Source organism: Stegodyphus dumicola, chromosome 9 (assembly GCF_044657685.1).
Source record: "Stegodyphus dumicola isolate Sdum_Otavi_A_Nest chromosome 9, ASM4465768v1".
Classification (NCBI taxonomy): Eukaryota; Metazoa; Arthropoda; class Arachnida; order Araneae; family Eresidae; genus Stegodyphus; species Stegodyphus dumicola.
Window position 1 is genome coordinate 11,554,232 of NC_140776.1, and position 123,174 is coordinate 11,677,405.

At 33.3% G+C, this 123,174-nt stretch overlaps 1 protein-coding gene across 5 annotated transcripts; it reads left to right on the forward strand.

Annotated features, from left to right (window-relative positions):
* Positions 1 to 2,109: 2,109 nt before the first annotated feature.
* LOC118197266 (uncharacterized) lies at positions 2,110 to 88,476 on the forward strand. 5 transcript variants are annotated; one of them, XM_085823209.1, is made up of 9 exons: positions 2,110 to 2,234; positions 4,125 to 4,225; positions 12,464 to 12,600; positions 21,218 to 21,330; positions 31,468 to 31,793; positions 57,721 to 61,533; positions 67,627 to 67,711; positions 69,789 to 69,825; positions 88,153 to 88,476. In XM_085823209.1, exons 2-8 carry the CDS (start codon positions 4,129 to 4,131, stop codon positions 69,808 to 69,810), a joined length of 4,593 nt encoding a protein of 1,530 aa, XP_085679335.1. In that variant the 5' UTR covers positions 2,110 to 2,234; positions 4,125 to 4,128; the 3' UTR covers positions 69,811 to 69,825; positions 88,153 to 88,476. The 5 variants fall into 5 exon arrangements, with proteins under 5 accessions (XP_085679335.1, XP_085679338.1, XP_085679339.1 ...); XM_085823212.1 differs by lacking the exon at positions 88,153 to 88,476 and adding an exon at positions 87,903 to 88,146; XM_085823213.1 differs by lacking the exon at positions 88,153 to 88,476 and adding an exon at positions 82,375 to 87,894.
* Positions 88,477 to 123,174: the final 34,698 nt, after the last annotated feature.

Consider the following 123,174-nt stretch of genomic DNA (forward strand, 5'->3'; position numbering starts at 1 on the left):
CCCAAAGGGCTACCCATGTCCAAAGAGAGAAAGTGTAGAGCGTTCATTTCAGTTTTTTTTTCCAAGTTTAGGGGAGGGAGGTCTCAAAATGACACCCCGCCATTTTCAAAGAGAGATAGTGTAGAGCGTTCATTTCTGTTTTTTTCCAAAGTTAGGGAGTTTTCAAATGGCTACCCATTTCAGAGAAAGAGAGAGAGAGAAGGTGTAGAGCGTTCATTTCAATTTTCCAACATTAGAAGGTCCCAAAATACCTTCTGAATTCAAAGAGAGATCGTGTAGAGCGTTCATTTCCAGTTCTCCAAGATCAGAAGAAGAGGGTCCGCTTTTCCCAAAAGGGCTTTCCGCATTCAGAGACAGCGAAATGCAGACTTCAGTTTTCTCCCTCCCCAAGAATAGAGGGTCCCAAAATGGCTTCCCATTTCAAAGAGAGAGGGAGAGGCGTTCATTTCCACTCTCCAAGATAGGGTCGTCTGCATTTTTCCCAAATTGGCTTCCCAATTCAAAGAGAGAGAGTGAAAGGGTGTGTAGAGCGGTCATGTTCATTCTCCAAGATAGGGTCGTCAGCTTTTTCTCAAAATGGCATCTCCCCATTCAAAAAGAGATCGTGACCAATTTTTTCCAGTTTTTTCCAAGATGGGGGGGGGAGAAGAAAACCTAGGATGGAATAACACGACACACAGAGAGAAAGAGAAAAAAAACGCCATCTTGTCATTTTCTGATAGGGTACCGGTGTTCGAATACTTTTGTGACCGACTGTACGTGTTTGTAAGCTGTTCTATGCATGAATTTTTCAGTAAAAATATGTTAAATTTATAATGAAATGTTTCGCTATTGTTAGTTTTTTGTTTTAAAGTTATAAAGATGATATCTGTAATTTACTAAGTACAGAAAATCATTAAGAAATATTTGGAAATCTAAATGCATGTGCATAACATTAAAGCCTCTACAAATTATGTTTCTGCATAATTTCAAGAATTTGTTTAGGTTTTATTAGCAACTTCTCTGGTATACTTTCCAATTGTTTCTTTAAGAAGTGATATTTCTGATTTATTCGCAATATTATTATAATTTATTAAAGAATCATTTTTACCTGAAATTAATAGCAAATAATTATCTAAAAAAATGGTAACATGTTGCTTTTTTTTTTAAATGAAAGTTTTAAATAGATTCTTTTCACAATCAACAACCTTATATCAACAAGAAAATAAATATTAATAAAATAAAACTGATTTATGTGAATTCAATGATTTCAGTTTATGCGCGTTTCATATTTATGAATCTCAGAGAAATTACGCTGAATTACAGAAATATACCTATATAAATTTTTGGATATATCTTTTCACATGTTCAATTGTGTAAATATTTTACTTACGTTTATCGCTATACTGCCCAGAAATTTGTAAGCTTATGCAAAAACATTTTAACAACAGAACAGTTTATCTTGATCAAATGCACAAATTATATTCGTAACAGTTCACAAAACTTAAGAATGAATAATAATTAATACATAAAGAAAAGCGTTGCTTTATTTAACACCTTTACAATTCATAAAAATAGTAACAATTGATTTCTTACTTTTCGTGAAAATTATAAAACGAATTATCTAAGCGTTCAAATTATACAGCAAGCATAAAATCCTAGCATATATCATTGTATGTTAAAGAACGAAGATACCAGCTGTAAGCAAAAGCATTAAAATGTATTGTATTTAACATGTTTCGATTATTATTAAGTCTTTTTTGTCACATCTGGAAAGAAAACAACATGACATTGTGACATTTTTTTAACATATTTATGAAATTACATAAAAAAAAAAAAGAAAATACTTACGAGTGAATAGTAATCCCGGGAATATTTTTCGAAAATCTATTTGTGCATCCATATGCAATATAATCAGACATGCTTCAAAAAGAAAAGGGAAAAAAGAAAAGAAATGTTACAATTACAGACTTCCTTGCACAAGTCACAGTGATAACAGTAACATGGCCACCAAGCTTCACCGTTTGAGTTGAACCTTCCCTCCTTCTATTCTTCTATCCTCCTTGTTGAATATTGTAATTGTCGTACTCCTTACCTTAGCTCATTGGGTTGGTACAGTCAAAGAACTTCCAAGGCCAGAGTTGAGAAGTTTTAAAATTTATATTTCTGAGATGGCAACAATCGTATTTTTGGAGCAAAATTTGAAGTTATGAGTAGCGTTTACATGTTTTGTTTGTCAACGTTCTGTTAGGATTGTAAGCTTACGAGTCCTTTCTTTTATTAATATATATGATTAATTTGATTTAAATTAGCAATTTAAGGTAATGTCAATGTTTCATTTGTGTATTTCATTATCTTATGCTATATTCAATTAGGCGTACGTTGAAATATTTTTGTCGTTTCAAAGTATTTTGTGATGTATTGATTTTAACATTTTATTTCTAAATAGGAATGTATTCTGCTTAAATCTTTATTATCTATTTCAAGGTAATAATTTAATGACGAGTTTTAATTTATCAGTAATGACTCGTAGATGAAAGAATGTTATCATTTCACTGTATAAAGCGATTAGTTCGTCACACATACGGATACGTAAATTTGCCAGTATTGTATAGTTGGATTTCCAGGTTTATACAAATAAATGTGGTCCGTTATAGGACAAGGTTTTTGAAATACGTCATTCTGTTTCATGCTTTATTTATGATCTAATCTAAGAATGTATTTCTTACGTTTAGCAAAATTTTACCACTTCCAAAATGAGCTGATAATGAAAATATGTTATCTTGTTGATACTATCAAGCTGAAACATGTGTCTTTCTAGAGAAAGCAGGATACTTTCTGAGTATCTAAAGTCTTGGTTTCAACACAGGATAGAAATTTTATGTTTTTCGCATATTTTTAAGCCAACATAGAACAGCTAAATCACGCATGTGAGTGCCTCACTCTTTGATAATTTTGCTCATCATGCAGATTTTTTTTTTTATATAAAGTTTTGGCTTATCTTTAGAATATGGTAACAGGTAGTTTGGCGACATTTTGGTAAGGCAATAAAGGTTAATAGCTAGGGCTTTAACAATAATCTGAGAAGTACACAGTTTGAATCACAGATTATTTTGTCTCGGAGAAATGAGACATGTAATGTGACATTTTCCGGAAAATTCCGATCATGATTTTAGCTAATAAGCACTTAGAAACAATTTCGCTACTAGAGTGCAAAATCGCTCACTTATTTGTTTGGCGCTTTTTACAAGAGTAAGAATTTGATTTTTGTCAATTTTCTTTGACTTTTTAAGTGAAAATAGGTCGATGTGTACATAGATAAAGTCAAGAGTGTGCGCAATGCCATTTTTGTGCAATTCTGGGATGTTTTTTTAAGTGAAAATAGGTTGACGTGTAAATGGATACCGTGTATGTGCAATTCTTAAAAATGCGCCAAGCAGTTTGTGATTCTGCACTTTCTCCCAATTTCGCACCTAATCTTCGTCATGATTAAGCATTTTTGTTCCATAAAAGTTCTAGTATAAGCGTAATTTGCTAGCAGATTGTTGGAAAAAATGTTGAGTTTAAAAAAAAAAAAAACCGCTTTTACTTTGTGAAAACAAAATGGCGTCCAAAACAAAACTAGCAGGTTGCTGTAGCAGGGTTGGTCGCCAAAAAATCGCCAAGTTACCATAATGTAAAGATTCAGCAAAGTTTCTTCTTTTTTTTTCTTTTATAATTTCTTGTTTCTATTGAAATGCTTCTTTTTAGTATTAATTATGCAAAGAAGTTAGTGCCTAGCTGCTGCAAACTTGACCAAAGAAATTTTTTTTTGCCTATTCTCAGAGTTGCTAATGAATTGTCAATTTTCAATGGAGCTATGGATCTCAAAGTACCAAACATTTTTTGGTACGTTCTGTCTTACAGTGGAAAAATCCTTTATTTACTGACAAGGCAATAATCAATGAAAAATTGTAGGTTGCTTCAATAGAGTTGATATTTTTTTATATGTCTCTTTATCAACAAGTACAGTATGAAATTTCATATATATATATTTATAAAAAGTATTCTCTTAAAAGTATAACTCATGTTCTCAGCATTGCATTTGTTATAAAATGCCAATTATTTGCCAATATTTACAATAATCATATTTTCTCTTTAAATAGAGTAATGATGGGCAAAAGAGGAAAAAAGTCTCAAAGAAAGGTCATACATCTCCTTTATCGGAAAAAAAATGTACCACCACTTTCCCAACTGCTAACTATTAGTAAGCTAACTCTCCTTATACAATTTAATTTCACAGATTTGAATTAATAAATTTCTAAAATACATTTTGTGTGAATATTTAATTATTTCAGAAGCTGTTTATTATTGAGAATAGTTTAATATTTAAATTTGCATTGTTTGTGTAATGCAAATTTAAATATTAACTTATTAATAACTTATTAACTGTTGAATAATTATATGTTATGCTTCTGTAACTGCTGAAGAAACTATATATTTATAAATTATTAGTTTGTATTTTGGTTTTTAATCATTCGTCTCCTAATTTTTGCCTCTCTTAAAAGTTAATAATCCTTTAGATCTACTTTCATATATTTGTTTATTTTGTGAATTAATCCACAAGTAATTTGCTAGGAAATGTTTTAAAAAATTGTAAATTTGCTGTGATTTCTAAATTAAGAATTTAATTTTTATGTTTAAACTTGTGTCGCGAATCTTAATCATATTTAGCAGTATTATAAGAAATGTATTTTATACTTGAATTTATGACAATTTGGTTTGCCTTTCAAATGTAGAAAATTTTATGGGTATTTGTCTTCTGCAGTGGCTTTGGCAAAAATGTTTTGGCATATTTCTGAACTGGCAAGAAACAAATGTTTACAGATTTGTGCTTGTGCAAGAAACAAATGTAATACCACCCTGTCAATATACAGGGATAATGTAATACCACCCTGATTTTCATGCAAAATACTCATTATGCCTTTTTATATTTGAACAGAATCATAAATTTTAAGGTGTTTAATTTATTATAGTATATAATTTTGTTAGCAATTTATTAAAAAAATTCTAAAATTCATGCATATTCTAAAATTTATTGTTTACAAACTCTTTCTGGTGGCCACAGTTCAGCTATTCAATTGCTGCTCATTATGCCTCAAACATAATAATATCACAGCCAGTTTGGTGCCTGAACATGAACTCCAGGTAATGGTGAGCTGTAACCTCTGGGCTTTTTGTATCGCCATTTTGTTGATTCCTGTGATCCCATACGAAAGAATATTTGTAATCCACTAAACCAACTCTCAGTACAGACTTTTGTCTTTTTTATAGCTGCTTCAAATGGTTCTTTTTAACATATAATTAATTGCATATTATGCCCATTTTCACAAATTTTTTCTTCTTGTAAATTTTTTTTTTTTGGGGGGGGGGAATACCTTCTTTTTCAATTGACAATATACTCAAAAGAGTAAGCATGATAAATATTTGCAATGAAGAACCACTATAACAGTAACAGTTTTCATTAGCCGATGATACATGAACTACAAGCGTGCATATTATATTTTATATTACCATTATATTTTAAACATCATTATATTATACCATTATATTTTAGGTTCTGCTCGTATATGCGCCCTAAGATTATCAAATGTGGCGATATGTGTTCTGCACTGGTTTTTGGCATGATTCTGTGCTGAGGGATAGTTTGGTGGACGATGCTGTTTGTATGGCAACCCTTTTGACGTTGAAACTTAACTCTTTGCTGCATTGTCATGCGTGTTTTGAAATGGCCTATTTTGCAATGACGTGGTGAGAAGGTTTCAGTCGCATATTTTAGATTGTGTGGAAAGTAAATTTAGTATTAAAAGGTACGATGTTGGAGTTGTTAACGAGTCTTTTCTTCATGGGTGTGTTTATAAGGTTCGAGGTGTATTTTTGGAATTTCTGTGGTACTTTTAAAATGGAGTGCAAAATGCGAAGCTGCTACGAGAATTCGGATGATGAAGGGCATTTCTGATAGTTGTGTGGATTTGCAGTCAAATGTTTGCTGGTAAAGTATGTGGCTTAAAGTCAGTGGAGTTTAAGATTTGGATCGTGATTTTCGTGTAGTAAGTTAACTTTGGAGGAAGTTTTTATCGTTAATTTCGAAATTTTGAATCGCAGAAAGACATGTGATATAGCAAAATCGTGGCATTTTTGTTGACATGTTGTGTGACTGGCGAAATTTTATTCCGTATGTATTATGGTAAGTGCATTTTATTTTATTGTTTTTATTTTGTAGAATGTTATGTTCATTGTTTTCTTACTATGAATTTCTGTTATTTGAATTGTTTGTAATTTATTTCGGTTTATTTTGTTGATTTGTGCACAATGCCTAGATTGTGCAATTCGTAGATTTTTTTTTTTTTTTTTTAACTTTAAACAAGATTCTGTGTACATGGTATTCTTTGAAATTTATTGTTGTTATGTTAATTTATTAAAGCGAGGTGTGCATAGTTCATAGTTCAATTTTAAAATAAACGTATTTCACTCAAAATTAAATGCCATCGAGCCCAGGGGCTTTCTTCATCTGTTAGGAGCTGATGGTGTTGGCTACAATTATTGGGGCTGTCAGGAAAGTGAAGCTGTACAGAACAGGAGTATTAAGGAAGTTATTGACCACCAGGCTGACCCACTGAATATGGTAATTGTCGTACTCCTTACCTTAGCTCATTGGGACACCGTGTATGTGCAATTCTTAAAAACGCGGCAAGCAGTTTGCGATTCTGCGCTTTCTTCCAATTTCGCACCTAATCTTTGTCATAATTAAGCACTTTTATTCCATAAAATAAAAGTTCGTTTGATCTTTACAATATGGTAACTGGTAGTTTGGCGACATTTTGGAGGCGATAAAGGTTACTACCTGGCACTTTGGTAATAATATGAGCAGTACTCAGTTCCGATTACGCATTATTTTGTGTGAGGGAAATGAGAGATCATGGCATATGTCATGTGATATTAATGGACGACGGTTCTTTAATCGGAAAAGGGGGGAAATCGGGAAAAAATCTGGAAATTTTGTATTTGGCTTTATTCTGTGTTGTGTGAAACAGTGTTCGTGAATTTTTGGATCCCATAGCCGTAACTAAAGTGAATTCGAAATGGGTATTTATGTATGTATTAATTTAATGTATGTGCTCATTTATATTTTAAGTAGTGTTTTTGAATTTAATTATATTTTAATTAAATGATAGTTATTTTGTGAATTTTATGTTTGTAGGAATTTGGTATACGTTTTAGTTGAAGTAAATGTGCATGGAAATAATATAAATATCTGACATATATGTTCTTTTTACCGGGTTTAAAGATTGAGAAAATTGTCATGTATTTTCGTGAAATTTTTTTTAATTTATGAGAAAAAAGCAGTGTACGTGGATATAGTGAAGAGTGTGCGCAATGCCATTTTTGTGCAATTCTGGGATGTTTTTTAAGTAAAAATAAGTCGGCGTGTACATGGTTTAGTGATATTTTAATTAAATGATAGTTATTTTGTGAATTTTATGTTTGTAGGAATTTGGTATACGTTTAAGTTGAAGTAAACGTGCATGGAAATAATTTAAATATTTGATACTAAGTATTTGTAATGCTTGCGGTATGAATTTGTTGGTGACGTGTATAATGTAATAGATGATTTAGAGGTAAACGTTTTTGGATATTTTATTTATTTTATATGTGGAAATGTTCATTACTTTTTCGCGATCAGGTAATTTCATATATGTTCTTTTTACCGGGTTTAAAGATTGAGAAAATTGTCATGTATTTTCGTGAAATTTTTCTAATTTATGAGAAAAAAGCAGTGTACGTGGATATAGTGAAAAGTGTGCGCAATGCCATTTTTGTGCAATTCTGGGATGTTTTTTTAAGTAAAAATAAGTCGGCGTGTACGTGGTTTATGTGTATGTGTTATTTTGAAAAACGCGTAAGGAGTATGGTATTGTGCACTTTTTCCCAATTTTGCAGTGAATATTTGTCATGATTAAGCAGTTTTGTTAGATAAAATTTCTAGCATAAGTGTAATTCGGCTAGTAGATTGTTGGAAGAAGTGTTCAGTAGATAAAAAGAAAAGAAACATGTCTTTACATCGTGAAGAAAAAATGGCGGCGGGAAAGAGAGTTGGTCGCCAAATTTTCGCGAAAAAAACGCCAAGTTACCATAATGTAAAGATCAACGAAAAGTTCTAGCGTAAGCGTAATGCGGCTAGCAGATTGTTGCAAAAAATGTTGAGTAAAAAAAAAAAAAAAAAACCCATGCCTTTACTTTGTGAAAACAATATGGCGTCCAAACAAAAGCTAGCAGGGTTGGTCGCCAAAAAATCGCCAAGTTACCATAATCCAAAGATTAACTCATTTCTCTAATTCTAACTTGTACTGTTTTAGAAATGCCAGCCATATTAGACCCTTTGTCATAAGACTGACACCGACATTGTCCAATATCTAAACCATCAAGTGTCAATTAAGACACTAATTTTCTACAATGCATTTAGAAATACATTCTTCTATCTTTCCACCAACTTCTATGAAATCAATTTAATTTTCCTTTATCTCACACTATCACCACACATTTTTACGTATTGAGTCACCTGGTTCATTTTTTCTTTATGAGACACATATGGGGTAAATATAATTCCTTTCCCTTTGTTAGGTGCTTTGACTAATGAAGATTAGAAGAGTTGAATTATGTTAAGAGTTGAATTATGTTTGGCAAGCGAAGAGATTAAGTCCAGGAAATTTCTTTCCCTATATCAAGGACATTTTGTAAACAGGCTACTTGGGATTTCATCAGATCCAAGAAAATAACAACAGCTTGTTGAAAGATATAGTACCGCATCCATGACTATATAGAATTTTTCTCCATTTTTCTTTCTCTGTATGAATGAGTTGCTCAGTGTCGTGATCGATGCCTTGGCAGGATTTCATTTGTTGTACTCGAATTTTCCACTAAATCATGCACCTCTGTGGATTCCAGACGCTTCACACTCAGTTAATCTTGCTAAAACGTTTTTCCAATTAAAGAATCCTGTTGTATGGTGTGACGGCAGCACCATGTCTCTGATAAATCTTGCAGGGTGTACAAAAAATTGCATTCTTGTTTTTAGAATATGTAAACCAAGATCTAAGCTTTTTATTATTTTCTAATGTTCTGCATTACATGTCAAATGTGCTGCCATCACGTTCAATGGGATTGAGGTTTATGTTTTACCGGATGTCTACCGGCTAGGAATACTGATTGATTGTGTCATTCTGCTGCCCATCCCGAGGTAAATGAAGAGATCTTTATATCGTGGTTTCATGTCCTCCAGCTATTTGCTTGATGTCGATGAAGAAGGTTGTACTTTCAAATGCTGACTTGTAGCTTGTTTGAGGATGATATATGTGATCATGTTTGGTCATGCAAATTGCAAGAAGTGTTAATGCCCTCTAGAATCTCAGCATAATCGGAATTGTGGCAGGGTCTGATGGTTAACTTCTTCCGTGAAGTTATTTTTTCCATCTTAGCTGAAATTTGTTTTCTCTTTGGCTCGTTTTCTGTATTCCGCTTTTCTCTCCCTCGATGTGCAGATGGTTTCTTTTAATCTAACTATACTCGATGAATATTAATTTGAATTATTTCATTTGTCCAGGACGGCCCAAGGTTAATTTTTTGGGTTAGCTCTCGAAAAATAGTTACAGTCCTTCTCCATTTCCCAGCAGACGTTGCTATGGGAACCAGGTGATTTCTTTAACAATCTATCGTTCTATTTCTTATTTGAATACACCTGGCCCAGACAGCAAATGATGCAGCGACTCCAGATGTTACTGATAGGGTTTGTCTGATTCTATCAGTGACTCCTGGAGTCCCTCTATTGGCCTCTTTCTGATCTTGTATTTATAGTTGTAATCAGCTGTACTTAACTTCATTTTAACTCTTGTTCCTTTAAAAGGGTTCTTAGTATTTAATTACTGTAATTTCCGGAAGAAAGGCTGCATCAGCGTAAACGCCGCACTCGAGAAAAATGGCGGAAAAAAAATTAAAATTACACAGAAACGCCGCATCAGCGTAAACGCCGCAATAGATTAAATTGTGCGTGACAACGTCGTGGGCCGTATAGATGCAAAAACTCAACCTAAGTCCCGATATATGACATACCAGTTAAGAAAAATGCATGAAATGAAACCATAACTCAAAAATAAATTAAAGGTAAGAAATGTATAGCTTCTGTGCCGTTTAGAGACATTTTCAAAAATTTTCCGCTCCCTTCTTACTTAAAAACTATCCAACAAGTACTTGTACCCAAACTGATGGGATCTGTATTTGGCAGAATGCCAAGAAAAATCCATTCATGCTGAAGGGGAAATACGTCAGAGTTCGTTATTGCGAGGCAGGTGGAGTCGTGTCCGCTTTTGAAGAAAATTGCAGAAAAGGCAGGGGTGGGAAGAGGATGGGTCCTGGAAGATTCATCGAATGGCAGAGGAGAGAGACTATTCAAACTGATGAGAAAGTTGATTTGAAAGGGGGAAGAATGTTATTGTTCTGAGATCTCGTTTAGGGTGAATAAGGCATGTAGGTCCGTTCAAGGGAAAGAATGTAAACAAAATAACGTTCGCAAAAAGCAACTGAGTGGTCTTTTGTGTGGGAACAGCACCAGTCTATGCACAAGGCCATCCAAACTATGTACAATGACCATCATAGGAAATATTTTATTTTTAGTGCACCTAAACGCCGCACCCGCTGAAAATTTAAGTTTTAAACACGTAAATGCCGCGGCGTTTCTTCCGGAAATTACGGTACAAATCTTCTTAAAAGAGGTTTTTAAAACTTGGCCTTAAAGCTATTAACATTGTACTAAAATTAGACAGCTGTTTTAGAGAACAACATACCAAAATGATCCAGCGTTATATTTGAATTTGCCGCGCGGGGCAAGAACCCCTGCTTGACCCCCGCTAGATCCGGGACTGTCACTGTTTACATGGATTTTTGTCAAATATTTTTGGTTAGAAACCTTACGTGTTTGCTATCTAAATTTTTTGTTTTGGATTTTTAGCTTAATTTGTGTGTTCGAAATGTGGGTTTTTGCATGTGCGAAAACCGTGTTTTTGGAGACATTTTAGGCTTAAAGTTCGAAATGTAGAAATTTAGATAGTAATATGGCACTGTGGAGTTTCTCGCCGCATTTGGCAACTTGAGGGCGCATATAAGAGTAGTTCCATATTTTAAAATCAAAAGTAGAAGAATGTCATTAAAATGAAATGAATTGTAAAATGCAAAATCTAAATATTAAAAAAGTGGCCAGAAGTAGCATTTATAAAATAGCAGATTTTTATGTAAGCTTAATTTCTTTTAGCAAAGGGATTGAGATTAATTTTAGAGAAATCTATATGAAAGCACGAAAAACAATGTGTTGTAATGAGAAGCTGATGTTTCCAAGTGAAACCCAAGAACTGATACTTTCCCTGCAGTTTCATTGCATATTTTAAAAAAATGTTAAAAAAACCCACACAGTTAATTTCTTTTTGTCATTTTTTAAAAAATAAAGCAAAGTGTTTGTTTTATAATCTATGAAAATTTCAAAACTTTGTTACTGATATATTTTTAGATGTGCAATTTGAAGTTAATAAACATCAAAAAGACTAAAATTTGAGTAATTTTCAAATTCTTCCCTTCCCCAAAATTACATTAAAAGTTTTTTTTTTCCTCCATTGTATCCAACCATGCAAATAATAAAATCCTGAGATTTTCAGTTTGTGCATTAGATGTAAATATGACGAAAAACTGCTTCAACATTAAATTCACAATTCTTATTCGGATTTTGAAAAATTCATGTCACCACATTGTACTGTCATCCACAAGCAGTCTAATGTCTGGGATTTGAACTCGATACCTCTTACTTGGAAGCAGTTTAAAAATCGATGACAAACATTATGAGTGAACAATGATAATGACTCATAACTTTTTCAAGAACTATTGTGAAAGTTGTGGTATCCTGTGTAGCAATAGTAAAAAACGTTAAAAATGCATAAATAGCATTAAAAATCAGCTAATTCGATTCACATTTGTGGCATTATTGCTCGCATGGCTTATGGATAAATTAAAGGAGAGAACGGTCTTCTGAAATGTCCCAAAAGACGAAGTTCCTTTTTGTCTCCTATTATCCCTCTTGCTAATGGCAGTTGGGCAAAGCAGCACTGCATGTGAACAAGGCTTAAGGCTGTCATTATCTTACTTATTTTGTTAGTAAAACTTGAGCATAAATGCCACAACTCTTCTTTACAAGTATGAAAAATCTCATTTGATTGTTTAATCTAAGATGTGCCATCAATACTGAACTGAATATCGAAACATGAATGCAAATGATATTGCTCAAGTGAGAATCGTAAGTAATATATATATGAGTTTAATATATGTTATAAAATCTTTAGTATTTAAGCTTTTTTTAAATCAGATGGAAATAACTGGATGACAGTTTGTATTTAAATTTTTATTTCAGCTTCACAAGCAAAAAAGATTAAAAATCTTGTACAAAATAATCGAGCTCTCGCTTTTGCTGCCCATGAAGCTCGGTCCGAAGTAGCCACATATAAAAATATGCTTCAGGATTATTTCAGAGATAGAAATCAAATTCTGGTAAGTTGTTTTTATGTCAAAATCTGCTCATCTGAGAACATATATGTTATTGGATTTAATTTTGAAGTTATATTTAGGATGGCTGAAATATATATATTTCCCAGTCTGATATTTAACTTTCATAAATACATTTATTACTGTTAATATAATAAATGTTTTTTTATTTACGTGTTAAAGAAGCAATGTGGGTCTTGTCTTCATTTAAATTATTAAATTCAAAATTGATTTTTGAATTTTGCTCGTTGGTTTGTATTTACAATTGTTTGGCAAACAAATAATGTACGAAATTGTTTAGAAGAGCCTGTCAGTTGGCTGCCTCTCCAAGCAAATCTGAATGAATAACATAATTTTTGCTGCAAACTGAACAAAAATAAATGAAGTTATTTAAACTTTTTGAATAATAGTAAAAGTTGGAATTGTGATTACTTTTTGTTTTTATTTATTGTATTTTGATTTTTTCTCAATAGAAAGCTAATTTTAAACATGCATATCCAATGTGCTTTGGCTATAGGCTTTATTTTCTTAATTATTGATCTGTGGCATGACCTTACAATTATAAAGTTTCTCTAAAAAAAGTAGTGAATCATAAAAAGTAAAATGTTCTGTTTTATGTGTAAAATTTGTGAAAATGTTAAAAAACACATTTGATAATATTGACCATTTTCCAAAGCATATAAAATAATATCTTTTCTAAATTTTTATCTAACAAGCCAATTACTTGTTTATGTCTTCCAATTACACCTGCTCAAATCCAGTGCTTATTTATATATATTGTTGAACTTTGTGCAAACTGAACTTTGCTTGTCCTTGTGATGCCACAAACAAGTCTTATGAATTCTGTGATCGAGTGATTTGATAAATAGAAGCGTTCCTTACTCAAATTTCTCTCAAAAAAAGTAAGAAAGCTGAAAATAAAATTAGGTACAGAACAAAAGATTTAGAATATCCAATTAAATGTTAATATATTTTGCATTAGTATAACAATATCAGTAGTTCAAAAACCCAAAACATGCATTATAAAGTGATTTTAAGTCAATTTGCCATTCTCTGGACATTGCATTCTTTGCCATTCTTTGCAGCATCTAAACCTCTTCGTTTTCCCCTTTTTTGCATAAAAATATCCGTTTTGCACACTTCAAGGTTGAACTATAGGGCAGTTTTACAGATGATAGGGTTATTTAGATAAGTTGCGGTAATTTTCGAAGAAACACAAATATATACACACAAGCATATTTAAGGATTTATAGTGATCAAATAAGTTCAGAATTTCATTGAAAAGATGTAACAGAGATTCATAATTGTGATGACTCAGTATAATTTCTAGCATTGAATATAATCCTTTTTTATTGATATAGCATTTTCATAATGCAGTCAGCAGTGGTTCTGATTTTTTGATGTCATGGACAAGCAGCAAATTGCATTCGTAATGTCAGAAAGGATGTCAAAATGAATAATAACACCACCATATGGTTGCATACCAACCATAAGCACTATGATGGGGGATGTTAGCGGAATGATCTGAAATTGGTGTTATTATTTCTACGGGACTTCATTCAAGTTATGCTGCAAAGAATAATGATATACAACATCTGTGTATTTGAGTATTTCATGAGTAGGGATCATACAATGATAACCATATGTAATAATAAGCATGACTATAAAATTGTTGGGGTTCATATACAGGGGCTGTTCGCACATTTTTTTTAGATGGTTTTGCTTTGCTGTAAAAAAAAAAATCATCTGCTTGGAAGTTTGTTTTTTAATTGCAACTACATTTTTTAAGTATAAATTATCGTCTGCTACATGACAGTTTTGTTTTCATGCAAAATGGCACTTTTAAAGAAGCAGTGTATGGAATGCTATGTTTGTACACTTTTCAAACAAAATTTTTCATATCTAGTTATTAAAAAAACTCTGTGAAAGTCATGCTTTTTTTATATTATAAGCTACGATAGGTAATATTATGAACAAGAAAGAAAAAAACATCAGAGTCTGGCTTCAAGCAAGAAAATTGTTCCAAATACATATGCAAGGAAAAGTCGCAATGTTTCGAATGTTGTAAGGTAAGATTTTTAATGTTTTAAAAAAAAATCCACCAGTTTAAAAGGACAGTTGCGAAATTATTAAAATCCTGAGTTTCAACTGTAAACAAAGTGATTAATGCTGATTTTTATCTTATAAAGGTGAAAAAAACCTAATGTGTGTCATAGTTCTCTATGGCATATCACGAAATGCCAGGAGTGGTTTGAGCGGCTACCAGGTGCACCTGCAGGTGAATGTCCTGTATTTTCTGGCAGGATTGCTTCAGATATTAAATAAGAAGTCGTGAACCCCCCTCCCATAACACTGGTGTTATGCACCCCGTGCCTAGGATGAATGACACTGTGGTTATAGTGTCTTAATGGAGCCTCTAGAATGTCTGGCAACTTCTAGAGTATTTTGTCTTGCCCAGCAACAGGCAATACTGGGTGGACCTTTTTTATCCTGTACTTTTTTAGTTTATATATGGCAGAAAATGACAATATAACTAGAAATTCCGCTTTTGCAGGCAAAACCTTTAAGGTAGACCTTTTTTTCTCAAAACAAAACCCAGTGGAAGTCCATCAAAGAAGAAGAAATGAATCCTTCATCGAGTGAGGTAGAAATGATCTCTACTTAAGTTAGTGGAGAAGGGCAGGAAGCTAATAAAAACATGACTGCCTCTCTACATAAAATCAAAAAGAGGGAACGAGGAAACATGCCATATTATGTATGTGATGCCCTTGCCTTCACTCGCTTTAGGTACTTTAGATACATTGAGAATACTCTAGGTATTCTCAATACTAAAGAGTTACACCTGAGCTCTATTAAGGGGCAGCCAGACCTTATAAACAAAGTGGGCGACCCAAACAGATGGAATTAGGAAGCATTTGGTTTCTGCATTTAGCACAAAAGGCTGTTTAGCAGATGTGTCTGATACCTGACAAACTCAATTTGAAGAAGATATTGTGAAATGCAGAATTCTTAATGAGAAACATTTATCTGAACAAAAATGGGAAAATGTTGTCACATTAGATGCATCTTGGATCTATTTATTATCATCAAAGAGGAGGGAAAAAAAATCTTAAAAACATGGTTCAAAGGATCTAAAAGTTTTTCGAAGTGATTTATGGTTGAAGCTGGTTTTTCATATAACAGCAAATTGAAAATAAAGAGAGTGGGAAAAATGTTAAGATCAGTTCCACATATTACCAGGAACGTATTTTATACCCAGTTTTCAAATATGAAATACCTTCTCTTTACCCACACTGCCATCAATCAGTAGAACTGCATCAAAACAAAGCAAGCAGCCACACATCAAAATCCATCATTAATTTTGTGGAATTAAAAATGGCTATCAAGTCCATACCTTTCATTCATATCTCTACTAAATCTCCTAATGGATTTTTAGACTTTTAAAATGCAGATTGTCCAAACATCAACCTACAACCCCCATTGGACTTTGGAGAGCTGTTTAAGAGGAATGTAATTTAAGAGGCTGTTTAAGGAAAATACCTCTTCCTATACTACAAAAGGCATTTGAAATTATGATGGAGAAACATAATGAAAAATAAGGGTTATCAAGTAGTACATTTAAAACACAAAAAATGTAGGTGAAATATCTATGTAAATACAATGAAAATCATATAAAAAATGTGCAAACAGCCTCTGTATATTTTCTTTTGATGTGAAAGCCACAATGGCACAACTTGTTTAACTGATGTTTAAGTTCAACTTCATATAAATGCATGCTTGTGTCTTATTAAAGGCAACTGGTGTTTTTTTTTTTTTTTTTTTTTTTTTTTTTTTTTTTTTTTTTTTTAAGTGGAAATAAAATGTCATAAAGTGAAATTGCTGTGAAATGAAAACAAGATAAAACAGTTTATAATAGCTATTATTAAAAAAGTTAATTAAATATCACCTTATATAATGACAAAGAATAACTTGTTTCTCTATATCTTGGGGGGGGGAAATGGTACGCTAGGTTTGTGATATGTAAAATGTGTAAACACTTTAGACTGAAGTTGTTCAAAGCATCTTAAAAATACTGTATTAGTTGTAGTTCTTGATATTCTTGTTACATCATTAGGATTGCTATTAATTTTTGCTTTTAGTTCATTTTTAAATAAATCGAATGATGGTTGGTCTTTTTATATAGCAAATTAATATTGAAGTCTCGACTGAGAATCATAAAAATTAATCCTTTATAGCACCATCAACTGTGTATGCTAGCATTATTATGCGGAGAAAACACATGGTCCTGCTGTAAGTGATATTAGGAGACATGTAAATTATATCTATATTATTCATGATTTACATTTCAACAGCATAATTTACCATGTCTCTTAAAATTGAATGATAAATTAAAATTTGGAACCTTTAGGCTGTTTTCATTACTAAATCAAGTTTCACAAAGGAATAAAATGCTAAATTTTTGAAGAACAGAATCTATGAGATCTCTAGCATGCACTCTTAAACATTGGCAGTTCAAAAATGTCATTGATAATCCTTTCTACTTAGTAATAGAATCAACGAGTTGTAGGTCTCTTGTTTTGAGATGATTAAATCTCTTTGTTGCAGGCAAAAAGTGAAAGTTACAGACATTCACATAGTTAGTGTTCAACAGAGGTAAAATCTTTGGGTCATTATTAGCAGTCAGGATATAAAGACCTTCAATGGTAGTTACTCCTGATAGAATAATGTATAATAGTTACTGTGAATGATTCTTATGATATTTATTCCCTTGGTTACTAATCCTCTTGGGGCATGAAAGCCTACACCACGTCCAGAAGACCTTACTGCACAAGTGAATCACAGACAGCATCCTGCTCAGCCAACAGCTGTCTCAGGGAGACGCCTAAACAATCCAGTGTGTGAGCGAGAGAGGCAGGGAGGGAACAGGCTCATGAGGGAAAGGTCCTTCCCCCTGCCCCATTTATTAGAGGCATTCTTTGACCCGCCATTTGGAGATGCGCCTTCTAGGGTTTACACCTCCCTTAAGGGATGATATTTGTAAATAACTTTATTGAACATTCTTCCATTATGAACTATTGTGGCACAGGATAAGCAGAAGATATTGATTAGCAACAATAGTTTTGTTATTGTTTAGTGAAAATGTTGATATCCTTCATTCTATTGGAATTGCTGATTGATTAATATTATTTTGCCATAAATTATGTTTTCCTGTTGTCTTTCTACCCCACACTAAATATTAATGTGTGTGCACAACATGCGGAACTATGTGATAATGATCAGTTACATCATGGACAAAAAGTTTAGCCATGTAGGTGTTGACACTGTCACCTACTATTAGTTTCCCTTTGGCAATTCTTTGGTTGTATTAAATTTGCAACCTAATTACAGATCATTTTTTTTGGGGGGGGGAGAACTGATTTATAATAAATATTATTACTATTGGATTCATTTAATTAATTAATTTTAATAGTTTTATTTTATTGATTTTAAATTCATTCTCTTAAATTAAATTTTCTTGAATTAGTTTTGTTTCTCATGCAGATATAATTCAGAAACATGGCTTTAGTGAAAATTCATTATGCTGCTCCTTGATAAAAAGCTGAAAACAATAGGAAAGTTTCAGTCAAACCCATTTTATGGAAGTGTTACATACCTGAACGATAAAGTCACTGGCCACAAAATTGTTACAAATATTGTACACTGCAGGAAAAAAAGGGAGACATTTCTATATCTCTCATTCTACTGGGCCAATTTACAAAATTCAAGTTATGTTTTTCGTGTCTCGAAAACGTGATTTAGGATATATATTAGATTTATATATAGCATTGTTCTAACATAGGTATTTCGACACAAAATCAGACTTGTTCTGAAATAACACACCAATTTTTTCCCCATATTTCGACAGTACGACTCAAATTATGCCAAAATATTAAATTTTGTAAAATTTGGTGCGAAATTTATGGAGAAATTCAAAAATTTATCTTGGCGCAATGTTTTCAATTTGCACCAAGAATAGTTCACTTTGCACACTTCTTAATATTTGGCAACCAATTTTCCTTTTCCTTCCATTATGCCGTAGTTGGGAAAAAAAAAAAAAAAAGCACCTCTTTCCTATCATTTTACATTGTGCATGAGTGGGGGAAAAAGTCGCATCGTTTTTACTTTCAAATAATTTTAGCAATGTGTCTAAACCGCATTTGATGTCTTATTGCTTTCAACAAATATGCTAAATTTCAAAACTCGCCAATATATAAATTCACGTATATCTTCGGAAATTTTGAATAATAAAGTGTATTTTTTTTTTTTTTTCAGGTATGCTTAGAAACATTACTTTAAGATGATGGTAAAAATTTTATAGATTATAATTCAAATTTGTTTTTGAAAAATTTATAAAAATTATTTAAAAATACAAATTTTAAAAATATATCGTAAAAAATGGGACGACAGACCTCTTGAATACGCACTGAGCGTGCAGACCAGCACACCACAAATGCAAGTTAAGAAGGCGAGGGCAGGAGTCATAATACTTTATAACATCACTGGATAAATTCCTGAATCTTCAAATAATTTGACTGAGAAATCATGGGATGTTTCGTTTATGATACGATATGCTGTTCTATGATGTAATTTAAATTTATACAACCATATAGTCACAAACCAGTCGCTCTTCAGTTTAATCTGCAATAATATGGCTTTTGTCTTTTCTGTTAGTACTAACTCAGTTGCTACTATTTGCTGGTATGCATGTCCAAGTGTTTTCTCTTTGAACACCCAACTTGCTTGAAGACCAACTTCTCTTTTCTCTTTGAACACCAACTTCCCTTTTAAATTTTTTGCTTTCTTCCAATTTCCTTCATTACTTCTACATTTGTTTTCAGTGCTGACACAAGAAAATTAAGATTTTTTGATTGTTACACTTCCATAAATTTTGTATTCCTATCAATTTTTTTAAAATATCAGTTGCATCAAAAGCAAGTTTAAAGCAAAGTCCAAAGGATAATTATTTGAATCAAAAGATTTTTGTTAAATTGAGAAAGAAGTAAACCACTCCAGCAGCACTTATCCTGTACCACGGAGTGGCCTGATTTTTATACTGGGTGAAAAACTAGCCCACTTGTTTTTGAAGTAACCATTGTTTTTGAAATTTTGTGTTTGAAACCATTGTTTTTGAAGGAGCAGATTCACTCAACACATTCACCATTTCGGTATGAATTTCCATTGCCTTTAAACCTTTCTTTACAAAGAATTTGATAACTGCACATTGCTCAATTTTATCCATACCTGAAAAAAGGCACAACACGTTAGATATAAAGGGCGGTTAAACAATGAATAAATTAACAGATCGAAATGAAACTTTTGACATGTTCCTAAGAAAGAACAAATATGAAAATGGCGTCGAAGTTTTAGGTCTAATATTGACGAATAGATGGCGCTCCGCGAACTTATTGAACAACCTTGTACATATCCTAAGTCGCGCTATCAAGACATGAAAAACACAAGTTGACTTTCGTAAATCGGCCGAGTAGAACGGGAGATATAGAACTGCGCCCTCTTTTTTTTGCAGTGTACATAGATAGATGATTTTAGAACAATTATATGTGAAATTGTATTTTTCTGTATAATGTAATGCGAAAAATCTAAAGAGAAGCTATGCCAGAAAAGTAAGAATAAAGGAATAAGTCCATTTATCATTGATTAAATGGCTATCTTGGTAATTTGGTGAGATATCTCCAAGTTGACAATGTTTTTGGCGAAAAATGTCAGAAGTCGCGGAATTTGCCAACATTTTGGTCCGTTCCCTGTATCACAGTAATAGGTATTGTAATTGAATAAGTGTAATTGATCACTGTATTAGCTGCAGCAGTAATTCAACTATCATATTTCTTTCCAATAATTTTGAGAAGCAGAAAGTACTGGAAAAATCTCAGTGACCGATTGAAAACTATATTTTGCGAGTTGTTAGTTCAGCATGAACTGAGATCTCTGCAGATTAGCTTTCTGTTTAGATGCTCTTTGCATTGTGTTGTGTCTAATGTTCTTAATAGTTTGAAGCATAAATACTGATTGTACTGTATAATACTGTGAATTCCTGTATGAGTATTTCTGTGAAAATTTTCAGAGCTTTGAAGTGTTTCATTTGTTAAAAAGACATTTTATTAACCTATCAGACTTGTGTGCATTCAATCTATTATGCACCCGTATGCATGCAACAATATGTTAATCACTTAAACTACAAAAAACTTTCACAGCTACTTGCCAGTCTGAATTAATAAATGGTGATTTCTCAGTTAATTAGGGTTTTTTCTTTGTGTGTGTGTGTGATGGTGGGGAGGTTTTTGAAAATCTTAGTGTATTAAGTGGCTGAGTTTATAACCAGGATATGGAGAAATGAAATTTATGTGTAATACTATCACTACAATTTTCATTCTTGAATTTAAGATTTATGGAATATTTTGCATTATTTAGAGTCTACTATTTTTATAGGTATATTTTAGATTAATATGTTACATTTCAAAATAGTATCTTATGTTTTTTAATTTATATTAAATTTCTTATGAAAAGATATTAATTTGTATTTAGAAACTATAATATTTTATATAATTTTATTTTTTGCATATTGCAGTTTGCTCAACTGAAGATTAAGGATATGGCTGAAACAATTAAAAAGCTGGTTTCAGATTTAGAAGACGTCTCTGCTTGTTTGAACTTATCAAGCAAGGACATTTTACCTACACAGTAAGCTTAAGTATTCTTTATGCGTTATCTTCAAAAGCTGAGAAAGAATTTTAGCATTTTCTGATTATCAGCATCCTCAGTTTCAACATACAGTAGAATATTAATATTTTAGTGTATTATTGAGAATACAATGGGACAATATAATCCATATATATGTGTGCGTACCATACATATGTTTGAGTATATGCGAATTTACACGCTTTATATTTTAAAATCAATTTCCTTGTTTACTGGCTGTAAAAATGTAGATATGCCATACAGATTTTTTTTTTTTTTTTTTTTTTTTTTTTTTTTTTTTTTTAAGAGGAAAAATTTCTGGCTACACTTAAAATGCTTTTACTATTATTTATGAACTGAATATTTATAGGTTGTAAACATAGCCAATTAAATGTTCTTCACAATTCACAATATTACCAATAAGTTGTCGACGTCTCGTGGGGGTGCTGATAATCAGAAATTACTGAGCTATTTTTCTTTAAATTTTCAAAAGGAAATGCAGAGATGTTAAATAAAGTTTAGCGAAAGAGTAAGGTAGTGTTTAAATAAAAGCTACTACTATCAGTCTCTTTTTTTCTTTATTATTAGTTTTTTAATGTTATTTAAAATGTTCCATCTTTATGAATGCTTTATTTTCTGTAGAAGCATTAACAGACTTTTTCAAATTTGATTCATCATGATGATAATTTTAAAAAATAATAAAAAGATAGTTTTATTGGAAAACTATTGGAAAGTTAGAAACAACTTCATCAATCACTTAGGTAGTAAGAAATGGCTTTATTGTTGGTTGAGATAAAGTAGCTAACTTCTATCCAAAGTCAGTTTCAAAGTGAATATTCAGGATCAATGAGATAAATACTATATTGTCTGTAGTTAACGTTTTTAATATCTGCTTTTTGATTCCTTTGGCTAAAGAAGGAACACTTTTCCTCTTCTCTAACAACTGCAAGATATTTGCTTCTGGCATAAGAAGGCAATTTCATATGGTAAGCCTTGATGCAAAAAGGTCTGATGTGTGTGCCAATCACGTACAGTAGATGCTGATTTTGTGCTGTACATTTCCTGAAGTAAACAGTATAGCAGTTGCAATCATCTAGCAGTGAAGTTAAATTCATTTTGCAATCTGATTAATATAATGCAGAAAGATTTTTGCAACAGAATGTAGGTCCAGTATTTTTCAGATATGGTTAGGCTGGGTTTTCAGAGATTTCTTTGAAATACTAACCTTCGCAGGCTTGGTTATTTATGTGATTCATAAATTTTCAGAACTATCAGAATGAAATTTTTGCTCATAACTTTCAGATTGCATGCCATTATAAATGGCAAGCTTTTTCTTTGATTAAATAATCTCCAGTTTTGTCAAACAACTTTAGCTGCCCAATTTCTTGAGCACAGTATTAAGCAAATGGCTTGGTCCTCTTGATCCTAATAAACATGCGTGGGACAATTTAAGAAAAAAAGGCCTCCTTTTTAACTAATTTAGCTGAATTATAAGTTGAAATATTTAATAATCTGTTTGAGACTAATAATTCATGTTTAATATAAATTATAAATCAGAATAACTTTAAATTTAAATTAAACTAAAATGAAAACTTTTTCCCAAATTTTCTAACAAAATTAATTTTTTACTCTTAATTTCGTTTTTCTGTTACAAATTTTAACACTCGCTGCTCAACTTCATTAAACCTTCCTTTTTTTGTAAACACAAAGATTTTATTGAGGAATCTGCATTATTACATTTTATTAAATATTTTCTCCAGAGATGGATGTCTTTCTTCTGCATTGCTTTCTGATCACAATCAGTGACTAATTTCACTTTTATCCATAAGAGGTAACTTCAAAATTTCTTTAGAGCTTCAATGATCACAAGTACTTTGAGTTCATAACTTGACAGTCTTTCTTGTAGTAGTGATGTATTTGTTTTACTCATATAATAGATCATATGCAGCTGTCCAGCATCTACGCATTGAAACCATAACTACTAGCGTCTTTATGTAATTCCAAAGCTATGGAGTACAGGTCTTTGGCTCAAAAGTTCTTTAAGATGGCTTAATGCTTGTTTCTGCATTGGCCCAAATTCACATTCTATGAAGCATAGCGCTCAATAATTTTGCCGTTTTTGAATCCACAGGCACAGTTTTTGTACCTTATTTTGAAAAACCAGGTAATTTTCTGAAATACCCTGTGAAATAAAATAAGCTTTGCATTTGTTTGACATACTTAGGTTGAGAAAAATTTTTAACTGCAGGCATCTTATTTGAAGACTGATAAATTGTACCCTTTCAAATAAAAAACGAAGAAATTCAATTTTTCTTTTTAGGAATTGAGATATTTTAAAACTAATTTCTAATCTATATTCTGAAGCTACTTTTAAAACTTGTTTTCTAACTGTTTCATCACGGGAAACTATAATAAAATCATCCATGTAAATTACAACTGTATTATCCTTTATTAATACCCTGAATATATTATAAATACATCTTTAAAAAAATACGCTAGGATTTGTGGTCAAACCAAATGGAGCCCATAAAAATTCAAATAAACCTGCATGACACGTGAATGCTATGAATGACAATGAATATATTTTTTCTCAATTGGAACATGGAAAAATTCACTTTTCAATTCAAGTTGAAACAATTTTCATTTCCCTAAATGATCGAATAGTTCCTTTACCTGAGCAATAGGAAAAGAATCTTTCTCCACTTTTTTATTTAATTGTCTAAAATTGACACATAGCCTATGTGTACCATTGCATTTTTGCATAACAGAATTGAGGATGTTTATTCAGAACAAGAAGATGTAATTATTCCGATCACTAGCCTCTGATCTATCTGTTTTTCAACAATTTTTTGTTTCACGAAAGGCAGTGTCTGAATCTTGCAATATCGGAATGTCTTTATAACACATTATTAATTTTTTTAATTTATTCTTTGGTTTTTATCTTATTTAAAAATTGTTAATCAATAACGATAAAACCTTTTGAATATTCACATCACTAACAAGCAATAAATCTAGATCACATTAATTAATTTCATATGCAGCATCTAATAAAAAAAAAGTCTTATAAAGGTCATTTTAAAAATGACTTTTGACTGTTCTAAAGGTCACTTTGAAAATTATTTCCGGTTCTAGGAAACGGTGTATTACTTTTTTTCTTCCTGACTTCCTTTTAGAAGCTGAGAATAAATATTGAGTACTGAAAGGAAACGAGTAGATATTTTGTTTACTGTTGCAATAATTATTTCTAGCGTGGATGAATTTTGGTTCAGATGTAATTCTACTGCAGCATTATTTGTCCCCTTTTTTTCATAAAAATATGAGCTGAGTAATGAGTTTTCATCAAATATGATTCTACCCTTGAAAGGTGTTTTGGATACTATTCCATTCTGAGGACCGTAAAAAAATCGCCAAACTATTGTTGATGTCAGTGCTGCCAAAAATAATTACGACAACCTTAACGCAAGAAAGGAAGTATAATAGTAAATAACTATCTAAGATTATTGTTTTAATTTAGATGAAAGGTTAATTTCATATAATACTTTTTTATTATTATAATTTATATAAAATAGGCTAAACATAACTGAATGGATTCTTGCAAACGCTATTTCGCTACCGAGTTATCGCTAAAAGCATAATTTCATCTTGTTGGTTGTTCTAACATGTTTTTCTATGATGAATGATACCTTTTCTTTGAAAAAATTCTATTGGAGACTTTTCGTCATGGGCAATTCCCAAATTGTTAAATCGATAGAATATCAAAAAAGGATTTAAAAAAGAATTAAATTAGTATTTCAAAGGTGTCTTAAGAAATATAGAACTATTTAAACTTTTTTTACCAAGAAGCTAATTTGAAAGTGCGTACGCTAGATTCGGTACACTGTTAAATGGGGGCTTTTGCGCATACATTTTTGCTGCAATTTTTTTACGGTCCACAAAATGGAGAATAGCACCATGTTTTGATTTCAGTTAACAATGAATTTAAAACTATAACTTGAGCATATGAATCGCTAAGTGCTTTTATTTTTTTGTTTTCTATTAAATATAAGCATATTGTAACTCATGAATTTAAAACTGACATTATTAATGCCGGTTTTGTTTGTTCTTTCCATTTCCTTATTTAATGCAAATTGTATCTTGAACCTTTTTATGCAGTCCCTAGTGAAATGAAAATTTTCCCCACAAACATAGCATCATCTCTCAGCCAAAGGCAGAATCACATCTGATTCGCCGCCATTTTTATTTCGATGGATTGATTTATAATTCATAGTTTGTTTTTTAATACTTGGTACTTTCACTTCATTAGAATGATACCCAAGATTATTTATTTAAGACAATGAGTTTCCGTGCGATGAGAAATATAATTGCATTCTCTCTTTAGTCAAGTTGGATTAAACCATGTTTTAATACTTTAATGTAAGCACTTTAATACTTTTTTTTATTATATTTTCAACACTAATCTGTATGTTTCTTCAATTATTGTGTTTTTAAATTTTCTAATTCAATCTGCTGCTTCTAAGCTGACTTAAGAAATTCTGGTACTTACGTATTATCGCAACCAGGTTGGCGCCATTTGTAAGTTTGAGTAAAAAAGTATGAATAGAAAGAAAATGTACATTTATTAATTACAGATAATTTTTAATACAGTTTTTTATATTATTTTGTTTTAAAATCTAAAATAGCAGTTAAACCCTTCCGGTTTCGAATTTGAATAAGTTGCAGAATTATTTTTTCGGCAGAAATCTTTTGGCTATTGCTTTTAGCACTGATTGAAAACCGTTTTCGCCATAACCATGTACACGTCGACTTATTATTACTTAAAAAAACATCCCAGAATTGCACAAAAATGGCATTGCGCACACTCTTGACTTTATCCATGTACACTGCTATTTTCTCATAAATTACAAAAATTTGCACGAAAATGTAGGAAAATTTTGTGAATCTCCACATGCTCTTTTTACAAAACTACGTATAACACGTAGGGTTGTCGTAAGTAGGGTCGCCAAATTTGGCAATTTATGCGAATTTTGGCCTGGTTGCGTTAATACGTAAGTACCGAAATTCTATATCTAACAGATTTTGTTCAGTACTTGTTTTAGTTGTTCAATCCTCTGTGATCGATTTTACAATGCCACAAACAATTCAGCATTTATTTTGAAAACATCCAAATTTTCAGTAGTTTTTCTAATATCATCTTTCTTAGCATTTTTTGGTGCATTCTCTCCAGTTTTTTTCAGCAATATATATAAAATGACTTTTCTTTGAATTAATTAAGAAACTCATTTTGAAAACAAAATGGAAGTAGCACTAAAAGTGTTCTTGAAAAAAAGTGTTCATAAAATAATAGTTTTTAAGTTCACTGGCTCCGAGTCTTTAGATTTGTGGGGGTGATGTAACAGCATATACGGACATTACAGTCATTGGTTCCATGTATTAGGTTTTTCAGGATTAGCATAAAGGAAAAAGTAAATTGGTTGAGTTTGTACAGATGGAAAGAGTATGTTTTAGAAGAGTGATCAGAATATTAGTTTCGATGTAGCCACTTTCTCATGTATTGGTAAATGATAACAGCTGGCCAGCTGTGTGCAGCAGGTCTGTTTGCCTGCATATAATCTGTAAGTAATTTGCTCTTTGCAAGCATTCAGTTAGACTGCTTTTCTCACTCTCCTAAAAGCAACTGACTCTGTTTACCTGGAGCCTTTCTACCGCAGGTGTTAGTTGTGTCCTCTGGTGGAGGGTTACAGTTTGATTTCCATACATGTATATATGTACTTTAAATGGTAGCTGAAGTAATACTGGTTTATTATTATTACTATTATTATTTGGAACAGTAGTATGTTATTAAATTTCAATGGGTACATCCCAGGTAGCTTGAAGAATGTCAAGTCAGCATTCCAGTTCTTGCTGCATGTTCAACACTGGATACAGAATATATTCTAGCTTTCAAAGTAGCAGTATTATAAACTGGTGTGACATAGACTCAGTCTTTGATGTCTACTATTGGAATTGAGGGCAAAGACAGCAATCTCGCCACTGCCAGTAAGCCTGTTACTTCTTGATATGGCTCCAATGATACCAGTTTCTTTAAAACTTATAGTTTGATGATGCTACAAAATACAGTTCACATTTTTCTTTCATTAACACTATTTTGTTACCAGGTATTCCTTGATACTATCAACAAAGTGAAAAAATAATATAATTGCATAATGATAAAAATCTCACATTTCTATCTTCCATTGTTATTTTATGTAATTTTTTTTAAATCCGAAAAGAGTTTTGTTCATTCAGTATTGTCTCAAAGAGCTAGTCTGTTTCCTAAGGCAACAAGTATATATTTATAGCCAGGGCTGTGGAGTCGATGGGGAAAATGACCTACTATGACTCCTGAAATTTTAAAGACTCTGACTCCGACTCCCTCATATATATATATATGTAAACATATACACATAGCCCCTCGTAGCCCTCGTATATATGATGTGATTTATGGTGAAACAGAAAATCAGAAGGAAGATGAAGATTTGGTAATAGGAGCTGCAACTACAAAAGTAGTGGAAGAACTTTCAGACAAAAATAAGTTTTATCTTCATGTTAGAAGTTACTTCTGTCGAGTATGTGATTACACACTACATAAATTTCGAGTCAACGATGAAGTGATTTTGCATGCTAAAGTTGCTGATGTTTCTGCTCTAGCAAATGCATCTTTTTTTGATATAAGGTACTTTTTGAACAGATTTCCTGTGTTACTTCGTTTAGTCATGAAAGATGATGATATTGATGTTGCTACTGATATACTGCAGTCGCAATTTTGCAGTTTACAATTAGAAAACTTGGATGAAGTTATAAAATCAGCTAGGATTGACACCCAGTGGAGGTTAATTGGAATATTGAAAGGTGCTGATGGAATTTTAAAATATAGTGAACTCTCTAGAATTATGTTGGCCATCTTGACAGTTCCCCATAGTAATGCGGCGTGTGAGAGGATTTTTAGTGTTGTTGCGAAAACGAGGACTAAATTTAGATCTAATATTAGTGATGACACATTAGAAAAACTTTTATTAGCGAAAGCAGGCCTATGTGGCAATTGCTATGAACAAAATTATGAAGTTTCTTTCTTAACGAAAGCAAAATCTGCCACTGTCCATAACATTTGTATGAAAACTGATTAAAGTGCCTTTTTTTTTTTTTTTTTTTTTTTTAATTATTATTATTATTAAACGATGAAAGTAATAAAAATGTTTTTTATGTCTAAGGTATTTTTGTTTTGCTTGCATTTAAGACTTAGTAACTATTTAAAGTTAATTCATTATTAAAAACTATACTTTTATCATTTAAAAAGTCTTTTTAACATTGTGAAAAATCTCCTGATTTCTTAAAAAATCTCCTGATTTTTGAGTGTCATAGGTTGGCAAGTATGTCACTGGAAGAGGATGATAGAGACTCAATTAAAATGTCTTGAGTTTGACTGTCCCGATTCAAATTCTCCAATTGTTCTGAGAATAATTTCATTCTTAATGTCTAGCTTTATAAGTTCATAAATGGCTTTCTTTACCTTTATAATTTGTTCACCATCCAACAAAATTCAGTGTTTCGCATCTACGTATATGTATATTGAACCCAGCAAAATCTCATTTTCTAGCAAACTAGTTTCTGTTTTCTTCATTGAAGAAATGATTTCTTCTGCAATAAACCCTCCATTTCAGAAAGAACAAACATCCCATTCTTCCATTCTTGCCTCCTGTCAATTCTTCAGATTGCAGCTTTTTTGTGGCTATATAGGGTGTAGAAAGAAGAGTTTCTGATTCTGCAAGATCATTCCACAGTCTTTCTGTTAGTGAAACATTAGGGTTATCTACATCTTCTAAAAAGTTCTTAATTCTAACAACCTCTTTATCATCAAATATGTACTTCCTTATCTCGTTGCTTGATCAATAATTGCACCTTTTCCTGCTCGCTTCCTAAGAAAGCCATCAATTTTGGGAGTTCTTACTGCTTACCTAAATTTACCAGTGAAATTTGTAACTAAATGAATCAGTTTAATCACTAATGGCAAATATCACATCCATCCTCCTCCCTTATAATTATTTATTAATATGTCAATAAAATAGAAAATAACTATTTATTAATGTATATAGTCCATAAATAAAAATAATAATTCAGCTTGTCATTAATTTTTTTCAATTAATTTTAATTTCATTTCAAATTCAAACTGGAGTCGGAATTGGCCTGTTTTTAGCGACTCCATCTCCGACTCCTTTTACCCCAAAATCTGCTTGATTCCGACTCCACAGCCCTGCTTATAGCTGCCAGTTCTTCTAGTTTTGCATCATATCTCCTGGTCTTCCAATAGATTGCTAAATCTCCCAGTTTTTCATTTTTAACCTTTCCTAAGGCAAATGTTTCCTAACAATAAATAAAATTCTTTAAATTAAAGGCTCTTAAATTGTGCAAATTCCACTCTTTCAACACTGCTGATTTTCAGCATAATTTTTCTTATTAAATTTTATTTTAATTGATGTACTATAGAAGACTGTTAATGAAAGTACAACTGATATGCAGCTAATTAATATTTGTATTTAATTTTGTTTCACATCAATAAATTGTTCTAAGTTTATCCACGTAACAATATACATATTAATTACAAATTTTATTTTTATTGTTCTTAAAAGTAATTTGATGTATAAAATTCTTCCATGCTGAGGATTTTCTCTGTACAGTGGAACCTCGAGATACGAGCACCTCTATATACAAGATACGAGGAAAGTATGAGCGAAACATTTGTCTCTAAATACAAGCATTAACTCGAGCAATGAGCCAGGCTGTTGGTATGCGTAGTGCCATTTTCCGATACAGCTCAACTCGGGAAATCCCCTCATCAGATCACCCAGTGTTCTTTGATCTATGTGTTTGTGCACTTATGAGTCAATTGTTTATTATATTTAATATGAAAATAATTATTTCATGATGCCTCACAAGAATATTATTGCCTCAGATAGTGCTGCAAGAGAAAATAAGAAAGCCATGGCCATTGAAATTAAGAATGAAATAATTCATAAACAATCATAGTGTATGAGTGATGGAATTGGCGAAGACTTATGGCCTTTCGACATCGACGATTTGCACTATTTTGAAGAAGAAATTAGGAAACTTGATGTAGCCAAAGAAGTTACCGTTACTTCCAAGCACCGTCCAAAATTCCTAGATGTTGAGTAGCTGTTGGTATGGGCTAATAAGAAGCAGTTAAAAGGTCGGTGTTGGAAGCTATCATAAAAGTAAACTACTGTTATATTATTTACCAGTGTTATTCATTTGAAAATTGATGTTTTTGGGGATGCACAACGGATTAACTGGATTTACATTATTTTCAATGGGGAAGTTGTTTCTAGATACAAGAAATTCACTATACGAGCTCAATGTTGGAACGAATTAAACTCGTATCTTGAGGTTCCACTGTATTAAAATGTAGAAAAAATATACTAAATGAAATTAGCCAAGGAACATAAAACTTAGAATATCTAATTAAATATTAATATATTTCATATGAGAATTACATTATAAATAGTTCAATAATCTGAATCATGTGTTGAAAATCATGCATCAAATTAATTTAGTCAGTATGCAGTTCTTTTGAAAGGGCCTTGTTGCACAGCTGGTAAACCTCCCATAAACTCCATTTTTTTCAAATTTGACAACTATGTGTACTGCACTTTGCTTGTTACCTTATTGAGCTGTTTTTTATTTATTTACAAATAGGTTAAATTGTAAAATATAAATTTAACATGCATTTTCATAATTTTTATGGGTAATTAATTATTAATATGTTGATTTCAATTAAAAAAACAGAAAAATGCTTGGTATACACAGGTTCAAAGCCGCATTTTGTCTAGCAATAGGTTTTAACTAAATTTTTTATAATTCATTTGAAAGGACTATCATTGCTGTTTTTTTTAATCATTTTAAATATGCTATTTTAAAAATGATTAGATTGTTTCATGTTATTGCCATCCGTAATGTATTCTATTTTAACTATTAATATTAATTGTTTAACAAAGTTCATAAATTTAAGATGTACCTGATTTTGCAAAGTTATCTCAATGCTTTATATTGTAATTGCAGCTGATTGTCTTTCCACTTTTAACATTTTAGAACTGATTATATTAAAAACAGAAGTAAAGTAACTTCACTGAGCACTATTAAAGAAGCAGATTCTTCGTTATCAGAAGAAGAAAGCTTTTCTCCATTAGAAGAAGGAAAAGACTGTACTCCATTCGAGGGCATTCAGGAAAATTCTTATAATGTGGAAGACAGAATTTTAAATACTGATTCAGCATCTTGTCCTGTGTATTCTGAAAGTGTTAAGCAGAATGCATCTGAAGAACTAATAGTCAATAAGGAAGAAGGAATTTCTCCATCACTAGAGAAACAATCAAATACTGTAGATGTTTCAATGTCACAGCCTTCTTTAGTGGCCAGTAAGTATCATATTTCTATATTTTTCTCATCATTTTATGCTTAACTACAAATTTATGCACCGCTTATCAAATCGTGCTTACTGCTTTGGTTTAAATATTGCTATCGCATTGCTTAAACATTGCTTTTACGAGCTAAATACTTTGTATATGAACTGAATAAAATAACTAAGTAAGGGGTCAGCAAACATCTTGATTTTGATTGTTTTGCAAAGACCGACCAGTTTCTAGGAATTTTAGATAACTTGGCATCTACATGCCAAAACATCTCTTCTCTGAGTTTGACAGGGTTGATTTAGATGAATGTTTTGTTCTAGGATACTATAGGATCTTAATTGTATGGAAATTAAGTCCTTCAGCCCTGTTAGACTGATAAGCGAGTTTTCACTCCTCAGAAATGTTACAACTTTTATTTAACTGTTAAAATTGAACGGAAGGCACCACTTGTGATTACAATCAAAACACTGCCACTTGCTGATATTTGAAATATGATATGTTGAAATTTAAGTTTAAGGTAAGATAAGGACATCATTAATCCATTCCAGATCTTTGAATGTATACTAAATTTCCTTTTTCAATAAGAAATAAATAGAAAATGAATATCTTCTTATTAAAACAGATCCCATTTTTGTTGTTATAACACTATTTAATACTAAAATGCAGATTGATGGGTGAAATTTATGCTGTACATCAGGGATGTCAAACTCATAGGTAGACTTGGGGCAAACAAACAAGGTTTAACTTTAGGCGGGCTGCCAAAAAAAAAAAAATCAATATTCATAGAAACATAGATTTATTTCGAATAATACAATAATAAACATATATATATATTTATATAGAAAAGAACAAGAAAAATTTAATGTTTACGTCCTGATACTTGACATCGCTATTTCGGGATATTCTGCTATAATCTTTCCTATTTCGGGAGAAATTTTGTTTGCAATGATAACTTTAAACGCTGACCCAAGGTGAGCATCATTAATACGGTTTCTAACAGGAGACTTATTACCTTTCATGACTGAAAATAACTGCTAGCACCGATAAGTGCTACCAAACATGGAAATAATTTCATATGCGAATTTTCGAGTATTTTCAAACCTGGCTGGTAAATATTTGTAAAATTCAGGCACGCCCACTTCAATTTTGCTTTCCACATTTTGCTTTCAAATCTGAGTTGTATTGAATCTCGATCACCTCCATTTGCATATGGCTGGGTACTGAGTCAATACTTATAGAGAAAATCGAAGAAAAAAAAAAAAAAAAATTATCTTCGAGGGAACTAAAATCATTAAACCTCGTTTCAAATTCAGTTGTTAAATTTGCAATTTTTTCTGCGTATTTTTGATACGAACAAGTATCATTTAAACTTGATTTGTTCATGCTGCACGTCGGGAAGTGCGTCAAGTCTTTATTTTTAAGTTGTTTTTCCCAAAGAACTAGTTGACATTTGAATGCTTTAATTATGTCAAACATGTTCGTAATGATATGATCTTTTCCTTGTAACGATAAATTTAAATCGGTTAAGTGTTTGGTTATATCAACCAAGAAAGATAAATCTTGTATCCATATTGGATCGTAAAACAAACTTACGTCTTGATTTTTCGTTTTTAAAAACTGACATATTTCTTCTTTCAAATCCCAGAATTGTTTGAGAATCTTGGAGCAAGATAACAAACGTACCTCGGTATAGTAGGACAAACTCGAATATTCACTATCTAACTCACTTAAGAAAGCAGTGAATTGACACTGATTTAAACCTCGAGATCTTATAAAATTTATGACTTTTTTTATATATGACAAAACATTCTCCATATTTATTACTTTCGTGCATAGAACTTCTTGATGTATAATACAATGCATATGATGAATGTTTGAACCGTGAATTTCACTAAGTTTTTTTCTTAGTAATGCTACGAAGCCCTTGTTTTTCCCGTTCATTGATGGAGCGCCATCTGTAGCTACAGAATTTAATTTTGCCAAAGGTAGATTGTATTTCTGCAGAAGTCCAAAAACACAAGTAAATATATCTTCTCCTGTGGTAGTACCAGGCATCGGTATTAGTTCCAGTAATTCCTCAAAAATGTTAAAATTCTTGTCACAAGAACGAAGAAACACTGCTAATTGAGCTTTGCCACTAATGTCAGTGCTCTCGTCACAGGCAATGGAGAAACTTTCGAAACTAGATGATTTTGCTTTGATCTGATCACTTAAATTCGCGGCTAAATCAGTAACTCTTTCCGCAACTGTATTTCGAGACAATGAAATTTATTGAAAAGCCTTCACATTTCCAGGACAAACAATTTCTCCAGCTTTCATTAGGCATTCCTTGATGAAATCACCGTCAGTAAAAGGATTCGAATGTTTAGCTATCAACTCGGACAAGACGTAACTTGCAAGTACCGCCGCTTCACTTTCTTGCAATACTTTACTAAACATGGACTGTTGCTTTTTCACTCCTAACTTGAGCTCTTTCAACTTTTCTTCTCTCATTAATCTTTCGTAATTGTTATAATTCGATTTGTGTTGTTCGTAATGACGTTTAATATTATATAACTTTGGTACATTAATAGCATTATTACATATCAAGCAGATTATTTTATATTTTATTTCACAGAAAAAATATTCTAATTCCCATTTCACTTGGAATATTCTATGTTCATCAGCAATTTTTCGTTTAATTTTACTACCACTTAGTTTTGATATAGACATACTGAATACAAAGGGCTGGAATAAACACGGTTAACGTTAAAAAGTTAACAAAAATTTATTCTTTCCACAAGAGATAAATCAAAATGCTGAAATATTTCTTCAAAAATATTCTAACAATATCACAAAATGTCAAAACGTTTAGCAAAATCAATTCAAAACAGAGAAACTAATTCTATCTCACAGCGAAATCGCTACAAATCAATCACAGCATTAAGTAAACAAACAGTTCGCTAGAACTACAGCTACTACTGAGATGAGTTGTTTGTTCTCGACTTTTATAAGCTTTATAATTAATTTCTCGAATATACTGGAGACATCTATAAATATCTGGATTTTTGTGGATGGCAACAGCAATTACGAGATATTTATTTATTAGGTATTAAATGCACGCGCTGTTCTATTTTTAACCTTCCAACGCAGCTGTCTTTTCAAAAATCGTCTGCGTTGCTAAGGCAACATGAAGCAAATCTAATTACAATTCTAAATAAAAAAAAACTAAATAAATAAATAACTATGAAATCCGTAACAATATGAATTAAGTAATAATTAATAATAAAGCAAAGTGAATGCACATGCATGCACCGATATATCGTACAAAACTATGATTGGAATACTGAGACCATGAGTTCGGCCACATTCGGCTATCGGAGGATGCGTACAAGTTCTGAGTGCACGTGTCCCCCAAAAGCCGAAGGTAGCTGAACGCAAGCTAGTCACACGCATTTGTAATTTAAGTAGTGTGTGTGTCAGCTTGCTGTGAGTAATCTAACAACACTGAATAAATTATCGTTAATTACTTAGCAGTAAACATTTCATTTTTTTCTTCGTTGATATGTTATTTTATTATTATATATTATTATTTGCCGATATATTGCCCGGGCCGCAAAAATATTTGTTGTGGGCCGCGAGTTTAACATCCTTGCTGTACGTAAATGAAGCAGGATACTGAATTGAAATTTTTTTCTGCCAGATCAAAAGCAATTTTTCAACCTGCTCTAACTATGCTTACCATATTTTTTAGGATTCAACCCAGACATTTAACCCAGAATATACACTGACTACCAATAAGTATTTGGACACCTGTGATAGAAAAGAAAAACTAACTTTATTCAAAATCAATAGTTGGTAGAACTGTTGTGTAGAGAAATTGTCTGATCGCGTTATAAACACTAAATGAATGATTTTCTGATTTAAGGAAATCTTATTTTTATTTGATTCTGAATTATTTATTTTAATGCTTTAATTTTGGGGAAAAACAGATGCTTCTGGGAATATTATTTAGTTTAAAAGAATATTAATTATTTTTCTTTTATTTGCAATTTTTGTACAAGCGTTGATTCATTGTGAAAAGAAGCAGGGAAAGGGAGGCAATTTTGCCAAGTCATGATTTCGCGCGCTTTGTCCTTTAGAATGTTCTAGAAGAAATTTCATTGTGCAGTTGACCTTAGGACAGGAAGTACATGACAGAAGGGTCAGAGGTTGCCACTTAACCTTCGATGTAAGTCATTCAGGTTTTGGCGATTGAGGGTCCGGTTGTTGGCTAAATGAAGAAGGGCGTGCATGCGCGATCACCCTTATTTCCGCATTCAGGGGTTGAAAACGCAAATTTTGCCAAAATTAAGGGGGCAGTAATTGAAGCCATAGTGGGAGCCCGCGTTTGTGAAGGAGAGGAAGAAAATTCAAGTTTGAATCACTTTTTTCGTGCGAGACTTACTGTATGGATGTTACTCTTGAAACTTGCTCTGGGGTTGAGCGTTAGAAACGATGTAATTTACGAAGAGAGATGCTCCCCGGCCGCGTTTTGACTAAGAGGCGAGATTGAAGAGGTATGAGTATTTGCTGAAAGATTTAAAAGACTTTACTCACTTACTCTTGGAATGAATTTTGTGCGGAACTTACTTTTGGATGTTACTCTTGAAACTTGCTCTGGGGTTGAGCGTTAGAAACGATGTAATTTACGAAGAGAGATGCTCCCCGGCCGCGTTTTGACTAAGAGGCGAGAGACTTTACTCGCTTACTCTTGGAATCACTGGGTGGACTTACTTACTTTGGGGCTAAGATTGTAACTTCGAGCTTGCTCTTGGGATGAGTGAGAGAAGTAATTGCCTAGAGAGACGTTTCCGGCAGAAGTGCTCCTGTTTCTGATTTCCAGAGTGAAAATTGCTTTGTTGTTATGAAAACCAGTTACCTGCCGTGTGTATTTCGCCAATAGTGCCAGGACAGGACGTCCTCTGAAACTTCCATTTGCAACCATGGATAAGCTCCGCCGACGTCAACTCTTATTAGGATACGAGTCCTCCACTTCAAGATGTACACCACAAGATAAGGTTATATTTTTTTATGTTTGAACTTTAAGTAAGGTTTCAACGACTTCCTTGGATTGTAAAATAACAACGAATCTTAAATGAATTCTCAGGCTTTCAATTGTTTCCCTTTCCCCTTCTAAACTACCGAAACAAACCTTAAGGTTTTTATATGAATTAGGATGTAATAATTTAAGTTGTTTGTGTAATCTTCCTTAGAACAGATGTGAATTGCAAATAATATGTTTTCTTTAACCTCTTAGAAATTATAGAACGGATACCCGTTAAATTAAAAGAGTCATGTAATAGATTTGCAAATCATGAATTTAAATGTAACAAAAAGTAAATGACAAATTGAAGAATTACCCTGTGTCTAAAATAAGTAAATTAAAAATGTAACACAAATAAGAAATTTGACTCTCTGATGAGGATAAGGTTTAATTTTTATTGTGAGGAATTTGAATAAACTGATATTTAATCTGGAAACCCGGATGCATTTTCACAACGCGATGCATTAAAAATTCACTTATACGATCACTAAAAGTTTGGTAATTAGCAAACTCTGAAAAGTTTGGTTTCTCAGTTGATATTTAGTTAGTTACGGTTTCACCTGTCTGTAAAACTGCCACAATGTAGGAAGCATATTGTCATCCAAAATAGTGCAGTAGGCATCGGAGTTGAGCTTATCATGAATGGGTACCAAGGGTCCCAGCCCATACCAGGGTAAACACCCCCAGACCGTAATTCCACCTCCGCTGAACTTGACTGTTGGCACAATGCATTCTGGCAGGAGACGTTCTCCAGGTAGATGCCAGACCCAGACCCTGCCATCCAAACGGTAAAGGGTGAACCTTGATTTATCACTCCAAAGAACCCGTTTCCACTAATCTACGGTCCAATTTCGATGTGTTTTGCACCACATTAACCGAGCAGCGCGGTTGGACTTTGTGATCAAAGGCTTATGGGCATCAGCACGACCATGAAAACCAAGCAGATGTGCTTCCTTACAAATGGTATTCATTGAAACAATAATCCCGGATGTCTGTTGAAACTCCTCGCGGATGAGGGCCATCGGTTGGGATGCGGTTCTTCCGAATTTCTCTGGACAGCACTTGTCGGTCTTTATCTCCCAGTTTCGTTGGTCTGCCGACTCTGGGCACTTTCCGACATTCACCGCTCACCTTCCACTTCTTAATCCCATAGGCCACTGTCGATTTTGGGTACTTCAGATCACTAGATATGTCCCTTGAGGATCGGCCACATTTGTGATACCCGATAATTACACCTTTCTCGAAATCAGAGAGCTCCGAACTGCGAGGCATCTTGCATGTGACTAAAGCTGATGCTGTTTCCTACGCGATATATACAGGCGGAGTCCGTGATGTACCTTAGGACTGCAGATATCGTCATTTGCATAGCTGTCCAAATACTTATTGGTAGTCAGTGTATTTTTGAAATTATTTAAAAGTCTTAACAGTTTACTGAAGTATTAAAATTTTATTCAGTACAGTATAAAGTTCATAATCCGGACGTCCATTATCCGCAATGATCTATAATCCGAACCTCAAAGCCACAATTTTTTTTTTTTTATATGCGCATACATTACGCATGCGCACGTTAAAAGAAATGTTTAATAAAGTAAACAAATAAATATTAAGCTTTTTTTTGTGTGTGTAAAATTTGATACCCTTTAGATCATAATTGCTTTTTATTTCATAAATTACAGTTTCTCATTTTTAATTGTATAATTTCTTTTCATCTTACCAGATTTAAATGAATGATCTATAATCCGGAAAAAATCCTAATCCGGAGTCGCCAAAGTCCCGACAAGTCCGGATTATGGACTTTGTACTGTAGTATTTTTCACTAGACATTTTCTAGAAATGGTTTGTCTTAATTGCATCATAAAATTCACAAGAAGAAAGTTCGGAGTTTATTTTAACATTTAGCAGATGTTTAACAGTAGATGCTGAAAGCCTACTCCTTTCTGCAGGCCAAAATGTTCCCCATAATTGAAAAAACTCTCTCAGCTTAAGCAGATGTCCCAGGCAAAGACATTTCAAACTCAACCATTTTAAAAATATTGCAACATGAAATGTCAGTCTTTGGAAACATTTTAAAAATTGCTTTTCACTTCTGTTACGCCATCCTTTGCCCACCGTAAGAGGGCACTGCATAATCTTGCCAGTTCTTCTGTATCGTAGTATATGTATAGTGAGTAGGAATAAATGTCTTGTCCTGAAAGGCAGTGTTGATCTTTTAATGAGTGTGGAGTTCAATTTCTGACCCCTCTTCACAAAAGAAGTGAACATTTTTTTGGTGTCAGATGTGGGATTAGGTGAGAATGTGGTGGTAATAATGTGTGTCATCAAAATTTGTGTGAAAAAATAGTGTGGTGATATGGGAATATGTGTTGTGCGGAAATCAAAAGTGAAGATGGTTCCATTGTGTAGATTATGGTGAGTAGTTATTTCTAGTTGTTGTAATAATGTTTAGTGTTAAATTCTGTTTATTAGTGTTGTGTATTGAGGTGTTTCTACTTGGTAATTTAAGTTGATTGTGTCTGTGTTGAGTTTGATTGTGTTCTTTTTTGTGCTCATTGTGTTCTAGTTGTCAATTCAGGGTTGTTGTATTTTTCTTTGAATTAAGATGAGTCTGAAGTCACTTAAGTCATTAAAAAAGACGAGTTGACTCTCGTGGCGGAGGAATTGGGATTAGTAATTCCGAGCGAGGCGAAAATTGTTACTTTGAAAATTTTAATAGAAAGTTCAGAAGTTTATGCAAAATGTTATTCATAATATTCTAGAGGAAAAGAAAATGCAAATTGAGAAACAAAAATCAGAAAACGAAATTAGATTAGAGTTAGAGAAAATACAAATTGAAAAACAAAAATCGGAAAACGAAATTAGAATAGAGTTAGAGAAAATAATACTTTCTCAGTTAGAGGTGGAATTAGCTTTAGCTAACACAAGGAAAGACTTGCTACAAAATCCAAATATGAAAAATTTAATTAATAGCATAAAAACATTAACAATTTCTGTACTTACTAAAGCAGAATCCTTTAATCTCTTTTTCGAATCGATTGAAAGGGCTTTTAGGACAAAACAAGTACCTGAAGATCTAAAAGCAGAAATCCTATTAAATATTTTAGGAGAGAAGGTCACTAATTTAATGGTATATGTGAAGGAAGAAAATATTAATAATTACGATAAACTAAAGTCTATGATTTTAAAGGAATTTCAGTCAACCCTCAAGAGTGCTTAAATAATTTTCGTTCTACGCAAAAATTGCCATTTGAGAACTTTGTACAGTTTGCATCAAGGTTAAGTGCTAATTTTGAATATTATTGTCAGTTGAGGAATGTAAAAGATTTTAAATCGTTATGTGATCTTATGGTTTTGGATAAAATATTCAGTGAACTTTATCGTGAATTAAAGACCCATACAGCAGTTAAACAGGGAGAGACATGGTTCGAACCCCAAACTTTAGGTCATGAAAGCGATATTTATTTGTCATCAAAAGGTAAACAAAAACCAGAATCCCTTTTTGCAAAATCATTTACAGGTAACGATAATAAAAGAAGCGACGGAAAAAATGTTAATAAACTTCATAATTATAATTACAAAAATATTTCTAATGTATATGTATCTGGAGCAAAAGATCAAACGTGTATTTTGTGTGAAACTAATCCAAACCACCCGTTACAAAATTGTTCTAATTTTAAAAGGCTTTCTGTAAATGAGCGTGTTGAAATTGTTAAGCAAAATAACCTTTGTTTCAAATGTTTTTCTTCAGTGTGTAATACAAAAAAGTATAGAGCCAGAAATTGTTTCTGTGGGAAAGCTCATTATTCTATGATTCATTTCTATAAACAAAATAAACCTCTTTCCAAAGTAGAGAATGGTGACGCTGAACAAACTCAATGTAATGCTTCAGTATCAATGTCAAGCCGAATACATAAATCATCTGTGCTGTTACTCACTTGCAGTGTATACGTTAGCTCGGTTGATAAAACAAAATTCATTAAAATGACGCGCATATTATGCGATAATGGCTCTGAAAAAAGCTGGTGTGTGAAGTCATCAGCTTCTTTCAGAGCCAGAGAAAATGGACTTAGTTTCAGAGCCAGTTTGAAGTTTGCTTAAAATTAAAATCAATTAGAAAGGAAAGGTTGTCAGTTTTTTCCTTTGGCTCAGCAAAGCCTACTGAGAAATTATACGAAGTAGTAGAATCAAAATTATCTAGTAGATACAACCCTAATCAGTGTATTCAAATTGAAGTGCTACTGGCCGATACTATTGCAGCGGCATCTGTTTCTGTTCCAAATGAAGAAGTACAAAATATTATTCAGTGCCGCGGATTAGTCTTAGACGACTGCTGTGACAGTGATATAAACATTGAGATATTAATTGGGGCAGATGTGTTTTGGCAGATTATTGAAGCCTCAGCTTTTGAAAAAATAAACTAGGAAATTACTTGCGTGCCAACAATTTTCGTGTTTGCTTTACAGGGAAGTCAAGATGTTTACAAGCCAAATGTTAAGACTGCAGTTTCAGCGAATTTTTGTGTAGCCGCTTCAGATGTTCAGATATTGTGGGAGCTTGATGCTTTAGGAATTAAAGAAAAAGAAGAGTTAAATGTAGTTGATAAAGTGCTGATAGATGAATTTGAGAACAATTTAAAATTCGTGAATGAGAGATATGAAACTGATTTATTATGGAAGTTTAGTTACGATGAATTGGGAAATAACTATTTTTTAGCTAAATGCTAATGAGTATAGGGATATAATAAATGACCAAAAACAAAATGGAGTTATTGAGGAATGTGAGGAAGATGAGCATGAGTATTTTATGCCTCATAGAGCAGTTGTTAGGAAAGATAAAGAAACAACCAAAGTTCGTATAGTCTTTAACTGTAGTTCAAAATCTAAAGGTAATCTTTCTTTAAACGATTGTTTGAAAATTGGCACAAATTTAAATCCAAACATTCTTGATGTAATTCTAAAATTTCGTAATTACAAAATAGCGTTTAATGGTGATATAGAGAAGGCTTTCTTAATGATAAAAATTTCTGAAAGAGATAGAAAATTTTTAAAATTTCTTTGGTATTCAGATAACCCTAGTGAAGAATATAAAATTATGAGAATGAAAAGACTACTCTTTGAATGTAAAAGTTCCTCTTTCATTTTGAGTGCTACGATAAAGCATCATATAAAAAAGTATGAGAAAAGTAAACCGAAGTCATTTGAAATGTTAAATTCATCACTTTACGTAGACGATTTATATTATGGTGGAGACAGTGTGAGAGAATCATTTGTGTTGTCGTCGGATGCTGTGTCAATATTAAAGAGTGGTGGATTTAATTTGAGGAAACTGAGGTCGGAAAGTAAAGAATTAGAAAAATTGTGGATAGAAAATGGACTTAGTGACAGTGAGATAGTGGGAGTTCAACAGCTGAAAGCCCTAGGGTTGAACTGGAATCCTGATATAGATGAGTTGTCGTTGGAGGTGAAGGGTTTGGTGGATTCGTGGAAAACATTGCGACGCACTTAAAGATGTGTTTTACAGACAGCTGCAAGAATCTTTGATCCTATTGGTGTGATTGCAACGTTTGTGATACGTATAAAGTTATTGTTACAGGAAATTTGGGAGAGAGCATGTGATTGGGACGAAGAATTGCCGGAGGACTTGCAGCAAAAGTGGATAACGTGGTGTAACAAAATTGAAAAATTAATAGTTGCTACTACATTGACTACCAATAAGTATTTGGACCTATGCAAATGACGATATTTGCGGTCCTAAGGTACGTCACAGAATCCGCCGGTATATATCGTGTAGGAAACAGCATCGGCTTTAGTCGCATGCAAGATGCCTCGCATTTCGGAGCTCTCTGATTTCGAGAAAGGTATAATTATCGGGTATCACAAATGCGGCCAATCCTTAAGGGACATATCTATCGATCTGAAGTACCCAAAATCAACAGTGGCCTATGGGATTAAGAAGTGGAAGGTGAGCGGTGAACGTCGGAAAGTGCCCCGAGTCGGCAGACCAACGAAACTGGGAGATAAAGACCGACAAGTGCTGTCCAGAGAAATTCGGAAGAACCGCATCCCAACCGATGGCCCTCATCCGCGAGGAGTTTCAACAGACATCCGAGATTATTGTTTCAATGAATACCATTCGTAAGGAAGCACATCTGCTTGGTTTTCATGGTCGTGCTGATGCCCATAAGCCTTTGATCACAAAGTCCAACCGCGCTGCTCGGTTAATGTGGTGCAAAACACATCGAAATTGGACCGTAGATTAGTGGAAACGGGTTCTTTGGAGTGATAAATCAAGGTTCACCCTTTACCGTTTGGATGGCAGGGTCTGGGTCTGGCATCTACCTGGAGAACGTCTCCTGCCAGAATGCATTGTGCCAACAGTCAAGTTCAGCGGAGGTGGAATTACGGTCTGGGGGTGTTTCCCCTGGTATGGGCTGGGACCCTTGGTCCCCATTCATGGTAAGCTCAACCCCGATGCCTATTGCACTATTTTGGATGACAATGTGCTTCCTACGTTGTGGCAGTTTTACGGGTTGGACCCCTGTTACTTTCAGGACGACAATGCCAGTTGTCATGTTTCGACGTTAACCAAGGCTTGGTATGGTTCCAATGGAGTTCATTGAATGGACTGGCCTGCCCAGAGACCAGACCTGAACACTATCGAGAACCTCTGGGACGAGTTGCATCGCCGAATTCAGGGGTGCACTACCCGTGCAAAATCGGTGAAGGAACATCTATGTGTTCTCCAAGCCGAGTGGAAGAAAATACCACTAGCTGTCATACAAAGACATGTGGAAAGTATGCCCCGGAGGGTCCACGCTGTAATTACCTCTCGTGGAGGCTCTACCAACTATTGATTTTGAATAAAGTTAGTTTCTCTTTTCTATCACAGGTGTCCAAATACTTATTGGTAGTCAGTGTATTCCAACATATTGTTTTCTGGATTGTGAGGATGAGCAATCGGAAGTGCATGTGTTTTGCGATGCTTCACCAAGTGCTTACAGAGCTGTTGTTTATTTTAGATATTATGGGAATAATGGGAATTACAGAGTGTTTTATAATGTCGAAGAGCAGATTGTCACCATTAAAGATACTTGGAGCTAATGGCCATGGTAATAGGTGCTAGAGTGGGAAATTACCTTAAGACTGTTTTCAAGGATAAAATTTGAAGAATAGTGTTTTCGAGTGATTCTTGTATTGCATTACATTGGGTGAAGGGAAGCGCAAAGAGATGGAAACACTTCGTTGCCAACCGGGTTGTGGAAATTCAGGAAAGATCGAGTCCAAGCGATTGGTATTATTGTCTGTCTGATGATAATCCCACAGATTTGCTTACTAGAGGAATCTCGGCTGAGAAGTTGGTACTTAATGGAAAATGGTGGTCAGGTCCAATTTGGCTTCGAAAAAGTTTTGAGAGTTGTCCTAAACAGTGGGTTAGAGGGTTACCAATTGTAGAGAGTGCGGAAATACTAAGAGAGCAAAGAAAAAATTCTGTCAAATGTTTTGTAGTTCAGCTAGAATTAGTTGAGCAGCTTTGGAACAAATTTTCAGTTTGGAATAAGTTGCAGAGAGTTGTTGCTTGATTTTTAAGGTTTATAAGAAATGTGAGGGGGAATAGGATTTTGACTTAGAAACAAGTGAACTAAAAGAAGCGTATAATATTATAATCAAACTAGTCCAAAGAACTGAGTATAAAAAGAAAATAGCTACTTTAGAGAAAGCGAGAGTGTTAAAAAAAAGTTCTTTAATTTCTCTAAATCCGTTCTTAGACAACAGTGGCCTACTACGTGTAGGAGGACGTTTAAGAAATGCCAGCTTACCAGACTCTGTGAAACATCAAATAATATTGCCTAAGAATCATCCTGTTACAAAATTGTTAGTGACATTTTATCATCTTAATTATATGCATGCTGGAGTACAATTAATGAACTCTGCAATGAAACAAAAGTGTTGGATTATAGGAGCAAAAGCTGCAATACGCAGAGAAATAAGAAAGTGCATTATCTCTGCCAGATTTTGCTCTGAGATTTCGAAACAAATGATGGCTGATTTACCTTCTGCGAGACTGAATCCCGGAAGACCATTTCTTAGATCAGGAACTGACTTTTCAGAACCATTCTTGATCAGCCCTAGACGTGGTAGAGGAGTTAAACCACTGAAAATGTACGTGTATGTGTGTTTGTATGCTTTGCAACGAAAGCTGTCCATTTAGAACTTGTTAGTGATCTTAGTGCTCAAGCATGTATTGCAGCTCTGAAATGATTCATCGGACGACGAGGAAAGCCAGCTGAAATATTCAGTGATTGTGGAACGAACTTTATCGGTGCAAAGAATTACTTAAAAGCGTGTATGATGGAGGCACTTGGTACTTACTTGACCAACAAAGGCATTAAATAGACAATGAATATTCCATCAGCCTCTCATTTTGGAGGCCTATGGGAGGCTGCCGCTAAATCCATGAAGTTTCACATGAGATGTGTTATAGGATTGCAGATCCTCTCACAAGAAGAATTTTCATTGTGTCTAGTGGAGATTGAAGCCGTACTTAACACTCGTCCTTTAGGGGCTGCTTCTGAGGACCCAAATGATTTTTCTGTCGTTACACCGGGTCACTTTATTATCGGTTCTGAGTTAAAAAGTGTTAAGCCTGATGTAACAAATGAGAAAATTCCCATCCGTGAACGGTGGAAATTAGTCACACAAATTTCCCAATCGTTTCGGAAATCGTGGTCAAAAGACTACTTGACTCAGTTGCAAGTGTGCAACAAGTGGAAACTTCCCAGTGCCGATTTACATGCGAATGACTTGGTGCTAATCAAGGATGAGAACTTGCCACCACTTAAATGGAAGAGGGCAAAAGTAATTTGCACTTACAAGGGAACTGACCAAATAGTAAGGTCAGTCAACTTAAAAATTTCATCGGGTGAAATGAAAAGACCAATACGTAAACTGGTCAGACTTCCTATAAATGATTGATTGAATTATTTCTTCCATGTTTATAATTATATTTACCGTTTGTTTAATTTTTATGTGTTGCATTTATATTTGTAGTTGAGCTGATGACAGGGTCATGGGGGCCCAGTGTGTTATGCCATCCTTTGCCCGCCGTAAGAGGGCGCTGTATAATCTTGCCAGTTTTTCTGTATCATAGTATATGTATAGTGAGTAGGAATAAATGTCTTGTCCTGAAAGGCAACGTCGATCTTTTAATGAGTGTGGAGTTCAATTTCTGCCCCTCTTCACAAAAGAGGTGAACAACTTCTCTTCAATAGTATCTGATACTTTTTCAGAATCTGATCCATAACCTATCCTCTGGTTTTGAATTATAATAGTCCAACAATGTATGTTTATCACATAAGTCATCAACATTTATAGAATCTTTTATAATTTCATTAACAACCTGTGCACTCTCTTCTAAATTAGACCAGGTAATTTCAGTTCATAAATTTATCCATTGAAATTTTCTAACTTTATCAAAACTGGTTTTCCACAACCCTAAGTATTAAATACTAGAATTATAAAAATTGTCTACACTTGAGAAGAATTTTTGTTCCTGAATATCATTATTATTATTATTATTTTTTTTTTTTTTTTTTTTTTTTTTTTTAGAGTGCGTAGCAATTCTTTGGCAGAAGATAATATAAATATGTGGATTTTTCTGAAGTTGACAAATTAATTCAGAATATGTCTGAAATGCTTCTGTTGCTGTGATAGAATTAGTTCCAGTTTCAGAACTACATTATTAAGTAACTGTAAAGCACCATATAAAAATTTCAAATACAGTTCATTTTCTAGATTTTAAAAAAAAATCAAATAATAATTTTGGGCATTTGTCACAAGATAGGAAGTATGATTTTAGGCTATCAAAAATGGAAGGTATTCTGTCTATTGCAGGTAACAAACTAAGAAACCTTGTGCTATGAGATAATACTTTTTTGTAATCTGTTTCCACAAATTCACAGAACTCTTTAAGTTTCGTTACTCGTACTATATATATGTGAAAATATTTGTAAATTTTTATAACAATAACTTCTATATTCAGGGGTAGAGTTTAGATGTGCAGTCTGATGTTTTGAAACTGAGTTCGTGTCTAGCAGTGTGGTATGAAAATGAAGCTTCTTTAGTAGCACACTCAAGATCATTGTTATTACTATTACTAGCTTTGGCTTTAAAAAATCTCTTATGTTTGCTGACGTAGTAGTATTAATAGCACTCCTCCTGTGTTTAGCTGTTTTTGCATGATCTTCAATATCACACTTTTCTTTTGTGATAGCTTTGTTGTTGAATAAGGCACCATGTAACAAGACAAAATACACATTTATTAAAATAACATTCAAAGCATGATATTAAACTCAGAGCTCTACAGCAAAGCAAATCCAGTAACTTCCTCTTCTGAGGCTAACATACAACTCTCCTAACTGTCCTTGGAGAAGAGGCTGCACGAGACAAGTGTGCTTTGTATATCGCCAAACAGTCTCCAGATACTACACCCCCGTCATAAGATTGTTATTGATACTGTTTAAAAATCAATCAGCAATCTGGAAACTAAAATCTAGCAACTGTTTGCGATCAATGAGAACAAGAGAAAACAAAATCTTTCTTTACATTTAAACATTCTACACTAATATTCAAATCTAAACTACTATATAATACCTACAATTACACATCAATTTACTATATAAACATAGATAACACATTTTTCTTCATCCACTGGTTCCAAATATTGTTGTAACAATTTCTTATTTTTTAACCACAGAAAACAAGTTGATATTCTTTATTAACATGTTAAAATATGCCCATGCTGGTATTATTCTAATGATGAAAATAAAATATAGCTTCTTACTTTTACATATGAAGTTCATCAATAAAACATTATCAAAATTTCTCTATTCAGATTGCTTACATAAGTACATAATTCTATTTCTTTCATTTACATGGAAAAAAAAAATACTATACAGAAAAACTTTTCCCTCTAAAACAGATTGTATTAAAGTTCTCTTTGATTAATGATGTTGCACTCTGATTCATCTCCTTGGAAGAAAAATATCTAAATTTACCACATACCCCGAATATTTGTTATCCAATAAATTTTTCTTTCTATTTCAAATTACATAAATATCTTATTTGCATAAATTAGTAAAATTATTAAGAAAAGCAAAGAAAAACTATCTAATCATTAATTACGAGGGCCATCCAGGAAGTAGATTACGTTTCCGTCTGTGTCCGCTAGGGGCGGGGCTAGCGCGGCCATCTTGGGGTCAGAGCGTTGTGCAGCTCAGTCTGCATCTAGCCGTGCTAGTGAGAGGTTCGTGCTGTGCTCCGTTCAGATACTGTGATGGTTTGAAATGTCTGCGTTAATTGAAAATCCTGCGAGGTGCGCTCAGTAATAAGGTTTCTGACTGCAAAAAACTGTAAACCGATAGAAATCTATCGGCAGCTTCGTGAAGTGTATGGGGACAACATTATCACTGAAGGTGGAGTGCGTCAGTGGGTCATAAGATTTCAAAATGGCCGAACCAATGTTCACGACGAAGATCGAAGTGGGAGACCCAGCATAGTGACCGCCGAACTTCTCGAAAAAGTCGATGCTAAAGTCTGTGAAAATCGAAATTTCACAATAACGGAACTTTCTTTGAGTTTTCCACAAATTTCGCGAAGTTTGTTGCACGAAATCATCAGCGAAAAGCTTGGTTACCACAAGTTTTGTGCAAGATGGAAGGCAAGAAGAGGTAACGAAGTGGTTGAAGGCGCAGGCGGCCGAATTTTTCGACGAAGGAATTTCCAAGCTCGTACATCGCTACGATAAATGCCTTAATTTGTATGGTGACTATGTAGAAAAGTAGTATTTGAGTGTGGCTTTCATCTGTATATAATAAAATTTGTTTCCTATACTTTGTTTATTTTTTTATTCCAAAACGTAATCTACTTTCTGGATAGCCCTCGTATATAAAATGTTGCTGAACATGAACAGTAAATAATGTTCAAAGTTCACAGGTGGGAAGTCTGGATAAGGCATCGATGTTCGACAGCTTTTTTCCTGGTCAACGTTCTATTTCTAAATAGTATTTCTGCAACACTATGGCCCATCGTTGCAATTTGCACGATTGCGGAGCATTTCTCACTGTAAATGCTAGTGGATTGTGATCAGTCACAATTTTCACAGGTGAACTGAACATCCATGGTTCAAATTTTGTCAATGCCCATACTATAGCATAAGTTTCATGCTCTATAGTCGGCCAGCTTTGTTGAGGTTTCAATAGTTTCTTGCTTGCATGGCAGAAGGGAAATTGTTTCTCTCCCCTTTGCTGTGATAAACATGCGTCTATTCCGATTTGGGATGCGTTAGAATGAAGGACAAACAGATCCTGCAGTGTGGGGGTGATCGGTTCCGTTGACATCGCTAATTGTTCCTTCTGTTCTTGAAATGCTGACTTATGAATTTCTTTCCATTCAAGTATTTCCATTTATTTATTTTCTTTGAGTTCCGTGAGTGGATAGGAGATATCTGCATACCCTGGGATATAATTACATAATCCTAACAGGCTTTTAAGATCTCTTTTCTTTTTCAGTGTTTCCAGTTTCTTAATTGCTTCTACTTTCTCGGGATCTGGTTGATGTTACCCTGATCCAATTATGTGTCCTAAATATTTAATTTGAGGTTTTGCAAATGAACATTTCTTTAAATTGACAGTAAATCCAAGCAAGTAGTTTGATGAAAACTTTATCCAGATCTTGCAGATGAGCATCAAAATTGGGGGTAAATATAGCTATGTCATCAATATAAGCTCTTGAAAATTATTGAAATTCTTTCAGCGCGTTATTCTTTACCCTCTGAAAAGTTGCTGTTGCGTTCCTTAGGCCAAAAGGTAACACTTTAAACTGATATTGACCACGATGAGTTTTGAAGGATGTGTACTCTTTACTTCCTCCATTTGAATTGCTCAAAAATCCTTGCAGTAAATCCAATGTTGTTATGACGTTGGCTCTTCCTATGCTGTACATTAAATCAATGGTGTTTTGCATAGGAAAGTCATCTGGCTTCATCACTGCATTCAATGCTCGATAATCTAAACATAATCTAATATTTCCGTCTTTTTTGCTTACACAAACTACTGAATGAGCTATTTCTGCATTACTTTCTTCTGTTAGTTCCGATTTCAATAATTCTTTTACTTCTTCATCAACTTTGGTTTTCAATGCTTCAGGAATCATGTAAATGTAAAGTTTCTTCCTCTCCATATTGGGTATTAATCTAATTTTATGAGCTTCAACTTTAGCTATTTTCAGCTTTCCAGTGAATAGTGCTCAGTGTTTATTGATAAGAGCGATTAATTTTCTTCTTTGCTGCAGATTTAAATTTTCTAAATTCAGATTCGCATCTATTTTTAAATCTTCCAGGAGAGTCGAAAGAACTTTTACTGGCAAAGTTAAAATTTCTCCAAATTCTTAATTTTCAAATATCACTCCAAATGCATTGACGCTAACTTGGAATTTTCGAATTTTATTTGCATGAACATGTTTGATCTTTCCATCATGTAGTTTTACTTTATAGGAATGAGGTAGACAATGATTCACGATTTCTTCTGGTCCAGTCCAACGTGCATAGAGTTTGTTATTTGAATCTGGGATGAGTAAATAGACTTGTTCCCTGATTTTGAAATTTTTTGGTACTGATCTTCGATTAAAATATTGAGCATATTTTCATTGTTTCTCACTTGCAATTAAATTGGCTGGTTCAGCTACTTGTTCCAACCTTATTTTTAAATACTGTAAGTAATTCACTGCCTATTCACTTATATTAGGTAGTATAGGTATCTCTCCTGACCATGAAGACTTCAGTTCTGCTAGAGGACCTCTTTGTTGTCTTCCATACATCAACTGAAATGGTGAGACTCCAGTCGTGCAGTTTGGTACTTCCTGGTAAGCAAAGAGCAAGTATGGAATGTGCTTATTGCAATTCGAAGGATCAGTCCTGATGACATGTTGTAATATTTGCTAGAGGGACTTGTTCCATCTTTCTACTAATCCATTTGAAGCACTGTAAGCAGCTGTAGAGAACCTAGTCTTTTCTGGAATTCCTTAGTTAATTTTGAAACAAAGTTACTTCCATTGTCACTAGCTATTGTATTCTACTGTTCTCGTAAAAATCTCCAAAAATGTATCAGAAGTAGCTTTTGCTGTCAAGCTTCTCAGAGGAATGGCTTCTGGCCATCGGAAATGTTGATCTACCAGACATAACACGTATTTATGTTTCCTCGCAGAAGGAGGTTCAATAGGTCCAATAACGTCGATGTTTACTACTTCGAAAGTAATTCTGATCTTCTGATGGGTGTATGGGAATCTTGTCCGATCACTTTTCTGGACTCTTCAACTGACAATTTTTTCATGCTTTACAAAAGGTTTCGACATCTTGTGCTAATCCAAGCCAAAAAAAGATGAATATCGGATTCTGTCCTTTGTATTTCTTATTCCAAGATGTGCACCGAAAATGGAACTATGTGCTAATTCCAGCACTTGTGTTCTTCTACTAAGCAGAAAGACTAACTGAAAAACAGTCTGTCCTAATATTTTTTCTTGGTGATGTAAAAGATGATCAATAAATAAATAATTCCTTTTTTTTTTTTTTCCCATCTAGCTTCCATGTTTCACTCAGAGAGAAGGACAGCTTACTTGCTCTCAGCACAGGTGATCGGCAGACAAAATGTCTGTGTTTACATAAGTGCTCGCCTTCTCCTCTTCAGTTTTCTCCTCCAAAAGCGTTAGCGGAGGGGGCTGGATTCTACGTTCTCCTTTAACTGTGCCTCGGGAAATGAACTGTAAGTTTCCGCCTTCCCCGTTATTTCTTTCAGTGTCTGATTCTTCTCCCGCAGGATTAATCAACAGTTCATGTGTTTCTGGAATTATGAGACAAGGCACATTTAGCTTATCAGTCACTGCAATTAATATATCCGCCAAATTAAATAAATTGCTATCATGGTTCTTATAATAAATAGGTACACGGCAAACTTTTGCTTCAGTCGGTTTTCCAAAAGCAGGTATTAGCAATATTTTACTTCCTTCTCTGTCTTCTAAATCTGGAATGAGCAATGAATGTATGATCATTATCTGCGTTCCAGAGTCTATGATTGCTTCGATTTTCTCAGAGTTAATAAAAACATCTACTTTTTGCAATGGATGAACGATGCATTCTGCGAATTTGGATTGTAGATGGGATGAGTCTACCTTAGCTACAATGGCGTCTTCTTTTGATGTTCTGTTTGAATTTTTTGGAGTTTTGGAATCATTTTTTCCCTTCTTATTTTCTTCAGTTTCGTTCTTTCTTCTTTTGTCTGGGCAATCTCTTGCGATGTGTTGATAGCTTCCACAAATATAACATTCTTTTCTCCTTGCAGAATATCCTTCTTGGTTTGAGTATTCTTTCCTCATGTGTAGAGGAATATATTCGAGGTTTTTGTTACATGAATCACAAAAATTAGCGTGTTTTTCACCTCTTATGTCCTCAAAAAATTTACCTTTTGCGATGAAATGAGTGTCGCATTCTTTCACTAGTTCTTCCGAATGTAGCCAACTTTCACCTTGTCGAACGGCAACTTGGCATGCTAAATCATTATCCAATCTTTGAAAAAGTTTGTCAGAAATGATGAAGTTAATTAAAGACTCAAAATCATTGACATTTCTAATTTTATAATAATGCATCCAACATAATCTTAAATGAGAAGTGAACTGCAAGCGAGTTTCCCCAATCAAGCTCTTAGCTTTGCGAAAATTTTCTAAACATATAATTGGGGATGGTTCATATTCCTTTAGGATTAAAGATTTAAGTTTCTCATAATCTTTCAAATCATCATCTTTAATATATACTAGAATATTAGGAGATTTGTCACCTATCAGTTTAATGTGCAACAGAAAATTCTCCAGTACATAGTGTGCAATAAACATATTCATTGTTACTGTCATTATATAATTTCAAAAATTTGTATTGCAGTTAGAGGTTTACAATAAATACATATTTTCTTTTGCCCATTGTTATGATGAGACAAAAATATATATATGTAAACATATATACATGGGTATCAGCTTATTTTTTTAATATAAAAAAATTAATAGATGCTACAGAAAAAATATTATGGCATAGCAAATTATTTATATTAATTAACATTTATTATGAAATGGAAAAACTGGCATTAGTTATTTCTAAAAAACAGTATAGCTTCGGCAAGACAAAGACCTTTATAGATTACCTGGCATTTCTTCTTCAAAAATTAGTGTTAAAATATTCTACTGATAGTAAATTTGAAAGGAAAAAAAGCATCTGACTGAAATTAAAAATGAAAAAATGAAGGGAAAAAAAAAAAAAAAAGGATGCCAAACCACACAGTAAGACTCTTCAAATATGGGTAAATGTCAAGAATTGATTTTAGACTTACTTGACATTTTTTTTTATTATTATTATTTTAATTTACCACTGTAACAAAATTCTGCAAGTATCATAAATAAAATTAAAGTTGATCTTTTTTTATTATAGTCACTTAAATGTACCCATGCTTCATCGAGTGTTACTAGAAATTTCCATTCAACAGCAGCTAGGTGTTTTTCATATAATTTTTAATTTCTCCCCATTCTTCTTCTTCCCCACAGCGCGCTTTGGCAAAAGCAGGTAAATTTTAGGTTTAAACATCTTTTTGAACTTCAGATCTTTATGGAAGATTTTACTTAGAGACAGAACACATTCCCAGTTCCAATGCAATGGATGTTTGTGCCAATGGATTTTCTTTTAGGATCAGAGACTTCACTTTCTTGACATTTACCCATATTCAAAGAGTCTTACTGTGTGGTTTGGCATCCATTTTTCCATTTTTAATTTCAGTTAGATGCTTTTTTTCTTTCAAATTTAATATATTAAAAATAACTTTTTTTTAAAGAATGCAATGACTGATTTTTACACCACTTTACAGTTTATTGATACGAATATTTTCCTTTTGTAAAGTGCATTTGTGTGAGCATTTATTAGCCATCTATAAATTTTAGAGCCATTTCTGAAATAAATCTTCATTCTAATCAAAATAAAGCAGTAACAGATAATATTGAAAGATTATTGAGGTATTGAAAATGCCAAATCTTTAACTCAAAATGCTTATGAGAAAATTTAAATAGAAATTTACATAATAAATAGAATAAATTTAAATAGAAAATTACATAAAAGCAAACGATCTTCTGTATTTATGTACTATTCCATAAAAACAGAATAACATTTGGAATATATCTCAGTGGGGTATTTATCATTTCATGAAGTTTTCTGATGTTATTCTTAGTATTCATACTGTTAAAGAAATTAGATTAATATATTCTAAAAGAATAATAAAAATCTTCGAGTCTGAAAACTCAAAGACGAAAAGAAAATTATTGAAGAAGAAATTAATTACATAAAAACTAAAGAAAAATTTTCTTCAAAGAGATATACAGTTAAAAGTTGTTAATCCGGACTCGTCGGGACTTCGGCGATTCCGGATTATAGATCATCAGTTTAAATCTGATAAGATGGCATGCAGAAATTATAAAATTAAAAATATGAAATCGTAATTTATGAAATAAAGAACAATTATGATCTAAAGGGTATCAAAATTTACAAAAAAAAAAAAAAAGCTTAATATTTATTTGTTTACTTTATTAAACATTTCTTTCAATATAAGTTGCTTAAGTTGCTTCGTTTTTGATGTGATAATACATTCTCTTTAATTCTATAAACAGACATAATTTCTTGTTCAGTTACAAAGTTCCGCTGTTCAAGTCCTATAATTGCTGTGTCGAGAATACCGACTAATTTGTGAATCGAAATTTTTTCGTTTTCAATAACCTCTCTTACTTTCTTCGCTATCAGAAGCGAATTATAATGACAAGGAATTTGATTTAAATCATATCAAAGATGGAGTACATCGAGATGAAATGCTACATTTAGTAAGGAATTATAAGCCAAATAAAATAAAAACATCTGCCCTGAAGATAAAGATAGTGCTGACAGATCAACTTTCAATTCATTGTGTGCCGCGGCGTTAAAGATAAACAAAGGATATGCCTTTATCCATTTTTTGCAGCAATTCCACTTTTTGTTTAATGGACTTTGAAACATACTTTCGCTTTGTAGATCCTTTACATATTAGTAAATGTATATCAGAAATTCTATTTGACATAATCGAAAGTTCAAGCTTACTTTTATAAAATTGCTCTAACAATCTGCAAAAAATAATAAGCCGAATCCAATTCAACAACGCAATCTGCAACATTAACTGAATTAGATAATTTTAGCTTAGCTTATACTGTCCGTTATACATTAAACACGCATTCGTAAACGTATTTTGCGCACATGCATATTCACAGCCATGCGTCAACGCGATGCATGCGCAGAAAGTTTGTAGCTTTGAGGTCCGGATTATAGATCATTCCAGATTATGGGTGTCCGAATTAACGACTTTTGACTGTAGTTGAAGATATTAATAAATTAGTAGATAAAGCAGGCACTAGTAAGAACATTGATTTGTTTATTGAGGCAGATAAACAAAAAGGTGTTAAAGAAAAAGAAATGAGTATAAATTAGCTGATATATCAGGAAAATTTTCAAAATAAAGAGACTTAAATGTAGGATAATTTAAAAAATACTAGTAAAAATGTAAATGCAGAGAAAGAGGAGTAAGTGGATTTTGTGGTGGAATGCATACACTGAAATGATTATTGGAGGTGCTCAAAACATTCTGCTAGCATTAAACATTCTGCTAAGTTGTCATTTTCTGTGTGAATTTCAAGTGGTATGCATTGCTGTGTGGAAGTGAAGCTTGTCAACATGAATAATATCAATGGTATTGTGGCTAAAATGGACCAGCTGCTTTCATCTTGCAAATTCATAGTTAGCCATCTTTAAAAATTTAAACTAATGCATATTTCCTATCTTGAGATAACTAAGTATGTTAATTATATGATCATATAGGTTTCAAGCAAAGTGGAAATGAAATGCTCACAACTGCCACATCATGGTTAAAAAATATATTATTTATATCACTTGATCCAGCTTCATAATCTTCTATGTCACACTCAGAGTTATATTATATCTGTAATATTGCTATTTTTGCTTCTTAACTGACTATTAGTTGATGCTGAATGTGGAAAAAACATAAAGCTAACATTAAAAAGTTAATTCTCTATTAAAATCTCAATAAATTAAAACTGTAATAAACACTAGGTGACTCACAATGGTACATTTAATTTTACCTCCTTGTACGAAATAAAGGAAGTATTGTAATCAGAAAAAATTCCGGGTACCATACTTCAATGAAAATATTCATTTTAATCGCTATTGAATGCAACTTAACAATGTTTTTGCATGACATCTGTATGTAAGGACTCTTTTTCCCCAAACGAATCATTTGGGTTAGTTTATTATTATTATTTTCCCATGGAGTCTGTACGTACGTACGTATCTCGCATAACTCAAAAACGAGTAGCCTCAGAATGTCGAAATTTTGTATGTGGGACTGCTATAACATGTAGATGTAAACCTCCCTTTTTGGTTGCAATCAAGTGCATCAAAAGTATATAAATATATATATGTATATATACTCTGTTACTCAACTCAGTGAGCTCAGTTTCTTTATTCTTATATGTTTGTAAATTGTGCATTTTTTGCATTAAAAATGATTGAATTATGTTGTTCTTATCTTCAGGTTAAGGTTTTTATGCTTTTAGTTAACCTGCATATTATAGTTGTAGAATTATCAACAATTTAAAAGTTGTTTAAGTACGGCTAAGCTTAATTTTTATACCATAGCAGCTGTATTTGCTTACATTTAAAACTTAGCAGAATAGTGGATTTGTAGTCAATCTAGGAAAACTAAGCTTTGCAACAACAAAGATAACATCAACAAAAATAACAAAGATCTTTTTATCACTGCGAATTAAATTATGCTTAATCCATTCTGGAATTGTCATTTAAGTTATTAAATTATCCTATATGTTGACTCAGCATAGCATCCACAACAAATTAAATCAGTTGCTAAAGCCTTCAGTGTCTTTCTGCCGAGTAAGACCAAAAGTAAACTTTCAGTTTTGTGCACTGAAAAATCCATCTTCTTGCCCGCTGTTCGAATTGCTTGTTTTTGCATAGAAATTGGAGTTTTATTTTTTCTGTATCTTTAAATTTTACAGTCTGTTTCGGACAGAGGAGAATATTTACAAGTAGTGCATGCGCGTTAGGTAAGCAGCGCTGAATCATCTGTGAAAAACTTTTTATTTTTTATTTGCTTAATTTCTTTTATACAGCATTTTAGATTTATTATAGTATTTGAATAGAATATGTGCTAACGATTAGATAATTCTTCAGATGATATAATTTTTTTGCATTCTGAGTCATAAAACGATTGAGCTGTAACACTGTTAAGTGAACCTAGCACCAGAGTATCACTATTGTAAATAAATATAGGGAATTTTAAAAAGCACATTTATTCTATTGTGGTTTATGCGCTATCGACAAAGTAGATTCAGTTCAATTCAATAAGTTTAATTGAAATGCAGGAAAATTGCATATAATTTAATATTCCATACAAGGAAGTCCTGTGATGTACACATCAGATTTTTGGTAAATTATTTTTGTCTTTTCACAGATGTGCTTTAATCTTGATTCTCTTTCCATATGATAGTATTAAAGATTAAATTATTATGATTTGGGTTAGTTTTTTTTTTATTATTATTAACTCTTGGTAAGTGATTTTAGTTGCTTAAAAAGGGTTTCCCCCCACTAATTCTTTTGTAACTTTGTATGTGCATGTATAAATTGTATGTGTATATATAAAATTTATGCCCATGTATAATATTAATAATTTTTTAATAGGTAGGAAAAGTAAAAGGTGTTCTGAAGGATGTGCACCTGAAGGTGAAAAGTCTGCTTTTGCTAATATTGAAAATTCAAATGGATTTAATAAAGCAGAATTACTAAAGGATTATCCAAGGAAATTGAAAAGCGACGACTCTTACTTATTTAAGAAACCCATTTTCTTTGAAACAAATCTGAAAACTTCAAAAATACCGATTTTTATGCAGTCTAAAGAAGATAAGAACAAATTAACTGAAAATTTTAAAATACCAAGGGAAAAAGAAGATCGAAGAGAAACTTTCGTTATCAGTTCCTGTAAAGCGAATGCTCCAGAGAGTAGTATTTCTTCAAACCAGAGAAGAGGTACTTTTGTAATAGCTCATCCAGAAACATCAAATTCCAGTATATTGGACAGAAGAGGTACTTATGTTTTATCTTCACCTGAACACAATATAGTAGACAGAAGAGGTACTTATGTTTTGTCTACTTTTGATGAACAGAGTGCCAAGGCTGTTGATAAACCAGCAGAATCTAATCTTTCTCATAAGAAAACCTGTGAATCTACCGTTTTAAATAATACAATTTTGCTGCCTGAAGATATGGAACTGACTGAAGTTATCACTTTTACTAATACATTTCCATCTAAAAATAATGTAGATGGTTTGGAAACTTCTATTTCTCCTCCATCTGTAACTCTAGATACAAATAAAGATATACTGCTTCGTGACGAAATACAACCTATAGGTGCATCAGAAAGATCTGCAGATAAATTTGTGTCCCAAGAAAATAATTCTTTTGAAACTAGCCTTATATGTAAAAATGGAAGTGCGCCAACTGAAAATGAAGACTTGGAGAAAGGCATTTTTTCAGATCACAGTACAAAAGCAAAACAGTCTCGAAAATCTGCAAAACAGTCTCGAAAATCGAAAAAGTCTGCAACAAAGAAATCTATACCAGTGAAATACCTAGAAGACTGTAATTCTAGTGAAGTACTTGAGAAGCCTGCTTCTGAAATTCTAGAAAAGGAAACTACATTTTTGAGTGGTATTTGCGCATTAGATCCTATTGCTGTTATACAAGCAGAGTCTGCAACAAAACCTCGCTTGTCTCAACAAAGAAAAGTACGAAAATCTGTTGCTTTGTACAAAAAAGAAAGTATTTCAAAACTCCTAGAAGGAAAAGATGATCTTAATTCTGAGGTGCAAATTGTAGGAAAAGATGCTGCATTACAAAATTCTCAGTGTTCAGAAACTAAAAAACCGAATGTTAGTAAATCTGGTAGTTTGCGTGATAAAAAATCACTTGTTGAAAGTTCAAAAGAAGAAAGAGATTACTCTCATCATGGTTTACAACATAAAAGAGAAAACGTTCTAGAAAAATTCATATCCGAGGAAGAAAGAACCTGCATGCCTGAAACCTTAGATGAGGGAATATCCCCAGTTATTCCCTTAGGTCCTAGAGTTTCAAAACGATGCAAATCTGCTCAAAAATATTCTTTATACTTTACATCTGATTCAGAATCTAATTCAACTTCAGATGAAGAGTTTATTTTGAAACCCAGAAAAGTGAAGGATAAAAGAATAGAATGCATCTTACCAAAAGAAGCGATAGAAAGTGAAAATAAAACCTCCAAAACATCACGCATTGAAAAATCTCTAAGCAAATCTGCTAAAAAATCTGAAGTAGCTAATAATCAGGAAACTGTTTCTGTACCTCAAATTAATGATACAAAGGAAACTAAGGAAAAGGAAGTGATAGAAAGTGAAAATAAAACCTCCGAAACATCACACATTGAAAAATCTCTGAGCAAATCTGCTCAAAAATGCTCTGAATTTTCATCCGATTTAGAAACTAGCATAACTTCAAATGAAGAATTAAATAAAGAGCCAGAAAACCCAGTAAAAGGAAAAGCATGGTGTATTCAACCGAGAAGGGTGCTAACAGGTAAAAATAAACGTCAATTTATTTTTAGGAAAAGGACAAGTCCCATGCCTTCTAATGACGAAACAAAAAATAAAAAATTAGTGCTTGATGAGAAAGATGTTTTTCGTTTTTCAGGTTCATTTGAAACCAGAAGTTCTAGTGATGGTACACACAACATGGTAGAAACTCATAGAAACTGCCACTCCGAAGTAGCTAATAATCAGAAAACTGTTCCTGTACCTCAAATTAATGATACAAAGGAAACTAAGGAAAAGGAAGTGATAGAAAGTGAAAATAAAACCTCCGAAACATCACACATTGAAAAATCTCTCAGTAAATCTGCTCAAAAATACTCTGAATTTTCATCCAATTTAGAAACTAGCATAACTTCAAATGAAGAATTAAATAAAGAGCCAGAAAACCCAGTAAAAGGAAAAGCATGGTATATTCAACCGAGCAGGGTGCTAACAGGTGAAAATAAACATCAATATATTAATAGGAAAAGGAAAAGTCTCATGCCTTCTAATGACGAAACAAAAAATAAAAAATTAGTGCTTGATGAGAAAGATGTTTTTTGTTTTTCAGGTTCATCTGAAACCAGAAGTTCTTCTAGTGATGGTACACACAACATGGTAGAAACACATAGAAACTGCCACTCCGAAGTAGCTAATAATCAGGAAACTGTTTCTGTACCTCAAATTAATGATACAAAGGAAACTAAGGAAAAATTGCTCTCAAATGAGCAAAGAAAAAGTAGGATGACCATATCATGGAAAAACCCTGCAAAAATATCAATACGCAGTTCTTCTGAAGTCTTTGTATTTACAGCATCAGCAGAGAATGAAGAGGAAGATTTTGTTTTAAATGATGAAGAAAAGAATAGAAAGGATAATAAAACAGAAAATGACAGTGATAAAATAAATCATGACGTACAAGAAGAAGAAGTGATAGAAAACCCAGCTGGTAAATTTTCAGCATTTGATAATGATGATGTACAATCTCAAAAAAATAAGACAAAAACATCTTCAGGTAGAAAGAGTATACTGACAACCAAGACTAAAAATACAAATCACAGAAAGGTAAGCATTTCTACCAAACGTGTTAGTATATGTGAAAATATAACGTATTTTGACCAGAAAGTAGACACTTCCAAGCCTCTCTCAGAAGCAAAACCTGTTAAAGTAGCGTCCAAATTAATCTCAGAATTACAGTCTCGTGAAAGTACAGACGTTGCAGATATTGAGACTGGAGCAACTAAATCAAATTCCTCAAATAAATTAGATTTATTTCAAGACAGCCTTGATTCAAATGAAAGATTAATCAAAGCTGCAACAAGGAAAACGCCCAAAAGGTCTGGTAAGGTAAAACTTGGTAAATCTGCCGCAAAAGATTTTGTCGACCTAGGTGTTTTAACTACCACAATAAACTGTATTTCAGATAAACAAGTAAAGGTTGATGAAACCAAGGAAGAAAATAATTCAGCTTTTCAAAAAAAAAAGCCACTTTTTAAAGATAACATTGCAAATTTACTTAAAGATTTATCAGAGAAGCCAGTATCAGCTGAACCTGTTTTAATTGGAACTAGCTTTGCCAAAATATCTAAATCTACTGCCAAATCTAAGACCAAAAAGTCCAATAATAAACAAAAAAATGCTTTATTCCATGATGAAAATGTATGCACATTGAATGTGGTAAATCCTGAACTAAAACCAACTTTAAGTAAAGATGCAAAAAGTGATGCAGAAACCTACGAGAAAGAGAATAAATTTTTGCCCCTAAACAAGAAAAGCTCATCAAAACAAGCTGTTGATTTATGCAAAGATCTAGAAAAAAATTCCATAACAGCTGTCAAAGACAAAGAAAGTCGCTCCCTACCTGCATATATTGCAAATGATTTGGATCTAGTAGGTATGTCATTACATTCCCATGGAATTTTTTTTCCCTTCTTCTCTCTCTTTTTTTATTTATTTATTTAGTTTATATATGTATATATTAAAGCTAAATTCTCTGAATCAAATGTAAACATTTTAAGAATCAAAGTACATTATTCAGGTACAGATAATTTCATTCTTTTTGCTCTGTGAGAATGGTTGCGAAGGAATGATGTCTTGTTCAAAAACAATTACTTTAATTTTAATTTCCTTAATCTTAATGGAAAAAAATTAGTATACCTTTCCTTTAGTAACGATCTCAAAAACCCACGACTAATTACCATATGAAATAAAAAAGAAAGCAATTGAGGGATTTCATATTTTCAAGTAGGTGCGGTTAGCCCTTATTTAGCTGTTTAAGTATTTAGTTTTAGTTTAGGAATATAAAAAGCTACTTTTATTTAAATTTTGATATATACAGTCAAAAGTCGTTAATTCGGACACCCATAATCCGGAATGATCTATAATCCAGACCTCAAAGCTGCAAACTTTCTGCGCATGACTCGCGTTGACGCATGCGCATAGGTGTTTACGTGTGCTCGTAAGACCTTCATGGCTGCGAATATGCGTGTGCGCATAAAACGTTTACGCATGTGCGTTTAATGTATAATGGACAATATAAGCTAAGCTAAAATTATCTAATTCAGTTAATGTTGCAAATTGCGTTGTTCTTAATCTTCGAATTGGATCCGGCTTATTATTTGTTGCAAACTGTTAGAGCAATTTTATAAAAGTAAGCTTGAACTTTCGATTATATCAAATAGAATTTCCGATACATATTTGCTAATATGTAAAGGATCTAAAGCGAAAGTATGTTTCGAAATTCGAAGTGTTTATCAATTTCACGCTACTTGGCGGGCGGAACGCCGTGGTGCGCAATGAATTAGAAGTTGATCTGTCAGCACTATCCTTATCTTCAGGGCAGATGTTTTTATTTTATTTGGCTTATAATTCCTTACTAAATGTAGTATTTCATCTCGATGTACTCCGTCTTTGGTATGATTTAAAACAAGTTTCTCGTCATTATAATTCGCTTCTGATAGTGAAGAAAGTAACAGAGGTTATTGAAAACGAAAAAAAATTTCAATTGACAAATTAGTCGGTGTTCTCGACACAGCAATTATAGGCTGTTAATAGCGAAACTTTGTTACTAAACAAGAAATTATGTCTGTTTAATAGAATTAAAGAGAAAGTATTATCACATGAAACGAAGCAACTTAAACAACTTACATTGAAAGAAATGTTTAATAAAGTAAATAAATAAATATTAAGCTTTTTCTTTTTGTAAATTTTGATACCCTTCAGATCATAATTGTTCTTTATTTCATAAATTACGGTTTCATATTTTTAATTTTGTAATTTCTGCATGCCATCTTACCAGATTTAAACTGATGATCTATTATCCGGAATCGCCGAAATCCCGACGAGTTCGGATTAACGACTTTTGACTGTATCAAGATTTTCTTTACTCTCTTGTTTAATTTATGAATCACGTTAATCTAAAGTTATATAAATGTATATTTTTTTGGGTTTGAATGCTGAAAGGGTGCATGGAACAAAACAGGTTGAGAACCACTGCTCTAGTGGAAGTAACTAGATAGACTACCTTCACCCTTTAATTGGCAAATAGCGAAAACACATTTTGCTTCTGAGCAAGCATGCCAAATAAAGGGTTAAAATCAGCCACTTTCCAGTTACACATAGATGCTTTCTAAAAGCAAACATTTAGCCCTTGTGCTCAAATTCCAATGCCCATCTATTGGTGTGTCATATTTTTAATAGCATGCTCATATTTTAAAGAACTTCAACTAAAGTATTTTAATAGCTGTTACTTAACGTCTTGATAGTGTGGTCTGAAAAGAAGTCAATGTTAATTAGTTTATTTAAGATAAGGTGAATTTCATTACCTAATCTGAATTGTCTTAAAGATTTTTAAATGATATGCGAAATACTTTAAAGTATTTTAATGTACTTTGAATTTACTTGATTTTGTACTTGAATTCATCTTTCATGTTTTATTCATTTGTTTGTTACACAATTTTTACATTAGTTTTTTTTTTTTTTTTTTTTTTTTTTTTTTAAATAATTTCTGTCTGTATACTAAATGAGAGTATTCTCTTTACCTGTAAGGTTATTGCACCATTAAAGTCTGCAACCACCACCATCCTCTACTTATATTCCATATGTAATTGCTGAACTTTTTCATGTGAGAATTTTTATTCAAAGATGCTTTAGGATATTGTGTTTCTGTTGCTTTGGACATTCCACATTTTTTTAGTTTTCAGTTACTTTAACTTTTTCATCTAATGGGCTCAAGTGTGTATTTTTGTTGCCATTTTCATTAAGCATTAAAGTTTATTTGCTGTTTCATTTCCAAAAGATTAACTGTTGTTGCTTTAAGATTTGGAGCTATTCTTTGAGAAAAGAGTGAAAAATGAACTTGCTCAGTGTTGGAGCCCACACTACTTGCATGTCCGTTTCTGCAATAGTGGATAGGCACAACTCAATTGCAATTGTTTCCTTTTTCAAACTGCAACTTGCTAACCCTTCTTTGTGAATTTGTTTGAGAGTCTGGAAAAATTAGGAAATAATTTTTTTCCCACTTCGAGTCAAGCATAATGGGATTTGCATACATACTTCCTTAGGAAGCAGAATAGCTCACATTTCTCTTTTTGATTGATATAGGTTGACTGATCCAAAGGGTTTCTCACTGGGGTAAAAATGTACTGTAATCTAGAAGAATTTTTAGGGAAAAAGAAACCTGTTGTGTTTCTAGCAAATGATTTTTGTTTCCACTGCTAATTTGAATGTAGTCTTATAATCAAAATCAGCATATCAGAAGTTACATAATAATTGACATGCACTATGGAAATGATTTAGAAATTGTTTGAGCTGAAAAAAATTTGATCTAGTAAATAGCATGACCATACAACCTTCTAACAAGGTTTGGTTATAGTTTGAAAATTGCTTAGTTGAATATTCTGTCCACAGTATGTACTTTAGCAAGTTTGTGTGGTTCTAAAAATCCTTACTTTTTCCCCTCTTAAATTCCTCAGTTTCACCCAAAATTTGTTGGAGGTTCTTAATTTTTGTTCATTTGCTACTGTCCATTTTCTATACCTCTTATTCTTAGTGAGAAATCACATTTTAGAGAACTATGAAATTCAGATCATAGGACTTATAATTGACCGATTGCCATAGCTGCCAGCTCCTGGTTTTACTGATAAACTTCCTGATTTGTATCACATCTCCCATTCTCCGGCTAGGTCACGAAACTTCTGGTTTTAATTTTTAGCCTTTACTAATCTAAATAAAATTAGTAAATAAAATTTAGTAAATTAATTAAACTTCAATTAATGTGACAACATTAATTGAACATTCAGTCCAGAACATTCAGTGGTGACAACATTCAGTCTTTTGTTATGAATCATGCTGATTTTGTTCTTATTTCTCATTTTAAACTATGCAGTTTGACATAAAATCTACCTGCTTATTTACTAAAACTTTAGATTGACCAAGTATGTAACAAAAATGAGACATAAAAAAATCATAAAGATAACTGTTAGTAAAACATAAATGTCACTTATCTTCTTTCAAATATGACCAACTATTATAAGTGTAAAATATTTAATGTTACTTGATAAATTGCATAAAGTTTATTTTATTCTCAAATTATAATAATTATGTTAATTAATTCATGTTTAGTTACAATGCTTAGTAATAATACTTAGTGATCTATTTTATTTTTAGGATGCTATTACAAAAGTGAAATTCAGGCATAGATAATATCTTCAATTGAATTTATTCAGGTCCCATTTGCTCGTAGGTCCTTAATTTTTTTCATTAATGGTCCTTAAAAAAGTACTTAATTTCCGTGTGCAAAAATGTGTACAAACCCTGTCGAATAAAATTTTCAGGTGCCTGACTGCTTGTTCACACAACTTGTGTGATAAATAAGAACTGTGTTTGGGGAAAAAAAAAAAGGAGGGTGTCTTAAACGTTATACGTACAGCCACACATCGACTAGAGTGATCTTCATAAAGGTTACTCTTTAACACACTTAGCAATGTATTTCCAAATCAAAGCTTTCAATCATCTCTCCTGGTTTTTATTTATTAAAGAAAAATGCATTTCAGAAATAAATATTTTGAGTTCATGAAGTTACAGTATTTTTCACTATTGAATATCTGAATTCATAAAAAATGAAGGAATGACTTAACTGTGCTGTTGTTAATATAAGTCTACCAAGATCACAAACCAGACAATTTCTGTCATAAATAGTTGAGTCATTAAAAAACAGATCTAGGGAATTCAGATGAGCAATTAGCCGAGACATATCGAACCCAGAATCAAAATTTGAATCTGAACAGAAATCATAAGGTTCACTTTTTTTGCCTTTGGATTGGTCACATAGTTTATTCCACAGCATGTGCTTGCGTAGAAAGAATGGAGTGTTCTGTACTGCTGTGTTTTACTCTCTCCAGCATTTTTTAATACATTTTAATAGCTTATTTTAACAATTTTAGATTATAATATTTTAAAAATTCAGTAACTTTAAATAATTTGAGGTCCAGCCCACACTAAGCTTCTAAAAAGACAAAAATTTTGTATCTTTTAGGAAACAACACATGGTAAAATATACAATGTGATATGTGATATTTCCTAAAATGGGGTATATTTTACCATTTTAAGTACTGTATTTGACGGCATATAAGACGCACTTTTTTTTTTCTAAATTTGGTCTCAAAAAAGTTACCTGCGTCTTATACGTGAAGATAATTGCATTCAATAATTGTTTATTTGGCTTTTACGAAACGTTAGAACTAAAAGAAACCACACTATTGAAACTTTTTTTTCCTTGTGTGTGGCCGTCTAAATAAGGGTGCATCTTATATGCCGTCAAATACGGTATATAGTAAATGTTTTCTCATAATGATTATATTCATTAAATTTCATATCTTTATTGAAATAATTTTAATTGTATATTTGTTTTTAATTATATATGTAGATGTATAGAGTAGGCGAAAATTAACTCCTTATCGAAAATTGTTTATATTTTCGTGGGGAAAGGGGGACATTTTGTTCCTTACAGCCATAGAATTTATTATGGAAAATCTTATTTATACCACTGCAAGTATCGGTGTAGCTTCTAACCTTACGTGAGTGGGCTCAGCTAGCATTCCAGTAGGAAGTATGGCAATTTGCAGTATACAGAGATAGTGGTGAAGCATGAATGACCCCATTCCTTGGTAGGTACAAAGTACATAAGGAATTGCCATTCAAAGCTAATGAACATAGGTTCTGTCTCAGATGTTAGGAGACACGGTTGTCCCTCAGTTTCTAGAAATGAAGGAAAATGTGCATGTGATTCAGGAAATGTTCACTCGAAGTCCTCAAAACTCACAAAGACGAGAGTCTCATAAAAATGATTTAACCTGACACATAGTCCGAACTGGGATGCTAGTTGAACCCATTCCTACAAGGTTAGACATTGTGCCTTTGTGCGGCACTGATACCTGCAGTAACATGAATGAGATATCATAATAATTATACCACTAAAAGGAATAAAATGTTTTTTGTTTTATGAAAATTCGTTAATTTTTTAAAAATTAATAAACAATCGTGGATAGAATTAATTCTTTCCAACCGTGTATATAAGTATTACAAACTGATTTAAAAATACTGGAAGTAATCTTGTAAATCTAAAAATTGATGCTAAATCCTTGGATTTTTAGATTTAGAATCATGTATTTTGATATCATTTATTTGTGTTGTATGAATGCAACTTGAGAAGTCTAAGTATTATATCTTTTTAATTTCTTGTCTATATCTATGCTGTGATTTCATTTTGAATGACAGGTATTCTGTGTTCTGGTTATTTGTTTCTGATATTTTAAAATTTCATTTTGCATGTGAAACATAATTAACAGAAATCAGTTTTTGCACCATAAAATCAATCTTTATTATATATGAATATTGAACTACAGAGTACATTAGCATCAAAGTTAATACTAATTAGGACTAATATATCAGTATATTTAATAAATTACTTTATTTTTCAATACTGCAGATAAGCCATCTAATAGTACAGATGATATGTCTCAAAGATCACGACGAGCTAAGCCTATTTCATACAAAGAACCACGTCTAAATGTGTAAGTAACTATTTTAAGCTATAAAATTTTATTTTTAAGTCTTTCAAAAGTAATTTCATTCTTGTAATAATAATTATACTTTTGATTTGATTAGTTTTGTTTCATTTATTAATCCGTAGCTTATTTAAAAATAAGTCTTTTTCTTTACTTTAAATAATCATTATTGGTTAAATCAAAAATATGTTCCACATGCATTCATTCAAATCATATAATTTTTACTTCCTTGTACAAAAATATCCATTTTGGCCACTTTCGAATCCATTTAAATAATGTTTTGCTTGACATCTGTACATACGGACAGAATAGAAGACTCCCTTTTTTTTTTCCTTCTAAAAGGGATTGTAAAATGGATTCAGAAGAGATCCCCCCCTTGATGTCTACATATGCACGTACGTATATCATGTAACTCAAAAATGCTGATATTTTGGATATGGGACTGTTATAACATGTACTTGTGCACCTCCCTCTTTCATTACAATTGGCCGTACCATGTCCTATGTTACCTGGCTTTGTGAGCTCAATTTTTTATTGTTATATGTTAATTATGCATATTATTATTAGCCTCATGTTGAACTGGTGATGATCATGAGTAATAATTAAATAAAACACACATTTGTTATCCAATGTATGTATCTTAAATTTTATTAAGTTTCTTAAGTGATTTAAGTAAGCAAAATTATCAAAGTATACCAAGAATAATTAGGAATAAATGTCCTCTGGGATTTATTGAATAATTAATTTGCTACACAATACAAGTAATACCATAATTAATTTACCTCTTAGCACAGCCAGCGTACATTACGCGGATAGACTGGAATTTTCTTGAAACACACCTGGAAAACCTGGAAAAGTCAGGGAATTTCTTTCTCCTGTTTGAATGGCAACGCTGCTCGAGTTCCAAATGCAGTTTGATGCAAAAGTTTAACAGATCTTGCAGGATTAGTACTTGTAGATTCAAAACTCTTTAGAGTACTCATTTTGATTAATAATGCAGGCAAAGGAATTTTACAGATTTTACAAATAACAGTATAAAAACAAATGAGTCAAAAGTAGAAGAGTATAAAAACCATTTCAATGTCATAATCTTAAATTCAGTATTCCATATTAGTTATTGTAGACTGTCCTTTTGCTCAAGGCCCATTCCAAACTAGGCCACTCTGTTATGGAATCCCCACTTTTTAAAACACATGTAAAAGAATGAATGCTTCACTCTTGTTGACATCTAGGGGTCAACAAATTCAGGCTTTAAAAGTAAATGAAGGCTTTAAAAGTTGATACACACATAGACGAAAACAGGGATATGAATGTATATACAGGATTCATGAATGTTGCATTAATGAAAGTTCTTATTTTTAAATCCATTGTTTTATTATTCCAGCTTTATGTTGTTATGCAACTTCTTACTTCTACGCCATTCTCTGTTCTGTTTCAGTTTTATCAGTTGGTGGGAAGTTCCCTCTATATCTCATGGAAGATGCCATTTGATAAATTTTACTGAATGTTATTTCCTATAGTTCGAAATTAATGTTAAATTTTTTCTTTGCATCGTTTTTGATTGCTTAAACTCTTCCCCCCCCCCAATTTAATTGTACTTCCTAAAAAATGAAATGATTATATCTCCAGTTTTAAAAAGAATAGGAAGAACAAAAATTTATTTAGTATGTAAAATAATCATAATATGGTGTAATTAAACAACAGATTTTAAAAAATCAATCATTCAAATTTTACATTTGACATAACTTTTTCATTAGGGCAGAAAATATTTTTCTAGTAAAAATACTTTTCCAGAAAATATTTTTTAAAATTTTCATTCTGTTAATAGTAACAATTTACTCTCAAAATAATTTTCCGCAATTAACACTAAACGCTCCTTTCTTACTTGCTCAATATTTTGAATTGGAAGCAGCATTATCAATTTCTTTAGCTTTCCGGCAGGGAAAAAAATGCAAACCTCGTAATTTTCATTGATAAACAAATGGTATGCCTTGAACTAGTAAGTATTCTAATGTGAAACTTTTTGTCTTCTGAGGTGTTTTTTAATTTTCATTTTAAGTGACTTTTTTTTTTTCCCTTCTAGTAAATTACGAAGAAATTTTTAAGAAGCTTCTGTTATGGTACGTATTTTATTCCTTAAAACTGAATTTTAATACTGTAAGTCTAACAGTTCATATTGTTGAAATATTCTACTGTTCATCTCATAAACATAAATCTAAAATTAGTTTTAAATGGGTTGTGGTAATCCGTGTATTATTAATATAATATTAAAGGTAAATATTTGGAGTGAATAAAGGAAATAGAAATAATTAGAATAATTTATTTATTTATTTGTTGAACTGTTTATTTGTTAAATATGAGGTGAAAAATGTTTGTTGTAATAAATATCAAAGATTAACATTTCAAACTCTTTTAAATAGCAAAATTTTTCTGCTAATAAGTGAAAAATCATTTCATAATGTAGAGGGACCTTTGTCAGATTGCCTTTGAAACTGGTGGTTCTGTTATAAAAAATAATAATAATATGTCAGTCTAAGGTTGCTTTTTCCTATTAATTAATTTTGAGTTAATAGACTAGAAATGAAGAGTCTCTTTTATACTTGTTATGATTTTTCATTTTGTAAGATATATACCTCGCAACACTCCTGATTTTCTTGAAAGATTCTTAGTTTTTCTCCTGTCTCACAGTAAATCTCCAGATTTTTTAGGTGTTCTGAATTTAGATCATTTTCTTCGAATGTAATTGTTGAAGAATTGTTAATTAAAGGGAAAAAATATCATAAAAAGTGTTTTGGTGGCAAATCGTAGAAAAGGGCTAAGACAGTGGCATTATAATTTCTAAATGAAACTTGGGATGTGCAATTTAAAATTTTCCAGGTAATTTTCAGAAAAATTTTTTGATTAATTTTTGTTCAGTTTTAGCCATTTGAATTCATTAGAGCTTTGTAAAGACTTGGTTAATGTTTATTAGATAAATATTTGTTTTTATCTTTCTGCTAGCATTTAATGTCTAATTATTGTATTTTAAATATCTAAGTGGTGTATTACGAAGTTTGTTTATTTGATTTTATGGCAGGCAGGGCCAAACTGTAGTTTGTAAACTACATGAGGAACTTTCATCCGTTAAATATGACTTGTCTGCAACAAGCAGTAGTTTTATTTTTGAAATGTATTTTCAAATAGAAAAATGCAATAATATGCTTCTTTATTAATTACTAATTTAATTGTATAATTTGTATTATGTGCATAACAATTTAATTGATTTCAAACTGTCCACTGTTCACTAATTGTCAGTATAACAAACAAAATGGAAAATAACTCTGCTTCTCTGAATTACTCTAATAGCATTCTTATTTGTAGACAAGGCAATAGCCAGTGGAACAGCACCAAATATATACACTAAGGTGAATTTAAAAAATAATGCATTCTAAATTGGTTTTCTTCTCCTGTTTACTTTTATTTCAGACATTTTCGCCTTAAAATCATATGTGGTCTCCTATCTCGGCAGGAAACCATCAAAGATAGGAATTTTTTTTAAATACAGTATAGTGATACTGGTGACACTGAAATCATTACAAATTGAGAGATATTTCTTCACATGTTGCTCAATGATCAATGGCCAAGTGATTAAGACTGCTGAATATTGAGACTTCAATCTCAAATGAATGGGCTGGCTACATAGTTGGCGTTTATAATTTTTCACATGTGTAACTTGAATAGTAGCTAATTTACACTAGAAGAGAAACACGCTAATGTGACAATCAAAACCGTGAAAAACAACCTTATATTTAGCGTAGGTATAATGAAACACTCAATCGATTTCGAGGGCAGCTAAAGGTCCCTCCTCATCAGGACAAAGAAATACATAGAAACTATTTTCTTCTTTCTATGTATTTCTTTGTCCTGATGAGGAGGGACCTTTAGCTGCCCTCGAAATCGATTGAGTGTTTCATTATACCTACGCTAAATATAAGGTTGTTTTTCACGGTTTTGATAGTAGCTAATTTCCTTTAGAAAGTCTTTCAGCAGATAGCTGTCAAGAGCTTTGCTATATTCAAGCTATATTCTTTGCTATATTCTTGCTTAATTAGCTTCTTCCTTTCTAGCCTATTACAAGTATCATTATTCCTGCATCTCTTAATATTTCTGGTTTTCCTGACTTTCGGTCAACTTGTACGTTTGACGGATTCTTCATAAAAATTGGAAGACTACTACGATCCACTGCTTGATTACTGTAATCTTCATTCAAAGCTCTGTAAAATTCCATAGGAGTCACGAAAATTTTCACTCACAGTATCTCAGATACCTGCAGACTCAATTCAAACATTTATCATTCAAATGGACATTTGCTTTCGTCTGCAAATACCGTATTTGACGGCATATAAGACGCACTTTTTTTCCTAAATTTGGTCTCAAAAAAGTTACCTGTGTCTTATATGTGAAGGTAATTGCATTCAATAATTGTTTATTTGGCTTTTACGAAATATGAGAACTAAAAGAAACCACGCTATTGAAACTTTTTTGTCCGTGTGTGTGGCCATCTAAATAAGGGTGCGTATTATATGCCGTCAAATATGGTAATGTAAATGCATATATCTATTAAGGTTACCAAGAATTAATTTAAGACTTCATATATGGTTTGCAAAGTGCATCTATCAAAAAACTAAACTCAGTGCCACGGCCTTCAGTGCTCTTTTTTGCTTTGTTGACCTTTGGGCCCCAGAATGCAATGGCATATGGCCTGGGCAAGTGGTCAGCTTGTCGCAGGACCTCCGGTGTTTAGTCCCCAAGCGAACTTGGTACTAATTTTATCGACCCACTTAAGGGATGCAAGGCTGAGTCAACTTTGCCCAGCCCAGGGATCAAACCCCTGACCTGTGGTGCATTGTGTGACGCACAATTGCATTTATCAAGACTTGATTGAAAAATTTATGGAAACACCTTCTAATCTGGAACTCAGCTGTTCCAATATCAAACAGGCTTATAATGAAAGATGTGGCATGACCTATGAAAACTGCATAAGAGAAAAAAAATTGAAAATGAAGAAAAAATTAAATACAAATAGCAGAATTATTCACTCTTTTATTAATATGCAGCATTCATGATATTTATTTGTGCTATTTAGCTACATTTTCCTGTTTAGCCTGAATTTAAAATTTTCTTAGCATCATCAAATGATAATCTTTTTGTACGCTTTGAAGCAGAGTGGATTCCAGAAGAATGTTAGTCACATTCACCTATAAACCTGTAATAATGACATGTACAATATTAAATATTCTGTAATATATTTGAAAATGTTAGTAAAATCTTGATATCTCTCTGAAAATATTTCCTGTAAAAAATTTTAGCATGAATATTGATGTGAATATTCCTTTGCATGGCTTATCATCCCATCTGTTTTACCATTCAGTTACATTCTTGAAACTTTGTTTTTAATGTCCGATTCAGAATTTTCATGATAAAGTCAATATTAGGAAGGGGATAAGGGTAAAATTTCATTCTGACTATAACCCATTTTGCAATGTTGTTAATTTGTATATTAATTTTTACAGGAACATAGCGTACATACCATTACAATGTACTGATGATGTATCTCAAAGTTTGCTAACAGTGCTGCAAATATATACAGTTCTTTACCTGTATTGGGAAAAAATAAGAATTGGAAGAGCTCCTGGATTTCCTTGAATTTAAATTCTAATCTTGAAAGACTTCTGAATTTTTTAAATCCTTTAAATATGAATAAGAAGACAGGGGTTCTATTTATAGAAGGGAGAAAGTGTAACTGATTATCCAGTTTGCATCTAAAAAATTATATGGATTATTTGGGTATGTTCTTCAGTATATTGACCCTCATTAATTGTATGAGAAAAATTAAATTACAATTTTTATGCAAAATTTTGAAAAAGTTGACAGTAAAAGTTTTCTAGAATAGCATATGTACAAACTGGTATCTCTTAGAAAGTCCTAAACAAAAGCATTGCTCCCTTAGGCAATTTGCTGTTGTGTGCTTTGAAAGATTCAAACAAATTTTTTTCTCAAATAGCATCTGCTTGTTTTTTCCTGTTTCAGTTGTTTCTTTCTATGTACAAATCAGTGAAAAATAAAGGAAAATCACTGGATCAATTTAACGATGCTTTATTTTTTGCACAAATACAAAGCTTTTAATTGTATTATGCTTGAAAAGACCATTATACTGTCTTTGTTCAGTTTAGGTTATTTTTGCTGAATCCAGTCAATATTTATAAATGGAAAGGTTGGAAATTGGAAGAAAATGCTCAAAAAAGAATATTATTCAGTTGCATTATATGATAGTTTGTATTACAGTACAAAGTCCAAAATCCGGACTCGTTGGGACTTGGCAATTCCGGATTTGGGATTTTTCCGTATATTAGATCATCAATTTAAATTTGGTAAGATGGTATGCAGGAATTATACAATTAAACATATGAAATCGTAATTTATGAAATAAAGAACAATTATGATGTAAAGTGTATCAAAATTTTAAAAAAAAGCTTAATATTTATTTGTTTACTTTATTAAACATTTCTTTCAATGTAAGTTGTTTAAGTTGCTTCCACAAAAAATTAAAAAAGTTTGTTTTTCTTTTTTCTTATGTCATATACAGTAGACTCTCGACTAAAAATGTTTACAAAACTGAGAGAAACGTTAAATTTGCTAACATTGTGTTTATTTATGGCAAAAATATCCTAGGCTTTCTCGGAACCTTCTCTGATGAGTAAGTGATTTCTTACTGACCCTTGCAGTTCCCGCTTCACCGCCTTCTCTCGTCTTAATCTTACTGACACGTCCATTTCTTCCAACTCGCCATTGTTAGCTTAAGCCTGATAGTGTTTGCGAACCGGTCGGAGTTAATTTCTTATCTTTTATTGTGTTTTTCGTTACCGATTTAAAATGTCAGGGAAACGAAAGAAGGTTGTGTTGACGATTGCGCAAAAACTAGAATTAATTTCCAAAGTAGCAAACGGCGCTACAAGGCAGCAGATGGAATTGGATTACGGAATATCGGAAACAACAGTGCTTCCGCAATGAAAACGCAAAAAACTACCTTTGATGAGCTAGACATGGCATTGACAGAGTGGTTAGCTCAAGTTCGAAAAGAAGGTACTCCTGTAAATGGTCCTATCATTGCAGTAAAGACAAAAACCTTTTTTGCGTTGTTAGGCCTGAAAGGAAATTTTGATGTGTCTTCTGGCTGGTTGACACGTTTTAAGCAGCGACATGGAATTAAAAAAAATTGGACTTCGTGGGGAGAATACATTAAGCGTAATAAGCTAAATTATAAGCGTTAGTTAAACATTTCCTGTTGTTTATTTTACGTTTTATTGTACATAAAATTATTTTTCAAAGTTTGAATGACTGTTTTCTTATTTGCTATACCCGTTTTTAGTTTTTTTTCGGATTATCTGTGTTTTTTGTTATCCGCGGCAGCCGCGCCACCCAATTCCGCAGATAATCGGGAGTGTACTGTAAAGTTGACTTTCCAATGACATACTCCTCGCATAATTTTGAGACAGATATGCCTTTATCAATTTTTTGCAGCAATTTCACTTTTTGTTTAATGGACATCAAAACATGGTTTCGCTTTGTAGATCCTTAGGCAGCTCCAGAGCTGGGAACTCTTTTCGACATAATCAAAAGCTTAGTTTTTATAAAATTGCCGTAATAATAAAAGTCTTCAAAAAATAATAAGCTGAATCAAACTTAAAGATTGTAGAGCAGCGCAGTCCGCTACATAACTGAAATGCCTTAGAATCAGTAAAGATTATTTTAGCCTAGCTTAATAGTGTTCATTATACATAATTCGTGGTTCGTACGGTCCTTAAGAGTCCTTAAATTTTTTGGAATCGATTTTTGGTCCTTAATTTTGGCCAAAATCAGCAGAAGATCCTTAATTTTAATCATCTGAAATTTCTGTCTGTTTTTACGACTGCCATTTTGAGTGTGAATTAGCATTTTGGAGGAATATTTTTGGCTATTCACTGACGTATATGGTTATCTTTTGAATGGTTTCATGGGTTATAATTTGTTTCTATTTCTAATATAAATGACGGGATACTTGAGTTTCTAAGCAAGAAGTGAAACATAAGCATTTCAAAATTAATTTTTTCTAGTAAAGAGCTCTTAAAAACTTTTCGCTTTTGGGGATGTGAATTCTTTTATTAAATGGTTGTAAATTTGGCGATTTTAAGATCAGTTTCTGTGGAAACTTTTTAATTCCAAGATCTGAGAATTTTTCGACGATTTTTTTTAAACATAATAACATTGATAAACTTCATTAAAATAATGGTAATATATTGAAATTATATTTAAAAAATAACATTAAAATAAAACATTTTTATTTTTCCTCTGTCATATTATAATGTTTAATTTTGGCAACTAATTATACAATATTTTAAATCTGAAAAATAAACAAGGTATAATGCTATAAAGCATAATTTACGAAACAGCTCTTAGCAAAAGCAAAATTCAGGGTTTGTACGGTCCTTAGATTTTTTGGAATCGATTTTTGGTCCTTAAAAGTCCTTAATTTTGAACAAAATCAGCAGAAGGTCCTTAATTTTAATCATCTGAAATTTCTGGCTGTTTTTATGACTGCCATTTTGAGTGTAAATTAGCATTTTGAAGAATATTTTTGGCGATTCACTGCCGTATATATGGTTATCTTTTGAATGGGTTCATGAGTTATAATTTGTTTCTATTCCTAATATAAATGATGGGGTACTAGAACTTCTAAGCGAAACATAAGCATTTCGAAATTAATTTTTTCTAGTAAACAGCTCTTAAACAACTTTTCGCTTTTGGGGATGTGAATTCTTTTATTAAACGGTTCTAAATTTGGCGACTTTAACCAATTAACTGCCAAATTTTTATTTTATTTCTGTTAGTTTACATCTAAATAATAAGAAAAATATGTTTTTCTCATAAATGCGTCAATTTTTTTTTCAGAAATTTTAAATTTATGTCCGATCCCCAAATGGGGATCATGGCTGATACTATCTACTTTTAATGTCAGCGTTCAAAACAGTCTACGTGTAATCCAACAGTACATTTTCCACATTGTTTTCTTGCATTTGTTTTGCACACTGCACATTTTCTTTTGTTTACCATTTTCGGTCCGTTCAATATAATGATTACCAGATGTTCTGATAACAGTAGGAACACGATTAATTGATGCTTTAGTGAAAGAATTCCTTCCATTCTTTTTTGCATCTGAGAGTTCTGAAGATAAAGCAAGATATCCTCTAGCAACCATCCTCCTAAAATCTAGCAATGGAATTTTATCATTTGAAATACAATACAGTGCGTGGGCGTTAACCAGTGTTACGCCGATGGCATTAGTAGGCAAAGGAAAACACCATTTTTTCCCCCCTTATTCTGATTCTGTATTTTTGAACATTCCAATCCATCTTGTCTACTCCACCCATGTATTCGTTATATTCTAATATCAGTTTGGGTTGTGGTACTTGAATATCTTTCTTCTCTGTTCTACGCCATCGCTTCACCTCTGATATTGGTTCGATAGTTTGGTGATTAGACAGAAGCCTTACACAACTGTTGTCATTCCACGTGATAGCTAAAATTTCATTTCGGGAATCAAATCTGTAGTCATATGCCCACGTTCTTTTTTCCTTATCTCTTTGTCTGTTGCAATAGGGCATTTGTTTATTCTCTTGAATCGAACAGTTCCTGTTGCTCTAATGTCAATGTCCTGCAAATTTTTCATCAGAGAAAATCCTGTGAAAAAATTGTTGAAGTAAACTTTATGAGCATTTGGTGTCTGAAGAATAGATACCATCTGAAGGACAACATATGTCCCAAGCCAACTGATGCTTTCATCATCTTCTAATTTCTTTGATTTGCCTTCATACACTTGAGTCTGATAACAATATCCAGTTTGTGAACAACAGATAGCCCATTGTTTGAACCCAAACCGCACTGGCTTACCACGTATAAATTGTTTGAGGTAGTGATGTCCAAAGTAACGAACCATTTGTTCGTCAATACTCAAACTTTCTGAAAACACCCGAAATTGTTGAAATTTGTCATTCAACTTGTCAATCAATGGCCGAATCTTGAAGAGGTTAACACGTTCACCTAGTGGAATCCTTTCTAAATCGGAGTTGTCACCGATATGTAGGTAGCGTTTAATTTCCAGTTACCTATTCCGACTCATGCATGCTCTAACACACAGAATGTTCATGTCTTCGTCTTCACATCAATATAATTGTTCTTGCAGAAGTGAATGATAGCCAGTGAAAAGAAGTATTCCAATAATTTTTTTAGGCAGTTATCAGAAAGCTGAAATTGGTGATTGTTTTTCTGTCTGGCGTATATTACAGACTGCTGGACAATATAGGTGACAGTTTCATTATCAAAACGTACTTCAAAACACTCTACCGGGGATTTTCCTTGAGTTTTCTAATGACATCATTTTGCCTTTTCTCTATAACGTCAGAATTTTCATATAGTTTCGAGTACTTAGGTTGCTTCTTTTTCCAATTGGAAGTCAATACTTCTTTTCTCTTTTTAGCAGGTGGTAAGTCAGTACCTTTTGTTACTTCATTTGCTGAAGATTCAGTTGCATTCACTAAAATATTTTCCTCAAATCCTGCCACACGGTGAATTTCAACACACCCGGGAACATCAAGTGGTTCTTCGTCATCAATTACGTTGTCATCCATGTCCTCATTATCTGAAATCTCATCAACCCGCTCTGGTGGAATTTCAACAATATCTATGGGGCTATTATAGTCAGATGCATAAAAATCATCAGAATTTACAAGTTCTTTTAAAGAAAGATATCTTTTACGCGACATTTCCTGGAAAAAAAAAGAAAAACAGTTTTTTTTTACAATTTTAGTCAGTATCAGCCATGATCCCCAAACAGGGATCGATATATCTAGGTTCATTGTAACCATCCAAATTACAGTATGAGGATAAATAATATATAAATACATTAATTACTTACCAGTGATCAAGGGAAATTCAGTAGAACAAAATAATTGTTTCTTAAGTAACTTTTTTGTGCTTTGAAAATAACCGTATTTATTTGAGTAGTATTCGTGAAAAGTAATGAGAGAGCAAGAAAAATAAACTCGTGAGCTCAACTGAGTCCACGTGTTTGTTTAAGATTTCTACCTTTAGTTGCAATCTTCAGGAAAGCATGACCACCCGTAAGGGACCACCCAGGTGCAACATGACGTCACAATGTATACAAATGTAGGCGATCCCCATATGGGGATCATGGCAGGGAATGGGTTAAGATTAATTTCTACAGAAACTTTTTAATTCCGAGAGCTGAGAATTTTTCAATGATTTTTTTTTTTTTTTAAACATTATAACATTGACAAATTTTATTAAAATAATGATAATATATTGAAATCATATTTAAAAAATAACATTAAATAAAGCATTTTTATTTTTCGCTGTAATATAAAGTTTCATTTTGGCAACTTATACAATATTTTAAAACTGAAAAATAAACAAGATATAATGCTATAAAGCACAATTTACGAAACAGGTGTTAGCAAAAGCAAAATTAGCTATGTATTTAATTAAAAATGTCTTGTTTTTAATTTTTTTCATAGTAAGAGTTTTTCCCATGTAATTGTCTCAGAATATTCAAAATTCGCAGAATGTGCATCAGTTTTCTCTATAAAATTAATTTTATACTTTTTCTCTCCTATTTTTTCCCAAAATATTTCTGGCTTTTTGCTGTTACAGAATTGGTAGGGATAATTTTTCTTTAGGATTTTAGACATTGCAGCTTTGAAAGTTTAGAAGGATTTGAAGGCAAGATTTATAGACCCATGATTCTAGAAGATTCGAGAAATATATGACAAAATGAAAAATGCCTCCATGGTATCAATACATAATGGATGTATTTTACAGAAAGTTTGCAATGAATTTCTTAACTTTTGGAGAACATCTGGAAGAACAATGGAAACATAATATTTGAATGTTTTACTTCTGATACTAAAATCTTAACATAGTTATCTTCTCTTTATTTTCTCTACTTTTCACTAGACAGAAGCATGGAAAATATCAAAAATGCTTCTGATCTTATCAAGCATTATAGAAAGAGATTTTTTATTAATAAAGAAATTGAAAACTTCAATTTAAAAGATTCATCTAATATTTCTTAATGCATCATACACATAGCTGGCACTAGGCATTTTCCCACCTGATGCAATCTCTGTGGATCCTAAATTCTGCTGCCTAGTGCCTTTCTAAATTCTGCTTCCAATGCCTGCTCTAAATTCTAAGAGTTTTACCATTTCTAGATTTTGTTGCTCGGTCTGTCACTAAATTCTAGAAATTCTGCCACATCAGCCCTAACCGGCCTTTACTATATATTTTTCATATTGCTTCCGAATGTTCATATTACTAAAGAAATAAAATTAGCCGCCTTTTTCTGTACATTCTAAATGCATTTAGTGTTCTTTAGAATATCAGAAATCCTTAATTAAATCCAAAAATTCTAAAATGAAAAGGAACGTGTTGAAGAAAGAAACTGAACACATAAAGGAAATTTTTCTTCAAAGATATCTGCAGTTGTTATTATGTAAATTACCCAATCGTTTATGATTTCAACCTTTACTTTAATTCCCCATTTCAATTTCCTCATATGATAAAGTTATTGAGCCAGATTAAATTAAAATTAAATTGTATAATCTTTGATTACAAGTCCACATTATTAGTTTGAATTTGACTGTTCTTGTTTAATTACGTCACCATGAGCTTTAATTGATTTTGTTAGCATCAGAACATGCCTTTATATTCTAAGCTATTTTTAAATAAGTGGCTTATTTAAACCTTTGTCTGATATTGTAGTTAATTTCAGACATAGCAAGGCCCACCACAGGCCGAGCGGTAAAGACGTTGAACACTGGTAGTTCGGTCTGAGGTTCGAAACCCGCAAACAGGCTGGCTGTATGGGCGTTTTCGTGGTTTTCCTCATGTGTAACGTGTATGCGAGCCAGTTTCACTTAGAAAGTCCTCCACAAAGGCATCCCTTCCTTTAGGCAGATAGCCCTTGTGTGCTTTGCTATAATTGAATAACCCAATTCAGACATAGCGATAATATGCTTCACGCCTGTCGGGAGTTTTGGACTATTTAACTTTTACCAGATCAATTAAACCCTCATAGGTACATTGTGGAGAGGTTGACAAGTTAGGAGATAAAGACGCAGAAACTAGTGAGAGCATTGATTTGCATATTGAGACAAATCTCTAATTGTTAGAAAAGATGCTTTAAAGAGTAGGAAATCGATGTAAACTAGCCAAAATGTCTGGGAAGGTTTCAAATTAAAATGACCGATAAATATTTTGTTGACTGTTGTTATAAAACATAAATGCTCTGTAGCTTTTAATGCGTAATTATCTTAATATCATTTAAGAATCTTAATATCTTATTAAATAAAATTTCACAGTTAACTGTGAAGTTTCATTAGATTTTGATTTTAATAGGGATTTTTTAACAAATATTGTTAAAAAATAAAATTTAATAGTGGTCATGTAAATTCATAATGACTAAGGTTATCAAACTACTTAATTTAGTTATTTATAACTAACTGCTTACCCTTAAAAATTATCTCTACATATTAAAGCGAGTTACTGCCTTTTATTAATACTCGCTGTGGTCACAAGATAAAATATAAAAATGTAAAAATTCAAGTAAAACATATTCTACTATGCGTCTATTTAGACTTAAAATAATACAAAACAACTTATCACCTCTGGTGCTTTAATGGCTTATTGGAACCATAAAGTATATTAACTGGGTTACAATCCCTGGATATGTACACGAAGCTACAACACTTAACTGCATCAAACAGAGCCTGACTAACATTCAACACTTGCCAATCTTACCTACATCAGGCCTTTCAGGTTTGTTCTAATCAGCAAGTCTCTCTCTAGACAAGCAGCAGCAGTGACAACATTCAGTCTTTTGGTTATGAATCATGCTGATTATGATCTTACTTCTCATTTTAACCTATTCAGTTTGACATAAAATCTGCCTGCTTATTTACTAAACTTCTAGACTGACCAAGTATGTGACAAAATGAGACATAAAAAAAAATCAACATAAAGTTAAATGTTAGTAAAACGTAAATGTCACTTATCTTCTTTCAAATATGACCAACAATTATAAGTGTAAAATATTTAATGCAACTTGATAAATTGTATAAAGTTTATTTTTATTTTCAAACTTATTAGCAATTATGTTAATGAATTCATGTTTAGTAATAATGCGTACTACTTAGGGATCTATTTTATTTTTAGGATGTTATTGCAAAAGGGAAATTCAGGCATAGATAATATCTTCAATTGAATTTATTCAGTTCCCATTTGCTCATAGGTCCTTAATTTTTTCATTAATGGTCCTTAAAAGTACTTAATTTCCATGTGCAGAAATGTGTACGAACCCTGAAAATTAGCTATGTAATTAATTAAAAATGTCTTCTTTTTAATTTTTTCATAGTAAACGTTTTTCTCATGTAATTGTCTCAGAATATTCAAAATTCTCAGAATATGCATCAGTTTTCTCTATAAAATTAATTTTACACTTTTCCCCTCCTATATTTTTTCCAAAGTATTTCTGGCTTTTTGCTGTTACAGAATTGGTACAGATAATTTTTCTTTAGGATTTTAGATATTGCAGTTTGGAAAGTTTAGAAGGATTTGAAGGCAAGATTCTGGAAGATTTCGAGAAATATGTGACAAATGAAAAATGTCTCCATGGTATCAACATGTAATGGATGTATTTTACAGAAAGTTTGAGATGAATTTCTTACTGTTTGGAGAGTTTCTGAAAGAAAAATGAAAACATAATATTTGAATGTTTTACATCTGATACTATAATCTTTTTCTTAACATGTTTATCTTCCTTTTATTTTTACTTTTCACTAGACACAAGGATGGAAAATATCAAAAATGCTTCTAATGTTATCACATGGGCAGACATTATAGAAAGGGATTTTTTTATTAATAAAGAAATTGAAAACTTACAATTTAAAAAGATTCATCTAATATGTCTTAATGCATCATACACATAGCTGGCATTAGGCATTTTCCCCTTACATTACAACCCCTGGAGTATTTGACGGCATATAAGACACACTTTCCTTTCTAAATTTGATCTCAAAAAAGTTACCTGCGTCTTATACGTGAAGGTAATTGTATTGAGCTGATACTAGGCATTTTCTCCTGATGCAATTTCTGGGGATCCTAAATTCTGCTTAGTGCCTTTTTAAATTCTGCTTCCAATGCTTGCTCTAAATTCCAAAATTTTTGCCATTTCTAGATTTTGTTGTTCGGTGTGTCACTAAATTCTGCCACACCAGCTCTGTAAACGGCCTTTACACTATATATATATTTCATATTTCTTCTGAATGTTCATATTGCTAAAGAAATAAAATTAGCCACTTTTTCTATACATTCTAAATGCATTTAGTGTTTTTTAGAATAGTAGAAATCCTTAATTAAATCCCAAAATTCTAAAATGGAAATGAAATGTGTTGAAGAAAGAAATTGAATACATAAAGAAAATTATTCTTCAAAGATATGTGCAGTTATTATTATGTAAATTACCCAATTGTTTATGATTTTAGCCTTTATTATAATTTTCCGTTTCTATTTCCTCATATGATATACTGAGCCAGATTAAAATAAAATTAAATTGTATAATCTTTGACCACTAGTTCACACTTTTAGTTTGAATTTGACTGTTCGTGTTTAATTACGTGGCCGTGAGCTGTAGCTGATTTTGTTAGCATCAGAACATGCCTTTGTGTTCTAAGTTCTTTTTAAATAAAAAGCTTATTTAAACCTTTGTCTGATATTGTTGTTATTTTCAGCCATAGCGATAATTAGCTTCAGGTTTGTCGGGGGTTTGGGACTATTTAACTTTTACCAGATCAAGTAATCCCTCATAGGTACATTATGTAGAGGTTGACAAGTTAGGAGATAAAACACGCAGAAACTAGCGAGAGCATTAGTTTGCATATTGAGACAAATCTTTAATTGACAGAAAAGAAGCTTAAATAGAAGAAAATCCATATAAAATAGCCAAAATGTTAGGAAAGGCTTCAAATTAAAATGACGGATAAATATTTTGTTGAGTGTTGTTGTTACAAAGTGTAAATTTATCATAGCTTTTATTGTGTAATTATCCTAATATTGTTTATGAATCAATGTCATAAATTACATCTATTTTAAACTGTGAAATTTTAATAGATTTTGATTTAAATAGGGCTATTTTAACAAAGATAGTTAAAAAATAAAATTTAATAGTGGCCATGTAAATCCATAATGACTTAAGGTTATCTAACTACCTAATTTAATTACTTATAACTAATTGGTTACCCTTAAAAATTATTTCTACATATTAAAGGGAGTTATTGCCCTTCATTAATACTCACTGTGATCACAAGATAAAACACAAAAATGTAAAAATTCTTGTAAAACTTATTCTTTGCATCTAATGAGACTTAAAATAATACAGAACAACTAGGTATTTTAATGACTTATTGGAACCTTAAAGTATATTAACTGGGTTACAACCCCTGGAGTTCTACACAAAGCTACGTCACTAACTGCATTAAACAGATCCTGACTAACTTTCAACACTTGCCAACCGTGCCTACATCAGGCCTTTCAGGTTTGTTCTAATCAGCGGATCTTTCTCTAGACAAGCAGCAGCGGTGATAACATTGAGTTTTATATTATGAATCATGCTGATTATGATCTTACTTCTCATTTTAAGTAAACCCTCATAGGTATGCCGTTTGACATAAAATCTAACTGCTACTTACAGATATGTGGCCAGGTATGGGACAAACTGGTGACTGACCAGGTATGTGACAAAAAGAGACATTAAAAAAAAAAATGAACATAAAACAGCTAACTGTTAGTAAAACGTATATGTCACTTATCTTCTTTAAAATATGTCCAACTAAAAGTGTAAAATATTTAATGCTACTTGATAAATTGCATAAAGTTTATTTTATTCTCAAACTTATTGATAATTATGTTGATTAATTCATGTTTAGTAATAATGCACACTACTTAAGGATCTATTTGATTTCTAAGATGGCATTACCGAAGTGAAATTCAGGCATAGATAATATTTTTAATTGAATTTATTCAACCCATTTGCTAATATGTCCTTAATTTTTTTCAAATGGTCCTTAAAAGTACTTAATTTCCGTGTGCAGAAATATGTACGAACCCTGATAATTGGCTGTGTATCACAAGGTTGGCGACGAAAGCTAAATTGTTTCGCTGAATTTTGTCATGCTCTTGTTGTATACTGAATTGTATTAGTTTAACTATTTACTATACTAGCATAAAAGGTTGCCATACTCTTGTTATTCAATTACTAATATATATATATATAAATAGACATCATTGCATGAGTTATTACTGAAGCTGTCATGTACTGATAACAGGGTTCGAAGCGGTCCTTACAAGTGCTTATAAGTCCTTATATTTGAAAATAAAATATAAAGGCCCTTATATGTGCTTACTTTTTCTTTAAAGCCCTTATTTTTTTTGTTTTTAGTGCTTATTTTTTGCTTTTAATTCTTTTTTTAATGAACGCGATATTCCCCCTGTACCAAAGCCGAAACTAAATAAACAACTTTTCTTCCTTACATGGAACATCAGATGGTGAATCATATTCCCGGAAATAGCTTTTCCCCCTTTCTCCGCATTAATGTAACCTATGGTGCGCGCGAGAGTACAGACAGGTGCACGTCGTTCTATTGGTCAAAGAATTGCGAAAACCGTAGAAATTCCAATACATTCGGTATTCTTTTCCTCCCACCCAAATACTACACATGTTTGAATTTCTATCAAGATTTTAATAATTTACATTCTCGTACCGCGTGGTCAGTTCATATTCGTGTTTATTATGATCGTTATGCTTATATTGTGAGCCACATGTATGAATATTTATAATATAGTTGCAGTAGCTACTGAAGTGTAGATAAACTTCCAAAAATGTTTTTTTTTTTTTTTTTTTTTTACACAGATTAGCTTTCTAAGGAATAATATTCGGAATGGCTTAAATAAAAGGAAAGTAATCGAATAGTCATAATAATTTCTTTTCTTTTTTGCCAATACATTATACAGTACAGAGGTTAGGAGGTTCTCTCCTTTCTCCGCAAAATCTGTAATATTGAAGCAGCGGACTTCTTTTTTTTTTTTTTTTTTTTTTTTTTTTTTTTTTTTTTTGTCACTGTCCAATCTGGATTGAATAGGACTAAAAGTTTTGTGGTCTACCCAACCCAAGCGAAAAATGATTCTATTCTGGAAATTTTAACGGTCTGTTCAAAATTAGAATCAAAAACACCCCAGATTAGTAAGTCTCTTTCTTTTCCTTTATTTAGTTCTTTATTGTCCGAATACCGGCAGCTGTTGATTCCGATTGCGTAATATCACGTATGGAAGAATTACGCCGCACGTATTGCGCAATAACGTTTGCGGTATTTTGCAGAGATAATTAATTTTGATGTTCAGTCTGAGATTTATTTATGAACACTTAAAAGAGTTTTACTGTTCTTTCTAAGCAGAATATTTCTCAATTCCGTTGGTCTATTTTTATATGAAGCACATATCGGAATGTCAAAATCATTTATTTAGCCGAGCAATCTAAAAAAACGGCTACAATCTCCCCTCCTCCTCTTTTTCCACTTACGCTCGACTATACGGAATATTCGGCAATTTCCGAGTATGTGGGCTAGTTAAGCTTTTACTGTTAAAGGATGAAGCAATTTCCCGTCTCCTGATTTCAGAAATGTTCCTCTTTTTTACTTAAATTACTTTGCTTGGAATATATGTTAAGGAAAAACAGTTATGCAATGAAAATTTAGAAAATGTTCAGAATTTTGATTTAAGTTAAATTCTTTAAATATCAATATAAGAGGAAAAATAAATTGTATTTATTATTAGGTGCCAAGCGAATACAATTAATATGGCTTATTATTATTTATTTTCTATATTTTGAACTGAAATTTCATCATTAAATCTTGTAATATAGTTTAGTTCTGCATAGTTTTTTTTTTCTCTCATTGTAAACGAATTCTGTAAATTGAACTGTCATTTAAAATTTAAAAAAAAAAGGTAATTGTTTTCCATGGTTTAGGTAATGCTTATTCTTTTAATAAATATTGCATTGCTCATATTTTGAATTGCAAGTCTAATTTTTCTTTTAAGGTTATGCAGTTGTGTATAATGTAATTAGACAGGCGCTTATTTTTTTTTTCTTAAAATGTGCTTGAAAAGTGCTTATAGGTGCTTATTTTTTTAACTAAAATATGGCTATGAACTCTGGATAAACATGCGGTGATGAAAGCAAAATATAATAATGACTCACCAGGTCGACGTCAGGGATATAAAATAAGTGAATGTTTCGGTAAGTATGGCGGACAGTGGTAAATGGAACTGAACATTTGAGATGTATGCCAAACAGATACTCAGCTACAGAGCCAAATTATCAATGTCACAAAATTATGCTTACATGATTGTTTTTCCATAACAAGGTATTTTATTAAGTGCCTAAGTGAAATTAAGAATCTGAATTTTTAAATGAAAATCTCCACATGTCTTATTATGGAAGGAAAAATCAAATGTGAATGCGTAAAGCATACCAAAAAAAAAAGTGTTTGTGGCTTTGAGGTCCGGATTTTAGATCATTCCGGATAATGGACGTCCGGATTTCAGACTTGATACTGTATTTTATAGCAATAAATGTTTCTGAATATTGAACTGGAAAACACTGTTACCAGTATTTATATGTAATTACATCAATTATATAAAAAATGCAAAATTCTGGTTGTTGGAAAATTTAGTTGCAGCTCACGAAATTTCCTGAATCCTTAAATGTGGTTTTTATTGCAATGAAGTTTGGCCATTCCTGTTATATGCATATTAATTATTAATTTTTCTGTTATGTTTAAAAGCTTAAGAAAATTGCAAAATTGAATAGCTAAAAACAGAATTTAAAATAATAAGTTAAATATTATATTAATATGTTTTACATCAAAATCACTGTTGTAGTTAATAGCTTGAATTATATAATATAAATTAAGTGTACTAAGAGAATACTGTGTATAATATTAGAAACGTGTTTGCATTGATTATTTTATTGAACCATCTTACTCATACTTAGTAATCCTGATGCATTCCATAAGAATTATTCTACCATGAAAAAAGAGGGGGGAAGAAAAGAAAAAAAAGTACTTATGTATTTACATCCAAATAAAGAAGTTATCAATTTCATATCATTCTGAAATGATACTTGTAATATTTTTTCATGTACTATGAGAATGTTGTGTACACTATTAAAAATTCATTTTCATCAGTTGTCTTATTAAATCATCTTATTCATAACTAATAAAATAAAATACTCTTTTTTATAGGGCAGCTGTAATTGTGAAAATATTGGGTGGAATTACAATGCATAAAATAATAATTATTATATTTTTGTATACTTAGTTGTTTTTCATAACCAGTTTGGACAAGTTTTTCAGTACTATTTTTATATTTTGTATTAAAAAGAATTATTACTTAGAAAAGGTTGTTTTACCTTTCATTTATGTGATGCTTGTATATTATGTATTTAACAACATGAGTATTTAACAGCAGATAAAATCTGAATTTCATGTACCTTCCTTACTATGTATTTAAAAATACACTGATTTATTTTGTATGTGTGTCTTTTAATTAAAATTTATAAAATGGTATGCTGTCTGTTGTTAATATCACATGGGATTATCATTTTTATCATTATATTCTATAACATATTAACAAATAAAATTATCTTATATTTTTCTTTGTTTTTAGAAATTAGGTACTTGTTAGTTTTTATGTCACATTTTTTTGTATGTATGTTATTATATATTTGTAAAATCATAGTATCTCTTATATAAAATTATGCTTACATGATTGTTTTTCCATAACGAGGTATTTTATTAAGTGCCTGAGTGAAATTAAGAATCGGAATTTTTAAATGAAAATCTCCACATGTTTTATTATGGAAGGGAAAATGAAATGTGAATGCTTAAAGCATACCAAAAAAAAAAAAAAAAAAATGTTTGTGGCTTTAAGGTCCGGATTTTAGATCATTCCGGATAATGGACGCCCGGATTTCGAGAAATGGAAGGTGCTAGAGATTTCTTGGTGGCTGGGAGAACTATATAAGCTCAGAGAAAGCATCAGTTCTCAGTTTTTAGTTCAGAGTTAGTTCTCCAGGGAGCTTCACTCTTTACATCCGGTTTGCATTCCGTTGTGTTTAACTTTCTTAGTAGTTTAAAGTGGTAACTTCGGATTGTGCTCTATAATACTGAGAAGAGCTGTATGAGTAATTTTGTGGAAAGTTCTAGAGCTGTAAACTTTTTGTGAAAATTGATTCAATCCATTACGAACCCATACGCACACAAGAATTTTTGATATCAGAAATGGTATTGAAAGCCAGTAATGAGAATGATGGAGGAGCAATTATGGTAGCTGGTGGCAGCCTTCGCTGCATTAAAAAAAAAAAAAAGATGAAAGTTGGTCCAAAAAAAAAAAAAAAAGATAGAAGAGGCCATCAAGTCATGTCAAGAGGAAATAAAAGAGAATTTACTGCTTCAGAATTGTGCAATGAGTGGCAGTAATAATGGATTATCATGTGACCTTGGAGTTCCTTGCAATATGACCATCGATCATATGACATGAATGTTATTCAAATTCATTCGCTTCGACCTTGAAACCACGTTCTATATGATGAGCATCTAAAGTACACAGAGTTTTTGATTTCATGATTAACTGATCTAAATTTTCTTTTAGTAAATTTGTACTCATGTCATCTTTCCTTAACTCTGTTTCAATTTTTTTTAATAACTTGGACAATGCAATCCTTATTACCTTTTGTTTCAATTTTACTTTACTGAGAGAATTTTCTGTCATTTCTGTACATCAAAAAATATAAAATTTAGCCGTATGTTGGGAAATTTCAAAATTATTTAAATCCAAGAAAAATTAATGATGAACTGTAGATTGATATAGTAGAGGACTATTTATAGCCAACCCAGACTTAATGTGTAAATTACTTAACACTTTTTTAAATTATAGATACTCCCTTAATGAATATAAGACAGTAATCTCGTTCTCTTCCACAAGAAAGTCTTCTCCAAGCGCATACAGATCTATCTGCCTTTTGTCAGCATGAGAGAAGTCATGGACAAAATAATAGCAAAAAGAATAACTCACTTCTTAATCTCCAGTAAAACTCTCAACCAAAATCGATATGAGTTCATCCCAGGTAAAAGTACCATAAGTACTGTGAACAGTTTAATCAACACAATAAATGATAACAGAGCAAACAACCTGCACGTGTAATTTCACTAGACGTGGCCTCAGCATTTAATAATCTCTTGTTTTCAGGGCTTCTGACGAGACTTAATGAAATTAATTGCCCGAAGAGTCTATACCAAATAATCCAAACCTATTTGGCTGAGAGAAGTATTCAATAGAAAAGAGATGGCGCTGAAATAACACATTCATACCAGAAATGTGCTCCCCGGGGATCAAATCTGGGCAGAGTCTTTTGAATGTGAGGGTCGACACAATGCTATATCTAGATTTTGAAGAAGGGGTAAAAATATAAGCTTTATAGTCATAATAGCAGGAGGCAACAGGCTCAGATTAGAGAAACAAGCTCACAAGACACTTAACATTCTTAAAGACTGGAGTAACAAATGTAAACTTGAATTCAGCATAGATAAAATGAAACTATTTCCCTTCCCAAGGGTAGTAAAACTTCATTGAACCAAACCCAGGATAAAGTGGGATAACCTCCCTATTCCAAGATGCGACACTCTAAAATATCTAGGGTTTACCCTAGACCCCTAGTTTGTAGGGTTGTCCTTATTTTGCATAACAAATTTATTTTAAGTCGATACCTTTATCTGAACTTCTCAACTTTCCCATGCATTCTCTTGCCAGGATGTAAATTTAAAGTTAAGTTAAGTGCATATTTTAACTGGTGAATCTGAGTTTATTCAGAGTGTGTTTTCACTAGCCAGCGCACGTTTCATTGTTCAGCCTCTCGGTCATTTCGGATTTATCATCATGCCTGTTACTTTTTTGTGAGTCCACCTGTTGGGCGTAACTTACGTGCTATCCAGTGCTACTTATTTTAGATCTTGATTTGAATTATATTCTACTTTTTTAGTTTCATCGCAAGTTTGATGGTGCCTTTGTAACGCATGAAGAGCGTGCCTTTCTTTTAACTATTTTGAGTTAATAAAGGGTTATTTTCAACCTTCTTCTGTGCTGGTGGTTATTCACGCCTGTGCAAGAATTTGCCTGGTTTATTGCAGGATTTAATTTAGTTTAAAAGAGAGAACGACCCTACAAATCAGAGAGGTTAATAGCCCTTGTTAAACAGATTCTGTATACAAGCACAGTGTGATTTATCGTAACAGAGAGATAGAAGCAAAAATTAATGCTAATACGAAGAACAGCACACCTGTGTGTATCACTAAGTGCTTTTTGATATCCCAACCTCAGCCCTGGAAGTCTTCTTAGGTCTCATATCCCTGGATATCAAGGCAGATAATTAGAAAATAAGATGCAAACTAGTGGACTGTAAGGGTCTTTATTAACGATAAACACTTTAAAATAGAAGAAATGCTGTCCTCATGACAACACAATATTTTTAGTTGCATATTTCACTCAAAAATACCATAGCAATAATAAAAAGAACGAAACACATTAATACATATGTGACTTTCACTATTTATTGCAGGAGAGCAAAAAGGGACAAATTTTTGCTCCTTGAAATGAGAAAAGCATATGAATGTGGAGGGATTTATTTTTCTTTTACTCATTCATGTATTTTCCTTATAACAATTTCAGTACTTAAATGTGTAAATTTCATCTCCCACTTTGCAGGGATAATTTTTAACTCTGCAATAAATAGAACCGTTTCTGAAGCTTCACTTGTGCATTTGTGATTTATTGCCAGGTATATTTAAACCAAAGGGGCTTTGTCCCTGTAGAACTGTTGTTTTCGTTTTGTGATTTTGCATTGAATCGCTTTAAACGGCAAATCACTTTTCAAACTGTTGCCACCAAATGTTAGAGTCCTGCATTCTATTTGAAGTAATTAAATAATGAAAACTCTGCGTAAATGTATGTATATTTCTCACATTCTGGTGAAACAATGGTACGTGGAGCCATCGAATTTTGAATGACATAATCCTCCTACGAATATGGGAAGACCAAATTTGGAATTTGTTTTATTAGCGATTTCACATTTTGTAATACTTCAACGAATTTTTAATTAACAAACTAAACGATTTCAAAGCGAGCAGTGGCAACACTCTACGGAGGGGAAAAAAAAAAACATTTTTATCTCCAGCGTGTGGAACTGTGTATTGGAAATTTTAAAGATATGCTCATTTTAAAATTATTTCGCGACATTGCTATTGAACTGAATTTAATGGTTTAAGTGCAAAGAACGTGATATTTAATAAATAGAGGTAACACACAAAACGTTAAAAGAATGCCCCTTTGGATGTAATTTAAAATCTGAAACCTTTCAGATTGGCCATCCCTGCTTTTGGGGATCCTCTTTGTTACTTTCAGGTGACAGACTAGGAAATACAAAAGAAATTTTTCCCCTGGGTAAGGATACAAATAGGCGGTTTTTCACAATAAGTCTTCACAGTTGGTGAAAGGGGGGATATTTCTAAGGCCAACTTTAGGCACAAAACATTTATTTTTGAAAGGAAAATATCCACAGTATCCATGGGCCTGAGAATAAAAAAAAGGGGGAGGGTTGTGTGTTTGTACTTTACCGTTACTGAAGAAGCAAAATTACATATTACTACCTTATTTATCAAAAAGTTAAAAAGGAGGCCCAAAAAACTGAAAATCGAAATAAGAACTTTGAGGTGTATCAAATGATAAAATCATTTAATGGCGTTTCTTCCTGAACAAAATGATAAATTACAACCTATATTTGCAAAAATTAAAAAGGGGCCCTTATGGTGCTTGATAATCGAAAGTGTACAGGCAGGAGGTGGCAGGCATGAAAGTTTTCGCGGAATTCCGCTTTTTTGAACGTGACCTGGGCTATTTCTGGGATCGATGCAGAACCGTTGAGAAATCGCGACCGGCAAGTGTGTGTGTGGGGGGGGGGTTAAATGGAGGACATGCTCTTTCTCTTTTCTTTGTAAAAACCTTTACATTATGCTATCGTATAATATTACACCAGGTTATCGATCAAATGCGGGCACTCCTTGTTGTGAACTTTTCGAGTTTGCCTGAGCCGAGATCGCGAAATAAGTTGTTTCAAATCAAGGCCAAGTTACACTTATGCCGAGATTATTAAGCATTCTGCTTGATGTGTTCCGGCTGTCATCAGATGTTTGCTCTTTGGGCGCTGAAAAGAGAATAAGTTCAAAGTGCGAGTCCAGAAGGGCAGGAGCTAATGGCGAAAGGGCGTGACTAGTTGTTACGTGGGCTGCAAGCTGACTTATCATTGGTTGCGAGTCTTCTGAGGAATACCTTGCTAAAATTGCAATTAAAAACAGTACAAAACATACTATATGAAAGTAGAAATAGTAAAATTAATTATATAAATCAGTCTTCTAAATTATTTACATATGAGGCTCAGACGCTTGCTGCTTGAGTTTGGTGTCACTGAAAGTAGATACTATCGTGATCATTATTTAATAGACACTAATTAAGTGGGAAAGTCTTGATTTTCCTTAATCAGGTAAGCAGCATAAGGCCTGAGAAACCTATCTTCAGCAAGTATCTTGTAGTGAAACAAGTTAAAGCTCATAACATGTTCACAATTTACCGCACCATTGTAGAAACTTGCATTAATCTTGCGAATAAATTGATTTAGTGGTTCAATTTTCATGTCTCTATGCAATACTTCGTTTCTGACATAATAGTGGGAATTTGTGCTAATCCTAAGGAACTTGTTCTGCACTTTCTGGAGTTTCTCTATATCTTTTTCAGTGGCGGTAGCCCAGGCTGGCGCTGCATATGTCATAATTGGTCTGACGGTACTAAGATAAATTAGTCTTTTCTTATACAGATCCAATTTTGAAAATTTTCCTATAATTGGGAAGAGACATTTCATGACTCTTAGTGCATGGTTACAAACATTCTCAATATGTGCAGTCCAGGTAAGTTGATTATTGATAGTTATGCCAAGATATTTCACTTTATTGACAATTGGCACTGGTTCGTTAAACAGTAACAGTTCCTTTTTAAGGGGGGCATTCCTCTTTCTTTTTCTGACAATGAGGAGTTGGGATTTTTGTGCATTAATCCGGACTTTCCAGCGTTTGCACCAGTTTTCAATGTAAGGGACGTTTTCCTGTAGTTTTTTTAATTGCATGATTAAGATTCGCTGACTTCACCACGACAGCAGTGTCGTCAGCATAGCATGCAAGTATTGCATTATTATTGCAGTGGATTTTCGGGAAATCTGTGACGTAGAACAAGTAGAGTATCGGACCTAAAACTGATTCCTGAGGAATACCGCTCAGCATGATTCTTTTAGTAGAGAGGGAGTTTCCAACGGAGACTTTAAAATTCCTATTTGATATGAAAGAAAGTAGCACAAGAATGAGTTCTCTTTTAAAATCAAGATCGATCAATTTGCAAACTAGCCCCTCATGCCAAACGCGGTCGAAAGCCTTCGCCACGTCTAGCATGAGGACAACTATTCAAATTATTGTGAAGTGCTTGCTTCACAAAGTCAGTAATTCTTACTAATTGTTTGGTGGTCGATAGATGTTCACGGAATCCAAATTACTCCGGTGGTAGCTTTTGGAGATGCAATTTAATACGGGCAAGTAAAATTCTTTCGTAAAGTTTAGAAAGTCCAGGCAGGAGGCTGATAGGTCGGAAACCATCTGTTTGCATATGATCTTTCCCTGGTTTGGGGATCATAATAATTTTGGCCGTCTTCCATTGTTGTGGAAAGTAAGAGTGAGTCATGCAAGCGTTAAAGATAGAAGTAATCTTGCATATAATGTTGATAGGCAGGTTTTTCATGACGGTGTGATGTCGTCAAGCCCCGGGGCTTTTTTGGTCTTCAATTTTTTAATGAGGGACTGAACTTTGGATGGAGTTGCAAGCTTAATTAAATTATTAGCTGTATGTGAATTAAGCCAGTTCTTCACTTTGGAGAACGTGTGCAGTTCAAATTCAGCATCGATGGGCCAGCAATTTGGCGAAAATTGATCTTCTAGGTGAGAAGCAAACATGGCTGCCTTTTCTTGGTCTGAAGTCGCCACCTTATTATTGAAGTGCAGTGGTCGGTTACTGGTGTACGTAGTTTTTAATTTTTTGATGAAATTCCAAAATGTACCATTTTTGGCATCCAAATTCAGCATTTTTTCTTGCCATAATTCCTCCTTATGTTGTTTAATAAGTTTCTGTATTTCTTTACTGATCTTATTAGTTTCCCTCTTGATTAGTGGAGACCAGGTCACGTGATAATGTTTTCTTAACCTATTTCGCTGCTGCATTAGCGAACGAATATTTGAGGGTAATTTATAAAGTTTCTCTCTATCATTAATTATATCACTCGCCTCTACAGTGGCGGTATTAATTTTACTGGTTAATGAAGAAATTTCATTTTCAATATCAATAACAGTACTCAGGCTTTTTTGAGGGAAAGTCCAGTCTTTCAACAAATTTTCAAAAAGCCTCCAGTCTGCGTAAGTTCTGGTCGTATTAGTCGAGAGTTTAGGAATTCCTAAGGTAGCAGTTACAGGTAGATGGTCAGAGTCGAGTTCGGGAATAACATCTAATGCCATTGGAACCGTTGTAGTCGCTAGAACAATATCTAGAATGTCTGATTTTTCTAGCCAGTCCGGTCGATATGTGTATTCACTTGGGGAGTGCAATACTACAGGGTGATTTGTGACATACTCATGTAAAATTTTTCCATTGGCATTGCCTCTTCTACTATTCCATGCTGTATGCTTAGAATTAAAGTCCCCAGCAGCAGTCGTGGGGAAGTCTTCAGGCAATATAGAGTCTAGGAAAGTTTCAGAGAGTCGATTTCGTGGTGGGCTATACACTGCACAGAAATTTATGTCACCATACACCGGTAAAGTAATTTGAACAGTTACAGTTTCACAATTAAAATCTGTGCATGAATTTATGAGACACGACGGGTATTGTCTTTTCACATAAATCAAAACATCCCCTCCTCTATGGGTGGTACGGTCACACTTGTATGAAACATAGTTCGGAACTTTGAGACGATGGCATGGTTTCGCATGAGTCTCAGTTATCATGCCAATGTCAATATCGTGATCAATACAAAATTGTTGGAATTCACCAATTCGATTATGGAGGCCATTGGTGTTCCAGAAAACGAAACGGATAGTTGTCAGCCATCTGGTGTAATCATCCATGAATTTGGGAGTCCGGATTTCGTTCCTGATGTGTAGTTGAGTTTTCATCAATTAATTTCTTGCACAGAAAAGGAATTCCAGATTCCTTAATGAAGGTGACCAACATACTTAGTTGTTGGAACATTTGTTTGGCCTCTGTCATCATTTTCATAGCTTCCGGAGCGAGTCCTGTAGTTAATGCCTGAGCATATGATTTATTCATCATTATACATTCATTGAACGTTTTAGCTTTGGGAGTCACTTTCTGCTGTGGAAATTTCTCACATCCTCTATAGTTGGCTGTGTGTCCAACTTGCAAACAGTTAGCACATTTCAGAGGTTCAGATTTATCCTTTGAACAATTGAAAGTATTGTGTGCCTCAGCGCAACGAACACAACGCAGCTCGTGATTGCAGTTCGCTTGCGAGTAGTGGAACCCTTGGCAGCGATAACACTGCAAGGGTCCCGCTCTTCCCTTGTAATCCTCAACTTTGATTTTCATTCCCATAAGGAAAGATTCTTGATGGATTCTCTTATTTTTGTCATTTCTCTTAAGAGTAATGAGAAAGACGGGTAGGTTGATTACATCACCATTTCTTCATCTTTTCAATTGGTTGACACGAATGACGTCATAATTTTTGGCGACTAATTCTTCAGCAATTTCATTAATGTCCATGTAAGCTGGTAAATGCCGGATTACTACTTTTAAATTTTTAGATGCAGGTAGCTCAAAACAGTGGAAACTCACCTTTTCATCTTTCAGAATTTTCTGGACTTGTTTAAAAATAGTTGGTATTTTTACCAATATCTTGAATCCGTTCTGGATTTGTTGACCGAAGTAGTCACTTTCAGAGTACAGTCCATGCTTCTTTAAGAGCGCTCTAGCTTTATTCCAGTTGAAGTTGGTATCTCTTACAATGAAGGGCGGAAGCCGTCCGCCATTCTTGTTAGGATTTACTGATTCCGGTGGAATTTCATCTATTTTTCCATCATCAATGGTTGCTGTTTCCATGGATATTGGTTCAGCAGTGCTGGGATCATCTATGGGCGAATTAGGGTTCGTTGCGGCTGCTTGGAGTAGTGATGGCTTCCTGATTGGTTGCTTTCGGGGTCTCCGGGTGGTATCTCCTCTGGGAGCGCTGTCATCAGAGTCCAAACTGGCATCTAGTGCTTTATATTTCATAAAATCTTCTTCAGACTTTGCTGGGTTCTCTGCTTTTCTGACATTAGCTTTAATATTAGGACGGGGAGTAAAATCATTTTTCATGCTGTTTCCTGATGGGGGGACCGCAGCAGTAGCAGGATCATTAGAATCATTCTCTGGTTTGTCATCTTTTAGTGGTCTGCATTCATCATTGGCAAGCGCCCTAAATTTGCAGAACAGGGCCAGGTCACGAGCTTCTCTTTCAGTCAGATATCCTCTATCTTCCTGAATCATCTGTAGGTTCGTGATTTCCAAACCTATGAAGTCGAAAAATCGATCCATTTGTGAAAATAAAACAGTACAACGCAAGGCCTTTTACGGCAAACTGATGAACATAGTTCAACGAATGCCATCCTTCTTTTTTTTTTCTTTTAGTACAAGTAAAATCAGATAGTAAAACGCAAAGTAATCAAAATGCAAGAGCGAGGGGACAGAGCACCTTCACGCTCAGAGATGCAATGGAAAACTCAATAATAATCAGTAGGACGCAAGTACGTTAAATAGCAATACCTCAACAACAAACTTCATACTCTGATCACAGTTACTGCTTCGACATCCGGCGCTCAAATCCGGAATCTCTCAAGGCGAAGTAGGTGGGGCTTATGTGGAAAGGCGGAACTAGGTGCGTACGAATATCCAATCAAAGAAGAGCAAGCAACCGTCAAACGAGAGCTGACTTCAATAATTTCAGCGATCGGTGCTGGCGCCATCTGTTGGACATACGGATAACCACTTGCATTCTTCAGTACACGAACTCTATGTAAAAATTTAAGGAATGCTCATAAACTGTACAAAGAAGAGCTAGAGATAGAAAAAGAGGAGCGAGATTAAAAAAAAAAAAAAAAAAAAAGCAATTAAACATTGCAGAAAATAAAAAAGTATCGATGGATTCTATAAAAGCTGCTGAAAAGAAATTGAGACAAGCTCGCAAACGGAAATTAGAAAAGTTGGCTGCAAAAGTAGCAAAAAAGAAAACTTTTTCCCTAAAAATTTTTAATCAGGATGAAGTGAGATTGAGACAAAATAGCTTTTTTTTTTTTTTTTTTTTTTTTTTTTTTTTATTTTTATTTTTATTGTATTCTTCCTTTAACTATATTATCTCACATGACTACTTTTTCTGGTGTTAATAAAGTACTGTTTATTGAGCTAAAAGTAAAGATAATTGAGAGCTATAGTAACAATTATATATATATATATATTATGTCTAAAACTTGTCATTGCCTGAAAATGGGCAGTAATATATAACATAAATATGTATATTAGTGTGTTGTAATGTTCTGTACAGTATTCATGTATCAACTGTTAAATTAAGTTACAGAAAGAGCATCTTAAAGAAGGTTAATTCATTACAATCTCTTGGTGATTTATTGATTTTTTTTTTTTTTTTTTTTTTTTTTTTTACAAGATAAAATTAATAGCAAAATAGGAAGTACAAGTGTTATTTTAGTTTAATTATATGTATATGTTTAATACTTTTTTATATTAAAAGGTTGATATTTTATTAAAATGTGTTGTTTTGAGGTCGCGCGTGTGCAATTGAATTAGTTTTTGTGTAATTTTGTGTCCGCGCGTTGTTCAGCTTTTTTTGCCAACTTGCACTTTCATGCCTGGGAGGTGGGTTCTTGGTATCGCAGCAGAAAGCATGTTCATTTTATATATTATCTAAAGCATAAAGTATAATAATTTCAAAAATGTAACTTTAATTTCTCAGCTAAGTCATAACCTTTCATTTTTAAACTTTTTGTTTTTCAGCTTCATTTTTAGAACTTTTTGACTTCAGACTTACATAACTATATTCAACCATCCATTTCTATAGACACATTTCCTTGTAACATTATACTTGTTCAATTAGAGCGTGATATGGTTTTACTCATGCAGTGTTATATAAATTTTAACAATTTTTTTTTAAATAAAAAACTCAACCGTTTCAAAGCGAGCAGTGACAACATTGTTATGGAATGAAACATTTTTATCTTCAGCATGCAAGATTGTCTATCAGAAATTCTAAAAATATACTGTTTTGAAATATTCTTGGCCTAAATGCTCTTGAAACATGTAAGTATGTGTAGATGAAAAAAAAAAAAAAAAAAAAAACGCTCCTTTGGGCGTAATATAAAATCTGAACGTTTTCAGATTTTAAATATTTCAATCATCATTTAATTTATTGTTCTTTATTAACTGTGAAACAAATGCTTCATAGGTGAAGAAAACAGTCCAGTTAACACTGCTGCAAATAAAATGCATAAATACTTATCGAAGAGTGTATTGGCTCTGACTCCAAATTAATCTTGGAAGCACTTCCGCAGAGAACCCGGTAAATGTAAACATCGCCAACTTTGGCGATAATAGTTCAAACTTGGTAACTCATCGGATTTATCCCATTCGCTTGTTTCGTTGTTCGCATTTGCAGATTTATATTATTATTCTGTTATTTATTATTATTTGTTCTGAATTTCTTAACAACGAATAGATAGAAATATTTTCGTAGATAGATGCCGGTTCTCGGTTCGGGATGAAAGGAGGGGTGAATGCTAATTTGTAACACGGCTGTTCACGTTGTGTTCTTAATTATTAACAGCTCTAAGTCTAAAATAATTTGTTTTCGTAGACCGCAAAAATGTGCATGTGCATTTTAAATAATTAAATAATGCTTTTATTTTTATTATTGTCATCTAAAATTATGAGAATAAATCAATTCTTATGGCGTAAAATTTAAACAAGATAATATATTGTTAATGCTTTTCTAACAATAACCTTTCAGAGGATGGCAGGTGTGGCATAAATAGATGATTAAATTGAAATAAAAAAATATTGATTATCTACGATGACAGAATAGTTTGATGCATCACCACGGTCATCAAAATTAGCAAACCACTGCTGGTGTAAGGAATATATTGTTTCTGTGTTAACAAATTTTTTTTCGTACATCACGTTTAACCGGTTAATTTCAGTATATTAATACTAATTTATATTTTTTAAATGAATTTTTATTTCCGTTATAAATGCTTATATATTGTCTTATGCTTAATAATATATTCTTTTCTGTGCTAACTTGAATTTAATACAAATTTATTTTCGTATATCACGTTTAACCGTTTAGTTTTACATCTACATGCATATTATCTGTGAATTTTTACTACCATATGCTTAATATATTGTTTTATCTGCTAACTTGAATTTACATGCACTAAAAATCACGTTTACGGCTTGGCTCATCGTCGATGAACCGCGAGTAAGAATGCAACGGCGCCAACGGGTTCTCTGCGGATGAAAACCCTTAATCTTTATTTTTACAACTCTGTTTCATCAAATAACGTCAATCCAAGTTTTAAATCAAAATAATCTTTATTTTCGTTTTTATCAAAATGTAAACAACTCTTTAGAACAATATCATTAATAATCTTTTGTTGCCATTCCAAGAACAACAAAAATTGAGTAATCTTTTTGTTGCCATTCTGAAAACAACAAAAAACAAAATGATATTAATCAGTATTTAAAGTTTCTGTACAAGTTCAAGCCACAACAGTACTCCTTTCCCAGTAACTAAGTTACAGTAGAGCATAATGTTACCTTTAAAACACTGTTTAGAATATATATATATATATTATTGATACATATAAATGCTAATCTCGAAATCGCACAGGGGGTTTTACTGTCCGCCCTACACGCGACTGTTTTGCAGGAAACTTGTTAATTTTAGGAGGTAAGTCTGTTGGAGGTTTGACAGGTTGTCTCATTGACGTTGTTGGTTGCTTCGTAGTAATGTCTGGTGTTTGCAAGAAATATGCAGGCTTTAATCTGTCAATAGACACTGTAACATCTTTGTGATTAATTTTTACTGTAAAATATTTTTCTTTTCTGCTAACCACTTGAAAAGGACCATCATAAGGGGGTTCTAATTTCTTTTTAACTCTGTCTTTGCGAATAAACACATGCGATGTTGTTTTCAAGTCTTTAGGAACGAATGCCCACCAGCGGCCTAGCGGTAAAATCGTTGAACACTGGTTGTTCGGTCCGAGGTTCGAATCCCGCGAACGGGCTAGCTGCATGGGCGTTTTCGTGGTTTTTCCCATGTGTAACGTGTATACGAGCCAGTTTCGCTTAGAAAGCCCTCCGCGAAGGCATCCCTTCCCTCAGGCAAATAGCCCTAGTGTGCTTTGCCATAATTAAATAACCACCTTTAGGGACGAATATTTTTTGGACATATTTATCAGATACTGTTCTTGGTCCAATTGTTTCCATAGTTTCTTTCAGCTGCTTGACAAAAATGTCAGGTGTAGGAGTTGTGCTATCGGAGAAAAATTCTCCAGGTAATCGTATATTTTGTCCATAAACCATTTGAGCAATGGTATATGCAGAGTATTCCTGCATAGCTGTGCGTAAGCCAAGAAGAACAGTTGGAAGTGTTTCAGTCCAGGCCAGGCTATTGTGTGCCATAAGCGCGGTCTTGAGAGATCTATGGAGGCGCTCTACCTTTCCATTTGCTTGGGGGTGGTAAGCCGTTGTATGTTGTAATTTTATTCCACACATTTTTGATAGGTTGTTGAACAACTCTGAACTAAACTGAGGTCCACGATCTGTGACTAGGCGACAGGGCGTCCCAAATCTTGAAATCCAATTAGAATAAAATGCTTTAGCAACTGTGTCTGCTGAAGTGTTGTTAAGTGGAATCACTTCCATCCAGTTAGAGTACCGGTCAATGCAAGTGAGACAGTAAATATTCCCATTTGATGGTGGTAGGAGTCCAATAAGATCAATATGCACGTCACAAAATCTTTCTGAAGGCAGTTGAAAATCACCGAAACTTGATTTTGTGTGTCGATTAATTTTACTTCTTTCGCAAGCCATGCAAGATCGAGTTCAAAGCTGCACATCTTTACGGATACATGGCCAAATAAATTTAGACGATAAGAGTTTTACAGATGACTTAATACCAGGATGGGCTACATTATGCATTTGATAAAACATTTTCTTGCGATAACTGTCTGGAATATATGGTCTGATATTATTCGTTGAAGTTTCTCACCACAAAGACTTCCCAGAAGGTAGTGGATACTGCTTGAAGTTCAGGGAAATTGCTGATGTCTTCAAATTTTGCAATTCTTTATCCATGATTTGTTCATCTGCAATTTTGTCATAGTCTATCAAAGAAATTTCTTCAATTCTCGATAAAGTATCTGCAACGATGTTGTCTGGGCCTTCTACGTCCTGTATATCAGTTGAAAACTGAGAGATGTATTGTAATGTCTAAGTTGACGAGGTGATGCTTTTTCTGGCTTTTGTTTAAATGCAAAGATTATGGGTTTATGGTCGGTGAATATTGTAAATGTTCTTGCTTTCAGTAAAAATTTAAGGTGTTTGATGGAGAGGTAAATTCCAAGTAACTCTCTATCGTAAGTACTGTAATGCTTTTGTGCTTCGTTTAGTTTTTTGGAATAAAATGCAACAGGTTTCCATCCGTTATCTTCAAATTGTTGAAGTACCGCTCCAATCGGCGAGTCTGAAGCGTCTGTATATATGACAGAGGTAGTTCATAATTCGGGAATGATAAGAGTGTTGTACTGACTAAATCATCTTTGCATCGCTGAAATTGTTTCTTAGCTTCATCGGTCCACTGAATTTTCCGTTTATCTTTTTTTCGGGCTCCTTTAAGGTAGTCGTGTAGGAGAGATTGGTTTTTTGATGCATTTTTTAAATATCGCCGATAAAAATTAATAAGGCCTAAGAATGTTCTGAATTCGTGAATGGTTGTTGGAAGCTTGTAATTAACAATTAATAGTTTGGACTTTCTCAGGTAAAGGTCGTGATCCTTGAGGAGTAATTAAATAACCCAAGAATTCTATTTCTTGTGTGCCAAAGATGGATTTGGAAACATTCATGCGGAGTCCATAAGCATTTAATCTCTCAAACACAAGCTTCAAATGGATTTTGTGTTGTTCTTCACTAGCAGAGACTATCAGAATGTCGTCTAAGTATGGAAAAGCGAAATTTAGACCAGAAAGAACTGTATTTATAAATCTTTGAAAATTTGCTGGTGCATTTTTCAAACCAAAACTCATAACATTAAATTTATATAATCCAAAAGGAGTAATAATAGCACTTTTACATCTGTCTTCTTCGGCAATGGGCACTTGGTAGTAGGCTTTAAATAAATCTATTTTGGAATAAATATTCGTACCTTTTAATATATGATGGAAGTCCTCTATCCTAGGAATAGGATATCTATCAGGAACTGTTCTATCGTTTAACTGTCTATAATCTCCACATGGGCGAAGAGTACCATCTTTTTTTAGCATCACATGCAGAGGACTTGCCCATTGAGAACTCGAGGGTCTTATGTTATTGTCCAACATGAATTGGAACTCTTGCTTAACTACTGCAAGCTTTCGAGAATCCAACTGTCTTGCTTTAGAATGCACAGGTTGCCCATGTGTTATGATATGATGTTGAACATTATGTTTGAAACCTAATAAGAATAAATTTGGTTTGCATAAGTCTGGGTATTGTTTTAGAAGAGTATTAAATTTTGTTGAATGGGTTACTGTAACAATATCACTATTTTCACGGATGGAAGCAACTTCATCAGTTACCTTTAGTTGAGTTACTCCATCAATCAGTTTCTTGCCACGTAAATCAATTATTAATTTAAATTTGTTAAGGAAATCAGCTCCCAAAATTCCTTTATTAATTTTAGCTACTATAAATGGAAATTGGAATTCACGCCCAAGTCCTAAATCAAGTGTTTAACATTTTTATACCATATGTTTTGATTTCGGTACCATTCGCTGCATACAACTTGAAATCCGTGGATTATTTTTCTTGTTCTGATGCAGGTAAAATGCTAACATCTGCACCACTATCTACTAAGAAACGCACTTTCGATTTTTTATCTCTGATAAATAGGCAAAATTGGCGACGTTCTTTAACATTATCGGCAGTAGAGCTTGCCACCTCTTCTACTGCGCATTATCGTTTCCCTGATTGGATGATCTATCAGTTGACCAACTGCACGGCTGATACATTTCTTCTGATAACATTTGTTACCGAAACGGAAATGATAAAAACAATATTTTCCTTTAGGATTAAATCTTTTCCTAGAAGTACTGCGAGATCGTCTGCGGGACGGAGAGTTGGTTTTAAATTGTGGTCTCGATATATGATGAACAGTCATTTCGGCAATTCGCTGTTTCAAGGGATTGAATTTTCATTAACAGTTCTGTATTCGAGCAGTTACTAGCTGTTGATACACCACAAATCTCTTTAGAAGGCGTCATATCAGAAATTTTATCAGCCATGATCGCTAACTTGGGTAATTCTTCGTCACTAACAAGTATTATATTACGCATAGAATCCGGCAATTTCTCTAACCATAACGTTTTCATTAAATTTTCGGACACATCCGATGTTGCAACAGATTTTAATTTTTGTAATAATTGACTGGGTTTCAAGTTACCTAAATCGATTCCTGTAAGAAGTTTTTAAATTCTGTACTTTGGCTTTCCTTAAATAAATCCAGAAGCCTTGTTTTGGATTCTGTATATTTAGTAGCGGAATTACTTGTTATGATATCCCAGATGTTCTCAACATATTTTGGTTCTAACTGTGATACTAAATAGTTAAATTTCGCTTCTTCCGAAATAATTCCATTTATCTTAAACTGACCCTCAACTTGAAAAGGTGCTACTTTGGTAGACGGTTGCACGGATTTTGGCGAGCGATATGACTTATGGTAAATCCATTGCTAGACAAGTTGTTTATGGTAACCGATACTTGTCATTTTATTTAAAAAATAATGCGTTTTATTGTGCATAAATTCCGTGTTTTAAATATTATTTATGACTTCAAAATAATAAAAATGAATTTAATTTTAATATCTATAAATTTAATCTAATGTTTTAAACATTATTTATGGCTGTTAAATATTAAAATACAATTTAATTTTGCATTTTTTTAAAATATGATTTTATTATGAATGATTATTTAAATAATTTTAATTCTATGCGTGATGTAATCAGCTCCCTGATTGGTTACTGAATATTTGTGCATTACCGCGCCATTTTAAAATTTTATTATTCATCTCTTCGAATTCCTCAGATTTCAAAGCGAATGGATGTGTCCGTTTCGAATATAAATGTTGTTATTGGTAATTACCAAGAATTATTGGTATCGGAATAAAAAAATTGCCGTTTGAAGCCTTATTTTGCCAACCTGGCTTTCCTAATCAAAGATTTATTTAGAAATTCTTAATAGCGTCAGAGGAAATTTATTTTTAATTTTTGGAGAAAACGAAAAAACAAAACCAAACAGCACAAGCACTAAACACAATAATTAACTCAGACGGTTCGCAAACACTATCAGGCTTAAACTAACAATGGCGAGTGGGAGGAAGTGGACGTGTCAGTAAGATTAAGACGAGAGAGGGGGGTGAAGCGGGCACTGCAAGGGTGAGTAAGAAATCACTTACTCATCAGAGGGTAAGGTTCCGAGAAGGCCTGGGATATTTTTGCTATAAATAAGCACGATGTTAGCAAATTTAACGTTACGCTCAGTTTCCTGAACATTTTTATTTTCTTTGCTTTACGCTTGTAAAAAAAAAAAAAACACCTTTGTGCGGCAGGCGCGGATGATCCGTCCGCGGATAATCGGGAGTCTACTGTATAAAGATTAAACCACACTTTAATTTTCTATTTCGGAGAAGCACATTAAAATCTTGACTGCTTGAACTGCTTGAAGTCCTAATAAAAGTTTTTCAGGTATTATTCAAAGAAAGCGACACTCTTCCATGTAATGGTATACTCACCAGGCTGCCTATGAACGAGGCCTTATCCCTAATCGAACAGACTTTCCTAATCAATACTTCACATAATTAAATCCAAATGTAATAATTTTTTTAAAACTTTTTGAAGAATATATTTACAGGAATAAAGCAAATTATGTATAATTTGAGAGTTAGTAGGGTAGTGAGCTGTTTATACCAGAAAGCCGTTGAGCTGATGTGAGTGCTGAAAACATAACAGAAATGCAATAAATAGGTAAGATGGGAGTACTTTGGTGCTTTTTGAAGAAAAGTGCATGGAAGAAACGAGACTTGTAATATAAATACTGTTACAGGTGAGCTTACAGTGTAAAATCTAAATAATTAAAAGTAAATACCTCTAAATATGGGATATCTAGAAATAAATTTAACACAAATGCAATAGGTTATAGCAGAATTAACACACATACATAGCCAGAACTTAATCATTGTCCATATTGAGAAGTGACATGAGTCTTTTAGAGATCACAGGGTTATGCATATGATATTGATAAATTTTGACATCAAGGTTGTTGATCTGTTTTTGCCTTTCAAAGTAATTGTTGGCAAGTCGGTAATAACAAGTTACTAATAACTCGACTTTCAGTTGGTAGTGAATCCTGTTTTCCCTTAAGTATCATGAAGAGTCTGTAATCTGGTGCAGAATGCCGTTCTGAGCCGTTTGGAGTTTATTTCTGTTAGAACGGCATGCATAACGTAACAATGGACGCAAAGAAGACTTGTAAATGAGGAACTTGTTATCTATAGACATAACACTGTTTCGATCAGTTAAGGGGAAGAGTTGTGCTTTTTGGACAAGAAACTTCTGAATAGATTCAATGTGTGGGGTCCGTGTAAGAGAATTACTGAGCATCACTCCTAGATAAGGGACTTGCTTGGCCCAGTGGATAGTTGTTCCATAAAATTTTATATTCTTCTTGAATTTTTTTCTTTTTGATGAACAGGATGGCTTGAATCTTATCCACATTTACTAAAATTTTCCATTTTTATTTCAAGTCATTGTCTTTTGTTTTATCATTTTAAGTCTAAGTGTTTGGATGTACTCTTGTAAGCCTTGAATGATTGGAGTAAGAGATGCACTTTGTGTCAGGATAGATATATCGTCTGCATACATTGCTAATGTGGTGTTTGATATGGTGGGAACGTCGTTCATGTAGATATTAAAGAGGGTGGGTCCAAGGAGGGGTACTTGCGAGAAGCCCACGGCTTGTAGAATATGTATCAGGTACATGAACAACAAAGTGTCTACCGGTCAGTTAGAATTAAATTATGTATGTAATGTAATCTGGGGAACCCAGGTTGTGTATTTTGTATATTGATGCATCCAGCCATACATGGTCGAAAGCCCTAGCAATGTCTAGGAAGATTTCTGCAGTGATCTTTGTCTGGAATCCTTCGGTGATCATCTCAACCACTCTATACAGTTGATTCATTGTGGAGAGGCTTTTCCTAAAACCAAACTGGTATGGTATAATAATGTCATTATCGTCCAGGTGAGTGTTTATTCTTTTGAGCAGAACAGCTTCGACAATCTTGCTGAGTGAAGAAAGTAGACTTATTGATCTGTATGGCTCTGGAGCTGTAGCAGGCTTCTTGGATTTGAGGATCAGAGTGATAGTGGCTAATTTCCAGACGTTTGGGAAGTATTGCCGTTCTAAAATAGCACTGATGATTTTTGGTGAAGATGAACACTGTCTTTATCGGAAAGTTATTTGTCATTTTATTAGTAACCTTGTCAAAGTCAGGACTTTTCTTTTTCAGCTTTTTGATATAACTAAGGACTTCCAACGGTAAGACTGCAGTGATGTTGTCTGCGCATGGATTTTATCAAGGGGAGTGGAAGTCGGCAATCAAGTGTTCTGTTGTTTGTGCGAAACAGGTTTCAGATGCTGGGCTAAAAGTTTTGCTTTCACAGTGTCGGTGTAGTGGATCTTTGGGGATGAAATTTATTCTGGCGTTTCGTATACCTTTCCAGAGTGAGTTGTCGTCAGTAGGGAGCGAGTTAAGGTAGTTCGTCCAGTCGAGTTGTGCTTGTTCGTTAGTATGAAACTTGACTGCGTTGTTCAGACGATTGAATATCTGTTTGCCCACATGATTTAGCGTGTGCTGAAAATGCCTCCTTGCTGCATTTCGCTGCTTAATAAGTTTCTGAAGCTCCTTAGATTTGGTGGGTTTCGTATTTGGCACTTTCTTTTTTGCGTGTTCATGCGCATTAACTGGATCAGTGAACTCCTTGATCATATTTACAATGTCATTCCTCAAATGTATCGTTGGTAGGGTGTAATGCATGTTGTTCAGAGCTTTGACATATAATTGTCAGTCAATTGTAGAGGCTCTGGTGTGATATACCTACCGATGTCTAGAATTATTCTAACCGGATTGGGATCAGAAGTGTTCATCCAGCACAGAAATATCTAGCGAATCGCTGGTATTTCTCAACAGGAAGAAATCTATAATTCCCTTAGAACCAGCTGTATACCGTGTTGGGGTTTTTGTAGCTGCTATGCGCAATACACTGAATTGACCAAGTTAAATATTACTTGAGATTTGTATTTCCACCCCCTATAATAACATAGTTTCCAAGTGAGAGTAGATTGTTTAAGGTGGCAGCGACTAAGAGACATTCTTTCATGATGGTGGAATGCAGGTGGAGATGAAAGTGTATGTTATGCAGATGTTTCTTGTGAGTGTGATAGCTGAGGCCTCTATGATCGAAAGCTGTGGAATTATAATTGGGTTGTAGGGATTTATATTTATTTTAACTAATATTTTAAAGTTTTATTTGAAACTTTCCTATAAGCCTTCATTCCCTAATTGTCAGCGCCAGAATAGTTAAATGTTGTAGTGCGCGTGAACGAATGCAAATTTTCTATTTGGAAGGAAGTAGTTAAAAGCCGAGTTTCGGTAGGAGAAAGGAAGAGTTAGACTGTAGCTGCCGTCTCTGCCGTAGGTACGTTTTCTTATTGCTGGTTCAAGTGGCTTAATTCCATTGCTTTGCTGCCACTAGCTTAGAAGGAGGTTGAAGTTCGGGATCTCGCTGAGCCCGGTAGACTAGTTTATCACTTGTTAAACATTTCAACTTTTAATTTCAGTTATCTGACTTTCAGTTACCGCCCCCAAGTAGAGGCGAAGTTTGTTAGCGTCGAGTTGACGCATTATAAATTTTAAAGAGTTAATAAAGGGTACGTGATCCCTTCTCCTGTGTAGTTTCCGGCTACTCCAGTATACAGATAGAAGTTAACCCACCTGGACTCTACAGGGTAATAGGGAATGCAGCATTTCACAAGAAAAGACGTTCGACTCCTCTAGGTCGTCTTCCATGCGTATATAAGGGAAACACACTCGGCCACAGAGATATTTGTGACATGCAGACAAAATAGACAGATGTCTTGTTTTGCACCCGCTGAGTGTTTTTGCACCAATGGGCGAAAAATCAAGTTCAAAATATATCCTGTAGTGTTTGAATCACAGACAGAAGAAATGATAGCAGATAATTTGTCCAATTGAGGGAATGTGTTATGTGTTTTATGGCTTACTCACTTTCCCACCAAGGTACTACAGAGGGAGTAAAGCGTTATTGCCATAGTAACCAGCCTGCAGCGGTTGCGGACACTTAACCGACACGAACATTTAACCGACAGATCATTTAGCCGACAGAACATTTAGCCAACACGGACTGTTAGCCCAGTGGTGCGCAAACTAGGGGTCACGACCCCTGTGGGGGTCGCCAAATTTTTATGAAATGCATTATGCCTGCATGCTGCATACCATACAGTGTACATATAAAGAGTAAAGCGCCGTCACTCACTGTTTAATTGCAATTTCATGCTGTCCGCTCTTTCTTTGACCGTAATGCGTAATGTATGTAAAGTGTGAAGACGCAAGTTTTTCACTCCGGTAGATAGCGTCCTCTTCGCGATAATTCGCCAGTTTTACTGTAAAGCGCCTATTTGACTAGACGTTAACCGCAGGGGAAGGGGAAAAATTCGCTTCCGTGATCAGCCAATCAGATGGCGAGGTACGCAGTGTATCTGATAGTCAGAGTGAAGACGTGAAGTTGTAGCATGTAGCTGTTGGCCTGCAATTTTTTTAGTTTATCCTCGAGTTTTATCGTGTGACGTTGTGTAATTATGATTTTTTATATTTTTATCGGGCTTTGCTACTCTTTGTTATCAGGTATGTACTATTATTAGAGAAAGATCTCTGTTAATTTTATTGAATTTCTCGAAAAAAAATGATAAAATTTTATATATTATTTGTTATGTGTCATTTGCCCTATATGTGTCATTTGCAACGAAAAATTAGCAAATGAGAGCATGAAATCAGCTAAATTAAAAAGGCACCTGGAAATTAAACATAAAGAATTTCAAAATACACATGCCGATTTTTTTCAAAGACGAGCTGAAAATCTGAAAATTCAAAGGGCTCATTTAAAGAAATTTACAACAATACCTCAGAAAGCATTACAAGCTTCTTTAGAAGTTTCTTATCTAATAGGAAAAACAATGAAACCCCATACAATTGGAGAATCCCTTATCCTTCCTGCAGCAACTAATATGACATCAATTATGCATGGCGATAAATATGGAAATGAACTAAAAACAATACCATTATCAAGAGATACCGTGTCTCGGCAGATTTCCGAAATGTCACGAAATAACGAGTCAGAAGTCATAAAACGCATGCAAAATTCATCTGTATTTGATTTACAACTGGACGAGACTACCTTAATTACTAAAATGTCATGTCACAACTAATTATTTACGTTAGGTTTATTTTTAATGAAGATATAACAGAAATGTTTTTATGTTGCAAAAGTTTGGAAGGGAAAAACAACTGGAGAAAAAATATTCGAAGTAATAAATGAATATTTTGAAACAAAGTCCCTTACCTAGGAAAACTATTTTGCGGTTTGTACTGATGGTGCTGCAGCATTAACAAGTTCGAATAAAGGGCTCAGAGGCTTAATTCAGAAGGTGGCGCCTCATATGGTATTTAATCACTGTATGATTCATCGTCAAGCTCTTGTTGCAAAAGATATGGATGAAGAGTAGCACAACATATAATAAGACGCTGTTAGTTCAATTAACTACATTAAATGCAACAGCCACAACAGCCGTCTCTTTTCAATACTTTGCAATGAGATGAGCTCAACGTATGAGAGATTACTGTTACACACCGAAGTCAGATGGATTTCACGTGAGAAAATACTACGACGGATATTTGAGAAATGAAGTGTGTATGTTTTTAATCAAAAGGAAACATAGATTGGCAAGTTATTATATTAATGAAGTTTGGCTAGGGAAGCTGAGCTATTTAGTTGATATTTTCGAAAAACTTAACGACTTAAATTTGAGCTTGCAGGGTGAGAATTCAACTATCATATCTTCAGCCAGTAAAATTCAAGCTTTTAAGAATAAGCTTAGTCTCTGGGAAACTGAACTGAATAAAAACAACACCGACATGTTCCCTTGCTTTAACGATTTTATCAAGGAAAATAATATAGATATATTTACATTTAAAAACATCGTTTCCAACATCACATTGAAAAGTTAAAGGAAAATTTTTCGAGAAGATTCGAGGATTTTCCTGAAAACGATCTTGGTTGGATTCGTGATCCATTTTCCTTTGACATATGCAGTTCAACTCTTCAAATTAGTGAGAAAGAGCAATTGATAGATCTAATTAGTGATTATACTCTTCGAAATCAATTTAAGACTCAGCCTTGCCAAAAATGTTGGCTGTGGAAAAACAATATCCCGTTTTATGCAAGAATGCCATCAGAGTGTTAATACAATTTGCATCAACGTATTTATGTGAAACTGGATTTAGCAAACTAGTTTCAATAAAAACTAAATACCGCTCGCGTTTAAACCCTGAAGATGATATGCGAATTTCAATTAGCAACATACATCCAAACATCGATGAGATAATTAGAAACTTGCAGCCACATACGTCTCATTAAAGGGCAATTTACTGATTTTTGTGTTATACAAAAAGTATTTTCTTAAAATTATAAATAAAATTAATATGAGTCAGATATGATGATGTTTTTATTCGAAACGAAAGAAATGCGCGAAATGTACATCGTATTTGTGAACATTTATCTCTAGGGGTCGCCAAAAATTTCTCTCTACTAAAGGGGTCGCAGTCGAAAAAAGTTTGCGCACCACTGTGTTAGCCGACACAGAGAGTTAGCCATCAGCACATTTAGCTACGGGACACTTAACTGTCAAGACATTTAGTCAACACTAAGCCGACAGTGAAGTTTAGCTGACACGTACCCAATAATTATTCAAACTTGCTATGGATTACAAAATTTCTCGACTTCTCCATAAGATCAATATTTAAGTAATTTTGTTCACTATCAGTAAAACTCAGTTTTTTATTCTTAAAGATCTTATATGTGCTTTTAATTATTGTGTTAGTTTAGCATTGTTTGATATGTATCGTGCTGTTTGGTATATATTGGCCAAATTGAAAAAGCGCTGAAATTTCTCGTCAGGGAATATGACGAGAATAAATTTCGAAAGGAAAAACGATTTTTTTTTTAGCTAAGTACGACGGTCACTTAACTACATTTTAATATGAGAGCTTCAAAAATTATCTGTAATGCTTCTTCATTTAATCAACTGGGTTCTTTTGAACACTTTCACATTATTAATAATTTCCCTTGTTTACTTAATAATAATAATTTTCCAATCTCGCTCATCCAAATGCTTTCAAATTTCTAATATCTTTACATTTCATTAGTATTTTACTCATCACATCATGTTACATTCTTTGCCTTACAGAATCTTTTGGCTCCTCCCACTAGCGAAATTTCTCTTTTCCCTGTCCTATGAAGCAATGCAGTCGCAGATGTAGATATCCAGCAATTGCCTTACCCTGTATATAGCAAGTGAAATTACTGAGCATAACGTTTTCTGTGCTAGCATTAAGTTCAGGAGATTTGAAAGCGAAGCATTCAGATACCATTTTAGCGAAGTAGGAGGGGATGAGCAATTATAGTTATTTGGCAGATACTGTTTAGGCATAACTTTGGTTGTAGGAATATCGTGCGAGAATTCGCAGTGAGGTGGGATCATTCATTTCATGTTACGAAGCGCAGTTACTCGAGATACATCGTAAGCTAGACTGAACTGGCTGCTGTCTTCAACGTAGTAGGAGTAGACCGTTCTGAAAAATGTGAATAATGCCAAAAAAATTGTTATTCTTGAATTATATTTTATATAGAAACATATGGTGGTGAGGGTTAGTTTAGCAAATATATTTTATTTTGTTATTAGAAACAAATAAAAAAAGTGAATTTGTAAGACAAGCAAAGGTATAAATTATTTGTGTCCTCTATAATTTGCAGTTCAAGTCACCATTCTCGAGATAAAAATAGTGTCATTTTATTGACCACGCCTCTCGCTTAAAATACTTACTTATGTTAATGTTTATTAACCTAAACTGGTGCATAATGTTTAATTTAGAAGTAAAATATTCTTTAAGGTTTTGTTTTATTCATAACTGAAGCTGCAGAAGGAGGGGCCACAAAGTAGGGCGGAGCAAAGCGACACATCCTGAAAAGTCACCGTAATGTAGTACCAATTAACGATGCTAAATTTAACTATATCTGCCATGTAAATAGACTATTTGCATTTACTATGTTTGTATTTACTATGTTTTGAAAGTCGCTTAATATATCCTGTAGTGCCTTATAAAATATTATGTATATATATGTAGTGTCTTATAAATTTCTTATAAAATATAACTTTTCTCAATATCTATTAAAACTGTATAAATTTTCATTTCATTTCTCATTTTATTTTTTTCTTTCTTTCATTCCTTCTCTTTCTCGTTTTTGGTTTAGCGGCCACCTAACAGAAATAAGTTTCGTTTATGTAATTACGGCAAAGCCAGAGAGCTATTTGCCTAAGGGTAGGGATGCGTTCGTGGAGGACTTTCTAAAGAAAACTGCCTTGTATACATGTTAAACATGGGGAAAACCACGAAAACAGCCTGTCTGTTCGCGGGATTAAAATTCGGACTGAACTGCAGGTATTCAGTGACTTTACTGCACGGCAGCTGCTGAGTCTAACAGAAATAGAGTGACTGTTTTACTTAATACATAGCCAGTCTCTTCCAATGAAAATTGCCTTTTTAGGCTAGAACTTTATCAATACATTCAGAAAAATGGACACCGAAAATTTTCCCGTTACCATGTAGCTAAACCGAAAACGAGAAGGAAAACGATTGAAAGAGAAAAAAAAAACAAAATGAGGGGAAAATGAAATGAAAATTTATACATTTTTAACAGATATTGAGAAAAGTTATATTTTATAAGAAAAACATTAATGTAACATATTATGGTACTTTTCCGTTTCGCTGGCGCAACCAATTAAAGTCGCCAATAATTGTACAACTGATGCCAAACGGAATATCCTCGCTAGTAACCTTTTACGCCTCATTTTCAAAACAAGTCGCAACCATTTCTTATCAGATTGTTGTTTCTTTCAATACTGGCATACGATTACATAGAATTTTTATCAGATAGTACAATTTTATGCCCTAAGGCCATTTGTAGTATTTAAGTCAATTAGAATTTGTAGTATTTAGTCACACCGCTCACCCGAAGCCGAAAATATAGAAAAGGCGAAGTCAAGGGTTAAATTCATCAATTCTAATTGAGAATGCATTAGCGAAATAAAGCACTTCGGTTTTACAAAATTTCTGAATAAGCTGTTCGTACGAATTGAAGTAATTCTTTCATTTAAACTTGTATTCCAAAGTAAGAGTTAACTTGAAATTAATGTAGATAATTAGAAAGAATTATATTTTTGTAGCGTAGTTTGCGTGAGATGAGATCACTTGGGGTCACGTGATACGAACCGGCGAATCAGGATGTTGAACCATGAAAGCATAGTAAATTGTTAAATTGTCATTTTACAAATTTATTGTCTTTATGTGTTGGTTTTTTTAGAAAATTTAAACGATATTAAAATGTTTATGCCTTCAAAATAAAAAATTCTTAGAACTAACATTTTCTAAAATTTTTTATGTGTATGTTGTCGCCAATAAAGTCTGCTTGGCGAGATTTGCGCCGGCGAAACGGAAAAGTACCCATATTATATTGAAAATTACACATCGCGACTTTCAAAACATAGCACATAATATTATCTATTTACATGACTGATCTAGTTAAATCTAGCATCCATAGATGGCACCACATTACGGTGACTTTTCACGATCTGACGCTTTGTTCCGCCCTACTTGGTTTGTGGTCGCCTCCTTCTGCAGCTTCAGTTATGAATAAAACAAAACCTTAAAGAATAAGCCTTACTGATTTATCATCGAACCATAATCCGGTATTAATGGAAGTTACTATCAGTAGTTATAGTACACAACACAAAAGAGCCCTTATTACTAACTGGGCGAACTACGCCAAAGCTCTGAACAACACACATTACACTTTACCCACAGCCCGAACTGAGGATGAGTTAGATGCTCTAGTTGATGAGTTTACCAATACCCTTAAAAGTGCTCTATCTGATCATAGCAAAGAGGTTCTTGTCTGCAACTAAATCAGCTCAGTCAGAAAGTCAGGTCCCTTACTAATTCACATGCACAACGAGACTGGTCTAATTACTTGGATTCTCTCTCTACTGATCATCATTCAATCTGGAAAGCAGTGTCCAAATATAAAAGATGCTACACAAATATTTCTCCCCTTAATGGCCGCAACTAAAGCTGAGTCACTAGCTGATAACTATGCATCTCAGTTTTGCACTCACAACATTACTAACTCAGACACAGAACACACAGTTAGCTTCACGAACAATCAATATTTTTCCAAAAACAAACGCAAACAACATTCGTCTAGCCAAACCTTCGGAGGTTATTAGCTATATCGAAAAAAGGAAAGTTAGAAAAAGCCTTGGACGAGATGGTGTAAGCACGAAGATGATTCGACAGATGGGGCATATGATGCTGTTTAAATTCACTAATATCATCAATCAATTGCTAACACTCAGTTACTTTTCAAAAGCCTGGAAAACGACAGTTATTGTTCCTATACCAAAACCTTCAAAGCCGGCCAACGAACCAGCATCATACAGACCAATAAGTCTTCTCTCGACGTTGAGCAAAATTGCGAAGCAGTCATCTATGATAGAATATTGGAGCATATTAACGAAAAGAGCATACATATACCGGTTTTCGACGAAAGCATGCCACAACCCATCAATTGTATAGAGTAACGGAATACATTGCAGAAGGTCTGAAGAAGAAATAGAGTACTGGTGCACTTTTCCTCGATATATCGAAAGCTTTCGATATATCGAGGAAAAGTGCACCAGTACTCTATTTCGATCGAGTCTGGCTAGACGGCTTAATCTACAAACTCATAAACTTGGGTTTCCCAAGATATGTCATTAACATCATTAAATCTTATCTCTATGAGAGACACTTTGTCGTTCGATACAAAAACACGTATTCTACTGAGAGGCGCATCTATGCTGGCGTCTCGCAAGGGTCCTTGGTTGGCCCAATTTATTTCTTACTCTATGCGAACGACGTACAAAAATGGAAAATACTGATTAACGGTGAGAAATCTGAAGCCATACTCTTCACTAGGAAGAGGACAGTTACCCAAAAAGTTACTATGTATGGCACTGATATCCTGTGAGCCAGGACTGTTAAATACCTTGGTATAACGTTAGATAAAAGATTAATATGGAACCCCCACATTACGCAATTAATTTCCAAATTCCGAGCTGCTGAATAAAAACTCTTCCCCTTAATATCTCGGAATTCAGTTTTGTCTATAGATAATAAGTTACTCCTGTATAAAGTCATGTTACGTTCCACAATAACTTACGCCTGTCCGGTATGGGGCTTTGACAGCCAAACGCATATTAAAAAATTGCAAGTTCTATAAAATGTAACTTTACGGCAAATTACTAGATGCCGCTCGCTTATCAGAAACAGTGCAATCCATGAGGAGTTCAAAATCCCTCAGCTTAAATGATATATGGCTAAAATTGCCAAGAAATTCTTCAGGAAAATTATCAGTGTGGAAAACCCAAGTATTCCTCTAATGAATTATGATATTAATGACAGAAATAACACCAGGAGACCTGGTGCGCTTTTTCGTGCCTTGAGCTAAATTTTAATCTGAATTATCCTGTAATTAGTTTAATTTTCACTTTTCATATGAATTATTTTTAACTTTAATACTGTTATTAAATAAATTCCTTGGATGTTGCGCATTTACTTTAGAAATAAATGTTTAGATAAATTTCTAAATACTTTAGGCCTTCCCTGCTTTTTCGGCTCATCCTATTCCAAATTATGTATGGCTCTGAAAATCCTCCCTTAGCTCCTCCCCCCGCCATTACCTGCCAATAGTTATTACTGCACCATGCCTTTCTCTCCTCCAATAGCTTTAGCTCCTAGAGTACCTGACAGTTCCATCTTCGCTGCGCCTTGAGCTGCAGTTACTTCAGTCGAGCATCGGACAGGGCAAGAGGAACTATACTTCGAGACGCGAAATGAATTCATCACCTTACGCGGATACCTGCATGCTACATTTTTTGCAAGTTATGCCTTTCATACTTAGGCCTAATATCCAATTGCCTCCACCAAGAACTTAACTTAGAGCACCCGTCATGTTCATGCACCCAAATCCTCCATTCTCATGTTAGCAAAGAAAATGTTATGTTTAATTTCATGTGTTATACACAGGGTCAGTCTGCTGCCTAAGAACCTGGTCTGCGACTGCAAATAAATATTTAAAGAATATTTTACTTCTAAATTCAACATTATGCACTAGTTTAGGGCAATAAACATTAACCTAAGTAAATATTTTAAGCGAGAATCGTGGTCAATAAAATGTTACAGAATTTTTATCTCAAAGATGGTAGCATGAACTGCAAATTATAGAGGTCACAAATAATTTATATCTTTGCTGGTCTTAAAAATTCACTTTTTTAAATTGTTTTTAATAACAAAATATATTTGCTAAACTAACTCTCACTGCTATATGTTTCTATAAAAAAGTATAATTTAAGAATAACTATAATTTTTATTGCATTATTCAGATTTTTCATGACAGGGAAAGGAAATTTCATTAGTGGGAGGAGCCAAACGATTTTTTAAGGGAAGGAATGTAACGTGAAGTGATGAGCAAAATAGTAATGTAACGTAAAGATATTAGAAATTTGAAAGCATTTGGAAAAGCGAGATTGGAAAATTAATATGGATAAGTAAACAAGAAAAATTATTAATGATGTGAAAGTTGATTAAATGAAGAAGAATTGCGGATAATTTTTGAAGATCCCATATTAAAATATAATTAAATGACCGCCGTATTTAGCTAAAAAAAAATTTTTTTTTCTTTCGAAATTTAACTCATATTCCCTGACAAGAAATTTCAGCGCTTTTTCGATTTGGCCAATATACACCAAACAGCACGATACATATCAAACAATGCTAAATTAACACAATAATTAAAAGCCTGTATGAGATCTTCAAGAATCGAAAACTGAATTTTACTGAGAGGTGAAAAAAGAACTTAAATATTGAATTTATGGAGAAGTCGAGAAACTTCGTAATTGTTTGTAAATTTAAATAATGATTGGGTACGCGTCAGCTAAACGTCACTGTCCTGTTGACTAATGAGTGTCCTTGTCGGCTAAGTGTCCATGTCGGTAAAGTGTCCCGTCGGCTAAGTGGTTGTCAGCTAAGTGTCACGGACCCGAGAAACAATTATGTTCTTAATTTTAATGTGTGAATGACTTTGGTATGCTATACCCGGATTTATGCACTTTTAATATACTGCCTTAAGAGGGATTCATACTCCTTTCTCTTATCGATTTTTGATAACAGCTGTCACTTGGAACGTTGAGCGATAAAGAGGGAAACTTGCCTGCAGCCTGGGTCCGTATATGGTAGTTTTGGAAAATTTGTGCTTTCTTAGCGGAACACTGGCTAAATCAGATGTTTAAAAGGTTAAGAAAACTGCTCTATTAACGACAAGACACTCACGTGAACATTCAACAGATTTGCATATGTTAACATTTTTTAAAAATTTAAATTTAAGTTTTGCTTTTCATTCTATGATTAGTTTTGTTTTTTTGCTTATGTCAATGATCATACTTTAGTTAGGTTTAGAGACAACAGAATTGGAGGTATTGTTAAATTTGTAATTCCGTTTTTACGTTTTCTTTGTACTTTTTGACGACATTATTTATATTTTTCTGTTTATATTCTATGAATGTATTGCAGCGCAGTATGTCGCCTATGTTTTGTTGTTATCCACTTTAAGCTTAAATTAATTTATCGACCACAAACTTAACAACTTTGCTTAGCTTTTTTCAAATTTTCATCACTTGTAGGAATTTTGTGTTCAGCAAGCTCGAAGTTTGTCTTAGAAAGAAAATGCTCTTCATCTGAATAGCCAACACTGTTTTTCTTTTTACAAAAACCCTAATTAATCATAGTAATGCATAAAATATGTAGAACATGTCAGATTTTCCACCCTGTCTTCGCCTCTCATGGTCAATGGCTTTTATCTGCTAGTTTATCCTCACTTGTGATGGCTTGCGGTCACCCTCTCTTCCCACTTCCAAGCCTCCTTTCACCTAGTCCTCGCAATTCACTGTCATGCACCCCTTGGGCCAAAGTGTCAAGAGCCGGAAATGTTGCGTTAAAACAGCAACATCCCGGCAATAAAGATAATGAATGAATGAAAATATGTAGAAGTCATTACAAATATGTACACTATTACAATCTTTAGCGAAGTTCCTCTCACTGACTTCTGAGTCTTAAAAATTGTACAGAAATTAATTTTCGTCTGTTTTTGTGTTTCTTCTTTTCTGTCTCATGGTAGAAGCAAGCATATTAACTTGCATTCTATGATTAGACCCCGCCTTTTTTTTTTTTTTTTGGTTTTCTTGTCTTAGCTTAATTTCCTATATCAAAATGGACATTCATTGTTTCCTCTCCGTTTTGCTTTGCCGGAGCTTTTCACTATTGCAAGCATACTTAATGAATTTTCGAAACGCCAACTTGATTAGCTTCATGTTTTCTTCTGATAAGCAACAAATAATCAGGAGCGCTCAATTACTGGAACGAAGCAGTCCGTTATTTTAGATTACGTTGAATTCCGTCATTTACATGAGATTAGTATTTCTATTTCCTTACTCACCACACTAAGTATTTAGAACACAACATTAGGGGCAAATTATGTGATAAATCATATGGACTTCTTTATACGTTGGAACATTGTTCACTGCACTTTAGGATAGATTAATGGTTAGGATACTCTGCGCTTCTCTTTCATCTTGTTGTACTTATTGTGGTGAGTAAGGAAATAGAAATACTAATCTCATGTAAATGACGGAATTCAACGTAATCTAAAATAACGGACTGCTTCGTTCCAGTAATTGAGCGCTCCTGATTATTTGTTGCTTATCAGAACTTATTATTATTTTTTAAACCACTTTTTTTATCTGGCTTAAGAATTTCGTATCAAATGCTACGAATTTATATTTTTCATTAAATTGCCCTTTTCTTTCCCACCTAAGATTACTTTTTCATTCTGGAGACAGAAAGTTTTAGCAGGTGCGAAACAGAATTATCTGTCTTCTTTGTTTCGGCCCCGTTATTCGGAAACTCTCTTTTCCTAGTCAATAGCTCCCTCTCATTGGTCCTAATTAATGTTAATAGATAAGATGCTCAGATGAAAAAGCACCGAGAACATCGAACATTAGAACATTAGGAAACATCGAGACGAGGCTTGGAACAATAAAATCGAGACCTTCAACGAACCCGGAAATGCTTTCTGGTCCTTTGCGAGAAAATTTCGACGAAAGCTCCCATGTAATAAGCCCATTTATAGCAGCAATAGAGTTGCAAACAAACAAAGAAAAGGCTGCACTTATGGTAGAACATTTAGAAAAACACCCCGGGGCCAAAAATCGTACAGAATACACATCGCCTCCTGAAGTCAGGAACATTATTAGAAAAATGAAAAACTGCAAATCCCCTGGATACGATGAAATTACAAACGTCGCTATTAAAAATATGCCTATTAACACTGACACGAAATATGTCAGCATTCTTAATGCTTTCCTGGAAAATAACTACTTTCCTGACAAATGGAAAAATGCGAAAGTTATCTTACTTACTGCCAAAGCCCGGAAAATATGTCACCAAACCGGAAGAACATCGTCCGATTGGCAAAATCTTTGAACGTGTCATCTACATAAGAATCGAACCATATATGGATAAGCTCCCGCCGGAAGAATTTGGCTTCCGTAAAAATCTCTCCACGACTAAACAATTAGTGCGTCTCTGCGAATTTATCGGATCGGCTCTATTCAGACATCGAAGTGTCGCCTAACTCATGCTAGACTTGGCGAAGGCATTCGACTGCGTCTGGCATGAGGGGCTCATATCACTAGACTTCAGCAGAGATATGATTCTATTGATTAACTTCTTCATAAGAAATCGCAAGTTCTTTGTCAATTTCGGCAATGAGCACTCTGAAGCTGGAGTAGCCCAAGGATCTATTCTTGGCCCCATATTATATATATTTTATGTTTCAGATTTCCCCAACACTTGTACGGATCTCAATTCATACCTCGGATGCTACTCCGACGACACGGCTCCTACTGTGAAGTCTCATAGCCAGGAGCACGCGTTAGTCAAAACTCCAAGAGAAAATCCTAGCCATAGAGGATTGGTGCATAAAGTGGAGAATCGCTATTAATGGACAAAAATCGCAACTGATCATCATTGGCAAGAAACATTCAAGAATTCCTACTGATAAGAAAATTAAAATCTTCGACGTAGAAGTTCCCTTAGTTAAAAAGGCCACCTACCTCGGTGTTGTTTTAAATCCCAGGTTCACCTGGAAAGACCATATATATACTGCTAAATGTAAACCCTCAAATGCTATTAAAATCTTCTTCAGTTAATTGGTAAATCGTCCAGGTTAGACTTAAGAAGAGAGAGACATATTTACACGACTATAATTAGACCATTTTTTTGTTGCGCTTTTCCATCTTGGGCTACTTACTTGCAGAGTGACAACAAGAAATTGCAAGTCACACAGAACAAGTTACTCAGGATAATTACAAATGCACACTTTTATGTATTCAATGAGACTCTCCATAGAGACTTACGCATCGACAGAGTCGAAGAATTCCTACACAAGGCAAATAAAAAGTTTTTCGAAAAAGCAAGAAACTGCTTGCATATGCAACATTTTAAAGTGTTCGACTATATAATATTTGCAAAGGATTCACGAATCAGACCACTCGCGGCCTTCCTCACCCGAGACTCGAATTTTCCAACGTAATCGTATCATGAGTGCAACGTCATTTGTATATATATACATAGACTGTATTTACTTGTATGTATTATATCTATATTTATATTTGCTGTATAATCTCATGTATTTATTTTGAACAAATAAATTGAAATTTTGAACTAAAAATTGAACTAATAAATTGAAATTCAACTTATGTGTAACACTTTCTTTCACCACCCACTTATCATGAACAACTGAACATGTCAGATTTCCACCCTGTCTTCGCTTCTCATGGTTATTGGCTGCGTTTGCTTATTTCTCCTCACTTGTGACGTCTTGCGGTCAACCCCCTTTTACTACTACCAAGCCTCCTTTCACCTTGTCATCGTTATTCACCATCATGCGCCCTCCGGGCCAAAGTGTCAAGAGCCGGAAACGTTGCGTTAAAACAGCAACATCCCGGCAATAAAGATAATTTTATCACAACAGGTGGAGTTTTCATCGACATCGTCAAGGCCTTCGGTAGAGTGGGGCCTCATTTACAAACTACACATTCTGTGCTTCCCAGACTACATCACAAACATCACCAAGTCCTATCTGACTGGTAGACACTTTGTCGTTCACATATCAGGCACGAATTCCACTCCCCGTCCCTGATGGGACGGGGGTCCCACAAGGGTTCCTTTTCGGGCCCACCTGCTT

Excerpts from the sequence above, each read along its gene's own strand:
- LOC118197266 (XM_085823209.1), top strand. The coding sequence starts at position 4,129 with ATGATGGGCAAAAGAGGAAAAAAGTCTCAAAGAAAGGTCATACATCTC. Across the intron at positions 4,226-12,463 it reads TTCCCAACTGCTAACTATTA|CTTCACAAGCAAAAAAGATT; the intron begins GTAAGCTAACTC and ends TTTTTATTTCAG. Across the intron at positions 21,331-31,467 it reads AAGGACATTTTACCTACACA|AACTGATTATATTAAAAACA; the intron begins GTAAGCTTAAGT and ends TTAACATTTTAG.